At 50.1% G+C, this 142,516-nt stretch overlaps 2 protein-coding genes across 7 annotated transcripts; both read left to right on the top strand.

Moving 5' to 3' along the window:
* Window positions 1-41,470: 41,470 nt before the first annotated feature.
* LOC307093243 (uncharacterized protein) lies at window positions 41,471-122,082 on the top strand (the record flags this gene model as incomplete). 5 transcript variants are annotated; one of them, XM_079761174.1, is made up of 4 exons in its annotated part: window positions 41,471-41,585; window positions 114,297-114,422; window positions 116,674-116,765; window positions 121,810-122,082. In XM_079761174.1, exon 4 carries the CDS (start codon window positions 121,822-121,824, stop codon window positions 122,080-122,082), a length of 261 nt encoding a protein of 86 aa, XP_079617300.1. In that variant the 5' UTR covers window positions 41,471-41,585; window positions 114,297-114,422; window positions 116,674-116,765; window positions 121,810-121,821. The 5 variants fall into 5 exon arrangements, with proteins under 5 accessions (XP_079617300.1, XP_079617298.1, XP_079617302.1 ...); XM_079761172.1 differs by lacking the exon at window positions 41,471-41,585 and adding an exon at window positions 42,199-42,527; XM_079761173.1 differs by lacking the exon at window positions 41,471-41,585 and adding an exon at window positions 110,672-110,846.
* BCL9 (BCL9 transcription coactivator) lies at window positions 121,996-137,404 on the top strand. Of its 2 annotated transcripts, none has more exons than XM_079761171.1 (7): window positions 121,996-122,121; window positions 122,930-123,246; window positions 124,524-124,713; window positions 126,074-126,173; window positions 129,459-131,697; window positions 133,418-133,678; window positions 135,139-137,404. In XM_079761171.1, the coding sequence occupies exons 1-7, from the start codon at window positions 122,069-122,071 to the stop codon at window positions 136,218-136,220; spliced, it is 4,242 nt and encodes a 1,413-aa protein (XP_079617297.1). In that variant the 5' UTR covers window positions 121,996-122,068; the 3' UTR covers window positions 136,221-137,404. The 2 variants fall into 2 exon arrangements, with proteins under 2 accessions (XP_079617297.1, XP_079617296.1); XM_079761170.1 differs by having other exon boundaries at window positions 135,103-137,404.
* The last annotated feature ends 5,112 nt before the right edge of the window (window positions 137,405-142,516 follow it).

Below are 142,516 nucleotides of genomic sequence, written 5' to 3'. Positions count from 1 at the left end.
GTCTCGTGGCTTTTTATCCACTTACTTACTGATGGGCACTTGGACTGCTTCCAAATCTTGGCTCCTGTGGAGACTTCTGATTGTTGCTTGCATGTTCCTTCATATGGCCTTTATGTAAGCCACCAGTCTGGCTGCACTCGACAGTTTATATTTTTGTTCTAAACTCAGTGATGAATTAGAGAAAGAATTAAATTCAATTCAGCCAGCCCTGGCCAGGAGGCTCCGTTGGTTTGAGCATTGTCCCATGCACCAAAAACGGTTACGGATTTGATTCCTGGTCAGGGCACATACCTAGGTTCTGGGTGTGATCCCTAGCTGGGGCACGTATGGGAGGCAGCCAATTGATGTTTCTCTCTCACATCGATCTACTAAGCGGTTAGAGCTGACAATAAGGCAGATAAACAGGACTAGGCTCTGCCCTCAGCTTCCCACAGTGTAGTAGGGGTGGGAAGCGCTGCACACCCAGTGTTCAGGGTGTGTGGAAGCAAAGGAAGAGGCGCAGCCTGACCTTGCCAAAGGTGGGGGAGGAGGGGGCTGGGAAGGCTGCGCAGTGCTTTTAAGTTATGCCTAATATCTTCCATTAGCTCACTCACTGCAGCATAAGATCCATTGAGGAAGTTCATATTTTAAGTCCACGTTTAGGACAAAGAGTTTAATTTGACAAGTACTTAGAAACACAGGCTTATATGAAATATGTGAAAATGGATTTTTTTTTTAATTTTAGGGGACATTTCTTAAAGCTGGGACAATGAAACAGGAAGGACTGGGAGATGAGCCTAGGCTGGGCTGCTTTGCTCACTAAGACGTCAGAAAAAAGGGGGCCTTGGGACAGGGTCAGGGTTTGCCTGGGATGAACAGGGTCAGGGTTTGCCTGGGATAAACAGGGTCAGGGGGTTTGCCTGGGATGAACTGCCGCTGCCCATTGCTGCCCTGGTTACAAGCCTCATGGGGTCCCTTAGAGTTTAGGAGATGCACGCCTGTGGGGGAAGAAAAGACAGGGGGGCACAGGCGTGCTCCTGGGAGGGGGAGCACCCGAAAGTGGAATTTTTTAAAAATGAGCTAACTTTATTAATTTACCCACTAATCTAAGCTTTTTACACGTATTAACTCATTTAGTCTTTACTAGACCCCTAAGAGGCTCTTGTCCCATTTTACAGAATGAAAAGTTTGAATCCCAGATTGATACAGATGGCCAAGTAATGTGATCTGTGAGACACCTGGTGCTAAGGTTAAGAGCAAGGAATGGAGAGGAGAGGACAGGTTTTAACCAGAACAAGACCACCACACACTACCTCTGTAGTCTTGGGTCTCCACGGGAAAAGGTGAGTGGTCGACGGATAATTTTTGAGAATCTTTCTACGGTAAATCCTGAAAACCCTTCTTAGCCTTATTTCCTATGAAAGAAAGCAAGATAGGGCGAAAGATGAGAAATGAAGGACAGCAAACTAGGCCACCAGGCCTCTGGGAGATGCCACTGGAACGCCAGCTGCTGGTGCCATAGGGCCTGCCCGCAGCAGATTACCAAGACATATTTGTTGAATAAAATGACCGTGTGAAGGAGATAACTTGTGGAGGAAATAAAAAAATGCTCACTCACAGGTGGAAAAAATCGATGCCATGCAGAATAGCAGAAAAGAAAGTAAAGCATAGTTCATGACAAACAGCCAGTGGGGGCGTGAGGGGGAAGCAGGCCATACAGACACAGGCACTGCGGCTTCTGCCGGTTCTGGCATCATCTGCTGCAAGTTCAAATCTCGGCCCTGCAACTCTGTCATGAGACCTCGGCCAACTCCCTCAACCTCTCTGGGCCTGTTCACCTTCTCTGTAATTTGGAAATAATATCAGCACCTTCCTCAGAGTGTGGCCGGCAAGAGCAGCACCAGGTGTTAGCCCGGTGGAGTCAAACCGGACCTGGGTCCAGCAACCTCTGTACTTGAGTTCTGGTTACGAAAGAATTCAGAGCCAAGACTCAAACTGTAAGAGAAAGTTTATTTAGAAAGTCACAGGGGTAGAAGAAGTTTGCGGTAGAAGAAATGGGCTCAGGAAACAAGTTACAGAGGCAAAAGAGAGGGTCCTTGGAGCTTAAGAGAGAGAGGAATATAGGTAACGGCCCAAGAAGAGAGAGAATGGGGAAGGCGAGGGCGTACTCCTGAGAGGGAGAGCGTATGCTGGGTCCTCTGTTCTAAAAGAGGGGGGAGATTTTAGGGGCGGTCCCAGGCGAGGATCTCCGTAGAACAGCATCAGCTTTCCAGGTGTGTCCTGTCAGGGTCAGGGTCTCCACTGATCGGTCAGTGCCAAGGCAGGGGGTCAGTAGTCTATGCAGCTGGTCCTGAGGTCAGCTCTGGAGTCCCTTGTCTGGTTTTGCTTCTCGTCCGGGCCTGGAGCTGAAATACAACTGAGGCCTAGATGTATCTGATGTAGGTCAGGACCTCATTGTCCCGGGGGCTTAATGCTTACGGGCTATTCTTTGGCCCCCTTGTTCGTTCCCCCTTTCCAGGGTCTCAACCGCATGACCAGTGATATGAAAGGTCAGGGGAGGGTCCGAGCCACATGACCAGCGATATGAAAGGTCAGGGGAGGGTCTGAGCCACATGACCAGCAATATGAAAGGTCAGGGGAGGATCCGAACCACATGACCAGCGATATGAAAGGTCAGGGGAGGATCCGAACCACATGACCAGCGATATAAAAGGTCAGGGGAGGATCCGAACCACATGACCAGCGACACGAAAGGTCAGAGGTCTAAACCGCATGACCAGCGACATGCTAGGGGAGGAAAGGTTTCCTGAGGGTGAGGCCCTTGCCTTCCCAGTTTTGCCTCTGCTAGGCACCGGGGCTTTCTGCCCTGGGGACCTCTGGCCCTGGCCCACCCTCCTGGCTCTGTCATGCCTCTATCACTGCCCACCACAGGAGGGTGGCTGAAAGGTGAGGTGAGACATACACGCGGAGTCCTGGCTCCTGTTAAAGAGCGCTGCTAGTATGAGCTGAGCCATTGCTGTTCATCCGCAACTGGTGGGAGGCAGGCAAGTGCGCTCCCTCCTCCCCTCTGTCCAGCCTGCGTATTCCTTGAGAAGTTACGGTGGTGACAACAGGACCATGCCAACAGTCAGGCAGGAAGATCCCTGACAAATACGAAAGGAACTGAGGCGCCGCATGAAGAAGGAAGGTCAGGGCTCGCTGGTGACGTGTGCACCTGTACAGGGGACTCCTGAGAAAAGGCCAACACCTGGGGACCTCTTTGTCTCGTTTGAGGGCAGACCCAGAGGAAGCGAGCTTGCTCCCTGCAGGAGGGAAGACTGATTAGACTTTAGGTACCGAGTTCTAAGGGAGGGGGAGGGGCCTGTTTCCCACTTTTGGGAGGTTTAAAATGTAACCAGATACATTCTTATTGATTAAGTAAGGACTTAACCAAGGCCCAGGGGGACTACACGATGACTCGTTCCAAGTCTCAGTCCTAGACACCCGGCATTTGACCCTGCTTGCGGATGCTTTGGTTCTGTTTTTTTCTAATTCAGCCACCACTGCTGAGCACCACTTGTGCCGGAGCACCCTGGAAGGCCTCTCTCTGCCTTTATAACTCTAGCCCCATGGTCGGCAAATGGCGGCTCGCGAGCCACATGTGTCTCTGTGGCCCCTTGAGTGTGGCTCTTCCACAAAATACCACGGCCTGGGCGAGTCTATTTTGAAGAAGTGGTGTTAGAAGAAGTTTAAGTTTAAAAAATCTGGCTCTCCAAAGAAATTTCAATCGTTGTCCTGTGGATACTTGGCTCTGTTGACTAAGGAGTTTGCCGACCACTGCTCTAGGCCTTCACTCCGTGCTGGGCCTTTCTGAGGCACCACAACATGCACACGTGTGTGCAATGCCAGCACCTCAATTCCTGACGCACGCCACTGCTGAGTGAGCCCTGACTGCAGGTGTGCCCCCTGGTGGCTGCGCCCAAGGACAGGTGGGAGCTCCTCCGGGCAGGGCCCCCCAGGGCCCCTAGCAACCGAAGCAACTCAGTTGCAGGAATATCCTGGGGGAGAAAATTCCACCAAATCGGGCTAGGATCAAGCTGCCAGGGACGAGGTGGAAAAGGCTGCCCAGGGGAGTGCTCTCAGGAGCCAGGCCCGGGCCTGATCAGAGCTCCTCCTCCTAACTCTGTCTGAATGGTGAGAAGTGAACGCCCAGGGTTCCTCTGTCTTCATGCAAACTCCTCAGCCAGGGCTGGAGTTGGGCAGGGGAGAGGCGTGTAATCTGATCCCACCCTCCCCACTTGGCGGTGGGGGGCTGGCTGGCGGGCTGCAGGGCGGGAAGGCCAGTGTTCAGGATCTTTGTTGAGGCCTTGCTTCCTGCTCCTCCTTTCCCCATCCTCCCACAGAATTGCTTATTCCTCTGGCAAAACTCGCATTCTCAGTGCCAAGGTTCTCCAGGCATAAAAGAGGGTTAAAAGTGTTTGTTATCCACTTTTCCAACATCTTATCAGGCTCTACAGTCTAATATTTAAAAAGCATCTTGAACCTCAGCAAAAGATGACCCTCTGTAAGCACCTTGAACTGTCATTGACAACTGATAATTATGGAGCATTGACTTTGAACCAGACTGTGCGCTGCATATTAAAAATATCCTACCTAATAAAAGGGAAGTATGCAAATAACCATCACTCCGCTATGTCCACGATTGGGCCCGTGGGAGGCTGGGGGCGGGACTCGGGGTGGCTGATTGGGCTGGCGGGAGGAGCGGGGGGCAGGGACTCACGAGTCCCCGCCCCTTGTTCCTCTCGCCGGCCCCAACGGCCAGCGCTGTGGGAGGACCCATGGGGCTGGCAGAAGGCGCTGGTGGTGGAACTCGGGGTGGCCGATTGCGTGGCTGCTGGCACCAGTTTTCTGCCAGCACCAGTTTTCCTCTGGCCACCTGCTGATCGGAGCGCTGGCGGGAGGCGCTCCGATTGGCGGGTGGCCAGAGGAAAACTGGTGCTGGCGGAAAACTGGTGCCGGCAGCCAGGTGAAGGAAGGTCTATTGCACGAAACTTCATGCAACGGGCTTCTAGTATATGTATAATAGCCTATCTACTAGTAATAAAAGCATAATATGCAAATAGACTGAACCATCAAACAGCGGGACAACCATCCAGACAACCATCCAGGACCACGTTATGACACCCACTGACACCAGGCCAGCCAAGGCGGGTGCGATGCCATTGGTTGGGGGTCCGGCCATCGCCCCATGATCACCCTGCAGAGGGAGGCCCAGGCCACTGGCCAGTGGGGCAATCAATCAGGAGGCTCCACAATTGCCCCAAAGAGGGAGGCCCAGGCCACTGACCATGTGGTTGGTTATTAAAGACGAAGCCAGTGCCGGCAGCTGCAGCCAGGGGAAGGAAGGCCTACTCTTGCATGAATTTTGTGCATCAGGCCTCTAGTTTATATCCTATATAATAAAAGCACAGTGACCGAACGGCAGAACGACCGATCGACCAGTTACTATGACACACACTGACCACCTGGGGGCAGATGCTCAACACAGCAGCTGCCTCCTGGTGGTCAGTGCACTCCCACAGTGGGAGCACCACTTGGCTGCTCCTCAGTGGGCTGATCCCCACAGGCCATGCCCCCCCCCACCAGTGCACAAATCCCGTGCACCGGGCCTCTAATATATATATATACTAGAAGCCCAGTGCACGAAATTCGTGCACGGCGGGGGATTGTCCCTCAGCCCAGCCTGTACCCTCTCCAATCTGGGACTCCTGGAGAGATGTCCGACTGCCCGTTTAGGCCCGATCCTGGTGGGATCGGGCCACCAGGATCGGGCCTAAATGGGCAGTCGGACATCCCTCTCACAATCCAGGACTGCTGGCTCCCAACTGCTTGCCTGCCTGCCTTCCTGATTGCCCCTAACTGCTTCTGCCTGCCAGCCTGATCACCCCCTAACCACTCTGCTGCCAGCCTGGTTGATGCTTAACTGCTCCCCTGCCAGCCTGTTTGCCCCCAACTTCCCTCCTCTGCCGGTCTGGTCACCCCTAACTGCCCTCTCCTGCAGGGTTGATCACCTCCAACTGCCCTCCCTTGCAAGCCTGGTCCCTTTCAACTGCCCTCCCTTGCAGGCCTGGTCCCTCACAACTGCCCTCCCTTGCAGGCCGGGTGCCTCCCAACTGCCCTCTCCTGCTGGCCATCTTGTGGTGGCCATCTTGTGTCCACATGGGGGCAGGATCTTTGACCACATGGGGGCAGCTATATTGTGTGTTGCAGTGATGATCATCTGTATATTACTCTTTTATTAGATAAGATAGAGGCCTGGTGCATGGGTGGGGGCCAGCTGGTTTGCCCTGAAGGGTGTCACAGATAAGGGTGGGGGTTTCCTTGGGGTGTGGGGCGGCCTGAGCGAGGGGCCTGTGGTGGTTTGCAGGCCGGCCATGCCCCCTGGCAACCCAAGGGGAGGCCCTGGTATCTGGAATTTATTTTCCTTCTAAAATTGAAACTTTGTAGCCTTAAGTGGGTGAGCCCGGCCAGGGTGTGCGGAAAGCTTTGCTTCCCCTGTTGCCGCCGGCAACCCTGGCCTGCTCTCTCAAGCTCCATTCTGCCGCCATTTGTTTGAATTTGTTTACCTTCTATAATTGAAACTTTGTAGCTTGAGTGGAGGCTTAGGCCTGCAATGGCTATGGAAAGCTTGGCTTCCTCTGTTACCTAGAAAACCTTGCTCTCTGTGGCTGTAGCCATCTTGGATGGGGGTTAATTTGCATACTCGCCCTGATTGGTTGGTGGGTGTGGCTTGGCTGGTGGGCGTGGCTTATGTAGCGGAGTGATGGTTAATTTGCATATTACCATTATATTAGAGAGGATATATAACAGCCTGGTAAAGCTGTTGCTATCCCTGTGTTTCTGGAAAGAAAGTGGAGCCCAGAAAAGTTAACTTGTCTAAATTTTATACAGGTAAAAATTATCAGCATTGAGTTTGACTCAAGTTTCTCAATACATTACTCAGCTTTTCCCACATACTTGAGATTGTGTCTCCTTGGATTTCCTGTTCCATAGTACCCACTATATGCCAGGTATTTCTTGTTCCTTTTTTTTAAAATCTCCTTTAAAAATATATTTTTATTGATTTTTAGAGAGAGCAGAAAGGAGAGGGAGAGAGAAACATTGATGAGAGAGAAACATAGATCAGCTGCCTCCTCACACCCCCTATTGGGGATGAAGCCCGAAACCCAGACATGTGCCCAGACCAGGAATCGAACTGTGACCTCTGAGCCAGGTGGAGCGCAGCGCTCTCATCCCTACAGCCCAGGTACGGGGCAGCCAGTCGTTCTGGGCCTTGCCCCACAAAGACCATGTTCCTGCTCTCCTCTCCCAGACCCATTCTCTCCACGCAATTCCCAGAGACCCCAGTACCTGCCCCTGCTAAACAGGACCAGTTCATCAGCATGAGATGCAGTGGGAATTGCACCCCCACTGGTGAGCTTCCATGGAAAGGCCTGAAGAAGCTGGTCCATTCGTCCTATTACAGTTCATTTGACAGCAAAGCATACACTGCGCTGTGACAGCTCTTCTGTGGTTGCTCTTAACAACTGTTCAGCCCTTAAATCTGTCACCTGTTTATGTTTTGTTCCTAGAAACAGGAATCACATCTTCTGTCTCTGTTTCATCAACAGTTCCCACATTCATGACATGCCATAGGCATTCAATAAATACTTGTTGATTTTATATCCGATTTCCTCCCCTTCCAGGCAATGGGTCTGCCTAGCCACCCCTCCTGCTGGATACTCCCATTTCTCTGCCCCATCCTTTCTTGTTTTTTCATTCCTTCCTCTTCTCAGTCAACTTAGCACAAATCATAGAGTCATGTTGACTTGGCAAATCTCCTTCCTGGGGCCTACAGATGGAAGGAAAACCAAATTTGGAGGCTCACGTTCAAAGTGTTGGTCACTATATGATCACAGAGTTTGCAGGCCACAAAGCCTTGGCTAAGGCACCAGACTTCAGAGCATCCATTTCTCCCACAATTACACTCTCCAGGTCTTTCACCTCTCGAACCAAGCTACGGAAACGTATCTTGCAAAGGTCATGAGTGTCCTACCCACAGCGAAACCCAGGAGACCAGGTGCAGCCTCTTCATTTTGACCTCTCAACACATTTGTCCTTATTGACCACTTTTTCCTAAACACCTTCCTTCAGCTTTCACGACATCACCTTCATCTGATATTCTTCTGATTTCTCTAGCTTCTTCCTCTGTCATTATTCTTATTTTCATTAAAATAATTAACATAATAACTAGAACTAATTGATGCCTACTTTTTGCCGGGATATGCTAAACTTTCCAGGTGCTGTTGTATAGTGTAGGAATTAATATTGCCCCGTTGAAGAGGAAGAAAACAAGGCTCAGAGAGGTATTATAACTTGCCCAGAAATATATGGCCAGAGTTGTCTGATTCCAAACCATATTTTCTCAACAGAAACAACATACTTCTCAACCACCTTTATAGGCTCTCTTCCTCCACTGCTCTCTTTACTTTTGGAATTCCTTGATGCTCCATCCTGGGCCTGTTTCTCCTCTCTCCATCTATTCTCCCTGGACGATCTCACCATGTCTTCGTCTTCAATAACCAACCATATGGAAATACCACCACACTGCCATCTTCAGCCCCTGCTCCTCTCCTGAGCTCCAGACCTTTCCGCAACTGCCCACGAGACAGCAACGCAGGATGTTGTAAGCATGGTGTGTCATCTTTTTCTCAAAACCTACTCTTCCTCCCAGACGCCCTTCCTCAGTAAAATCACATGGCTACCCACCAAGTGCCCAAGTGAGAAAACTCAGTGTCATCTTTTGAGATCTCATTCATCCTCCTTAACATGGCTTCCAGGCTTGATCCCTGCCTCTCTTTCGGGCCTCGTTTCTTCTGATTCACCCCCTGGCATTCCTTACAGAGCTGTGATCAGCCCAGTGCAGTTCCCAGAATGAGCCAAGCCAACTTGCTTTCCCTCTCTTTCCTGTCTCTGGGTCTTCCATGAAGTGTACATTTTCCAACCCTTGTCCCTCGCCTAGCTCAACCTTATTTACCTACCATTCAGTTCTAATTTAAAGGTCACTCCTTTTGAAAATACTTCCAGAAACCAGATTAAATCTTCCTGCTGGTACCCTTTTCCCCCCAAACATAATCACTCTTCACTGCAATAACTTTTCCACTGTTGATGTAGTCTTGTCTGTTGTGGTAGCTTGAGCATCTAGCATAGCGCCTTGTGCAGAAAAGACCCTCAGAATATATTGAATGAATTAATGAACTGCAAAATAGAGTTAATTATAACTACTCAGCTATCCTGGGTAATTGTGGAAATTACATGAGATCATATCTGTGATTGTACTTTGCAGGCTGTAAAATTGCAGAACAACCCTCCCCACACACACACGCACACACACACAACACACAATAAAAACATGATGCATGGTTGATTTCCCCCACTTTTCCAGATTCCTCGTCTTCTTTCTGGGCCCACCATCTCAACAGTGAAGAGATGATGATGCATCAAAGGACCATCAGGTGCCTCCAGCTGAGACCTGCCCCATGTTCTCTCACTTGGAGGCTCCTTTCTGATCCAGGAGCCACTCCGGTTGTCTTTCAAATCATCTGTCAGTTCTGTCTTCAACTCAGCTTGATCAGCAGCTGCTGCCAAGGCCTTACACTCACCCCTTCTACCTACAGCTCAACTCTGATCCAGTCCAGTTCAGTTCTTTAGACTAAGACTCCCCACCCTAAGGAATCTTAGTGACTGTCTTGTCACTGAGTATTAACATCTTGGTTCCAAACACTCGGATGGTCCCTCTTGCTTTCACTCACTCCAGAAACTCTGGGAGCAGGGATATCCTGATCCAGGTTCTCCTGGTCAGTGAGAAGTTGACTTGAAGAAGAACTGAATGCTGAAAGAGCTTTAAAGCAAACTCAACCAATGGATTACAGGGGAGAAGCATTTAAAGGGATAGAAGAAAAGGGAGAAAGAGAAAAGCAAGGAGGACAGGTGAGGGCAAAGGAGTTGCTGGTGAGCAGGATCCTGAGTCAGTTTTCCCTTGACAACAGCCCATCTCACGGAGGCAGGATCATGCCTCTGGGAGGCTCCAAAGAGGTTGGTGTCCCTTCTCACCTGTGTTAACCTTACACAACACGCACACTTGATATCTTATTATTTAATTTAGAAATAAAATTGCTTCTTCAGAAACACTCCTGAGTTTAGAGGCCAAAATCAACAATAATAATTCTCAAGTGATTTTTTTGAAAATATATATTTTTATTGATTTCAGAGAGGAAGGGAGAAGGAGAGAGAGAGAAACATCAGTGATGAGAGAGAATCATTAATTGGCTGCATCCTGCACACCCCGTACTGGGAATTGAGCCCACAACCCGGGCATGTGCTGGGAATCAAAGTGTGACCTCCTGGTTCATAGGTCAACATTCAACCACTGAGCCACACTGGCCGGGCACAAGTGATTGTTTAATAACCACTAGGATAATGTTGTGGGAAAGTCAATCACTCTATCCGCTGGTGGTTTTAAATTATAAAAATAATCCCAACCACAACAGCAAAGACTCCACTGGTTCCCTCCCATAAGGAGGAGGCTGAGGATGCCCTCCTCTCTCTGCTGACGCCCCTCCTTAGACTAACACCCTTTGAGCCTCCAAAACACTGCCCGGGGCGCTCACTAACCTGAAGTTACCTGTAGAAACCAAGGAGGGGAACACACTGAACCTGATGTGCCCTGGACCCTCCATGCCAGGAATAGGGAAGCCTCTCATATCACAGAAGGTTCTTTGCCGGGAAGGCTAAACACTGGGGGCCCCCCACACACTGTGCATGTGCTAATTTACTTTCTGTTTCAGCGTTAAATGTTTATTAGGAATTTGCATGAAGTGCCCATTAGAAGCTCAGTTGTGCACCCCCCAGCCCCCCACACACACCCCCTTCCCTGAATGCAGGCACCTTCCCTCAGTCTCTATAGGTCTCTCTTCCTCCATTCTCCTCTCACTCCCTTTCCTCTGGCCTGTTCAGAGCCTGTCTCCACAGGCACCCCCATCCTGGGTCCAAAAGGAGCAGTGCTTGCATAACACTTGGAAGCTAAGCTTCCCTGCACCCTTCTCTGTTTTTGCTGTGCAATTTGGGGAAGTGACAGAACTGTCATAATGGCTACGTTTAGGTCTCTGAGTTTTCAATTCCACACATAAGGAAAGAGGGGGCTCATGAAGATGAGAAGGTAGCAGACACATTTTATAATTTTTCAGGGTGTTAGCCCAAGGACCTAATATTTTTCACTCTCCCTCCCTCAATCCTGCAGAACCAGGCAGAATGTGAGCAGTGAGCCCTTGGAAGGCAGCCAGTCTAGCGGTACTAGAGAGAGAATGTAATTTTAGAACTGCAGGGAGCTCAGGCCTGATTCAGTCCAACGCTCTCATGTTAAGATAAGGACAGTGAGGCCCAGGGAGGCGTTGTGACTTGCTCAAGGTCATGTAGGGCGTTTGGTCTAGAACCAGCCTCTGGGCAGCCAAGGCCACACTATGCAGAGTGAGGCAGGGCCTGAGCAGCAGGAGCTGGAGGGAGGCCATGGTAAAGGAGCGAGGGCGCAGGTGCTGGGAGGAAAGAAGCCAGGAAGGCTGCGGAGGAAGATGCTTCAGAAGAACAATTTCCACCCGAATGGTCAAGCTGGAGACATCTGGGCACGAGAGGTACCAGATGCGCCTGGAATGGACCTGGGAAATTCACTGGGCGTTAAGGCAACCGGAAGAAGCTGAGTCTAAGAGGCTGATCTGCAGACAGCACCGGGCTCTGCATACAGAAGCTGCAGCTGCAGATCAAGGGCAGCGGTGTGGTTTGTGGATGTGGACAGAACTTTTCATCAGCATCTGTCACCTCAGCCAGGCCGTGCACCACAGCCACATCTAGATGCGTGGTCTTACGCAGCATGACCACGGGAGGGTGACAGGTGGCTGTGATGGTCTATCCTGCAGCCAACCTTTCAAATGCCTGAAGTGTGATCTGACCAGCGTGTGGCCCCGATGATGCTGTCCCAGAGGCAGTGAGCACCGTGAACAGGAGCGGCTGCAAAGACAGGGCCGCAGTGCACAGCCCTGTGACGGGGCCCACCTTGTCATGGGCCAGAGTCCAGGTTAACGCAGACCTCCGCCGGGGAGGAGGGGAGTGAGAGGGGAGCGAAGAGCTGGAGAATGGAGAGAACTGACTGACTATGTCATCTCCGACCCAGAGCTGCCGGTGGGGCGGGAGCTGTTAGTATCGGTGCTACTGACCCTCAAATGACAAACCTCCAAACGAGTCCCCTGCCAGGACAGTCAGAGATGCTCACCAACTGGAATAAGTCACTTAACGCTGCTGTGCGTCAGGCTCAGGCAGCACAGTGCAGCAGCATCTGGATGACAGTGGAATGCCTCCGTCCGTTGTCTGGTGTCTTGTCCACCTGACATCAAACAGCTGGATTCTTGTAAACATTTGGATGGCACACTGAAGTTTTCATTTTTCATTCAGATCACAAAATCATGGACTCTCCAGCGTGGCAGGAGCTTAAAGGTCATCTCATCACTGATTTCTGCATGGCCTCAAGTGACCTGTTTTTACTGTGCAAATCAAACGCTGAGATACGGGAGTGTGTTATGTCTAATTGTCCATATTGTATCTTATTTAAACACATGCTCATTTTAATATTTTGTTCTCCTTGGCTGTTTGAATTGTAAATGAATCATTTACAGGGTGCACTAGATTATTGCGTGTATGAAAATCCAGTGAAATCCTGTAATTAGCCCAGACTTGTCTGAGTAAAAAGCTGCAGGTGGGTCAGTAGGCGCTAACCTTGGTGCTCCGCTCAGCCCCCGGCCCAGAGGCTGTGAGTCACCTCCGCTCTTAGCACTGCCCGCTTAGTGTTCTAGGGAGAACGGTGTGCATAGAAGTTTGCTTTTCCTCTTTTTAACTTCCTCCTTTTGCTCAAACCAGGGGTCGATTCCTAGACTGAGGCTGACGCGAAGGCCGGGCAGAGGGCTGTGAAATGCATCGGCTCCGGAGCTCTGCCTCAGCATCTGAGTCTCATCCAGATGGCCGAGCTCCGTCCCACTCCAGCCCCTCCTGTCAGGGAAGGCCTTTAAAAACATGCCCCCAAACACGGCTTCACAGAGAAGACGCGCTGAGGAAGCTTTCTTTCCCGGACGCTCAGCTGCTGGTCTACAGCGTGTGTTTCACTTCCTGCCAGTCCGCATGGAGCCCTTTGCTTTTCACAAGGGGCTCTTGGAGCCACTGTCACATTTACACCGGGAGGCTCCAGAGAAATGGGTACAGCGAATGAAGCTATAGGGGCAAAGGGGGCACATTACCACAACTATGTAACGTGCACACTGAGTTAAAACGGTAGCTGGGGGAGGACAAGGAGGTGGAAGGTCCAGGAACGGGCAGGAAGGCTGAAATGAGAGTCAGTGATGCAGGGCGATGTGGGAGGCTGTTCTGGGTGGAGGAGATGTAGCCAGGGAGGTGCTTCTATGTGCAGTGATGGATGTCCTCAGGGATGGAGGGGAGGTGGGAGTACATCAACCCGCGTTTGCTGGGTGCCCCCTGCACACAGACCACTCCTGGCACTGACAAGTGCAGGGACAGGCTGCACAGACCTTCCAAGATGAGCTGGCAAACTGGCGGAGGAGACCACCCAGAAAACAACACTCCTGTGAACCCGGGAGACAGCAGAACAGCACTGAATGAGGCATAGCCCAAGCACAAAACATAACTTGAACAATCTAGATCATAAAGGTGTAGTACATACGTAGGTCAGAGTTAGCATTTATGGAGTGCTTAACATTCGGCAGGTATGGCAATGGGCACTGTATCTACATTCCATCTATGTGTGGGGAACATGGGCCAGCCTAGGAAATCTAAACATCCAATAACATGGGCACTAAATCAAATGAATGAAAGCATGTGGAGTAGAGGTGTAAGAACAGACTTCAGCATTCAAGGATTTGGCGTAGCCAGCTGTGACTATTCATGAGCAGCCCTTAAAGCATAGGACGTGGGTTAATTTGTCGTTTTCTCAGGAGAATGACTTAGGTGGGCAGTGGCTGTCAGCTTTTGGGGGAAACTGTTCATGCCTCCTGCCTGTATTCAATACTTCTTCACTGACCTATGTGTTCCATCGGGTTTGTCATCGTCCTTTTGAAACGAGGCTTTACTGCATTTCCTGGGGGGTGGCATAAACTATTGTTTTAACTCAGCGATGGGAGACTTGCAAAGATCTCAAGAAGTAAACTTCCCGAAGGCAAAGCTTCTCCTGAATTAGAGAGATGTTGGGGATATTTAGAGAGCTCTGTGGGGTGTGGGGAAGGTCTCCATGACTCCCCACGCTGGCTCTGGGGAAGGACAGTGTGGAGTCGGAAGGCCTGCATCGGCAGTGACATCCGAGCTACTGCGGCGGCAGACAGCTTTGCCCGCTCCCGTCTCCTGGGAGTAACAGCTTGGTGTCGTCAGGGTTTGGATGGAGATGGGGGAAATGTATTTTGGATGGGGTTACCCATCGGTGCTGGTTAGGGGTCACCCATCAGTGCTTGTTAGGGGTCACCCATCAATGCTGGCTAGGGATCACCCATCAGTGCTGGTTAGGGGTCACCCATCAGTGCTGGTTAGGGGTCACCATCCGTGCTGGTTAGGGGTCACCATCAGTGCTGCTTAGGGGTCACCCATCAGTGCTGGTTAGGGATCACCTATCAGTGCTGCTTAGGGGTCACCATCAGTGCTGGTTAGGGGTCACCATCAGTGCTGGTTAGGGGTCACCCATCAGTGCTGGTTAGGGGTCACCTATCAGTGCTGGTTAGGGGTCACCATCAGTGCTGGTTAGGGGTCACCCATCAGTGCTGGTTAGGGGTCACCATCAGTGCTGGTTAGGGGTCACCATCAGTGCTGGTTAGGGGTCACCCATCAGTGCTGGTTAGGGGTCACCATCAGTGCTGGTTAGGGGTCACCATCAGTGCTGGTTATGGATCACCTATCAGTGCTGCTTAGGGGTCACCCATCAATGCTGGTTAGGGGTCACCATCAGTGCTGGTTAGGGGTCACCCATCAGTGCTGGTTAGGGGTCACCATCAGTGCTGGCTAGGGGTCACCCATCAGTGCTGGTTAGGGGTCACCTATCAGTGCTGCTTAGGGGTCACCCATCAGTGCTGGTTAGGGGTCACCATCAGTGCTGGTTAGGGGTCACCATCAGTGCTGGTTAGGGGTCACCATCAGTGCTGGTTAGGGGTCACCCATCAATGCTGGTTAGGGGTCACCATCAGTGCTGGTTAGGGGTCACCATCAGTGCTGCTTAGGGGTCACCCATCAGTGCTTGTTAGGGGTCACCATCAGTGCTGGTTAGGGGTCACCATCAGTGCTGGTTAGGGGTCACCATCAGTGCTGGTTAGGGGTCACCCATCAATGCTGGTTAGGGGTCACCATCAGTGCTTGTTAGGGGTCACCATCAGTGCTGCTTAGGGGTCACCCATCAGTGCTTGTTAGGGGTCACCATCAGTGCTGGTTAGGGGTCACCATCAGTGCTTGTTAGGGGTCACCATCAGTGCTGGTTAGGGGTCACCATCAGTGCTGGTTAGGGGTCACCATCAGTGCTGGTTAGGGGTCACCATCAGTGCTGGTTAGGGGTCACCATCAGTGCTGGTTAGGAGTCACCATCAGTGCTGGTTAGGGGTCACCATCAGTGCTGGTTAGGGGCCACCCATCAGTGCTGGTTAGGGGTCACCATCAGTGCGACTCAAAGTGTGGCCCGAGGACGAGTGGGCCCGCCACTGCGCCGAGCGTGGGAACCTGCACAGAAACTGAGAGGAAGCATTTGGCAACGGCGACAGGTGTCTGACCTCGCCCTAGCATCCAATTTTGTGTCTGTTTAATCTAATAACAACAACTTTGGGCTTGCATTTTATAAGTTTGGGGGGTATTTTTTCACTTTATTTTGTAGTAATTTATTTTTATTGTGTTCTGCAAAGGTATCAATATATGAAGGATTGTGAATGATAAAATATTCAAAAACTTGTCCTTCACAACAACTTGAGGTCCCTTTTTTCAAACTGAAGCCTTGATCCCTAGTAATCATGAAATTAATTTGTGTGGATACAAGCATTAACAACAAAATAGAATAGAAGCCTGGCCAGTATGGCTCAGTGGTTGTGCGTTGACCTGTGAACCAGGAGGTCATGGTTTGATTCCTGGTCAGGGCACATTCCTGGGTTATGGGCTCGATTCCCAGTCTAGGGGGTGCAGGTGGCAGCTGATCAATGATTCTCTCTCATCATTGATGTTTCTGTCTCTCTTTCCCTCTCCCTTCCTCTCTGAAATCAATAAAAATATATTAAAAAAATAAAACACTGAATAAGATTAAAATAGTTTTAGTATCTATAAATTTATATACTATATGTACAGATTTTTATAAAGTAGCAAAATACTAGTATACATGAGATCCATAGTAATTAACTAGAATATCTGACACAGTAAGAAATGTAATTTCACGATCTTTCTAAACAATGGGGCTTTCTAACCCATCCTTCCTTCCTGTTTTTTTCAAAAGAAAATTTGCACACAGTCCCTATTTGCAAAAACGACCCTCTGTTTGGTGGGGTATCTGCTTGGTGTCAGCTCCCCACACTGTGGTGGCCTCTACTTCCCGGGGCCCCTCCGAACTCTGAGGCATCCCCGATATCACAGCCTGAGAGGCATGGACCTCGGGCAGGAGACCTCCTCCTAAAGCCAGGCGGCTGCAGTGAGCTGCGGTCTCTGAGTCCAGGGTATTGAAGCCCTTCCGCGCTGGTCTACCCTTTCCTCCTTGCCCCACCTGCACGGTGACTACGGGCACTCTGACCTTCGAGTCCCGTCCCATCCTCAGCCCCTCCCGCCCTGGGGTCCACCCCTAGCTTCAGTTCAAACAGCTCCATTGTGTTCTAATTGCCTGCTCTCCCCATGGGACTGAGTTCCCTGAGCGCATAGGTTAGCGTAAACCTTAGTATAAAGCTCGAGTCCTAACATGACACGAAAACTAAAGTGGTGACGGGGTTTGCGTCCCTACCCTCAGCCTGGCCCTTTAAATCCTTTGCTCGTTCCGCAGGAACTTTTTTAAAAATAGAAGTCTTACCAGGTATCCTGAGCTTAAAGCCCTGCACTGTGCTCCTTGCCCAGGACACAGTACCAGCTGGTTACAGCTCGCTAGGCCCTTCATACCCTGGACTCTCGTGGGTCCCGTGTCTCTTCTGGCCGCTGGCACCCGCGGCTTCAGTCCCACGGAGTCACTTGCAGTTTGGAGGCCGGGCCTTGCAGTGTCTCTCATTCTACCTCTAAACGCCTCTTCCTTCTGCTGGCAAACTCTGCCCGCCCCTCCCCAGCCAGCCTGGTCACCCCGAGCTCTCTGCCCAGAGAGGCTCAATGCTGAGACGCCCTCGGGGAGGCTCCTGTCACTGTCACTCACCGCAGGCACCTGTCAGTTGTTGGTGCTTTATTTATTCATTCGCCAAAAATAGCTCCGGAGGGTGGAGGCTGCTGCCGATCCGGTCCGGTCAGTGTTGCACTTGCCGCGACCTGGGCTCCTCAGGAGCAGAGTCTGGAACGAGGCTTCCTGAGCAGGTGTTTTGTTGGGGGGCTTCGGGGTGGGACCCGCGGGACTGAGAGAAGCAGAACCGGGCGGGGGAGGTCACTGCGGGTCCGGCCGAAGGGCAGCCGCCAGCCCGCCTCCAGGGAGCTCTGGGTGTTGATGGCACCCAGAGTTTTACACCTTGAGACTGGGGACTGCGCTCTCACCACCCCACACCCAACAGCTGGTCCCTGGCTTCAGGCTGCCCCCTAGTGCGTGCGGGACGGGCACAGCCTCCCGGCACCCCGGGGGACAGCGTTTCCCACCCAGGGCTCCAGGAGAGGGTGCAGCTGCGAGTCCTTAAGGCGGCAGATGGCCCCCCTCCGGGTGACGACGGCTGCTCCTCGCTCCAGCAGCGGGAACACACCTGCCACGTCGCCGCAGCGCCTGTCAGAGTAAATGAGTGATGTTTCCATTCACCCCTTTTCCGTGTATTCCTGGCTCAATGATTGTTCTGGTGAATGGAATCCCCTAATCTTCCCATTCTTGATTTTCTTAAAGCTCTCCATTTTTTCCCCAATGTGCCCTGAACGCTAACCACTTTACAGTTTCCCCAAACTTGAGTAGCTCTTATCTCTCGCTTAGTGTGTTTTGCTAAGTCCTGGCCAAACACGTGCAGGACTGTTAATATTTCCACCACGTCATTAGTTGTAAAAGGTCGGACTGGTCCCTGGCCAGAATTCACACTTCTTCTCCAATCAGATAGAATGATTGGGGGTTGGGGGAGCGGTCCGGGGGGGAGAAGGTTTCTGTCATCCTGGCAATTAAGGTCACATTTTATTTATTTTTTAAAATATATTTTTATTGATTTCAGAGAGGAAGGGAGAGTGAGTGAGAGAGAAATGCTAATGATGAGAGAGAATCACTGATCAGCTGCCTCCTGCATGCCCCACACCTGGGATCCTGCAACCCTGGCATGTGCCCTGACCGGGATTCAAACTGTGACCTCCTGGTTCATGGATCGACTGAGCCACGTGGGCCAGGCTCACATTTCGTTTTTAAATCATTTGCTCCGGACAGCTACAGATCGCTTCGGGGTCTACCCAGCACATCTGTCAGTGCTGCCAGCTCGCCTGTGTTTTCCAGGCTCGGGCCTTACCTAGCACACGGCTGCTGACCGTTCAGGTGGCCTCAGAGCAGCAGCCCCCCCGCCCCCCCCTCCCCCGGCTGGGGAGCTAGAGCCCCCTGTGGCGAGAACGAGTCGCTCCCACAAGAACGATCCTTTCTGCAAGTGGCTGGAGCCCTGGTTTTGTTCCTCAAGGACATTTTCTGTCTGGAAGAAATTCAGCCCCATCAGACTCAGCCAAACGTTAACAGCCTTAAAGGCAGGCTTGTTCGTCGTTACATAAAAACTCATGACACTTCACACTCAACTGTTTAAAAATGCTTTCACATATAACATCTCGTTTGATCATCACAAAAATCCCAGTGAGCAAAGAATTATTGTTCCCCTTTCAGCCAGGAGGAGACTCAGACCTCTAGAGGTCAAAGAACTCGCCTAAGGTCATAGCGCTATTCAGTGGCAGAGCCACAATTAAACCCAAGATTTCTTATGCCAGACAGGATGGGTTTTCGGAGCACGCCCCTGTGTAAAACATGCCTCATAGCTGGTGGCTGCGTTGAGTCACCCATGGCTCCTGTTTTTATGTCTCGTGCTCCCTTCCTCAGTGTGGATGACAGGGAGTCGTGGTGGGCTAGCCCGCGTCAGATAAAGCACTGTGCCACTGAGGTCAAGGTCATTGGTTCAGGTCTCACAAGACCAGTTACCGTTGTCTCAGAAGTGGCCATCTTAGTTCCAGTGGTACAGGCCACTCCCCTAATCGGCAAGAAATGGGCAAAAGAATTGGAACGCAGTAGACCAAACCCATCACCAACTCTAATTCTCAGCAGCCTGGGGAAGAAAATCTCATTATTTTAATTTTTCCGCAGAGGAGGGTTAGAGAGTCAGAGGCATCCCCCACAGAAGGCTCTGGGTCAATATGCAGTGACTTGAGTGGGTCTATCCCCCAAGGCTTTAGGAAGAGGGGGTGAGCCAGGCTGCGTGCGAGGGAGGGCACAGGAAGAAAGGACTGGCTGGGGCTCCCGTCTCGCACACGCCAGGCCTTCAGGGAGCAGGGCACAGGGTCCGTGTTCTGCTCGAGATGACGTGACTGAGGGGCAGGAGAGGGTCATGGTTGCAGGGGCCAAACGTCAAATCCAGGCCCCAAACACAACGTCCACCCGCGGTCACCTCCTCATCTCTGCAGGCCAGCCCATGGTGCCCACACAGAGCAGGTGCTTCCAAACAGACGCTGGAAACCGGCAGAGCTCCATCACTAACAATGTCACACGTTCAGTTCGCTGGCCACTGAGAGTGCCTGGTTTACACCCTCTCCGGGCCCGGGGAGGTGCCGGGAGCTCTGCCTGCAGGTACCGCCCAGCGAGCGGAGCCACTGCAGCGACACCTCAAAGCAAGAGGCACGAGGCTGACCGCGAACGAGCTCCTGGAGAGCCGGGGAGCTGGCTGTGACCAGGCTCCTCTGGGAAAGCTCCTGAGGGAGGGCTGGACGGAATCTGCAGGATCGTTGGACCTGCATCGGAGGGCAGCGGGGAGCGGAGAGAGGTGTCTGCTTCGGAATCCAGCGCCTCGCCTCCGTTCTCGGGGTTCGCCTTCCTATTGCAGCCACTGCTACGGGCAACCAGCTGTGGGCAAGGGCATCAGGCAGCCTGTGCCTTCCTGTGCGCCGAGCCCACCCCTCACCTGCTGGCACCTACTCGCCATGCTGCTACCATGTGACCTGGACCTTAACGCCCACCGGGCGATGCTCGGTCAAAGGCGCAGACGCTGCCCCCTGCCCTCGCGTCTCCCACCCCGCGGGCTGTGGGTCTGAGTGGGCCACCCAGGCTCCTCGGGGGTCCTCAGTAGGGCTGACTCTGGCTGCCCAGGATGATCAGAGAAATGAACCAATCGAGGACTGGCTTCTTTCTGGCCTGTTTCCATCCCACGGACTCCGCACCCCCAAACCTCTTCCTTAGCATCACTTCCCCAATGAACCCCCTGCACACAAGCCCTCATCCCGGAGAGACTCTGGACCCAGGTCAAGAGTGTGGCCGGGGATGCTTCACCTCCACAGCCCGGACAGGCAGCAGATCCCGAGGCGGGAGGGGGTTGTGCCCGGTGACACAGGGATGGGGTGCAGCCTCCACACCCCTCAGGCCTCTGCTGTCAGTCCTCTGGGACTTTGCCTACAGCCACCAGGGTCTTCAGAGAGCTCCCTGCGGCCTGAGGGGTGGGGAGTCCCACATCCGTGTGCGATGGACACTGAGGGCGCACAGCCCAGCTGTGCCTCCTCTCCGCCCAGACGCCTGAGGAAGATGAGAGGGTGGAAGATGCCCAGGCCCAGGCTGCGGGGCCGGAGAAAGCTGGACCTGGCCTGCCCACCACGCCTGTGTGGGCTCCTGTCCCTGCCTTCCTCTCTAAGTCCCCCCCTCTTAGCACTGGGGTGAGAGGCTGGACCTTCCAGGACCCCAGCCCCTCCCTGATCGGTGCTTGCTCAGGCTGAGACAGCCAGGCTCCCCAGCCACGCACCCACAGGGTCCCCCAGGAAGCGGCTCGCAGGGCCCCAGCCAGCCAGCTCTGGCCCTGGCAGTGGGCCTGTTCTTTCTGCACACAGAGCTCAGTTTTGTGCCTCGGAGTGAAGCGTGACAGTAAGAACTGGAAGGGGGTCTCCCAGGCCTATGCGTCTGAGAACCATCTAGGCTAGACGCCTGGGGAGCAGAGGGATTGAACTGGTGAGAGGAGAGATGCGCAGGGATGCCCACCGTCCCGCGGCTCCGGCCTGGACAGAGTGGACAGTGTGGGAGGCTGAGGCCGCAGCTCTCCCCGGTGAGGACGGAAGTCTGGACTGGGGGAGGAGGTGGTGGGAGGCTGTCGGGGGGCTGGAGAGAGGAGGGTTACTCGGTAGTGTTTCTGCTGATATTTACAAAGGTTCCGGCGGTTTAAGGACCAGTCAAGTCACGCTGGAGCCAGTGGGGGCCTTATCTCGGCATCTCTCTGGCCCTGAGAGCCCCTCAGGCTAAATCCCACCCTTGGCACTTGAAGGTGCAGGGAAGCAATGAGCAGAGGAGGAGGGAGAGGACGGTGGGAAAGGAAAGGTGACGGTCATTGCTGTGGTCATTCAGTGTCACACGACTGCCTCTGCCAGGAACCCTTATGGCCTTCAGGGCCTTTGACATGGGGAGAGTGTGGGCCAGGGCCACCCAGGGGGAGGGGTGGGCCGGGGCCGCCCAGGGGAGGGGTGGGCCAGGGCCGCCCAGGGGAGCGTGTGGGCCAGGGCCGCCCAGGGGAGCGGTGGGCCAGGGCCGCCCAGGGGAGCGTGTGGGCCAGGGCCGCCCAGGGGAGCGTGTGGGCTGGGGCCGCCCAGGGGAGCGTGTGGGCCGGGGCCGCCCAGGGGAGCGTGTGGGCCGGGGCCGCCCAGGGGAGGGGTGGGCCAGGGCCGCCCAGGGGAGCGTGTGGGCCGGGGCCGCCCAGGGGAGGGGTGGGCCGGGGCCGCCCAGGGGAGGGGTGGGCCAGGGCGGAGAACCTGGGCCCTGCAGGCAGACCCCGTCCCGGGACTGCTATGTCCAGGCTGAACAGCCCTCGCCTGACAAGCACTTTCCAGCCTCGGTTTCCCCTTTGGAGTGGAAGCGCCGCGAGGACAGGGACGGGCCTCATCCACTGTCCTGCCCCCATGCCTCGCACAGCACCTGCAAGCATATCTGCTGAACGGATAAGTAAACCCATGCCACGGGCATGACCTTGGCACCACTCCAGAGGTGATAACGCAGGGTGACCACCAGCATGGCCGCTGAGCCAGGCTGCCTCAAGGTGAACCCAGACACGGCCACGCCCCACTCTGCCACCGGCACCGGGCAGGGCGGGGCCCCTCTCTGCGCCTCCCTGTGCCCCCGTCTCATCCTCTGTGAAATGGGGATAACAGGACATCTCCCCCAGCAGGCTGTGGGGCAGCTGAAAGAAGGTAACACATGTGAAATGTCACAATCGGTCTGGCTATATATTTGTTAGCTATTTTTAGTGTTATGAGATTAACTGATAAAATCCAGGAAATAATGCTCAGTGTTTCGTGTTTGATTCTGTATACCCCTGAACTACTCAAGTTACTTATAATGAAACTAGAGGCCCGATGCACGAAATTCATGCAAGGGACTCGGCCTTAGCAGGCGTGGCAGCTGCCTCTGCCTCGGCCCTCGAAGCCGCAGCTTCATCCAGAAGGTCGTCCAGAAGGTCGTCTGGTCTAATTAGCATATTATGCTTTTATTATTATAGATATAACAGATATTATTATTAAATATTTTAAAATATAAAATTAAGCAGTCAGTGTATCACCTGCTATATTGCAAGCTTTCACTAAATGTGAGCTATTAATCATTATTGTGATTGCTGCTTTTGTTATAAGAAATCATTCTGACATGGACAATAGTGTAGTGAAGGCTTGGGGTGTGTGGTGGGTGGTGGGTGGTGGGTGGTGGGTGGTGGGTACGGGCTAGATGGGACCAATAGGGAAGAAAAGTACATTTGTAAGGCTTCCAAGGATAAAGATAAACTTAAAAGGAAGAAAACCATTCTGCTATCACCAGGCCTGCAGGCTGACGACAAGGCCAAAGGTTCACCTTCAGGGTCAACCTGGAAAAGGAGAAGGTCAGGGCCGGCTCACCTGAGGGAGGGCCCAGGAGCCTGCTGCTGACCGTGAACAAGTGGGGAGCAGCGGGAACGGAGCTGCCCGAGATGTTTAGCCTGAGGCTAGAGGCACAGCCCTGAGGGAGAGAGGACAGGAGGAACGTGAGCAGCAGACTCTGCAGACCTTGCTGTAATCCTTCTGTCAGCACGTTGCCCCATCACTCGTCGGGGGGCTGGTTCAATCCTCAAGCATGCACAAAACTGGCACTGTTTCTTCCCCGCACGGCAGTCAGGGCCCTGGGAACAGAAACACCTCAAAAGGCAGCCTTGCCGACCAGTGTGGCTCAGTAGATTGAGCATTCCCCTGCACCAAGAGGCCGCTAGTTCTATTCCTGGTCAGGGCACAGGCCCCGGTTGCGGGCTTGATCTAAAGTAGGGGGCGTACAGGAGGCAGCCAATCAATGATTCTCTCTCATCATTGATGTTTCTCTCTCTCCCTCTCTGAAATCAATAAAAATATAATTTAAACAAATAATAATAAATAAATAAAATTTTAAAAAGGAAGCCTTGTCTCTGGGGCTTACAATTTCTTGAAGAGAAAATAACATTAGATAAAAACCCAAAATTATATATAGGTATGACCCACAGTGGACAAAACAAGTCACCGCTGTAAGTTAAGACAAGGGAGACCTCAATTCATTTGTTCATTCTTTTCTAAAAAACCTTTATTATTGAAAGTATTACATATGTCCACTTTTTCCCCGATTGACCCCTTCTAGCCCACCCCTGCCCCCCAACCTAGGCCTTCACAACCCTATTGTCTGTGTCCATGGGTTATTCAGCTATGCATACAAGTTCTTCGGTTGATTTCTTCCCACCCACCCACCCCCGCCTTCCCGCTGAGATTCTGCAGTCTGTTCCATGCTTCTATGTCTCTGGATCTATTTTGTTCACAGTTTATTTTGTTCATTAGATTCCACATAGGAGTGAGATCATGTGATACTTATCTTTCTCTGATTGGCTTCTTTTGCTTAGCATAATACTCTCCAGGTCCCTCCATGCTGTCTCAAAGGGTAAGAGATCCTTCTTTTTTACTGCTGCATAGTATTCCATGGTGTAAATGTACCACAGCTTTTTATTCACTCGTCTACTGATGGGCACTTGGGCTGTTTCCAGATCTTAGCTATTATAACTTGTGCTGCTATGAACATAGGGGTGCATACATTCTTTCTGATTGGTGTTTTGGGTTTCTTAGGATATATTCCTAGAAGTGGGATCACAGAGTCAAATGGCAGTTCCATATTTAATTATTTGAGGAAACTCCATACCGTTCTCCACAGTGGCTGCACCAGTCTACATTCCCACCAGCAGTGCACGAGGGTTCCCTTTTCTCCACATCCTCACCAGCACTTGTCATTTGTTGATTTGTTGATGGTAGCCATTCTGGTAGGTGTGAGGTGATACCTCACTGTCATTTTATTTGCATCTCTCTGATGATAGTGACTTTGAGCATTTTTCGCCTCTCGGCCATCTGTGTGTCCACTTTGGAAAAGTGTCTATTTAGGTCCTTTGCCCATTTTTTAAAAATGTATATTTTTATTGCCTTCAGAGTGGGATGGAGAGGGAGAGAGAGGTGAAAGCATCCATATTGAGAGAAAATCATTGATTGGCTGCCTCCTGCACGCTCTCCACTGGGAATCGAGCCCACAACCTGGACTCAACCAGCACTCGAACTGTGACCTCCTGGTTCATAGGTCAACACTCAACCACTGAGCCACGCCGGCCAGGCCTTTGCCCATTTTTTAATTGGATTGTTTGTCTTCCTTTTGTTAAGTTGTGTGAGTTCCTTATATATTTTGGATATTAGCCCTTTGTCAGATGTATCATTGCCAAATATGTTCTCCCACACAGTGGGCTCCCTTTCATTTTGTCGATGGTTTCTTTGCTGTGCAGAAGGTTTTGATTTTGTTGTAGTCCCATTGTTCATCCTCGCACACTCTCATTACTGAACAGACACTGAGCACCCACTGCGCTGAAGGTCAGAAAGGACAGGGATCGGGGAGCTACGTGCCTGCGTGCAGGGAACGTGCCTTCAATAAGGAGGGGGTGGCATCTGTAGGAGACTGGCCCCAGGACAGGGCGGATGTGATCTGTGTAAGAAGCCGGCTTGGTGTTAGCAGGACAAGAGGAATCGGCTTGAGTAGTCTCGGGCAGCTTTCTGAGGATGCTGGGACTTGATTTGAAAGGTTGGTATAACCTAACAGGTGGAGAAATGCAGACATACACTCACAAAAGCAGAGAACACGGCAGGCGTCAGCCAGCAGTAGGCAGCAGAGCATGGAACATGGCAGGCATCGGCCGCACTGGTATGGTGGAGCAGGTGAGGGGGGGCGCCAGACCAAGGCGAGGCGCCGGTCGCTGTCATCAGGGCAAGCCTCTGGTAGTTACTGAAAGTTTTTTGGTCTCGCCGGTTACTCGTACCTGCTGCAGGCCCCAATCACCCCTCAGGGCTTCTCCACCTCCCCCTGCTCCTGAGGGGCGATTGGGGCAGCAGCCACCAGTCGCACCTGCTGATGGCACTGGCTCCACTTGCACCCACTGTTGGCGCCAGCCCCAATCGCTCCGTGCCGTCAGTGGGTGCGAGTGGGCCAGTCAGCGCGCTGGAGCCGAGGCAGTGGGAGTGGGGCTGCCACCAGGGGCCATGGCTGGAGGAGCCAGCAAGAGGCACGGAGGATGGGCAGAGACCCGCCCCTGTGCCCACCGCAGCCTCACAGCCCACAGTTCCTTTCAAGGTGCCCGAATTTGTGCACAGGGCCCCTAGTTAATTTATATGGAATAATTTTTGAACATTCCAGACCCAAAACACAACTAAATATACCAAATACCCTTCGTTACAGCCAGTTTTACACTATGCATATCACCCTCACAAGCTCTTTCAGGTTTTTCTGGTTCCTTGGGACACATCTCGCTAACAGGAACACAGAATAAATCGAGATAAAACACAGATGGCCCCTGGTGTGGAGCGGGGGCGGCTCCATGCGGAGATGCTGAGCATGGATCTGGGAAGGAGCTGGGGCAGGACACTTCGGGGCTAGGAGTGCGCACCCGTCTGTACGGAACCGCACAGCAGAATTAAGGCCGAGCACTGTTTCACCTTTTGTTTGTAAAAGTGAAAACCCTCTTTGCATTTCTTTTGGTGAGTGAGAACAGGTGCTAGTGTAGCTCTTTCGTGGTAAAAGCACAGCAGCTTAACCCAAACTCAGGGAAAGCAGGGGATGCGCCGGAAAGATGAATAAGACACTGTGTAAGGGCGACTGAGACACATAAAGAAAGGTCTAGGCCAGTGATGGCGAACCTATGACACGCGTGTCAGCACTGACACGCGTAGCCATTTCTGATGACACGCGCCGCTAAGGCGGCCTCATGCCGAGGATGAAACATTTGCTGCTCCTGAGGATGAAACATTTGCGAAATAATGTTTTTTCCTCAAAGTGACACACTACCCGAGTTATGCTCAGTTTTTTGGCGAAGTTTGACACACCAAGCTCAAAAGGTTGCCCATCACTGGTCTAGGCGGTGTGATGAGTGTGGCGGCGAGGGGTGTGAGGCAGGACCATTAGAAAGCGCAGGGGATGGGGCAAGGGAAGAGGATGGGAAACATGGGGTCAGACAGCAGAGACCAGGCCACGGAGGCCTCCGAGGACAGCGTGTGGTGCGAGCTTCACCCAGAAGCCTGGCAGACAGGCAGGGTTCAGGGCTAAGGACACCCCACATCTGCATCTGGGGTTTATAAAGCTCAACCTCACAATAACCTTTGTCCTCTCCAGAGAGACGTAGGAACTTGCCCAAGGTCACTGGAGCAGTAAGGAGCAGAAAGAGGACTTCCTGTGTCCAGGCCACACCCGGCCCCTCCTCCTGCTGCCTCCCTGACTGAGAGAGGGGGTGTGTGTGTGGGGGGGGGGGTGGCAGGGAACAGGCAGAGCTGTGGTCAGAATAAAAGACAAGGAGGCCAGAACTAAGGCGCTGGGATGGGGATGGAGAGGAGAGAGCTCGCTGTGTGGGCCCTGCGGGGGCTGTGGGGTGGAAGTGTAGAGGGTAGGAGAGGAGGACAGGCATGGCTCCTGTGTCTGTCCTCTGACGGGGTCTGTGGGGCCATCGGCCACGAGAGGAGCTCCAGGAAGGGGAGGAAGTGGGCGTGGGAGTGGGCTGAGGTGGCTGGGGGCCATCGCGGCGGAGACCCAGTGGGTGGTGGACACACCAGCAGGGGCTCAGCCAGCTCGGGGGGGGGGGGGGTGGAGGGAGGAAGGCGGGGAGCTGGCAGACGGGCTGGGCCGGGCGGGCTGGTGAGACTTAGACACCCAGACGCACATGGACTTCAATGGGGAGACAGTAAGGGGTCCCCGAGGCCCTTTGATGCGAAGCAACATGGTCAGGAACAGCGTTGGAAGTGTCCAGATTCAAACTAAAATATCCAAGAACTGAAACGTATTCCACCCATTCCCCTCCGTGGTGGAACAGCCCTCAGTGAGGCCCGGCGCCCGGGCTCAGGCGGAGACCGCGTTCTGTGGGCCCAGGCAGCCTGGAGAGGGGTCCTTGGCTGCCGGCACCCTTCATGCCAGGGCCCCCGGGACCCCTCACTCCTGCAGCCTTGCTCCCCGCCACCTGCTCCCTGTCAGCACCGCAGGGAGAGGGCTGAGGGGTCCCAGCCGTGTCCTCACCCCCCTTGCTCCTCAGAGCACCTCAGGACTGAGAGGCAAAGGAGGGAAACGCTGGGAGATGAAATGGAGCTGGAAATATTAATACCTTGAATTTTTTTTTGTTAATCCTCACCTGAGGATATTTTTTCCATTGGTTTTTAGAGAGAATGGAAGGTGGGGAAGGATGGAGAGAGAGGGAGAGAGGGAGAGACATGGATTGGTTGCTTCCAGAACCTGCCTCAACCGGGATTGAGATCAACCTGCAACCCAAGTGCATGCCCTTGACCAGGAATCAAACCCGAGACCCTTCAGTGCGTGGGCCGATGCTCCAGCCACTGACCCACACCTGCCAGGGCCATATCTTGAAATATAATCCTGCCACTTAACAAAATCCTATTTGAGGGAAAGCAGTTCACAACATGGGACAGGGTCTCATGGAGTGTGTGTGTGTGGCAGGGGGACAGGGTCTAATGGAGTGTGTGGGGGGCCAGGGTCTAAAGAAGGGTGTGTCTGGGGCGGGGGGGAGTGGGGGGGGACAGGGGTCAGGGAGACCAGCCCCGGGTGTTGAGCAGGACTGTGGGTTTGAGGCTGCACCTTCCCCTCATTTCATCCCCACAGTGATGTCGGTTGGTATTTATGGTCCCATTTTACAGATGAGGCCACTGAGGGCAGTTAAACAAACTGGACAGAGACCACGGGGCCTCCTGATGAAAATCCGTAAGAGAAAAAGAACCCCTTGCAGGTTCACCACCCACAGCCCATCCCACGAGTCGCCTCTGCAGGAAGGAGGTGCTCTCAGCACCAGGGCCCAAAGGTGCCTTGAGGCTGTATCTTGAGGGAAGATGCCCCTGGGAGCAAGGCCACGTGCCCCAGGGCATTGCCCTGGGCTTTGGAGGGGACCCCCCACTGAGCTGCTGCCTGTACCCAAGTCAGCTCCCCAAAGCCCATGAGCCCCAACTGCTGGGTTGCGTGAAGCCGGGGCGACAACCTCCCTCTAACTCAGGCCCCTGAGTCCCCGCACACTCAGAAACTAGAGGCAGGCGCGGCTCCCACGCTGCAATCGGGAACTCGCTCACATCACACACGTGGCCTGTGCAGGAGTGGTTCAGAGGAGTGGCTTATAGCTCCTCACTGTAGAGGAGGGAGGGGTGGGTTCCCAGGAGGAAGGAGGACGCATGATGGGCAGGCAGGGAAGGAGACCCACCCAGCATTCCAGCAGCGAGATCAGAGGAGAGGAGAGGCTGGGAGAGGAGGCCTGTGAGGGTGGGAGAGAGAGGTGTGCTGGGCGGAGCCCTGTCTACAGAGAAGCAGGTCTCTAGTTCCGCAAGGATCAATGGCTTCCGCTCCATGGCCCTGCCCTCACCTCTGCAGGGACCTCCGCTTCACCAGGTGCCCCCCTCCCACCCCTCCTCTGCCCCCCATCCCCTCCCTCCTCTCTCCCTGCAGCCCTTGCTCTCTCACTGCTCCCTGAGTTTGAGCTGAGCCTCCAGCCCTGAGGCCCATTGCCTCCCAGTGGTTCCCACACTGCAGCCTGCATCAGAGTCACCCGGGGAGCGTGGTGACCAGGTGGCCGGGCCCCAGACCCATTGCCTCCCAGTGGTTCCCACACTGCAGGCTGCATCAGAGTCACCGGGGAGCGTGGTGACCAGGTGGCCGGGCCCCGGGCTCTGACTCACCGGCCGGGATGGAGCCCGGGAACTCCCATGGCTGACACGCCCCTACGTGGTGCTGGCGCTGCACTCATTGCGCCTTAGTCACACGCTGTCTCGTGTTGACACCTGAATTGAGTGTCCGTCCTGCCTCGCAGGCGACACTGGGAACAGCTCCGAGGTGGCGATGTGGAAAGTGCCTGACTGTATCCCCAGCATCTTCTGGCGACTCGGGTGGGCGCTCCCTCCCAGTATAGCTTTCCAATGGACGTGAAGTGTTTGTATTGATCGAGGTAAAATTATGAAGGAGGCGGTTTGCCTACAGGAACCTCCCACGTTCCTCGCCTTCTTTCCTCCACCACTTCCTGTGCCACTCACTCTTCTGCCTCCAGGCGGAACCAGGCCCCCCAAACACATGCCTGCCCTGAAAACCTGGGGTCCTCCCACCGCCCCTCAGACTCGCTAGGCAACGCTCAAAAGAAGTCTGAGAAGCCGGGACGTGAACCAGGCAGGAGCTAGACAAGCACGAGGCCCGGGAGGCTTTCTGTTTTGAAGACGAGCAAGACTTGAGCTGATCTGAGCGCCGGTGGGAGCAGGCAGCCAGCGGTCCTCGAGCGGCGCTGTGGTTTCTGCTTCAACAGCGCTCGATGGCCCATCCCAGCCACCGCCCAGATCCAGCCTCCACCACCTCCCCGGCGCCCGGGGCAGCCCCCAGGTCCCACCGCTCCTGCCTGGGCAGCCACCCACCATGCCGCCCACCGCGTCCCCAGGCAGGTGCGCCAGAGCAGCCACCAGGACTCCGCAGCCGCCACCCACCACCAGGTCGGCCGGCAGCTCCAGCGCCGGCGTCTCCCTGCCGGGGTCTCCCTGCTGTGACCGCGATGACGTGGCTTTGAAGGACTTTGCCAGACACTCTCCTCTGCAGCCTCCTGAGGCGGCCTTGCTGGGAGACTGTGGAGGCTACAGCCTGGGTGGGCACCTTCCCTTCCCGGCGGCTGGACCAGAGAGGCCGGATGCCAGGGGTGTGCGTTACCCTCGGGGAAAAAGTGCAGATCCGTCACTGCTGGGCGCACAAACGTGTACAGGTCAGAGGGAAGGTAGAGGCCGCCCCACAGGCACCGACTGCTCTGGTGACCCGGGACGCCACCCCCCGGCTCTGGGACGCCACTGACAACATGACCCTCCTTCGTGTGACTTCCCGGGACGCACTCCTGAGGGAGAGGTGAAACCCATCCAAGAATGGGGTGACCACCTGACCCCAGGCGCAGGTGGGGGGCGCGGGACTGGCCTGGCAGAGCCCGTCTGAGAGGCCTCGGGCTGGCTGCCCACAGCCACGGGCTGACGTTCCGGTCACCAGAGCGGTACGTGCCTGTTGGGGTTGCCTTTACTTTTCTCTAACTTGTACCAAATCATCCTCTATGTCTTTCATTTGCCCCATCCTTCAAATAAAGGAATTTGTACCCCGCCACCCCAAAAAGAAAGAAGCCAGCCTGGGGGGATGGGGGGATGGAGTGAGGTGATGTAATGGACAGGGGAGTCTCTGAGAAGGAGGGGGCAGGACTCAGCACAGGGAGAGGAATCCGCTTAGACAGGAGCAGGGACACATCTCCCTGCAACTCGCAGACGGAAGGAACTGGTTTAGACTCAGAAACAATGAGGCTCTAGACTCCAGGGCAGCGGTCGCCAACCTTTCGGACCTCACGGAGCCCCAGTGGCCCGCGGACCACCGGGTGGCGACCGCTGCTCTAGGTGACTTCCGGCTCTAACACCTTAGGATTCCATGAAATGAAGCCGCCAGTGTCAGCAGTTCAATGTCACCTCTTCTTGGCAAAGCTTTAACCCAAAGACACGAATTTTTCATGAGAGGGTCTCAGGCTGTGGGAGCCCTATAGGGGGCAGCGAGGCCTCCCCAGTGACTTTGAACCCCACCATCTTGCTACACGAGGGAGAAGTGGAAAACCAGGACAATGTGTCAGTTAGAGAAAAGGTAAAGGCGGGTACTGACAATGGGAGGTCTGGAGCAGGTCACAGAGCTGATAAACACGTGCTGGAACCAGCTTTAGAATCAGTCTTCTCCTATCTAGCAGCTCCCGTCCACACCGCTCCTTCATTCTCTGATCACCTAAAATCGAAGGAAGTGGGGGAAGGATTAAAAATAGCTTTTTGCCTGGCCCTCGTGGCTCAGTGGTTGAGCGTCGACCTATGAACCAGGAGGTCACGGTTCAATTCCCAGTCAGGTCACGTGTCCGGGTTGTGGGGTATGCAGGAGGCAGCTGATCAATGATTCTCTCTCATCATTGATGTTTCTATCTGTCTCTCTCTGAAATCAATAACAATAACAATAATTAATAATAATAACAATAATAATAGCTTCTTAACCCTGACTGCATAGCTCAGTTGGTTAGCAGTGGTCGGCAAACTCATTAGTCTACAGAGCCAAATATCAACAGTACAACGATTGAAATTTCTTTTGAGAGCCCAATTTTTTAAACTTAAACTTCTTCTAACGCCACTTCTTCAAAATAGACTCGCCCAGGCCGTGGTATTTTGTGCAAGAGCCACACTCAAGGGGCCAAAGACCGGCATGTGGCTCGCGAGCCGCAGTTTGCCGACCACGGGGTTAGAACATCGTCCCAACGTGCCAAGGTTGTGGATTCTATCTCCAGTCAGGGTAGTCTATATTTCTCTCTCTCTAAAAATCAATACATAAAATTAGAACAAAACAGCTTCATTTGTGTGCCACCCTCCCTCCACTGCTCTCCTCCCCTCTCCCCCCCCCCCCCCCCCCCCCGCAGCACGCTGGAGCCTCCCCCTTCCCCTGCACTTCCCCCGGGCGCTATTACCTTAGCCTCTGTCTCCTACACTCCAAGGGCCTTTCTTTTGTCTCTGTAACTTGTTTCCTGAGTCCATTTCTTCTACCGCTCACTTCTTCTACTCAGTGACTTCCTAAATAAACTTTCTCTTATTAAAAACAAAACAAACAAAAAACCAGCTTCTTCTTTTTAGCCCTTGGAATGGAGACTTGGGGTGCCATGTCCACCGCAGACCCCCACAGCCCCTACCCATCTCCGGGGCCCTGAGCAATGCAGGATGGCGGTAGGAATAATAAGTTATCAAACGTCTCTGATTAAGTCAGCATGCAAAGTGCCTGGTACATTGTCCAGAACCTGGGTCCCAGGGAAAGGTTAACAAATGTACGTTGCCATCATCACTCCTCCTCCTCCTCCTCCTCCTCCTCCTCCTCCTCCTCCTCCTCACCATCATCTCTATATGCCCAGGCATCAGGCCAGGTCCTCACATGTTTATTTGTTTTTAAAGTACACGTTTTTCCTAATTTTAAAATTAATAGATGGTTAATGTTAGAAATTCTAACAAAAGCATAACGTGGGAATTATAAGTGTGGTTCGCCGGCAAGAGGAAGGTTCTGAGTACAGACTGCTGTGTTCACCGTACATTATGGCCCTGCTGATACTGTGTGATCTGGGACGTGCTACCGAACTCTCCTGTGCCTCGGTTTCCTCGTTTGTTAAATGAGAGCAATAATAGTTTTTATGTCATAGGGTTCTTTGGAAAATTTAAATAAGATGATAAATGCATAAAGCATTGAGCATGGCACATAGTGAGCAGTTAATATAAGGTGGTTATTATTATTGATATTATTAATGTTGCTGTTTTACAAATAAAGTTCTCTATAATTCACATCTTACAAGTAACCAATATTGGTTGTTCTTTGCACGTTTCTTCAGTTTTTAGTCTATCTATATTTATATTTCTCTATCTCTATCTCTATATAATACTAGAGGCCGGTGCACAAAATTCATGCACTGGGGGTGGGGTTGGATCCTCAGCCCGGACTGTGCCCTCTCGCAGTCTGGGACCCCTCGCTCCTTACCACCTGCCTGCTCGCTACTCCTTACCGCTCAGCTCACTGCTCCTTAGCGCTGTGGCGGAGGCAGGAGAGGCTCCCACTGCTGCCACTGCCGCTGCGCTCGCCAGCCGTAAGCCCGGCTTCTGGCTGAGCCCTGTGAGAGCGCAGTGAGCACCAGGGGGCAGCTCCCGTGTTGAGTGTCTGCCCCCTGGTGGTCAGTGCACATCATAGCAAGCGGTTTAGCAGCCTTGGCATATCATTAGCATATTAAGCTTTGATTGGTTGACCGGACAACCGGACACTTAGCATATTTGGCTTTTATTACATAGGATGGCTATACTGTGGTTACTTGTGGGCAGCTCCCCCTTTCCCACGGTCTAGGCAGTGTGCTCTTTTAGAACAGGTTCACGGTCTTACTCATTTTGGTGTCCGCAGGCCAGTGGCATTTTGCACACCTCAGGTGCTTATTGAATTGAATTGAAAATACTACCTTCTATTGTCTTCAATGCATCTTTCATCTTTATAAAAGGTACACATTCCATTGCTAGGCAAAGACATGTGGCATCAAAGATAAATTTCCTTTTCCTGGCTTCAGTATCGTTTTTTAATTCAATTGTCTTTAGCTCAGGTAATTGCATTATTTCCACTCCAGGTTTTCAGAGGTCATACAACCTCAGGTCCAGATGCACTATGAATGCAATATTAATACTTTCAGATCAATTATCTCTTTCCAGCTTTGCAGGGCAGAACAACTCGAACTCTGGAGCCAGGCTAGTAAGAGATCCTTTTATTTGTGCCTCTCTCAGAGTCAGCCCAAAGTGAACTCAAGGCTCCCTTGAGCAGATAATTACTGAGGTGTGGCTAGTGGCCTAGGTAGCTGCTGCCTATGTTGGCTTCTAAGCAGGCCTGGGAGCAGCTGAGGCCCCAGCTCAGACCTGAATCCCTCTACCCGTGAACCAAGGCTGGGGTAGCTCAGCCACTGCAGCCGCCAAGGTCAGTCAGGAGAAGCAGTCCTTTCCCAGCCAGCTTAGTAACTGCTGGAGAGCGTCTCTCCTCGCTGATGCGTCTCCTCTGATCTGCTCCCTTCGGGGAGAAGCTGGCTCATTGTTTACCGAAACCAGTTGCTCCCACGGGTGGCCCTGCTGCCTCTTCTGCTCTGATGAACTGTAAACCTCACGCAGAAGCAGATTTCAGGGAAGGAGATACAGACACAGCCCGCGGCAAACGCACTGTGTTCTAGCGTGTCTTCCCTCGGCTAACACTGATTCTAAGGGCTTCCTCGGAGTCTTCTAAGCTCCCTTCCACATCCTGATTGGAAGAGAGGGGAGACAGGACAAAGTGGCTTTTCTGTCCCAGTAAAACACCGGCTATATTATTACACATATACTCTGTTCATAATGGACAGCCTCGCTGGGGTGCTTAATAAAGTAGATCAAGGCTGAGCTTCCTCCCAAGAGGACTGTGTGTGAGTGTGTAAATACATTTGTGCTATGTGTCCTCATGAAATACATACAACTCCAATTTATCATTACTTAACCCACTTAACTAACAATTATAAATATGAATCGAATACATATGAATTTAGGCAAATCTCTGAATATCCTTTGTCAGGCTCCTTTCAATGCATGCACAGGCCTTTCACAACAATTAGAGCTTTTTCAGAAAATTGCCTGGAAAAAGAAAAAAAGTGTGCTTAAGAAATGGCGTGTTAAAACCTTGGGGCATTTAGTCTGTTGGCCACTTCCAGGATGGAGATTCCCTCACCCTGCCCACTGTGAGTCCATTCTCCGGATTCACTGTGGTTGAAGGACAGCGAAGAAGCGGTATTCATTGATTCTGAAGGAGCGGGGTTTCTATCTCTCACTGCAGTGCTGGTCTATCTTTACCTGCCACCTCTGACCAGGGTTTAGTAATGTGAATCTCTTATTAATATATTGTTTAAGTCAGGTGTGTTTCCTTACCTTTTTTTTTGGCCTGTAAAAATTGTAGTTCTCGATTTTCTACCCCTCTTAAAGCTTTGGGAGGAAGCACATTACAGTTTGTGGATTATCTAGACGCCTTTCTCTTTTTTCTCTCATACTGTGGCTTTTGGCCACTTGATTTATTGACCTGAAGCTTATCTGGGAAGAGAAGAAGATGAAATTTAAACTAATAATTTAAGTTCTAAAACGTGAGTTTGTTGCAATGCTGTTCCGAGAGGCTTGAACTCTACTCTGGATTACTTTGAGGGATCCTTTCAAGTGGTATTTTTAAATAACGACATCATTTCTCCTAAGGTGCTCTATAAGGAAAATATTTTCCTTGAGTGATTATGTTTACAGATTAACAGTTCAAGTGAAACCTAAGAAAGGTAAAACAAGTGATAATGCAATTAGTATGTCCTTACAGTTATCTGTGGCTCAGAAAAGTCGATGGCAAGATAGATAATATGAAAACAGGGGCTCTGCATCCCACAGAACCAGCTTTGGGACACGTATGTCCATGAGCTGGGTGGCCTTACGCTAAGCACTTAATCTCACCAAGTCTCAAATGAGAACAAATATGGCATCTACCATTTGTTGGTTACTTCTTTTTTTAAAAAAAATATATTTTTTACAGAGAGGAAGAGAGAGGGATAGAGAGCTAGAAACATCGATGAGAGAGAAACATCGATCAGCTGCCTCCTGCACACCCCCTGCTGGGGATGTGCCCGCAACCAAGGTACATGCCCTTGACCGGAATCAAACCTGGGACCCTTGAGTCCGTAGGCCGACGCTCTATCCACTGAGCCAAACCGGTTTCGGCTGTTGGTTACTTCTTATGTGCTGGGTACTGTGCTAATTATGTCACATGCATTCATTATCTCATTTCTTCCTCAAAATAAGCCCGGGGGAAAGGTACTATTAATATCCTCATTTGGAACTCAGAAAGGTTGAGTAATTTGTCCAAAATCACAGAGCGGCAGAGCCTGTAACTCAGTGCCTGGCTCTGGAGACCACGCACATAAACACCACGTAGTAGCACTTCTTAGAGTGTGAGCTGGAGGATTACATGAGATAATGCATATAAAGAGCATGCCTGGCACATAGTTAGTGCTCTTATTCTTTTGTTGTTGTTGTTAATCCTCACCAGAGGATATTTTTCCATTGATTTTTAGAGAGAGTAGAAGGGAGGGCGAGAGACAGAGAGAGAGAAACATTGATGTGAGAGAGACACATCAATTGGTTGCCTCCCGCATATGTCCCAACCAGGGCCAGGGATCAAACCTGTAACCTAGGTATGTGCCCTTGACCAGAATTGAACCCTGGACCCTTCAGTCCACAGGCCGACGCTCTAGCCACAGAGCCAAACCAGCTAGGGCAGTGCTCATATTCTTATGACACGTCTCCACACATTACCAGCTAAAGTTTGTATAGCACTTTACTATTTATAAAGCTCATAGACATAGTAACTCGATACTTCATGATATCGTGGGAAGTATCAGAAAAGGTGGCTCAAAAAAGTTAAAAGACTTGGCCAAGGTCATTAGCTTATAAGCACACCGGTAGTGAAACTCGGATGTTTTCATTCCATAACCAGTAACTTCACCCTGCCTTTTATCATTGAGGGGTGGCTATATCTTTATATAATGTGTTTATTATTAGAAGAGGGGGCTATTTTCAGATTAGGTGAGTTTCAATCTTGCCTGCCTCTAACTTGCTGCTTTATCTTGCTAAATCTTGACACTTGTTTCTTGATTTTCTGCTTGATTCTCTCCTCTATGTCAGACAATTCACCAGTCCAGAAATGTGCGGGAGAAGCCTCTTTTGCCTTACTCCTACATTTGTTTCCCATATCTATATCTATATCTATATCTATATCTATATCTATATCTATATCTATATCTGTATCTGTATCTGTATCTGTATCTGTATCTGTATCTGTATCTATATATGGGTAGTAGATATCAAATTATGAGTGGGCTGGGACTTTACTCTTTAACTTTTAAGTTGGGTATTTGGAAAGCTGAGCATTTCCCCCTCATTAAAGAAAAACAAGCAAACATGCTTTAAATGGAACGTGACCTCCAGAGGCCCCGTAGGAACCTCTAGAGTACATGCTGGAGTCAAGATGAGGGAGCAGGGGAACGAGTGTGGAGAATGCAGCCAGGCTCCTCCGCCTCTAAGCCCAGGCCTGTCCCTGACCGCACTGTGAAGTAGACCATTTGTCTCTAGTATGCCCTCACCCTCTCACGGTTTATGCCGCCTCCTAGTGCCTCTTATCTTTCTCTTGCCCCAGTCAACCCCAAATCAGGCCGACCTTCCCCCAACGAGTCTTCTAAGGTCTAAAACCACCCACTGCTTCCCCCACTCTTTCCCCTGTGCCCTCATGTAAATGGCTATTTGATGTGAACGACGTGCGTGAGGGAAGAAGCCTATGAAACGATTCACTCTGAGGTATGAGAGGCCGGTTCCCCTATGCCCTCTAGAGGTGTTTGCATTTTTAAAAGATGATTACTGCAGACTGGTGCAGCCACTGTGGGAAACAGCATGGAGTTTCCTCAAAAATTAAAAATGGATCCTGGCCGGCATGGCTCAGTGGTTGAACATCGACCTACAAACCAGAGGTCACAGTTCAATTCCCAGGCAGGGCACATGCCTGGGTTGTAGGCTCGATCCCCAGTGTGGGGCGTGCAGGAGGCAGCTGATAAACAATTCTCTCCCATCACTGATGTTTCTATCTCTCTCTCCTTCTCCCTTCCTCTCTGAAGTCAATAAAAATATATTTTAAAAAAATTAAAAATGGGACTCCCATTTGACCCAGTCATCCCACTTCTAAAATATATCCTGAGAAACCAGAAACACCAACCAGAAAGCACACCAGTATATGCACCCCCATGTTCATAGCAGTGCAATTCACAATAGCGAAGATTTGGAAACAGCCCAAGTGCCCATCAGCAGGTGAGTGGATAAAAAAACTGAGGTACATCTACACAATGGAATACTTCGCTGCTGTAAAAAGGAAGGAACTCTTACCATTTGCAAAAGCATGGAGGGACCTGGAGAATATTATGCTAAGCGAAATAAGCCAGTCAGAGAAAGATAAGTATCACATGATCTCACTCATACGTGGAATCTAATGAACAAAATAGATGCAGAGACTTAGAATCATGGAACAGACTGATGAATTTCAGAGTGAAGGTGGGAGTGGGGGGTTGGGAGGTAGAGATTAACCGGGGAACTTATATGCACATATGCATAGCCCACGGACACAGACAAAATAGTGTGGTGAAGGCTTGGGAGGGCTGGGTGTGGGGAGAAGGGGGCCAATGGGGGGAGAGGGGGAAACAAAGAAAAAAATAAAAAAGATTATTACTAAGGCAAGTGAATTTGTTATTGGTGGGAATTCTAGCAGCGAAACAAGATAAAGTAAAAAATAGCTATTGTGTAGAATTATTCGGAAGAGATGTGCCATGATATGGGCAGACCAGCCCAACGAGTGTCTTTCTTGCTCTACCTCCTTAAGCTACCGCCCTCTCCAGCACCCCTGCACCCAAACACACATTTCACCTTCCACCTTGGCCTTCAACCTTTTCCTCATCAACTGGACATTTATTAGAATGACAGCACCTCAGTGCCAGAGAGGGCGCTAGAACTAATGTCATTGGCTCGTTTTAAGACTGAGGAAGCGAGGCTCAGGGAGCAGGGCCCGGTTCACACACCAGTGAGTGCTGAACTGGCACTAGAATCCAGTCTTCTGCCCCAAATCGGGGGCCTTGCCTTCTACTCGCCATGCTGAGCATTCTGAAACCTTGTAAAATAAACGTAGGAACCTCAAGCATTGACCTGGCTCCCTTATCCACTGGATTTCCTTTTTTCTCTTTGGAGTTGGCAGGGAGAAGCCATCAGTGCTGAGGCGAGAGGGTCTGGCCTGCTGTTCCCACCAACACGTTCCGACCGAGAGCCGGCAGCCTCTGTCCTCTGCCAACTGCCCCCCGCGACCGGGAGGAATCGGGAAACCGAGGCTGTTGGGGCCCTGGCCCATGCTTCCTTCTTCATTCTCTGCTCCTGGGGAATACGTGGTTAAACAACAGAAGCAAACACCTCAGGGTGAGTATGGCCTCTCCCCCTCTCCTCTCCCTGAGCGTTTGGATTTGCACTCTGCTGACTGGAACCGCTTCAGCTCCCTCAGCAGGACAGCCCAGGGGGCCAGCTCTCTGCCCCCGTGGCCAGCAGCCTCTCTGGTGGCCAGCACTTCCCAGCTGAGGGGGCACTTCCCATCACTGAGCCTCTGCCTCGGCCTCTTCATCTAGGAAGTGGGGGCAATGGTAGTTTGTACCTGATGGGGTTGTTTAATAGGGGTATGTGCTTGATAAATGTCAGCTGTCGTCATCATCATCATCATCAACACCTGGTGGGGTTGGGGTTTGCACTTTAAGGAGGGGAAGCCTCCTCGGTCCCCGTCATCCAATGCCTCGCACTCTGCAAACCGCGCGGTCCCTGGAGGTGAGGTTGACCCGTCATGCGTCCTAGCCATCCTAGCCGAGGAGCCTCACTGTGAGGGGTGAGTCACCACCACTTAAAGGGGCCGGGAGTCTGCAGCCTGCTAAGGGGAGTCAGAAGGTCCCCTGGCGCAGTGAGAGGAGCCCAGCCAGCCCTGGGGCCCAGAGAGAAACAGTGTGCTTTCAGAGCTAACTGGACGTGGGGTGCCATGGAGAAGCTGGGTACTCAGGTCAGAGGGCATGACGTGATGAGTGAATGCTGGAGCCGTGGGCGCATTCTACTTGCTGTGTGACCTCAGGCAGGTTATTTAACTTCTCGGCGCCTCCTTCTTTATCATCTATAAACGAAGATGGTCTTAATAGAAATGACTTCATGGTATAGATGTTGGGGAAAATCTGAGAATCAAGTAAATACTTAATCAAAAGTAATTGTTATAGCGCCCGGCTGGTGTTGGTCAGTGGTTGAGAGTTGACCTATGAACCGGGAGGTCACAGTTCAGTATCCGGATTGGGAGCTCGATCCCCACTGTGGGGCGTGCAGGAGGCAGCCGATCCGTGATTCTCTCTCATCATTGATGTTTCTAGCTCTCTCTCCCTCTCCCTTCCTCTTTGAAATCAATAATGAAAAAATATATATATATTTTAAAAGTAATTGTTATTATCATTCTCACCACCACCATCATCATGAATGGGGATGATGGTGACAGACAGCTCCAGGGATCAGCCTCGACGGAGAAGCCACACGAAGGAGAAGAGGCAGCAGGGACAAGGCTGTGTCCTGGATGTGGTGAGCTTTGGGTGGTGACAAGCCGTTCGTTAGTATTAAATATAAAAAGTCGCCACGCATTCCCGCTGCACCCTCCAAGGAGTGAGGAATGTGTGCTCGCATAATCTGCATCTTTAGCGGAGGATTCAGAGGAATTTCCTACCGGCCTCCTTCATGCAAAACTACAGACGTGGTTTAGCTCCCGTTAGCTGCTGAGCTTCAACAGGCCCTGCTCCTGGAGGGGTAACCATCTGGCCTGGGCAGAGGAGACCTCGCCGGGTCTGTGACTCCTCAACCTGCTAACATGTCGCATAACCATCCTGCCATGCTTCTCGGTCTCCGTCGGCCTCCTGATTTCATGCATCATCATACGTGCGCAGCCTTTGTGCGCCCTTCTGCTCACGTTCTGTGCCTTCCCCTGCCATCCCATTCACTCCGCGTGTTTCCATCTCTGGGCTTCCATTTTTCTTCTTCCTTTTTAATGCAGTGTTTTGGTTTTTTTTTCTCCTCCTTCTCTTTTACACCCCCGCCCCCCTCCTCCCTGCACACCAATCACATTCCTGCTTACTTCTTGCCATACTCATTATTCTACCTCATCACCCCCCACCCCCCATTCCTAGAAGACAGCTCACAGCGCCTCGCCCTTCCCCCTCCCCTCGCCGTGCCCACCCTGCACACATTCCAGCAGCCTGGCAATCAGTAACTTCGCATCCCGCTTCCCGGCTCTCCGAGTTCACACGACTTGTTACTACTCTCCTTGCGACGGCTCTCTAGGGTTTCTTGGTTTTGTTTGTTTGTTTCTTTTTAATTTTAAAGGTCCACTTAAAAAAAAATACCCTGGGTACAAGTTGAACCCGCTGCTAAGTTTCCTCGCACAGGTACACACATTTCGTGGCTGGATTTTTAACTAGGAGCTCGGGTCTCCGCTGCGTCCTGCCGGGGAGGGAGGCGGGGTCCTCGGGGAGCACGTTGGTCCTCCCGGGAATGGAGAGACCCACCTGAACGCGCAGGACTGCTCCGCCCGCTCCCGTCTCCCGCTCGCCCAGGCTCACGCGGAGGAGGCATGGCTTTTTCCTTTGTGGACTCATTCTCTGCTCCTCACGGAGCCCAGCCTGCCTCCGTGTGTGTGTGTGCGTGTGTGTGTGTGTGTGTGTGTGTGTGTGAACACACGTGTGCGGCCACTGCCTTCTCTCCAAAGAGCTCCCCTCTCTCCTGCCATCTTACCCGGACCCAGGAGGTGGCTCCGCGCTCTCCCTCTCCCTCTGCCTCCCTCTCCCTGCCCCCCACTCAGCTTCGGCTTCCCCGGCTCCCAACTCCTCCGGCGCAGCAGCAACTAGCTGAGCTGGGGGGGGGGGGGGGGGGGGGGCGGGGTGCGTGCGCAGCCAGGCCGAGCTGCCAGCCGGCCTGTCACTGGAGAGTTTGGGTTTGCATTCAGAAGAAAGGGGGAGGGGAGCAGGGGGTGGGGGGAGGAAAAGGTGGAGGGGGCGCCGAGGAGGGGGGCGCCGAGGAGGGAGGGAGAACGTCTTGTTTGTGGCTTGTCAGCAATTGCTTGAGACAAGCTTCCATGTGTGAAAGCTACTTGGCATGAATGCCTGGGCCGTACCAAGTGCGGCGGCCGCGGGAGGGGAGGCGGGCGGAAAACGGAGCCGACCGGAGCAGACAATAGGCCCCGCAAGTGTTCCCCCTAAGTTGCTTTGATGTTGTCCTGGTGTCTTGATGCCGGGAGGCCGGGGATTGCAGGAAGAGGGTCCTTTTTGTCCTCGTCCACTTTCCCCCTCAGTTCCTGAAGCGATCCTCCAGAATTTCTCCTCGTAAGAAAGGTAAGAGCCCCAGCGGTCCCCTCCCGGGCGGGCGGCCGCGGGGCCGCCGCGGAGGAGCGGGGTCTCATTCCTGCGCTGCGCCGAGCGCGGTCCTGCGCCGCGAGCTCCCGCGGGCGCTCGGGCTGAGGGTGGCCCCCTCTTCCAGGGAACCCCAGTAACACGATCTGTGCCTCGGGGTGGGTGGGGGAGAAGGGGTGGACGGAGGGGGTGGGAGGAGGGGGTGAGGGGGGGGAAGAGGAGCGGAGGGCAGAGCCGGGTTCAGAGCCGCCCCAGCCGAGCCCGGGGAGGCCCTGCGCGCCCGGAGCTGCGCGTCCCCGGGCGGAGCGGGGCCGCCGGGCTCTGCCCGCTGCTGCGGAGGAGGAGGAGGAGGAGGAGGAGGAGGAGGATGCCGGAGCTTTGCGTGCCCGTGTGCCGTGGGCGTGTGTGCGTGTGCATGGTCTCCCCACGCACTGCCGGGGCAAGCTCGTTGGGAAGGGGAGGTCCCCAACCCTCCTCCCGAGCCCAGACTCCGGGGCAGAGCCGGCAGGAAGGGAGAGCAAGAGAACTCTGCCCCAGACGAGCCAGAAACTTTTCCAGGCTCCGGGATGGCTCCGGGGGTGGCTGCTCTAAACTGAGGGGTGCTCTGTGCCTCGGTTTCCCCATCTGTAAAACCCGGAGAGCTGACTGGGGAGGCTGTCTGCCTCCCCGGGGGTTGGCGGAAGGGGACAGACCATTCTGTCTGAAACGCGAGGAGCAATCTTCCAGCTGGAAGCGCCGGGCATCACCAGGCGAAGGGTTCTCGTTATTCCTGATCATCACCATCCTGATCAGGAAACCGTCAGTACCGACACCCCGAGACCAGTAGATGGGGACCCAGATCAAGGGCCGGGGCATTTCTCAGGGAACAAATAGCCTTCCCACCTGTTGGCTTGTGTCCTTCCCTCTTGTGCCTCTCCGTTAGATTTATTGGCCGATTTGTCCAGAGAATGGGGTGGGAGGGGTTGCGTTTTCCCCTCTCCTCCTCACTTGTACAGCTTTTTTTAAAAAGAAGGTCAATGTGAGATGCTTGGGTGAGAAAACGTGCCGCCTGTTCCAGTAGTTTATTCCAGACCTTGTGTTCCGGGCCAGGCCGGCCATGAGACCCATCGGTAAACTCCACCTTGGGCTTCACGGTTTTGACTGTGGCTTTTACAGGTGAAGGGAGGTGTCGTTACAATTGCTGTTGATCAGAGAGTAAATATCTTCTTGTGCGTATGAGGGCGAGAATGCAAAGGCTGTTTACTCGCCGGTGGTTTTGTGGATAAAACCTTTTGCTTTTTAAAGGGACATCTTGAGAGATCGGAGTAGAGGGCTAAAATCAGTGCCTGGTGGTCATCTTTAAAAAAACACTTTTTTAAAGCAAAACATGTCTGCTTGTTTTCTGGAATTGTGGCTCCCCTTCCTCCTGTGCTTACACAGTGATTGCTTCAAGGCCCTGGGTTGGAGCTCTCTTTGAATCCTCGGGGGGATTTCCCTTTCTTATCTAATGCTGGGTTTTCTGTGACTCGGCTACTGTCCAAAAATTCTGCAAAAGTCTGGAGGCCGTGCCTCCTCCATTCTAACTGGAATCAGACTGACGCCCTGTGATCAGCAGAGACGGAAGCAAAGAGGCGGCCCTGGGTGGGAACGGTGATGGTCTTGGCGTAGAGGCCCGGGAACCTGGCTCCCGGGTGTAGGGAAGGATGCAGCGAGGTGTTAACTGGCCTGGATCTGGCCTCCATAGAATGTTTCATTTGGAGTAGAATTGAACTTCATATTTTAAAACTTAATTGCTTTCTACTTTGGTTTGTCTCTGGCAAGATTTTAGGATCTAGGTGTCTCCCCAAAATGTTAGAATTTCAGAACCGCAAGGGAAAAGGAAGGTTACTCATCGAGTTTTAAGTGAAGACACTGACGCCCAGGAAAGATCGGCAATGATCTGAGGGGTCTCAGTGAAGCTGCCCACCCTGGGGTTCAGAGTTTCCTGGGGTCCTGATGGCAGCTCCCCTGTCCCCGGCCCCTACGCTTGATTTTGCACACCCAGCGCTTGGGCGCCAAAGCTAGCCACCTTTTGGAGTTCTGTCTGCTGTGCTGGATCCCAGCAGCCCCCCCCAGCCCTGCGCATGGCACGTGACACAAACATGGCAAGTATACATGGATTTTCATGAATTAATTCCTATATTCATTTGTTTATTCAACTCATATTTTACTTTTTTAATTTTAATCATCAACCGAGGGTATTTTTTTCATTGTTTTTTAGAGTGAAAGAGAGGGAAAGACAGAGAGAAATATTGATGTGAGAGAAACACATCGATTGGTTGCTTCCTGCACGCCCCTGACCTGGGCCTGGCCTGGGGAGGGGCCTGCAACCGAGGTACGTGCCCTTGACCAGAATCGAACCTGGCACCCTTTGGTCCACAGGCCAACGTTCTATCCACTGAGCCAACCCGGCCAGGGCTCAGCTCATATTTTAGGGGCACTTACTATGCAGCAGGCACCTGGCTGGGCACTGAGGGCATAGGCAGGAGCAAGGCCCATGTGCCTGTGTTCTCAGGGAGCTTGCAGTCTTGGGGGTATAATCAATATTAACCACATAGTTAAACAAACGATAATAATATTGACGCCATACATGGAACAGCATGCAGGTATTATAGTGCAGGCATAAAGCTGTATAAATAATTGACCTAAAGTTTGTAACGTAAGCTAACTGTCTTTTCCCTTGGTGGCTGAGTTCTTGCCCTAGCCAACTTGCACTCACACAGCCCAGCATTTCCAAAGACACTACAAAGTTCCCTCTCCTTCTCCCCAAACCCCCCTCTCTCTACACAGTACAACAGAGACACACATAACATCTGCTAACCCTTTACACTCACCAGTAAAGAACTTCACACTGGTTGTGAGCCAGCCTGTGTAACGGTCCTCATCTGGGTGACTCACGTGACGCCTCCGTGCCGTTAAACCCTAATGGGCGTTGGTGGGACGCCTGGCCAGTGCTCTCCTCACTCAGTCCCTGGTTCTTCAGCTGAAGCTGAAGGCTCACCTGCAGGAAACTCCACCATTATCACTGTCACCTCGGAATTCCAAAGACAGTAGAGGAATGAATGGCTTTTCCCATTCCTCCTAACAAGGACATATATCAGGGGGAAAAATTTTAAGACCTCTTTAATGGGTGTCCTTTTGGCTGAGTTATTGAAATCTTACTGGCTTCGCCCTGGCCGGTGTGGCTCAGTTGGTTGGAGCATCCTTCGTACACGAAAAGGTCGCAGGTTCGATTCCCTGTCAGGGCACAAACCCGGGTTGAGGGTTCCATCCCCTGTCCGGGTGTATGTGGGAGGCAACCAAACAATGTTTCATTCTTGCATTGATGGTTCTCTCTCTCCCTCTCCCTTTCTCTCTGTCTAAAGTAAATAAATAGCATGTCCTTGGATGAGGATTAAAATTAAATAAATTAAAAAAATAGCCGAAGCTGGTTTGGCTCAGTGGATAGAGCGTCGGCCTGCGGACTCAAGGGTCCCAGGTTCGATTCCGGTCAAGGGCATGTACCTTGGTTGCGGGCGCATCCCCAGTGGGGGGTGTGCAGGAGGCAGCTGATCGATGTTTCTCTCTCATTGATGTTTCTGACTCTCTATCCCTCTCCCTTCCTCTCTGTAAAAAGTCAATAAAATATATTTAAAAAAATAAAATAAAATAAAATAAAAGTAAAATCTTACTGGTTTCGTGAGATGAAAGGTAGGAATACCTTCCCCTCCTGGAGAATGTAGGGTTGAAATGCCAGTCACTGCCTTGGAGGCAGATTTGTGTTAATGCTTGTATCACCCTTTTCAACATTGTCTTTCACTAGTACTTGGAAGTGTTGTATTCATTGTTAACAATCCATCTTTTTTTTAAAGATTAATTTAGCAGTTTAAAAGGAAGACTGACGTGCCCACCCACACATACATCATGGGTTTGGTGCTTATACTTGGGGATCCCACACAGGGTGTGTGAGTAAGTCTTGTGATGAGCCCTAGCCAGGTGGCTCAGTTGGTTGAAACGTCATCTCATACAGCAAATAGGTTGAGGGTTTGATCCCAGGCCGAGAGATGAGAGATAGAAACACGGGTCGGTTGCTTCCCCCATGCCCTCTACTAGGGATTGAGCCCGCAACCTGGGCCTGTGCCCTGTCCGGGAATCAAACCAGTAACCTCCTAGTTCCTGGGCCGACGTTCAACCACTGAGCCACACAGGCTGAGCTTGATGTTTTATTTTTTTCTCCCTCTCCCCCTTGCTCTCTCTCTCTCTCTCTGAAATCAATAAAAACATATTCTGGGGTGAGGATTTTTAAAAAGTCTCGTGATGAGCAAAATAAAAGTGATTTCTGGCCGAAACCGGTTTGGCTCAGTGGATAGAGCGTCGGTCTGCGGACTGAAAGGTCCCAGCTTCGATTCCGGTCAAGGGCATGTACATTGGTTGCGGGCACATCCCCGGTGGGGGGTGTGCAGGAGGCAGCTGGTCGATGTATCTCTCTCATCGATGTTTCTAGCTCTCTATCCCTCTCCCTTTCTCTCTGTGAAAAATCAATAAAATATATATATTTTTAAAAAAGTGATTTCTGTGCGCCCAGCGTTTTAGGAAATGAAGTGTCTGCCCACTCGGTAGCGTCAGCTTCATCCATCTGCAATTGGCACCTGTGGCCACTTGATCACTTCCACCCCCTGCCCCCCAAAGTGTTACTCACTGGGGAGCTGCCTGTGGGGGAGGAATCTGGGGCTCCTTGCAAGAGTAATCCAAAGAGTGAGTAATCTGAGTGGGGAGTTCCAGAGTGAATAAAACAAGAATCTGCTTGGGGAAGACTGAACATGACTGGGGAGCCAGACAGCATTGATCCAGGTCACCCTTAACCCTGGGGGATAGAAATGAAGACTGTGATGACATTTAAAGGGGGGCAATGTGTGGAACTGTGTATAAATGAAAGTCTAGAGCTGCTAGTCCTACTGAAGGTAAAATCAACACACTGTGCAGGACATCCCCAACTCCCTGGGTTCCGAACACTGCATTTGCATTTAGTTTCTCTTTTTATTTATTGGTTTGAGAAAGAGAGAGACATTGATTTGTCGCTCCATTGATTTATGCGTTCGTTGGTTGAATCTGGTACGTGTCCTGACTAGGGATCAAACCCACAACCTTGGTGTATCAGGAGGATGCTCTAACCAACCGAGCCACCTGGCCGGGGCCTGCATGTAGTTCTATTGAAGGAAATTTTGTGGTGTTGTTTTGTTTTTTTCCCCTCCAAGAGACATAAACATAAGATGTAAAATGGAAATGTTCTCTATTTCTTTTAAGCCTGGACATGTCAATGCACTTTAAAGTGATATCTGCTTAGTCCCCTTTTATAATAGCCCTGTGGATGAAGGAACATGACTATTCTTAGGTTATGTTTGAGTAAGGTTATATGACTCACTCAAGGACTCACAAGAAAATAAGAGGCGAAATGGCTAGCTGACTCCATTTCCCGTCAGGCCAAATCTCCGCAGATGAGAGGCAGAGAAGTGAGACAATCACCATGAGATTCAGGTGAAAGGTATTGTGTTGACATGGCATTCAAATAATTGCCTTAGTTTTACCCCTTTATTTAAAGACTTAGATTTAGCATGTTGGTTAAAAAGAGACATTTCCCCAATTCTAATTTTTTAAAATATATTTTTATTAATTTCAGAGAGGAAGGGAGAGAGCAAGATAGATAGAAACATCAATGATGAGAGAGAATCATTGATCAGCTGCCTCCAGCATCCGCCTCCTTTCCCCCCTCCACACACACACTGGAGATCTAGCCAGCAACCTGGGCATGTGCCCTTGACCGGAAATTGAAATGTGACCTCCTGGTTCCTAGGTTGACGCTCAACCATTGAGCCACGTGGTCCGGGCCCCAATTCTAATTTAATAATTATCTTTTTTACAAAGTCCATTGGACCAGTTTCTGGTCTGGGTTTGCCAGTCTCTGACCCAGACTTCCCATTCTACTTTTCTGGACTCTTTCCGAATGAAGGGATTGAACTCAATCCTCTCTAAGTTTCCCACCGACTGTTACTCAGTGATTTCTGATTCTATGAATAGGATCGTCCATGCATCTGGCCTTTTGGTTACCTTAACCAAGGCCCATGGTTACCAAACCGCAAATATTGTGAGTTTTGTGGATATATGGGATTCGTTCCTGTACATCCAAACTATGTTGATACTTAGACGTGAAAAGTGCCATAGGAAAAAGTGAGATTTTAATTTATGGATTTTTAGAAAATTTGCCAGTCAGCATGCAGGCTCACGTGCGAGGAGACTGAAAACCATTTTCAAAAGAATAAGCTGTTGTGAATGCATGTCTTCCTGTGCAATAATATGAACTAATAGTGTTTGGGCACTGGGTACAGTGCTTAGCTTCACCATCTCACTGATTTTTCATGGAAATCTTGCTGTTCTTTGCGTATTACGCTTACATATTGTTTTGAGGCTGCAAGGGACCAGTTTAAGCAACTCTAGTGTTGATGATATATGCTGTGTGTTTAACACTATGCTTTTGGGGATGACAGAGCTTGTGACAGTCTTTATGATATGCCACTCCTGAGGAATATTGGTGAAGACTTGCTGATATGATGATAGATCTATTACGTACACCTTTAGGATGTAAGTAATAATATGCTTCTGAATCGTGGCCACGAGTGGGACGGAGAGGGTAGAAAATGAAGGATGCTTTCCTTAATCATGCTTTCTATGATTGGCCAAACCTTTAAAAATATATGTATTTTTTTAATTCCATGTGGTAGCTCTTAATGCAATATTTAGATCCTCAGAATAAGTTCTTTTACCATGTATAAGAATCTATTATGGCAAGGGAGGCCAGCTCAGGGCTGCTTTGAGAATTAATAAATCAGTGACTCTTTGAATTGGTCTTATTTCTATCGGAAAAAATAAAAAATAAAATGTATGTAAGATATAATTATTTTTTAATTGGAGAAGAGAATTTTGAAGGCCATATATAATAATTTTTGACTTACTTTGTTCCTTTATTCTTGGTTGCTTATAATTCCTAACGTTGGATATCTTGCTTACTTCATAACAATCCTAAGAAGTAGATCTGTAAGAGAAATGTGTTATTAACTGTAAAGATGGGAAATAGGTTTGGGAAGTGGTATTCCAGCAAGCTTTTTAGAATGTAAGAATATACTCTGTAGAAATATGTGACATGTTTGGTTATTGATAATGCTAAACTATAAAGGGAAAGAGAAAAACATATTCTATATATTATTATTACCAATCTAATTTTTAGTGATCTAAGTAATTATCAAAAGTACTTTTTAAAAGATTTTTTAATTGACTTTTAGAGAGAGAGGAAGGGAGCGGGAGAGTGAAACATTGATGTGAGAGTGGAACATAGATGGCTGGCTCCTGCATGCCCCCCACGGGGATGGAGCCTGCACCCCCGGCATGCGCCCTGACCCAGAATAGAACCAGCAACCTTTCGGCACACTGGATGACACCCAACCAACTGAGTCCCACCAGCCAGGGCTCGAGTATTTTTATCCTCTTCACTTAAAGATTCAAAATGCCTCTAATCTAGAACTTTGGAGAGCTTTAGTAATTTCCATAAAACATATAATCACTCTTTTTCTTTCTTTCTTTTTAAAAAAATATTTTTATTGATTTCAGAGAGGAAGGAAAGGGAGAGAGAGAGATAGAAACATCAATGATGAGAGAGAACCATTGATCGGCTGCCTCCTGCACGCCCCACACCGGGATCAAGCCCGCAACCGGGCCTGTGTCCTGACCAGGAATCAAACCATGACCTCCTGGCTTGTAGGTCGATGCCCAACCACTGAGTCACACCGGCCGGCCACTCACTCTTTTTCTTGAAGAACAAATGCATAAACTCAAAATTAACAGTAATGGCAGTTGAAAGAAGCAAAGCCAGAACAGAAACTTGTGAACCGGAGGTAGCTTTTTAATTTATTTATTACTAGAGGCCCAGTGCATGATTGAATCATGCACGTGTAGGGTCCCCTACACGCTTTCGCTTTTCGCGGTGGAGCTGGGTGCTGTCTGCTGGTGCACCAGGCCTTTCAGAAGCCTCCGGCGCGGCTCTGAAAGGCCTGGTGCCAGAGCAGACAGGCACCCAGCTCCCATGCTTTTGATGGTCCGCGGCCACTGAGGGGGGCTGCCGCGGACACCTGGCTACCCTGCCGTTGAGAGGCGCAGCTGGGTGTCCGCGGCAGGCCCCCTCAGTGGCTGCGGATCTGGCCGTTGAGAGGCACAGGGGGCGGGAGTCCCGCCTCCTGCGCCTCTCAACAGCAGGGTAGCCCCCGTCAGTGGCAGCGGATCCGTGCCTCTCAATGGCCAGATAGGCCACCCCGAGTCCCGCCCCCCAGCCTCCCGCCGCCCAATCATGGGCGTAGCGGAGTGATGGTAATTTACATGTTACTCTATTATTAGATAGGATTATTTTTGTCTAATACGAGATATACTGGGTTTTCTATTATCCTTTGTGCTTGTGTAGTTAGCATATGTTTGAGGGGGGAAATTGCTAGGCGTCTGTGGACAAGGAACTTTTTGAATGTGGGTCAAGGCATACTGTTCTAAGGATGCCTGGATTGGTGAGTTATTGAATAGGACCTGTGACACCCTGGGGTGGTTAAGGCGACAATAGTCTAAAGAAGGCAGGACTTTCGCTCCTGAGCCAGTGCCGAGGTTGCCACCTCTCCAGGGAACATTGTTCTGCCTCGGCTTTTCCCAGCCAAACCCCAGTGCTCCTTCAAGACTGTCCTGGGCATCTTCTCTGGGATGCTGTTCAGACTCAACCCCCCTGTCTCTGCTCCACTGCCCCCCGCAGGGCCCGCACTGGGGGGCGGGGGGGGGGCCTTATCCTGCCTGTCCTGAGCGCCTCTGCTCCGCGCTGGGCTGTTCCCCCTCAACGGCCGGGACCGCCTCTAGTTTTTGTACCCCTAATGCCTGTCACAGGGCGGAACAGATCAACAAGTGTTGTTGAAGGCATAAACAGTTCACACGGAAATATGGCTTATTAATAAACTGAACAGGGATACAAAAAGAATAACAGATCATCTTAAATTATATAACCTTATGTGCCACATCAGAAAAAAAGGAATTTTTTTTACAGTAGGGGATTCACTCTTCTCCCCCTTGGCAAAATATAAAGTACTCATTCATCACTAAGTATTTGTGTATCCCTGAATCCTCGTTTTTCTTATGTCCAACTTTTCTACCCTTAAAGTTTGTCGTGTTTTCCATTCTTAGACCTTGTGGTTCCCTGCCTAAGAGTTTATTTTTTATGTCAAAGAACCACAGATGATAAACGACCTGGTGAAGCTCGTCTTGACATTTAGGTAGCAGCTGAGGAGCAGTTTCTTCCCTCCCGGGAACTGGGAAATGAAGACACCTCTGAGGACGCCTGGGCAATCAGCAGAGTCAGAGAAACTACTGCGCTCCGGGACTCTGCAACTCCGACTCCTCTGAGCAGAGATGGGCAACACAACTCCACTTGCCTCTCCTACAAACGGTTTTACGTGCTGACCCTTCTAGAAAAGGGCCCGCTGGTTGCAAAGAACTGACTCGCTATAGTTTCCTCCAGAAAGCAGCACTGATTGCGAGAACGCTCACCGAGGGAACTGAAATCGGGTTGGAAATGTTCCAGCTCCGGGGGCCCCTCTTGGGACAGCCTTGTTCTCCGCGGGGAGTTTGCTTCCTGGGCTCCGTGGCTTCCTGCTGCTTTGGTGTTCCAGCTTTATTCTGAATAAGCTCTCGAACGCGTAGCGTTTGCTTATACCCAAGTGCTGCTTTTCTACTTGCTAAGACCCCCATATCCAGAACTGCAACGTCTCCACCTTCCCCCCTTCATGGCTTCTTTCTTTATAGTCTGTCATTCGTACTTTATCCTGATAATTGCTTCATTCTCTCAGAATTCCCTAATTCAGATTCCCAAGAAAGAATCTAACGAATCCAACTCGTCTTTTCATTGCCCTATCTTTTAGGTCCCTAACCAGCCTGTGGCTGGCATGGCCCACGGCTCAGAAGCACACCTCCCATCATCTGTGCTGGCAGAGGGAGGGGTAGGGAGACTGTCACTTGGTATAAAACTGGGTTACCTTCAGTAGGAACTATGGGAGGGCCATCTTCCCTTCTGCGTAGCTGGCACCAAGTGCATTTGACGTAGCTCATGTAAGGCTACTGTGGAAGTCTAAGACAGTAAGGATAACCAGATTAAAAATTAAAATGTTTCCTGGATGACGATTAGTATTGCTGAAATAAGACCATCGGAACAAATAGCAAATTTATAACCAGGGAAGAAATTGGGAGAGGGAAGTGTATTGGAGTTAGTTCTTAGATGAGTGATACCATTTCATACATTTTTAAAAAGCAAGAGTAGGTGAGTAGTGTCCGTGAGAAGATAGTGACATGGATCGCAGAGACTAGTTTAAAAAGCAAAGGTGAGGGAGTTAGGGATGAGGGCGCGGATAAATGGGAACACCAAGCTTCTTACGGAGTTTCTGCCTGTACTTTCTTCCTCTACTTTCCTATTTCCTCAGTCCCTCTTACCTTTAGCTTCTGGAATAATCTGTCACCAACTATTGATGTGACCTTGGGCTGGGTATTTATTCTGTCTGAAACTCGATTTACTCATTTATAAAATAGGGACAATAACTATTATTTCAACAGCTTGTTATAAGAATTCAGTTAGAGGGCATGCTATGTTCGAGTGACTGCTCCACGTTACCTGGGCTCTGACAGGTGCTCAGTCGACGGTAGCCATTATCCTGGCACAGAGGAATGAAGGAGACTCAGCAACGTGCTGGGGAACATTTTGCTTGTTACATCATTTATTCCTTATAACAACCCTGAAGGACTTATATTATCATTTTTATTTTACGAACAGGATACAATAATAATATTTAACTTGTATTTGCTATGTACAAAGCTCTGAGTTAAACCCTTTCATGCGTTGTGTTATTTAACCCAAGACAGGCGCTCTGAGTGTCTTCATCTCACAGTTGAGGAAACTGAGGACTAGAGGGTTTAACTTGCCCAAAGTCATACAACTAGTAAGTGGCCAACCGAGCTTGTGTACTTAGGTCATCTGACCTTAGGTCAGTTCTGACTCCAGAGTGTTCCAGAGCCATGTTTGAGGGAGGTTAATGTGACTGAGGACGTCTGCAGGTCCCACCAGAGAGAGTGCTGCTCGAATGAAGGGCTGTGGTGCGCCTGAATCCGGGTACTGATCACACGGACAAGGGCAGGCGCAAAGGAAAATTTTTCAAAATTTAAAATCCATCACACTAAGGTCTCCAGACCCGATGAGATGATTTGACAAACATTTGTCGAACGTCTGTTGTGTGTCAGGCCATGCAAAGTGAGGTTGGCGTTGTGGGAATGCAAGAGGAGTAAGGCTGACTTCTTACCTGGAAGAGGCTTTTATTCGGGGGGGGGGGGGGCGGTGGGGAGATAGATGCTCACATGACTAATTATAAAGCATAAAGCAGTGGATTGAGAAACAGTGGTAGAGTCCAAAAAGAGACTAATTTGGTGGTAAAAGGAATGGAGGTGGAAGGGACAGGGGAAGGCTTCATGCAGGAAATGGCATTTGCAATGGCCTTTGAGGGGATGAAGACGGAAATACTAGAAGCCTTCCATATCTCCTTTTTCTTCCAATGGTTTTATGAAAGGTGGCATAAAGTAGCTAACTACTGTGGTAATTTATTGGCAGATAATGGTGTTTTCAAAGATAAGATTCTTTGGCTAAAATGGAGAAATATCTACTCTTATTAATCATAAGAATATAAATTGCACTGCTATGAATAAGATCTGGAAACAGCCCAAGTGCCCATCAGTAAATGAGTGGATAAAAAAGCTGTGGTACAGCCCAGCCAGCATGGCTCAGTGGTTGAGCATCGACCTATGAACTAGGAGGTCACAGTTTGATTCCTGATCAGGGCACATGCCTGGGTTGCAGGCTCTATCCCCAGTAGGGGGCACGCAGGAGGCAGCCAATCAATGATTCTCTCTCATCATTGATGTTTCTATCTCTCTCCTCCTCTCACTTCTTCTCTGAAATCAATAAATATATATAAATTTTTAAAAAGCTGTGGTACCTTTAAACCAGGGAATACTATGCAGCTATAAAAAAGAGGGATCTCTTACCCTTTGAGACAGCATGGAGGGATCTGGAGAGCATTATGCTAAGTGGAATAAGCCAGGCAGAGAAAGACAAGTACCACATGATCTCACTCATATGTGGAATCTAATGAACAAAATAAACTGATGAGCAAAATAGATCCAGAGACATGGAAGCATGGAACAGACTGTTGAATCTCAGAGGGAATGGGGGGTGGGGGAGGAGAGAATCATAAGCATATATTGGTATTTTCCTGGTCTGCACTTATACATATTTCTATTGAAGGAATAAGAAAATAGAATCCTCTGTTCTGTACATCATAGTCAGGGATCTGTAGTCTGGCAATTCAACAAGGGCTTTCAAACCCCTCAGATGGCCAAATGGTACAGAGGATCAGTTCTGAGCTGTACTGTGTGGTATTAAGCAGTGCTAAGATGCTGGGCGGTGGGTCATTTATCCATCTACACTTTGGGTGGAGATTGTACTGTGTAGTTGGGACATTGTCAATACCAGGATGTCTGAATTGTTTTGAGACAGTCCTAATTTAAAACATTCTGTCTTGTCTCCATAAGTATATTCATGACTGGTAGTCTATGTATTCTGATTGTTATTTCTGGAAACTAGTGTTTCCCTGTTTAAAGATATCTGCGCATGGACTTCATCCGCTTGCACGAGAATGTCCATGCTCATCTTCATGGAAGGCAGAGACCTGGCTAAGACCTGGTTTTGCTTGATCTGGTTCTTTGCTCAAGTCCCCTTTTCCCAGTCTCTGCCATTGGACTTGATGCTCATCCTTCCTTCAGGGCCTGGCTCAAATGTCACTTTCCTCACAAAGTCTCTCAATTCCTAGATCCAGCCCCATAATTTGGCGTTGGCTATTTCTGTAGTTACAAGAAAATATTTTAATGACATACATTGATGTTATAACTTCACTTTAAAAATCAGAATTTGGCATTGGGCCCTTTTATTTCAAAGAAAACAAATGTTTCCTTGTTGCATGCTATCTTGTACTTTTCTGGGAATAATTGTAATACTATATGTGTTCACGATCACGAATACCTTACGAGGTGGTAACAGGAGGGCAGGGCAGGTCCTCCTCACCTGTCTCAGTTGAGTTTTCCAGGTTTAACAATGTACACCCAGCAGGGCTCCTACCTTCCAACTGGCTGGTGCTCGGAGACATTTATTGACCTGAATCGAATGCTGCGCTTTCGTCCTACTGGTGTTGGGTCTGGTGACATTGCTGTCCGAGCCCCCGTTCCCTATTGGAAAAGAAACATTGCTTTACAAAAACAACACACATCTTAACTGACTTTAGGATGAAACCACATAAAATAAACAGCATTTGTAAATATCTATATATATAAAGGCCTAAGCGACCCTTATGACTGAACAACCGGTTGACCAGTCACTATGACATGCACTGACCACCAGGGGGCAGACGCTCAACACAGGAGCTGCCCCCTGGTGGTCAGTGCACTCCCACAGCCAACCTCCACGGCCAGCTGGCGGCATTGGCCTTCGGCATCCGTTCCTTCAGCTCCTGGCCCGGTGACCATCGCCTCCTCTCCCGACCCTGCTGGGACCTTTGGCCCTGGGCTGGGACAGGGAACCGGGAGTGGGTGGCAGCAGACGCGGCCCTTTTCCCGGGGGACCGAGGGCCGGCTCCCTTTTTGGGGCCGATGGCCAACCTCCCGTGCCCTGTCTCCCCTCGGCCTGCAGGCCCCGATTGGCCCGGACCTGATTGGCCCTGATCGCCGGCCAGCCCTAGGGACCCCACCCGTGCATGAATTTGTGCACTGGGCCTCTATAGTTATAAATAAGCATCATTAAAATAGCATGAACTGGTGGGATTTCTTCCTTTGCGTGCTTTTGCGGGCAGAGTGGGCAGGCTTGATAAATGAACTGTTCTTTTTCATCTCTAATATGATTCCTTGAAATTTTATGTAGACAAGTGCAGGCTGATGTTCACTGGAAGGAACCACCGAAACAGCTCATGCTCACTGATGGGCTCTGAATTACTCCACTTGTAAGTGCTCAGGAAAAAGATCTCGAAGCCATTGTGGATTGCTCAATGGAGACATCTGCTCTGTGCAGCGGCAGTCAGAGAATGAATGAGGGATAATGGGCTGAATTAACTCTGAGAGCGGGATAAAGAATATGCAGAAAATAACCTAGTGCACATAAGTTGGCATTGACTATTTCTGCAATTACAATTAAACATTTTAATGATATACATTGATGTTATGACTTCACCTTAATATCAGAATCCGGTGTTGGGTCCCTTCATTTCAAATAAGACAAAGTAGAATACAAAAGATCCAGAGGGAGACAGCAGACAGTCTCCAACACATATGAGGATCTGCCTGGAATGAGGAACTGAAAAGACAAGGACGTTTTCATTTGGATAAAGGAAACTATAGTGTATGAATTTACTTAAAATTAATGAAAGTTTCAGAAAACTGCCAGCGCTGGCTGCTGATTATCCTTGGTGGTGGAGGTGGAAGACGGGCAGGATAATCGGGATCTCTGATATTCTCCACCCCTCATGGTAGCTATTGGCCGAAGCATCTTGTCCTATGAAAAGTTTTAACGGATGAACAAACGCAAGACACCGCGGCCGGGTTTGTGAACTAAATGGCCAGTGAGAAAGGCAGCCTGAGCCGAAACCGGTTTGGCTCAGTGGATAGAGCGTCGGCCTGCGGACTGAAAGGTCCCGGGTTCGATTCCGGTCAGGGGCATGTACCTTGGTTGCGGGCGCATCCCCAGTGGGGGTTGTGCAAGAGGCAGCTGATCGATGTTTCTCTATCATCGATGTTTCTAACTCTCTATCCCTCTCTCTTCCTCTCTGTAAAAAATCAATAAAATATATTTGAAGAAAAAAAGAAAGAAAGAAAGAAAGGCAGCCTGGGGCACCGGAAAGTCACAGCATTTGGCGTAAGGTGACCGGGATTCTAGACCTCAGTCTAGAATCACCATGCGTTGTTCCCTAATTATCACGTGAACAACCCTGAACGCTATGCTTGTCTTCTGCGAGACCCAGTTCCCGCACCTGCACAGTGGAGGTTGCAGTGATACTTATTTTACGGGTTTGTTGGGAGAATAACCGAGCTCCATTGGAAGCAGTTGGTGAGCTGTGATGTGTGAGGTGCAGAGCTGGCTGTTCCGAGCCTGCTTCCCACTGGCTCAGGAGTAGACACGGCTCCCAGCCCCGAGGGCCCACACCATGCCTTCCCTTCTCCTGGATCTTCTCCCGCTGATGTTCATGGCAGGAGATTCCTACAAGAGGTGTGCCACCTGACCTGTATCCCCAGAATCATCTGCAGCGTGCCGACCCCCTTGCTCCCGGGAAGCCTTAAGATAACTTTGCGTATGTTTTTAGGAATGCGTGATTATTGAGACGTCATCTCTTGTCATTTTTACCCCAGCCCTTTGAGGCACACACTGCAATTACCCTCCTCTTGCAGGTTCAGACACTGAGATATGGACAGCTTACTTAAGAACATGCAGTGATGGCCGAATAAAGAGTTACGCCTATGCCATCTTGATTTCTGAAGTCTAGAAAACTGACTTATGTGACCATTCTGATCCCTCCCCCGGCGAGTGACTGGCCTTCCCTTATTTCCCAGGAACTCCTGGTCTCTCCGGCATGCAGTTCACCAGGGTGCCTGTCCTTAGCCCTCTCTTGCCCTGGAAGGAATCATTTTGTTGGTCTTAGCACCTGTATTGTAGCTCTGAACACATTATTATGTCAGCAACAGTAGAAACCCTTGTGCCCCGTTCAGTTAATAGTTGGTGATTTAGCTGAACAAGTTAGTTAAAGCAGGAATCATACAACATGATAGAATCCTTCCTTAATCCTTTATATCCACGTAAAACATCCCTCACGGTTTTGCTATGGAACCAAGGCCTTGTCGTGTGAGGGTAGGGCCTCCGTTAGAACTCTGTCCTGATGACTGGATAAGCCACACCCTGAGTGACTTTTCAGAGTGACTTTGGTTTGGTTGCTTTCAAGTGGAGCAAGACCGTAAGGCATTTGGTGGGCAGTGGCGCGTCCCGGGTTTAACGATGTGCAGTGGCTCCCCCATGCCCAGGTGGACAGCACGCCTTTCACTAACTCCCTGTACATGCGCCCTTCCCAGACATGCCGCGTAGACCTTGTGGATGCAGCTGTCTCCTTGGCGCTCGTATTTCATTTCTGTAAGTCGTTTACTTGACTTGTGTAATTATGATGCCAGGGAGAACCAGCATGAGTAGGTTTGGGAACAAACACGCTGACTTCTGCGCAGACCCCGGCGGGAGTAGCAGAGAGCGGGCTCCTGGCAGAGCTGCTGCCCGCTGTGGTCACACATGCGTGGGCTCTGTCTTCGCTGAGGGGCTCGCTGGGGGATGGAGCCCACGGGTTAGTCAGTAAGTGTCCGTCACTCAAGGGAGCCCCTGCTCCGCATATCTCTGTCCCATGTCTGGCCCAGAAGATAAATGCCTCAAAGGTCTAGCTTTTCTCTTTCCAGTTAGTCCCGGGCTCAGCGCAGTGATAGGTACATCATGGGCCCTCGATAAACATTGCCCCGCGAGCTAACTGCCCGGCCAGCAAAACAAAACCAGGCCTGCCCCTCACATCTTCCCGTGCGGGCTCTTAGCAACCATCCCCGGGCCAGGAGAGTTGGATTAGGGAAAGAGAGAAAGAGCTAGCAAAGGCATTCCTGATATTGCTGTAAGCCAAGATATACCAATGGACATGGTTACATATACCTGTAACCGTGAAATGGTTAAATGTCAGGCAGCCCTAAAGAAGTGCGTTTTGTGTCAGTAACCTGGGTAACTCACTAACACAAAACAGCAGTGAGACAACATGCGTGGTACAGTTTTATGAAGGATTAGATATGATCTTGCACGAGAAGAGTCCACATTTACCACCACAGAGTCGGACCGCACACGGCCTCTGTGGTGATGATGTTCCGGGCCAGCCAGGTCAAGGAAAGCTTGCCCGCACTGACAGCATCCTTGCAGCGCTGCGCTTATTATAAGCTTCTTGTGACAAGGGAAAGCATTCTGAATTGAGCACCAGAAGAAGAAAGAAGTCATATCTAAAGGATATTAAACTTGACAGAGATTTTCTGTGATGGGTGATTGCTTGGGAGGTGGGAGTAGAGTGTTGGTGAGGGCAGGGATATCCTTTCCTGAGATGAAGCTAAAACCATTCACCCTGCTGCTCAATAAATGTTTGGACTAAATATACTGAGCACGCAGAGGTGGGGAATTGCAGAATTGTACATGACCCCAGGAAAGGGATGAGAAGGGATATCTGTCTATCTATCTATCTATCTATCTATCTATCTATCTATCCATACATACATACATACATGTAGTTTGTGTGTGTGTGTGTGTGTGTGTGTGTGTGTGTGTGTGTGTGTGTGTAAAGTAGAACGAATCCTCCATAGGATCTGGTGTAAACCTTCTCATTAATTTTTCATATTGAGAATCTAATTAATAATTCTTGAGGACCTCCCTGTTCATCCAAGGGTTATGAAGCCATTGTCTAGAAAGGGAAGAATGAAATTAACATTGTCTTGAGCATTCATTGTGTGCGCTTATTATGCTAAGTGTTTAGTATATGTTAGTGTATTCCTTTGAATATAAGTTGCAATTGATTTTTGTAAGACCTACATTGCTTTATGCGCCACTATGAAAGAAAGAAAAAAAACCCACTTCCAACTAAACTGTGGCACAGCATCACTTGAAATTCGCCTGGATTTCAGACCTGTTAAAATGCGGGAAAATAGACATCTTGGAATCAATGAGATCTGGCATCTCACTGAAGCCGTCCAACAACCCTTAAAGGAAGCGTTACCATTGCCAGGTGAACAAAGTGAGGCGCAGAGAAATAGTCATTTGCTTCAAGTGAAATAGGGAAGTGTCAGAGCTGGAGTTTGACCCAAATTAGTCTGTCTCCAAACCCACCGCCCTTCCCATCATACCATGCTGCTGACTGAAACCCGTGCTTGCCCAGGACTCAGAGATTTAAAAAAAAAAAATAAGTCAGAAAACATTGTATGCTGCTGAAAGTATTTACCTTCGGACTTACTTCAGACAGTATTTACCTTTCCGGGGGGCGGGGCGGGAGGGACTGGCAGTGGCAGCTCTGGGCGACTGAAGGCGCAGGGAACCCCGAATTCCTCCAGTCCAGCCTCTGGTGCCTGGACCCCATGACACCTGCCCCAGGAGTGAAGGAGTCAGAGAAGCACCAGGCCCGCGCCCTCCCCCCGCCCCCCGCCCCACCTGGCGGAGCTCTGCGCAGGCCCAGCCCTGTGTGTGAGGACTGTCGCGCTGGTCTCACTGTCTTAACACCACGTGGCCCTTCCCATATTTGTCAACAACTCTTGGGGTCCCTCCGACTTCTTTCCTCCACGTTGAATCCCGAGTTCCCTGTAGGACGTGGTAGAAATCTCTCTCTCTGGCCACTCTGCTGAATAGGCTGCGGTTTGTCTGTGTCCCTTTGAGAGAGGCACCCAGAGCTGGTGGTTTTGCTCCGTAGGACAGACAGCCACCCCCTCTCTGTCCGTAGGCGCCATACTTCTCTGGGTACACTTACGAGTACGTCGGGTTTTTCCAGCACCTCTTCTCAGAAGCGGAAACTCCTTCCCTGCTCCTTCTCCTTCTTCACGCTTCTCTCTTCCTTCTTTTTGATTTTTTTTTTTTAAAACACATGCTGCTATGTAGGCAACCTGGAGTTTAAAATTCATTTTGTTAGAATCGACATTTTGAGGATTTTTTGCTTTAGGCTTTTTTCTCCCCATTTGATGGTCATCTCTTCCAATTTTGTAACATCCACAAAATGAGATTTAAAAAATAGCTTAAACGGAAGCACACAAATTAAGCAGGACAGGGCCAAAGACAGAGGCCTTTGGGAGGACATGGGGGATCTTTCAGTTGTTCGGTTACCCCTCCCCCAATTCTCCTGTCTTGCCCCAAATCCCCATGTTGTTCATGAGAACATCAGGGCTTTACATGCCATCCCCTTTAACTTGGGCAAAACCTCCGCATGTCGGAGAGTGTTGTCCCATTTTACAGGTCAGCACACTGAGCCCAGGCAAGTGAAGTGGCTCGCCCAGGACAACCTGTTAGAAGCAGAACTGGGGTTTGTACCCCAGTTTTCATGTTCCTTCTCTACAGTGGCTGTACCACTGTGATTTCCAGAGATGGTGTTTTTTCCTCATTTTCCTGAGCTACATGATAGCACTCTGACCTCAAGAAGCCACATGCCCTAATAGACATGTACTCTCTCCCTCCTTCCCCCAGAGAACCTCGGGCAGGAGCGTAGCGGCCACGCTCCTTGCTAAGCACAGCGCTCACAGCCCTGCCTTCCCATTCACCTCTCTTAGGAACAGACGAAAATTATTTGAAAAAGAAGATTCTTGCCCAGCTGGCGTGGCTCAGTGGTTGAGCGTCAACCTATGAACCAGGAGGTCACGGTTTGATTCCTGATCAGGGCACATGCCCAGTTTGTGGGCTCAGTCCCCAGTGTGGGGCATGCAGGAGGCAGCTGATCAATGATTCTCATCATTGACGTTTCTCTCTCCCTCTCTCCCTCTCCCTTCCTCTCTGAAATCAATAAAAAATACATTAAAAAAAAAAAAAGATTCTTGCCCTGGCCCGTGTGGCTCAGTTGGTTGGGCATCATCCTGTGCACCGAAAGGTGCCCGGTTCAGTTCCCAGTCAGAGCACATGCCCAGGTTGCAGGTTCAATCCCTGGTCAGTGGGGTGGATGTGGGAGGCAACCAATCAATGTTTCTCTCTCACATCGATGTTTCTCTCCCTCTCCCTTCCCCTCTCTAAAAATAATAATAATAAAAACATTTTTTTAAAGACAAAAAATGATTCTTTCCTGGACCCTCTGGGCAGTTGTACATTAGTTGGTCCAGAAGGCCAGGCCCTCCTAAGTTCAGAGAAAACAGAGTCTTAGAAGCTGGTGAAAGCTAGTTACCTGAACTCTTGGTAATAAAGTCAGTCTCTCTCTCTCTCTCTCTCTCTCTCTCTCTCTCTCTCTCTCCCCTCCCCCCTCATGCACATAGAAAGGAGAGTTAGAGAGCTTTGCTTTCACTCCCTTCCTCAGATCATACTCTGAGGACTTCATATCCTATTAGTAAAAGCCTATGTGGTCATCACGCCCTCATGCTGTGACGCCCTCAGACCACAACAAGCGATCACCAGGAGACTGCATGCGCAGCGGGGTGCGTGTGTGGGTGGGGGCTTGACGCTGCCTGGGCGGCGCAGAGGGGGGACCCCCAGCTCCCACCTACTTCTTTGGGGCAATCCATCGAGGAGCCCTGGCTAGGTGGGCGGGGCCTACCCGTGGCTCCCGCACTGTGAGAGGGCACAGGCCAGGCTGGGGGACCGCCCCCCCCCCCCAGTGCACGAATTTCATGCACTGGGCCTCTAGTTTCAGAATAAATTCCTATTGTAAAGTGAAAAGAGAAAACAAACAAATGATGGGGACCACGCCTGCTACTCACCCCACAGCTGTAGGCAGCCTGTGGTCGGCAGGAGGCCTGGTGGGGCTGCTGTCCAGGGCGAGGTGAGCCGCATGCTGAGGAGTGTCCACGCCACGTGTCTCCCTGAGACTTTGGGGGATCCCCGACTCTCCCAGGAGGAGGCGTTGTAGCTAAGACGCAATACAAACACGGCGCCATCACTTCACGCGCACTTCGTGGTTCTCAGACACAGTCAACAGCGGATGGTTTGCTACTGGACGTGACTAGCAATGTGGGTACTTTAACTAACAGTGGGGACATCGGGTTATCTTCTTTCATAAGGAGAGTCCGGGTCCGCTCAGGAAGCAAAAGGCAGGGGGTGAGGAGAGGTGGCCTTGCTTCCCAAGCGAACGCCGTGCCCATTTTCTGCACAAATAGCAGCCTTCGCTCCCCGGGGAGTTCCTTCGGTGCCTTCCGTCCACAGCGCAGCCAGGAAGACACCCGCACTCGCCCACAGCCGGACTGAGGCAGGCCCGGCGCACGAGTGCAGTTCCCTGGGTTGCCAATGCGGTGCAGTGAAGAATTAGGGAATTCGCTGGGACTTTTTTCTCTTATTCCGAAAAGGAGCTGCTCAACTCACAATTAATTGCTAAGGGAAATGGTTCTGCATTATTTCCCACAAGCCTGCCCTGGGGATTGAAGAAGCGTGGGGAGTGGGAGCCACGGCCGCGGAATCTGTGGGCACAGTACATGCTTCTCGGCAGCTCCCCAGGGACCTTCTCTCACACCCTCTCCATGGCCAACGATGGGAACCTATTTCCACGCCTGTGTGTTTCCCAGAAGCTGTCCAATGCCACGGTGAAGACCCTTCTCAGTCCCTCTTGTGATTATTCATAATTTTCTCGAATCATCTTACTGAGCAGTGCCACCTAAAGATGAATTTGAGGTGTAATTATCGATGGGTTCACTTATCCATCCAGCAAATATTTATTAAACACCTGCACACTGTGTTCTCTGCTAGGGACTAACAAGCATAAAAAATGAATGAGATTCAGTCATCCTCCGCAAGGACCTAAAATATGAGTAGAGAGTGAGACATGTGCACAGATAGCTGGAACACAAAGAGCAGTGTGAGAACTGCTTCTGAGAGGTTCCGACAGAATCCCAGAGGAGGTTCCCATCTCCTCAGAAAGCGGAGAAAGCCTCACGGAGGTGGTATCATTCCTCTCCGGAGACCGAACAGGATAGGATCTCAACCGATACAATCAGAGGAAGCATCCATTCAGGCCAGGAAGCAGCACAAGTGAAAGCAAGGCATGCCTCGCTGACGTGGCTCGGTGGTTGAGCATCGACCTATGAACCAGGAGGTCACAGTTCGATTCCCAGTCAGGGCACATGCCTGGATTGCAGGTTCGATCCCAGTGTGGTCGTGCAGGAGGTGGCTGATCGATGATTCTCTCTCATTATTGATGTTTCTCTCTCTCCCTTCCTCTCTGAAATCAATAAAAAAAATATTTTTTTAAAAAAAAAGAAAGAAAAAGCAAGGCATGTTCTGAGAAGAGCAAGGAGACCATTTGGCCAAAGTGTAGGATGAGTGTAGGGGAGCATGAAGAGAACAGCAGGTCAGGATACACGGAAGGTCGAAAACACTGGCTGGAGAATGACTACTTGCTTGCACAGTGAAGAGCCGTCGAAAGTTCTTGAGTAGAAGGGTGACATGGTAGAACTCTACTTTTGGGAGGGTTCTCCGGCTGTGGCGTGTGGAGTGGGCGGGTCAGACTAGTAAGAGCTGTGGAAGGACTTCCGGTGAGAAGTGCAAAGGACTTGAGTTAGGGTGATGGAGGAGATGAGCTTCAGAAACACTAGATTGAGGTGGATTCGATAGGATTTGGCAACAGATTAAATGGGGGTGGGAGAGACCCAACCTGACCTAGCTGGCAAAGTGACGATGCTCTGAAGAGAAACTGGTGTGGGCACTGTGTGCTTACACTGATGTGTTCGGGCAAGGGGATGCCGGGGTTAGGAATCATCTTTTTAAAGGCAAAGAAGATTTCATTGCTCCCCTGCTTAGTAACATCGAAATGCCGTTCCACTGCATTTAGGATGAGCTCCTTCCCGTGGCCGACACACGCTCTGCGGGATCGGGCCCTGGTCCACTCTGACCTCATCTCTTAGCCCTCCCTGTCCAGTGCTGCAGCTTTAGCCGCGTGGCCTTCCTTCAGTCCCTCACACGTACCAACTTCATTTCTACCTCCGGCCCTTTGCAGCTGCTGTACCTCTGCCCAGAGCACTCTGCCCTCACATGACTGGCCGTTTCTTGTCAGTCAGGTCTCAGCGTAAGTGTCGTCTCCTCAGAGAGGCCTTTTCTAACCGATCAATTACCATACCCTCAGCCCACAGCCGCTCCCTCAGTCATCCTGCTTTTCTCTCTTTATAGTACTTACCAGTCTGAAATTCTTAGGCGTTTGTTTACTGTGTGTCTGTTTCCCTCGCCCAAAAGTAAGCTTTAAGGGTGTGTCTTGTTCATCCCTCTATCCTGATGATGAGAACCAAGCCTAGCACATACCAGATGCATTGTAAATAGTTGTTGAATGAATGAATGAGTGAATGGGTTCTCTTTGGGGAATGCTGGCTCTTTATATAAGTACTAGAGGCCAGGTGCACGGATTCGTGCACCGGTGGGGTCCCTCGGGCTGGCCTGCAGGGATCAGGCTGAAACTGGCCTGGTGCACGGATTTGTCCAGGTTTTGTCTGGCCTGTCTTGCCCAGCCCCAACTGATCAGGGCCAGCCTGCCGGGGATGGACCACGGGAGGTTGGCCAGCCAGGGAGGGACTGTGGGAGGGCTCCAGGGCCTCGGCAGGACCCCAGCAACAAGCTAACCTACTGGTTGGAGCGTCTGCCCCCTGGTAGTCAGTGTGTGTCATAGCGACTGGTCGAACGGTCGAATGAATGGTCAGACACTTAGCATATTAGGCTTTTGTTATGTAGAATTACATTCACGTAGAGAGAGGCAATGAGGACTCGATATGTGGGCTTGGAGGTCAGGAGAGGGCCAGGCGTGGCACCTGCCTCACGGGAGATGAAGGGCAGGACAAGTGCTTCCTGGGACTTTCTGAGCAAAGGCATCACTTCACGGCTTCTGCTCCATCCCGGTCCTACACCTGGGGTCTCCGACTTACCCGACATGTCCGCGTGTCTTGTCCTTCAGAGGTTGTCTACTTGGTAGGTTTTAGCAAAAATGTTATTTTGTCTGAAGCAGTTTTCAAATTCCTACTTTAGAATTGCCCACAGAGTCTGCAGCGCCTTCATAGTGTGTAAAAAAATTAATAACTCCTGTTCCCTAAGCATTTGTGCCAGGCACTGTACTAAGAATTTTCACACATTATCTCATTTAATCCACCTCAAAACGTTGTAAAACAGTCAAGAAACTGAGATTCAGAAACATTAAACCCCTTGAACAAGGTTAGATCTGAACTTCAAATTCAGTCTGAGTGGCTCTCAGGACTGCATGCTTAACCACGTTGTAGCATCCCCCGAAATGAGGTATGCCAGTGGCGGGTGGCTGTGGGAGGGTGGAGAGTGGGTGAGAATCTTCTTCCTTTGAACATGAACATGTTTTGGAAACAGCCAGAAGCTGTACAACAGAATCTGGTTGTGACACTTGGTAGGTGTGTAATCTCAGACTAGTAACATTCTCAACAATAAAACGCTGCTGAGAATGCTGTCTCACAGAATTCGTCCAGCAAGTACCAGCTGTAACACCCCTGGCTCATATGGAACTGAGTTTCTCTCTTTCTTCCTTCCTTTCTTTCTTTCTTCTTTTTTAAAATTGATTTTTAGAAAGAGAGTAAGGGGGAGAGAGAGAGAGAAACACTGATGTGAGAGGAAACATCAAACAGCTGCCTCCAGCACGCCCCCTACCTGTATGGAGCCTGAAACCCGGGCATGTGCCCTGAACAGGAATTGAACCAGCGACCTTTCAGTGCATAAGACAACGCCCAACCAACTGAGCCACACCAGCCAGGGCTTACTCCTTGCTTTTTCTCATAAGAGATATGACTAACTTTTGATTCTTTCAGGGTTCATCTAGTTGGTGGATTACTCAATCCCTTGCTTTTCCTCACCGGCCCTATTATCATATTTAGGAGTTTTATGTAATGTGTTAGCACTTCCATGATGAAGTTAGATAGGAGGAAGGATGGGAGGTGGTACTGTGTGAAGGGAACCGGGGAAATGAAGTCTGAGGTGATTAATTTGAATTACTACTTCATTACCGTATTAAGTCTGAAACCTTGGGCAAGCATTTGAGTATCAATTTCCTCATCTGTAAAATGAGATACTATTACGTGTCTTCTAAATGACAGTGTTGTTGTGAGGATCAAATTGTAGCCATGAAAGAGCTTTGGAGAGCAAAAGGCCATATATAATTGTAAGGAATTATCATCGTTGCCATCATTACAAAACGAGAGTTCGTCCTTTTTTGAAAGTCTAAAAGAATAATAGCGCTTTATTTATAATTAATAAAATTAAAAACATGCCTCCCTTAATTCTTCTATTGAAACAATTCTCAAACTACTCCCTTTTTCTTTTATCTTTATACTTAAAGTTCTGGCTTAAGTGAAATTGATACCTGCCCTTCCCAATATGATAGCCTAGATCCACATGTGGCCGTTTACATTTAAATTAATTACAATTAAACACAATTAAAAATGTGGTTCTTCAGTCACACTAGCCTCATTTCGAGCACTCAGTAGGCACAGGCAGCGAGCGAATGGACAGTGCAGATAAAGAACATTTCCATCTTGTCAGGAAGTTGCAATGGACAGCACTGCCATCAATTTTCTGGGGTTCCAGGCTTTCTCATAACCCTTTGGCCACCATAAGACCAAGCTAGCTGTTCTTTAGATGAGGAAATTGAGACAGTGCAGTTGCCAATGACTCTATGATAGAATACCAAGAAATGAAAGAATGTTAGCCATCGTCTATTTCAACCTCCTAATTTTATACATGAGAAAATTTAAGCCCAAAGAAATGAGATCATGTACCTGAGCCCATGCAACTCTTCAGTGGCCGTCCACTGTTCTTCTCACTGTGGAACCATGAACACATGAGTAATAGAGGAGGCTTATCTTCCTCGTGCAGGGCTACTAGCACCATCCATCTCAGAAGAAAATATGCCTAATATAACTCAGCGTCAAAAAAGCAAACTATCTGCCCAACTGGTGCGGCTCAGTGGTTGAGCTTAGACCTATGACTCAGGATTTCCAGGTTCCCAGTCAGGGCACATGCCGGGTGTTGCTGGCTCGATCCCCAGTAGGGGGCATGCAGGAGGCAGCTGATCAATGACTCTCATCATTGATGTTTCTCTCTCTTCCTCTCCCTTCCTCTCTGAAATCAACAAAAAAAAATTTTTTAAATTATAAAAAACAACAACAATCCAATTAAAAATGGGCAAAGAACCTGATTAAACACTTCTCCAAAGAGGACATATAGATGGTCAATAGATATATGAAAAGATGATCATCATCACTAGTCATCAGAGAGATGCAAATTAAAACCACAATGAGATATCACCTCACACCTATTAGAATGGCTGTCATCAATAAATCAACAAACAACAAGTGTTGGTGGGAATGCAGATTGGTGCAGCCACTGTGGAAAACCATATGGATTTTCCACAGAAAATTAAAAATGGAACTGCCTTATGACCCAGCAATTCCACTTCTGGGAATATATCCAAAGAAACCCAGAACACTGATTCGAAAGAACATGTGCACCCCTATGTTCATTGCAGTGTTGTTTACAATAGCCAAGACTTGGAATCAGCCCAAGTGCCCATTAGTAGATGAGTGGATAAGAAAACTGTGGTACATTTATACCAGGGAATGCTATGCAAATGTAAAAAAAAAGGGGGGGGGCGGTATCGTACCTTTTGTGACAGCATGGATGGGCCTGGAGGGTATTATGCTAAGTGAAATAAACCAGTCAGAGAAAGACAAATACCATATGATTATACGTGGAATCTAATGAACAAAATAAACAAGCAAACAAAATAGAAAGAGACTCATAGATACAGAAAACAAACTGACATCTGTCAGAGGGGAGGGGGTTTGGGGAGCTGGATGAAGAGTGTGAAGGGATTAAGCAAAAACAAAAAGCAAAACTCACAGACACAAACAACAGTATGGTGACTACCAGAGGGAAAGGGGGTGGAGGAAGGTAGAAGAGGGCAAAAGGGGAATAAATGGGGACTGAAGACTCGATTTTGGGTGGCAAACACACAATACTATGTATTATAGAACATATAACTGAAACTATATAATTTTATAAACTAATGTCACCCCAATAAATTCAATAAAATTTGAAACAAAGAACGAAAATATGCCAGAGACAGGATTTATGAGTTGCTTGCTTCCATCTCCCCCCCCCCCCCCCCCCCCCACCAACCTGGCGTCCTCCCGCCCGGCCAGTGCTGCTGCAAAGCCTCGCTGCACGTCACAGTGAAGACATGCAGGAGGCTGGGGGCACACCCTTGCATAGCTGCTCCTGTTCCGTTGCAAGGGCCCTAGAAGACTTGAGAACCAGCGTACTCTGTGATTCAGAATTTGAGTAAATTTCCCAGACCAGTTCACATTCCATGAGGTTGGCCTCACTTCCTCTTTACACTTATTTCGATCATGAAATAATTGGATTTTTAAGTAAACTGCCAGGGGATTTAGAATGGAGATTGTTGTTCTGCAAGGTACATACAATCTATATATATAAAACGCTAATATGCAAATAGACCGAACAACCGAACAACTGGTCACTATGACGTGCGCTGACCACCAGGGGCGCACGTGGAACATGGCGGGCTTCAGCAGCAAGTGGATGGCAGGCGTTGGCCGCAGTGGGATGGTGGAGCAGGTGAACGGGGGTGCCAGACCAAGGTGGGGCGCTGGTCGCTGTCACTGGGGCAAGCCTCTGGTGGTTACTGAAAATTCTTTGCTCCCACGTGCCATGGTCCTGCCCAGCGCTCGCACCTGCTGCCAGCCCTGGCCCTGCTCATACCCGCTGCAGCTCCCAGTGCCGGCCCTGATTGCTCAGCGCCGACATCAAGCAAAGTTTTTCAGAAAAAAAGTTTTGAAAAGATCTCCTTTAAGATGGTGCTATTATAGTAGCAATATCACCAATAAGTTTGTGAAGAGGATTCTATTCTGGCCTGCTTTTCACAAATTGCTGATAACTTATTTCCCAAATATTCTAATTGAGTTGACATTTCACACATACTTGGTATTTGCCAAAGGGGAATTTAGGAGGGAAAACCAAAATGGAACCCATTTATTTGTTTTGAGCCAAGTAAAAGCCAGGAGAAAATACTTCATTAAAAAAAAGAAAACAAATATTCTCAAAAATCAATATATTTTTTAAGCATTAAGCTTAGCATGTAGCTGCCTCTCGGTGGGAAATAACGCCTAACTCTGTTGAAAGAAAATATATGAGACCATAAGCAGTAAAAGCAAGTAGTGTTCCTGCATAATGAAGCCCAAATCCATTCTTGTCCTAGGGCACCTACCGATCTCCCACCAGTCTCAGGAGCCAATCTCTCCCTCCTTCTAATTCAGAGACCCCCTTGCCTCCTTTGCAGGTGGCATCGCTAGTGACCCAGCAGGTCTGGCTGCCTTTCCTCTCAACTGCTGGCTATCTATTTCAAATTCTGTGTTCCTTTGCAGCTCTAATGATCACACTTTCAAATGCAGGTACCCGCTCTGCAACTCGCTTGCACACACAAACACAAGTACACCCTGTACACTCTCCTTGACAAAGCATGATGTCTCCTTTTGTGTGAAGGCCCTTGCATGTCAAGCGTAAGATGTGCTCATGTACCACTCTTTGTAGATGAGCTGGTCTCATCCCAAGCAAGTTCTAGTCATGTTACTTCTGCCAATAGGGTTCTGTCATGGGACTGAAGTGTTTTAAGGAAAAACTGTGGTCAAATTGTTTCAAAAGAGATGTGTTCCACAGCCTTGAGGGGCTTGACCGACTAGTGGAGCAAATTCTTCCTACAATTGCCTTGTTGACCAATACCCCCAAGAATGCTGGGCTTCATCGAATCACGAAATTTCAGAGTTGTGAGGAATCACAGTTTGGTCCAACTTCTAACTGAAGGCTGAAGTGCCTCCTCTCATTAAAATTCAAACGGGCAATGCTGAACCAGAAAGATTGTTGGGGGGAAAACAAAATAAGCCAGTTTCGTAGTGACTAGTATCTCATGTGCAACCAATCTGAACAAAAATCAATAGTTTGTGATTTCAATACACCTATCTGGAGGAAAACTGTGTACTTTTTTTCAGGTATAGAAAGGGGTCAGAAGAAATAGGAAGGCAAATTCAAGAGGACTCCTAGTAATCTCTTTCCCCCGATCTTCCTGAAAGACATAGGGAATGAAGTAATTAGACTTGAGGACATCTTTGAAGAAAGGCCACCTTCTGTCTAAGGCCCTAGCAGAGGCCACTCCAACAGAAGGTGCATTTCTTTATATGTATCACTAGAGGCCCGGTGCATGACATTCATGCACTGGGACGGGTGGGGCGGGGGGGAAGGAGTTCCCTCAGCCCAGCCTGCACCCTCTCGCAGTCCGGGACCCCCTGGGGGATGTCTGCCTGTCAGCTTAGGCCCGCTCCCCACAGGGAGTGGGCAGAGAGGCTCCCACCACCGCCGCTGCGCCCGACAGCTGTGAGCCCGGCTTCTGGCTGAGCAGCGCTCCCCTATGGGAGCACACTGACCACCAGGGGGCAGCTCTTGCATTGAGCATCTGCCCCCTGGTGGTCAGTGCGCACCATAGCAACCGGTCGTTCCGCCATTCGGTAGATTTGCATATTAGGGTTTTATAATATAGGATTGTATATGTTTTATAATATAGGATTTTATAATATAGGATTGTACATTTTCCCCATGGCTACTTTTTTAAGCTTCATCCAAAGATATGTTTTTATTGATTTAGAGAAAGAGGAAGGGAGAGAGAGAGACAACATTGATTGGTTGCCTCCCGTATGTGTCCCAACCAGGGATCAAACCCACGACCTAGGTATGTGCCCGGACCAGGAATTGAACGCGCAACCTTACGGTGTACAGGACAATGCTCCAACCAACTGAGCCACCTGGCCAGGGTCCCATGGCTTTTATTTGTGTGTTTTTCAATATGCCTGTCCTGTTTCTCCCACCATTCTCATTTATTTATTCATGCATTCATTCATTCATTCATTCATTTATTCCCTGCATACCTACCACTAGGCCAGGTGCTAGGAATCCCTAGATAAATGTCTTTCCTTCAGGGAGCATACCGTTTAGGGTAGTGATGAATAAACAGTCCAATATAAAGTGGCAAAAATGATTAATAGAAGCTTGGAGGAGGGAACGTGACCACCGGGCCACTGAGGAATCGGGGGAAGGAGAAAACTCGTTGGCTCTACACGTCTAGAGTGAACAAATGGGGTGAACAAATGGGGAAGAGAGGCAAGTGGAGGAAGGGCACCCAGTAAGAAGGAATCGAATGTGCAAGGTCAGAGAGCCATTTGAGAACAAGCCTTCTAAGGAAATAATTATTTTCTTGAAAAGGATTCTTTTGGAGAGAGTAGAAGGAAATGAGCAAGGGGCCAGAAAAGGAAGGAACTGTCCCATGACAAGGAATTTGAACTTTATCCTGGAAGATTCTGGCAGTCCTTTGGAATAGGGCAAGATGGGAGTCAGACAAGAGAGGTGGCGAGGGTCCTGGCAGTGAGAGGGAGGAGGGTGAGAGGGAGGAGGGAGGAGGGAGGAGAACATTCACAATGCTTTGGAGGTAGAATCTGTAAGATGATGTGAGAGTGATGGAGTGGAAAGGGTCTCGGTGACTCTGGTTTCTGGCTTCGGCACCTGGATTTTAAAGATGCCATTTTCTGAAATTAAATATATATATATGGGAAATAAAAGGAGGATCAGCCACAGGAGGAGATTTGTTCTGTTTATGTTGACTCCAAAGACTGTCTGGGAGACCCTCCTGGCAGTGCGGGCTGGAGCTCGTGGCTGGGAAAAGGAGAGCGCAGTCTGGTGCAGGACAGGCATTTGTTGTCACCTTTCTGTTTGCCAGCTATTGTGTTCAACAGGCTGTCGGGGCTGGAGATGCTGGTTCCAGAGCATCTGTTCGTAAGTGGCCCGGGAAACTAGGAAAACTCACCCGGGGAGGGCGTGTTGGATGAAAAGAGAAGTCTTGGGATGGAACTCTGGGGATGCTCGGTGCTGAGTGAAAAGGTAGGAGAAAGCTGAGAAAGGGCCAGGGTGAGCGGTAGGGAGGTGTCCTCACGGAAGCTGCGGAGAGCGAGCTGCAAGAGGCACCGAGGAGTCAGCTGTGCAAACGCAGGAGGAGTCAGGTGCAGGCTGGAGGGCGCGCTCACATTCGACAGTTTGAAGCCATTGGTGAACCGGTGGAAGCAGTTTCTGCCAAGGGCGGGCAGAGGGGAGCATTGCCTTGTCATCTTTAGGGGGTCAGGTTTCCAGATCCTTACGTTTTATAATATCTCTACTTTTCGCTCCTTTTCCTCATCCTATCGCCTTTCCTACGCCACCGCCGCTCTCCCTGATACAATATTATTGATGGATTTGTCTCCTGGATTCCAGACACACTTTCTACGACTCGTGGACACCTTTGGGGGCACCTTGAACAAGACCAAAGACATTCACAAAAGACTGAATCCCCTCCTGCCTTCCCTTTCCTAGTTAAGTAAGACCCAACTTTTATTCAGTCCCCTCGGTTAGAAACTTGTACTCATAGAATTATTTTTCTCCCTTAATATCTACATCCAAATAGTCACGAGGATCCATTGAGTCCACCTTGAAAATGTCTCAAAATTCAGCATTTTCTTTCCCCATCTAGCACTACGTACATACTCTCAGGATGTATTTCATTTCATCACGGTGCTGGGCGTGTCCGTGCTTTCTCATCTAGTTGAGACCCTTGAGCATGAGGTGGCTCCCTTACTTAATCTAAGGCCCTGCCCCTCGTGCAGTGCCTGGTGCCTGGCAGGTGCCCAGCCCCTGTGTGTTGAGTGAATGAACCAACAAGACCTTTTCCTATTTGGCATGTGCTTCACTGTCCAGAAGCTGATGGAACCCGTCCTCTCTCTGTGGTCCTGTCCTTTCTGTTCTCCGCTCTTACCTGCCTCACTTTAGCTCTGGCTGGATGACATGTGACCTTTGCCTGAAGAAAATCAGCTGCATTAAAGCAACCACTTAGGCACTTCCCCTCCGCCCTCCGGAAGAGGAAAACACTTCTCTCACCAGAAGAGAGAGAGCATCCAGTCGTCAGGGGGTAGAGATGGGGGAGAGCAGTGCCTCCATTGCAGGGACACTGTCTTCCCAACGCTGCTAACGTGTGGCTCCGAATAGAAACCCAGCAAGTGCCAGGGGAACAGAGGAATACATGAATGAGCAAAAGCGTGAATGCAGAGGAGAACGTGAGCCAGAACCCGAGCTTTAAGAAGAGTCCCTTTCATACCACCGGGGGGGGGGGGGGGGGGGGGCGGGGGGGAGATTAGCTTGAAGGACTTTTTAGGCTGACCCACCTTAAAGCTGGGCCTCTAGATGAAGGTCTTACTAGGGAGATTCTAGGCCAGGGGTCCTCAAACTTTTTAAACAGGGGGCCAGTTCACTGTCCCTCAGACCGTTGGAGGGCCGGACTATAGTTAAAAAAAAAACAACTATGAACAAATTCCTATGCACACTGCACATATCTTATTTTGAAGTAAAAAAACAAAACGGCAAAAACACCCGCATGTGGCCCGCGGGCCGTAGTTTGAGGATGCCTGTCTAGGCCTTCAGTCCCCAATATGTGTGATCATAATCTTTTTAATATATATATATTTTTTTATTGATTTCAGAGAGGAAGGGAGAAGGAGAGACAGAGAGAAACATCAATGAGAAGAGAGAATCATTGATTGGCTGCCTACTGCACGCCCCCAACTGGGGATCGAGCCTGAAATCCGGGCATGTGCCCTGACCAGGAATCGAACTGTGATCTCCTGGTTCATAGGTGGGATACTCAGCCACTGAGCCACACCGGCTGGACTGGTCATATTCTTTTAACGGATCCCTGAGATATCAGCTTCAGGGACAGGCATATTCCTTAAAGGGGACTGGATGGATATACACAGTCCTGAAGAAACCAGCCCCATGGGGGCAAGTGAGGAGAGAGGAATGGACAGGACGTGGGCCCCTGACAACCTCTTGGTACCTCTGTCCTTTGTCGATGTCAGTCCTGCATTGCTGACCATATCCCCCAGGCCATTCCTCTGACTTCATTGACTTTTCCCCCTAAAGCAGCAATTGTAAAACATTTTAAATTTTATTTTGCCTCCGATGAGGAAAGCAGTACGTTTTCTCAGGCAAGTATGCCAACATGGCTGTCGTCAGAGGAGCATAGCGGTAGGGGTGCAGGCACACCGTGTACCTTTCTGGGCCACCATTTTCTCCTCTGTCAAATGAAGGTTGACTTACCCAGATCCTCCCTGAGACCTGCCGTGCCGTGATTTGGGGGTTCCGGGTATTTCCTCCCCACCCTAGTCACAGGCGCGCTCCCATCTGCCTCGCATGCCCTCGGAGCGCCCAAGGTGACTAACTGAAACTCCGCCTTCACACAAGAGACGGAATGAGAATCAGGAGCCTGGCACGAGGCTGCTTCTTACAAAGGGTTTCTTCATTTTGCCAAAACACTCATTTGTTCGTTAATATATCTACTCATTTTTCATCCTCTTAAATGAAGCACTCATTAATCAGTAATTAAATGTGGTAAATTATGTTGTGTGGTTTGTTCTAAAGAGGCAGGTTCCTGCTCTCGGGATTCCTTAAAAGCGCTCTTCTCATACGTCCACCCGGGGTTCCCTGAGCCCAGGGCTGGTCCCTCACGTCCCAGGCTGCCCGTGCTCTCAGCAGTGGTGAGGAACCAATCCTGTGACCAGTAGAAAATGAGGCCCTAACCGGTTTGGCTCAGTGGATAGAGCGTCGGCCTGCGAACTGAAAGGTCCCAGGTTCGATTCCGGTCAAGGGCATATACCTTGGTTGCGGGCACATCCCCAGTAGGGGGTGTGCAAAAGGCAGCTGATCGATGTTTCTCTCTCATTGATGTTTCTGACTCTCTATCCCTCTCCCTTCCTCTCTGTAAAAAAATCAATAAAATATATTTAAAAGAAAAAGGAAATGAGGAAGGGATCCTTAGCTCTCATAGGTCTTCACCAGCAGGAAGGGACGGAGGCCAGGAATGCCCTGAGGGCTAACGCCCCTGAGCCATCCTGCGGAGGAGGGGCTGGAACCAATCTCTGGCAAAGGCAGACTTGACCTTGGTCTCAGGGAACCTGCCTGTGCATCTTCCTTCCAGCAGGCTGTACGCCATGGGACCCGCCCGGATGACCCTGAGGTCACAGTGTCACAAACACGCCTAGGTAGTCCCATCACAACTAGAGACAGCTAATTAGTGGGCAAGGGGTGAAGCTCAGACTTAGTGACATTCGCAGGGTGCAGTTGGTGGTGGCATTCCTGATCTCTCTTTGTCCTTACAACTCCGAGGTGGGGAGGATCCCTCATTCACCCCATTTTACACAGGAAGGAAGTGAGGGCGCCTGGTCTGAGACCTGAGTTTCCTGATTCCAAGTTCATTGTTCCTTCCTTCTCCTTGTGCTTTCTGACCAGCCATCACTGATGCTTACCCACCCCCCTTGCAGGTGAGGGGCCAGCTTGACCCCGCCCCTGGGCAGTGTATTTCAGACACAGCAAGGGGGGGTTCAGGGTTCTTCCGTTTCCATGGAGTTAGCGGCAGAGATCCTCTGTTCCATCAAAGCCAAGCCCCGGCTGGGAGGAGATTCGTGATCTGGGCATGAGGTCAGGGTTCACCATCCCCGCCTCAGGGGACATTGAGGGCCCTGGGTTCTTCCTCAACAGGGAAAAGCACTCTCTTCCCTGCACCCCACTCCCATTTTCCTCCAGAGAAATCTTGGTGTGATGGGGATCAGACCTTGGAACTGCCTTCACCCCTCCAGACAGGGGGGTCAGAGAATAGCCCCAACCACTGAGGGCCGCACCCCCTTTCACCCCCCGTTCCCCCCCCCCCCCCCCCCCGCCATGTGATGCCACAGGAAGCACTTGCCAAAGGCCAGGAGAGATGCACCCTCCCAGACCTCCGCGGTTCTGAAGAGGTGGATAAGCTTCCTTGGTTTCACCCCAAAATGGTGCACATTTGCTCCACATACATTTATTGAACATCTACCGTATGCCTGACCCTGACCTGGGTACTGGAGATGAAACGCCATGCAAAACAGTAGTCCTCCCCGAGTTTACATTCTAGGGGAGTACAGCCTAGAGGCCGGGTTTAGACCAGGGTCTTGCTGCAAAGTCCCCTGAGAGCCGCAAGTTCTCTCTTCCAGCCTCTTCAGGAACCAGTGGAAACCCCTTCTGGAATAGGCTGCAGCTCAGGTGGCTGGGAGACCATAGGTGACCAGCCAGCAATGCAAGCTGACCCCTAACATTTCTCTAGGAAATGCCTAGGGTCAAAGGTTTCCATTCTCTGTGTGTCAGAGCGGAAGAGCGGGCGTGGCTTATTGGTTTTTGTTTCCCCCAATGGGATAACCCAGCAAAGCATAGGTGTGTGTGTGTGTGTGTGTGTGTGTGTGTGTGTGTCCACGTATCTGTGGGGTATCTTTTTAGACTTTGAGAATTAAAGAAAATCAGAGAGTCCTAGAAATTTTTACACAGAAAACAACAACCAAGTGCTAGAATCCAGAGAAGATAGTTGAAGTGAAGATTAAACATGTAATTCTGATAGAGGCAAATGTCTGTCTGAATATAGGGAGTCTAAGGCAGGGAGGCTAATGACTGTACGTTCCTTGGGGTGCTTGTTTGGGTTGCGGGGAGCGCCTTGTTCTTCTTAGAATGGAGCATGGTCTAGACTCAGTAAAGACTCCTCACTGATGAGTGCTGCTGGCTAAGAAGGTTGAGAGGCTCACCCCCCAGAATAGAGCCCAGGTTCCCGGAGCCAGGAGGGACCTTGGAGATCGGGTTACCAATGGGAAGCGGGGGTGGGGGGGTGGGGAGAGGAATCGAGTTTAACAGTGATTATACCGATGACCACAGAGGGGAGGCCGAGTAAGACATGGGCTCAATTCCTGACCTCTCCACTTAATAACAGTGAGGGGGGGGGGGAGGTTGTTTTCTGTTGTTTTTTAAAAATTACTCATTTAGTTAGGTCTCCGTTTCCTCATCTCTAAAATGGGGAGTGTTGCCGTGAAGTCAGAAAATTCTTGTAAAAGAATCAACACGGAAGGGAAAGCGACTTGCTGGAGTCACACAAGTAGCCAGAGATAAACCTGGAAGTTCTGGGGTTCCTAACTCCCTGCCGTGGGCTATTGCTCCAACCGCTGCACTCTCCAGAGAGGGGGAGCGGGCCGGGTGATGTAAGAGCAGGCCACAAGTGGGGATCCTCTTCCTTATTGAGGGCCACTAGGTACCAAGCACTCCCCTGCCTTCCACACGTGTTCACTCATCAGTCCCCACAGAAACACGCCATGGCATTGTCATTCCTGAGCTAGAGATGGAAAACGGAGGCTTAGGTAGAATGAACCATTTACCCCAAACCAGAGCTGTCTGACCCCCAAACCCACCCCTTACTCCACGCCGCGAAGACGGTGGTGAGAACATTGAGGGGGGTTAATGTTAAGTGCGAGGGGAAGGGGTCTCTGCACACGGCTGTGGGTGGGCCCCCCTTCACCCCTGCCGCTGCTCCTCGCGGCCGCCCGTTCGTGAGACTGAGTGTCGTCGGTGGAGGGACACAGCTCGATGCCAGTGGGCAGGTTTTGCACCACTTGCTCACTGCGGAGGAGAATCTGTGTGGGTAAATGGAGGGCCCACGCCATCTGGGACCGGGATTGCAGAAGAACAAACTGTCTGTGCACCTTGACGGCAGGGGCTGGTGGGGTATTTCCAGCGTGAAATGCCAAAGAGTTCAGGAACCATAAAACCACCCTAGTTTTTCTCATGAACTCCTGGAAGTCATCTTTGTTGGTATAAATGAGATCATTTAGCCTAATTAGTTCCAAGCTTAATTAGCAGTAATTATCCCAACATGGGAGTAATATCCAAGCAGGAAGTGCCGGGTCCTCGATTAGATAGATCTCTAATTGGTGTTACAATATTGTAATTAAAGCGTGTTGGTACGCCTCTGCTGCTGCACGTGATTTGTTTTGTGTCTGATTAAACAGGGAGACCCATCAGCCTTTGCGGGGGCCAGGACTTCAGATCTGGCTCATGGAACGTGTGAGCCCTGTCACACAAACATTTGGGGACCTGCCTCCGTGGTCACGGAGAATGTGCAGCCCTGAGCGGGGGGCATCCCTGCTGAGGATGAGTGCCAGGTCTCCTCATCCCTTCGGCTCCCGTGTAGCATGTGCAGGATAATGAAAACTTTAACGCAGAAGTATTTGGCTGAAGGGTCATTTGTAAGTGATATATTTTTGAGGGCTGCCTCACATGTAACCCAGAGGAGACTGTACAAAAAGAACAGATAATAATAGCTGAGCACTTTACTGAGCACTTACTATGTGCCAGATGCTGTGCTAAATGCTCTTTACTGAGCACTTACTATGTGCCAGATGCTGTGCTAAATGCTTTCAATATAAAAACACATCGAAGCTTCAGAGAAACCCCCCGAGATCGCTGTTATAACCCCTGCTTTACAGGCAAGAACCTGGAGGTGCGGGAGGGGCTCCGGCAGGCCAACGCCTTCATCACCCCTTCAGCTCTCCCCGCAAACATCACCTCCAGAGAGCCACCTCCGACCGCCCCACCCCCCGCCAGGTTAGCTCCTGGTACCTCTGCCTGTCCTTTTCCCTCACACACTTGATTATAATTCTGTTGTCCATCTTCCTCACCAAATGATGAACTCCTGGTGCCTCCTTCACGGCTCTGTGCCCAGGGCCCCGCACCGAGCCACGTGCCCGCCGTGTGGCCGGTGTTTAACAAACAAGGGCTTCATCAATTGTCGGAAGTCCCCCAGCTTGAGACCGAAAGGCAGCTTCGTGAGGCTCTGCAGCCTTCGCGTTCTCCAGCGCTGCTTCCTCTCCTTAGGTAGTGCACGTCCAAGGATTTGGGGAAGGGATAGGGGAATCGATTTTCTTTCCTCTCACTTCAAAATGCTGTATTATAATTTTGCAATAGACCCCCTTAATCATCATATTTATCTGTTTAATGCTGCGGCCTTATGTTATCATTTAGCATTTTTTGCCCATACGCAAGTAATTGGTAAGTAGATCCGAAGAGCCCACAGGATTCAATTAGAGTAACCAGATAGAATGTATGTGCATTTATGTATCCCCAGAGGCCCGCTGCATGGATTCGTGCATCAGTGGGGTCCCTCGGCCTGGCCTGCGGGGATCGGGCTGAAACCCGCTCTCAGACATCCCCTGAGGGGTCCCGGATTGCGAGAGGGCGGTTCTCGGGTGTTGCACCCCAGAATTGGGCTCCCTCCTCTCTGGTTCCGGGTGCGTCACCCGAGAACCGCAGCTGCCAAGTCACCGCAGCTCGGCAGCTCCTGCGTTGAGCATCTGCCCCCTGGTGGTCAATGTGCATCATAGCAACCAGTTGTTCCGCCGTATGGTCTATTTGCATATTATATAGATAGATAGATTGGACTCTGCAAATTTTTACATATAGATAGATAGATTGGATTCTGCAAATTTTTACAATGTAACTAGCACTCTCAGAATCTGCATTTCAATGGTCCCCAGGTATGGTTTTGGCACACCCCAAGAATATCCACTTATTTTAGACAGTGACATAAAATTCTCGGGAATTTTTTTTCCAAATTAACTTTGCTGGATACTTAAAAGATAATGTTGCACATAACGTTATGGAGGAATAAGATAGGCTGCAGCTCAGGCAGGCTAGATCAGAATGGATCCAGTGCCTATAAAATGTTGGAAACCAGCTGCTATTTAATCTTGGTCACTGCTGTAACATATTTAGGGACTAAGAAGCTCAATAAGGATATTTGTTTACTCATTAAAACAAATTTTAAACTTAAAGTATAAAATTCACAAACAGGTATACATGAAAAGGTCCCTTTCCACCTTACCCCATCCCTCAGTCACTTCTGAGATAAACCAATTTTCATCTATCTTTCTAGAGATATTCTATACACATGCAAATATATACATTTTAAAAGGTATTATTTCTTTTTTTAAAATACGTTTTTATTGATTTCAGAGAAGAAGTGAGAGGGAGAGACAGAAACATCAATAATGAGAGAGAATCATTGATAGGCTGCCTCCTGCACACCCCACACTGGGGATCAAGCCTGCAACCCGGCATGTGCCCTGACTGGGAATCAAACCATGACCTCCTGGTTCATAGGTCGATGCTCAACCACTGAGCCACGCCAGCCGGGCTAAAAGGTATTATTTCTTGATACAACACCATAGTACACACTGAGTCATAAAAGTGGATTAGCTCACTTCCTAGTCTAGGCAAAGACAGGAGGTGAGAATGAGAAATTCAGTAGGTAGAAACCAAATGTGCAAAGCTGCTCTGTAAGTCTACTTTCTTACAAAACTATTACTCAGCATTGTGATGATCAATGGAAAATGTGAAATACAGTGCTAATGAATGAGACATGCTGCTTGATTCACGAAAACAACGGCATGATCGGGTGTGAGGCCTGAGTCTTCCTGGGTTTTTCTGTTCTAACTCTTGGGCTGATGTTTCTATCCGGCTCTTTAGCACCAGCAGAATGAGGCAGAGGTGACGGGCTCCCATCACTGCGAACAGCTCGGCTCACTGCTGGTCTCTGTCACCAGAGGGTTAGGCAAGAAAGTGAGGATGAATTCATGCAAATCCAGTGCCATCAAGAAAGAAAAGCCTATTTATAGAAAGGATTTCATCATTGCATTACGTGTGTGGACTGGGCGTGATGCATATCTTGGGTGACTATTTTAGTGCAAGAAAATCCACAAAGCTTCCTGCTGTTGTTATACTAATATCTGGGTTTTGGTGGTTTTTTTTTGGCTTTTGAGTAACCAGAAATGAGCTAACCATGATATTAAAATACGTGGATTTGCATTTATACAAGCAGCAAACAAACAGGGTTAAAACTGTTGCAGCATGAGTATCTTATGATAGCCAAGGAGTGCACTAGCCAAGGTCATCATGAGCTTACTACTGTTTATTGTAGGAATCCCTTTCCACGTCCCGCGTGGTCCAGGGTTCCGGTTCAGGGTTCGAGTTCTGGAGAAGGGCCGCACACAAATGAAAGGAGACTTGAAGAAATTCAATTTGGCGAAATGGGGGGCCAGGCGGTAGTCTAACTCTAGTGGGAGAACTCCTCACTGCTCTGGCCCTGCCATCCCTTTTATTGAGGCTTTGGGGAATACATCTTAGCCAGGATAAACAGAAATGTACATGGGAAAAACAAAGGTGGAGGCTGCTTCAGCTAACAATGTCTCAACTAAAGGGTGAGTGGTTAGAGCAATTAAGGTTGTTGATCAGCCTTCCTGGCTTCCTGTCAACATCTCTCTTTTAGTGAAACTGATTTGTTTCCGGCAGTTTATATTTAGCATTCACTGAGCCCTGTACATGGTAGGCTCGGTAGAAAACCTGGTGCCCTGGGAACTGATCGTCTTGAGTTATTTATCATCTCATTTTGTTTATCAAAGACTTGCCTAGAGTCCCTGTGGCTTTTTTTTTTTTTTAAACCAAGGGCTCACCTTGGATGGAAATGGGCTCTGATGCTTCTTCTTTTATGACTGTGGAAGCTCTCGTTACCCTGAGTGCGATTCTCTTCTGAAATGTGCCTTTGGCAAGCAAAGGACCAATGCAGTGGAATGTTCTGGAACCATTGTCTAGCACCACAGCAACCTTTTGTCTTTATTTTAAATATTCTGTTCCGTTACATCTGTAAATGCACTTGTGTTTTGTGTCCCAGCTTTTGGCTTAGGACATATGAGCTCTAGGGCGGGAACAAAGTGCCTTTAGTTTGGGCTTCAACCCTTTCCCCCCAGTGGGAAGGTGAGCTTAGCTTCGAATCTCCAGACCCTTACCTTTCCATTTGTAATGAGAGGTTGGGCCAGTTGATCTCTAAGGTCCCCTTTGTCTTTGGCATTTCACCTGATGAGCTTTGGAGCAGTGCTTCTAAAGATTCCCCACCAATTGTCTTTGTGTGTGTGTGTGTGTGTGTGTGTGTGTGTGTGTGTGTGTGTGTGTGTGTGTGTTTCTTGTTTTCAATGTCTTCATGGTATCAAGCTCTGGAATGAATCTGGCCACAATCCATATGATGAATCAAAACATTATGTCCACAAGGACAAACTCCCAATATTTTTGAAATATAAGTTAATTGATTGTTTTCCTTTTACCCGGCTTAAATTTAGAAAACGATCCCCCTCTGTGAAACCTTAATACAATGTGAGTTCTCCCTCTCAAGGTGTATCTCCTCAGGGCTCCTGGCCGGCTTTTCTTTGCCATTCCAGTATTTCCAAGACCCTGCCTTTCTCCTCCTGCTGGCTAGTAACTGGGTGGCTTACTCCAGTTATCCTCCTTTCGCCATTAAGTAATTCAGTGAGTACCGCTGTCTTTAGGGCAGGGACCGGGTGACATGAGTCTTATTGGGCTTCCCCCTCTCTGCGCCAAGTGCTCTGTGCATACTAGGCATTCAGAAAAAGGTGGTTGGGTTTCTGACGATGTCTCCCCATGAATCCTTCAGACCCGCCCCCGGGGAAGCCTTGCTGGACGAACTGAGTTCAGACATTGCGTTCCTTTAATCTGCATCCCATAATAATGCTGTCCACATGGTTTGTATCATACCAACTTGTGTGGTTATTTGTTCTGGGCATTCCTTTTGAAGTCCAAGTCAAGCATAAGGGAAAGGCACCCAGGTTTGGAGTTAGGAAACTTGAGTTCTATCTCTGCTAATTTACTAGTTGAGTGACCAAGGACAGTTATTCGACCTCCCTAGGTCTCATTGTTGTTGTTTAATCTAAAAGATAAAGCCCTAGCCAGTTTGGCTCAGTGGATAGAGCCTAGGCCTGCGGACTGAAGGGTCCCAGGTTCCATTCAGGTCAAGGGCACATGCCTGGTGTACAGGCTAGATCCCCAGTAGGGGGCGTGCAGGAAGCAGCCGATCAATGATTCCCTCTCATCATTCATGTTTCTATCTCTCTCACTCTCTCCCCCTTCCTCTCTGAAATCAATAAAAATATTTTTTAAATAAATAAATAAAAATAGAAGATAGAGGGAAGGGAAGGGAAGGGTGATGACGGATTAAATGATTCTAGCACTAGGATTCTGACTTGGGGCATATTGGTTCCATACCAAGATTATAAACTTCTCAAAGGCAACGAATTTCCTTTTTCTACAACGTGGAATAGATATTCTGCTTGACACAGATGGTGCTTAATAAGTTCTCTCTCAGAAAATGATTGCTGTTCTGCCCTTCCCGGTGGGAAAGCTAACCCTGAGCGTGCCCTCTGACATCAGAGCCCATGAACACCGGGAGGGTCAGACCCACTCTGGGCTTGGACGGCAGCAGCCACGGCCGGAAGGGAGGCCACACCTTCCAGCTCTGCCTTCTTGAGTAGACGTGTGTACGGTTTGTGCGGCTCTCCTCAGTCACATCCTTTCCTTACAAGTAACGAGCGCGGTGTGTGATGTGACTCTGAGGAGGGCCCGGTACCCCAGGCGCTCCCGGGAATGCCAGGCCTGGCAAATATTCGCTCAGGAAGCACAGGGGCAGTTAGGAGACAGCAGTCTGCCCGCCTTCCTGAGCCTACCGCTTTGGGAGGGCTTTCTGATTTTCCTTCCTTTGGCTTGAGCATTGTGCTTATTTCTCCTTTCATTCATTCTTCATTCTCCTCTCTAAAAAAAAAAAAAAGCAAAAAGACACTAGATTTCCTCCATTTGTCTCCCACTAGAAACCCTAATAGTCTTGTTCATTTAGGACAGAAGGCTTCTCCTCTTTTGCCCAAGTGGTGCACAGTGCATCGATTCATCTCCCTGCGCCCTAGCCACAGGCTGGGCCCCGGGGGAACTCCCGAGTCCCCCGACGCCGCTGGGAGCAGGCCCGGTGCAGACAGCGTTGGGCAGAAGAGCGGCTGGTGAGCAGCTCGCAACCACTCCTGTGCGCTGGGCTGGGGACGCGTTCCTGGAAGGGAGAGGGGCACACGGGGTGTCTCCATCTGGCAGAGAAGGGAGGGGCCTCTCAGGAGGAAGACGGCGAACCCGTTTCTGGATGCACGCGAGGAAAAGGCCTGTCACAGGCAGGGAGGAGCTGTGGTTTAGGTTCAACCGCAGAGGAAGTGGAGGACCTGACCGCCTTCCTCTTGTGGGCAGAGGAGTCTCCTTCGCTTATCTCGGGCTCCGTGGGGTTGTCTCCCCACAGGAATAGTCGATTGCTCTCCTTCTAGAAAAGCACCGTGCACGGTGCAGTGTGGCCTCGGGGAGTTGAGACCTGACTTTTAAAGCATAAATATGTATCCCCATCTGCACGTCGGTTTCCCCAAGCACGCTTCCCTTCCCTTAGACCAGTGATGGGCAACCTTTTGAGCTTGGTGTGTCAAACTTCGCCAAAAAACTGAGCATAACTCGGGTAGTGTGTCCCTTTGAGGAAAAAACATTATTTCACGATATTTATAGTTTAAATAACATAAATGTTTCATCCTCGGCTGAGGCGGCCGCATGTCATCAGAAATGGCACTGACACGCGTGTCAGAGGTTCGCCATCACTGCCTTAGACAGAAAGGCGAAGGATGAAGCTCTCTGGGAAATGGAGAGAAGGAGCCCCTCCTCACAGCTCACCCAGGCATCTTCCCGACTTGACTGTCATCCTCTTTGTTTTCCTGGAAGAGAACTTGGAAGTTCTGACTGAGCAAAGAAAATGATCCGCACTGTGCTCTCCCAAGAGCAGCCGCTGATTGAGGACTTACTGTGCGTGGGGTATTCTCCTTATGTTATCTCTGAACTTCTGAAAGTTCCGAGAGGTAAGTTCTGTGGTTTCCATTTTGATAGGTGAGAAAACTGAGGCTAAGAAAAATCAACTCATTCCATCATCCTGCAGCTGGAACTCAGGCGTGTTCGCTGGTGACACTGTGCTATTCCCTGCCTCTCCTGGAAATCTGATTTTAGGAGTATTTCAGCCGCTGGTGCCACAAACTTGGAAGACTTAACCCTTGCTCTGCCCCATTCCTGCCGAATGATCCTGGCCGTATTCTGTGACCCCTCTAGTCTTACCTGGTATGTCTTGACTTGTATGGCAGTTGCTTAGGTGATGTTGGCAAAAGTACTCCTGAGAGGCCTCTTCTTGGAATTGAATGAAGCAAAAAATAAAGTGTAGCATATCCAGTGGCATACAAACTGCCCCCAGAATAGTCATACACTGTGTCTACGTCAGATTCTATTCTTTTTATTTTTTTTTATTTTTTATTTTTTTTTACTTTTTTATTGATTTCAGAGAGAAAGGGAGAGGGAGAGAGAGAGAGAAACATCAATGATGAGAGAGAGTCATTGATCGACCGCCTCCTGCACGCCCCACACTGGGGATCGAGCCTGCAACCCGGGCACGTGCCCCGACCAGGAATCGAACCGCGACCTTCGGGTTCCTAGGTCAACGCTCAGCCTCTGAGCCAAGTCGGCCGGGCTACATCAGGTTCTAGACCAAACTGTGAAAGAGCTGAAGTTTGCTTGAGGGAACCTTCAACTGCCCTGTCTAACTTACCTCTTTCTCTAGCAAAAGATGTGTCAGGTGTAAGTGACTATGTTATTACCTGAAAGAGAGAAGCCATACCTCTTCAATAATAAAAACAAGAGAGGCAAGCACTGCAGAATTCTGTGCTTCAGCGGCTGCCGATGAGGGCTGCCTCCTGGTTCATTGTTTGTGGAAGATGCGAGTGTTGGGAGGGGAGTCAAAAGATGCCACCGAGTCCCCAGCCACACAGCGCGCTGGCCCCGGGCAGCCCTGCAGCTCAGGCGTCTTTTTCTGGATGTTTCCGTGCAGGGTCGGTCTTAGATTCCAGGTCTCAGCTGCTTTTGATCAGAACTTTTTTTTTCCCTCCTCTGGTGATTTTGCATGAATCTTAGACCCTGGCGACTTGCAGTTGCTCGGGTCTGTTTTCCATTGTAGATTTTGTCAAGATTTTACGTCCAGGTTGCCTTTGAAAGGTTTTTCTTTGTTTTCTACTCCGACTATTGTGTGTGAAACTTCAGATTCTGGATTTATTTCCTGCTTATTTTAATTTAAGATAATATTCGTGCATTTCCCTAATTACAAAAAGTAATAACTACTCGTGTCGAGAATTAGAACAAAAGAATAAAGAAAAATGGAATCACGCATGAACCCAGCACCCAGGACACTGATCCTTCAGTCTTTTCCCTACACACATACATGTGTGTTTCTATCTGTATAAACTATGTGTACATTTAGGTGTTGCAAAAATAGGATGTACGCATTTTGTATCCTGCTTTTTTCACATGACTTTATATCACGAGCATAGTTTGCACGTAGTAAAATATATTTTGCGAAAGATTTATGGCTGCAACCATTTCGCTGCTTGCATGCACCAGGGTGCATTTAACCATTCGCGTTCTGCTGGATGTCTAGATGTTTCTTTGTATGCATTTCAGTGTCAGTTTGCACATGCCTTTGATAGATGATTCCTACGAAGGGGATTACTAGGACAATTAAGGAAAAGAGTATAGACTTAAAACTTTTCATTTAAAAAATATTTGTACCTGATATTTTAATACTGACAGCTGCATATAACTTTTTAAAAGCCTCTTGATGTACAGTATCATGCCGAATTGATTTCCAGAAATGTAGCTCTGAGACAGGGCCCACCATGACCCGTGGCCAGTTCTGTTCCGTGGCCTGTTTTTGTCCAGTCCAGGAGCCAAGAATGGTTTTTACACGTTTACATGGTTGGGGGAAAAATCAAGAAGAATATTTTATGACATTACAATTATATGGGATTCACATGGCAGTTTCCATCAATAATGCATTTTTGACACACAGTCATGTTCACTTACACATTGTCTGCGGCTGCTCTCGCCCTGCGAGGGCAGAGCTGAGGAGTTGCAACGGAGACCATGTGGCTCGAAACCCCAAATATTTACTGTCTGACCTTCACAGAAGCAGTTTGCTGACCCCTGCTTTGTATGTAATCCTACGAGGGGCAGAGGCGTGTTCATTTGAACACACACTGAACATTGGGGTTTTCTTACTCTTTGTTAATTTGAACAAGTCCACAAATATTTACCAAGTGTTTACCATGTGTTAGGGCTTCATAAAAAATGTAGTTTACTTATTATTACCTTGACTACTAGTTAGAATGAATGTGTTCGTAAGTTCAAGTGATTTTTTTTCCTATTACTTTTCTCTATGTGTGAAATGTTAAATTTCAACTCAGGTATTTATGTCTTTCATATTCTTGGCATGAGCTCTTTATAGACTAAGAATATGAACTTTCAGTCATATTTGCTGAGATCCTATTTGTTGGAAATATTTTATTTCCATTAGATTGTTGGCCTTTTAGTTTTATAATTTGTTTTACAGAATTTCACATTTTTATGTGATCACATATCTTGAATTATTTATTTTTATCCTTTGATTTAAAATTTTTATTGATTGATTTTAAGAGAGCGTGAGAAACATTGATCTGTTATTCCACGTTCTCTGCATTCATTGGTTGCTTCTTGTACGCGCCCTGACTGGGGATCAAACCCACAACCTTGGCGGGGACAAGGCTGTAGCCAGCTGAGCTGCCAGGCCTGGGAGTGAGCCTTTGATTTTATTCTAAGAATATTTTTTCCTGTTCGCAAGGTCAGGTAAATATTCATTTACATTTTCGTCTAGAGTTTGTGTGTGTGTGTTTTTAACTGATTCATTTTTATATTTATCTCTGTAGTCTCTCTGGAATTTTTTTTTATTTTTATATGATGTGAGACGAGGATCTTACATTTTTTCCAAAGATTAGAACAATTATTCCAATATTATTTCTTGAGTGATCCTTTTGTGCCCTTTTTATCTGTGACCTCACCTTTACTAAATTCTTACGGATCCAGGACCTGGCCCACATTCCAGTTCCTTTAATGGCACTTGTGTGCACACTGTGTATGTGTGTGTGCACACACTGTGTGTGTGTGTGTGCACACTGTGTGTGTGTGTGTGTGTGTGTGTGTGTGTGTGTGTGTTTCACTGTTGCTTCCCGGTGGGTGTCCACTTGGTTGCTCCTGATTAGGTCTGTACAGGAGATAGATTCTGGCTGGGTTTGGGAACGCCTGTGTTTTTGTGCCTGCCGTGTATTACTCCTTTACAACGGTCAATTTCCGTAGCATGCCCCTTCTCATGGCCAATTTGTCAGGAATGCAGTAGAAGCTTATCTCCTGAAAGTTCACGAATGGTAAGGAACCTTCCTACCAAAGAAGAGGAAAAGGGCCAGGGCCAGGGCCCGGCCTCGCATGCATGTGAGCTGTGAACTCGGGGCTCATTCATAACCACTTCAGGCGACAGAGGCTCTAGCATTTGTCACCTCGGAGGTTGGAGGTTTTCTGGCCGTAATCGTATCCACGGGCATAAAAAGAGCAAATCTCTGCGAGAGGATCCCCGAAGAGCTGTTACACGATGCACAGCCCCGAACCTTCTGTTATCTGCTCACCCCAACCCGACCTGCGTTCGCTGTGGACTTATTTCATTTACCAGGTGTGAAAATTGGATTTGGCCACAGAGGCGGGGAGTTCCTGCCTACCGGGTCTGCTCTTTAGGGAAGCGGAGACGGTGCCGGGATTTGTTAGGAGATTTGCTATGCAGGCAACGTATAATTAGAGCGGCGTTTCTTTAGCACGGGTTTTCAATCTTTGTCACTTTAGGAGCCCTGTTTTCTGTCTTCGCTTTTCTGTCTGACAGCCTTCTTTCCCGTGTAGGCTGCACACAGCCCACCTAGGATCTGAATATTTTATACGGCCCCATTCTGCCAAGAGCGGAAACTCAGGGGTGTGAAAAGAGTACAGTTTAGGGGGACGTTGGGGACCGCCTGTCGCTTGGACCCGATCTTAGTCACACATGGATACCAAGAATGGAGGGGAGATGAGCAAGTGATTTTCGTGTTGACGAACCCCAGTCTGGTCCTGGCTCCAGGTTGATGGCGATGTTAGGGTCACTCTGAGATGCTCTCATGAGGGAACTCTTGCACGCGGAGTTAGAGGCTGTATATAGACCGCCTCAAAGTTAGCATCTGGTTAGCCAAGGCGGCTTTTGGAAAACGACACTTTGTTGACTAGCGTGGCGAAGGAGGCGGCTGAGTTTATGACTGTTTCGCTTTTCCAGCACACTGTGTTCTCGCTGCGCCTTCCGCTTATTTATGTGTGTATATGGGGAGCTCTGCGCAGCACTCCCAGGAGATAAGCGGGTGACAAGTTTTACGTCGCCCGCTTCTCCAAGGAGGAAACGGGGGATCCTGAGAAGAGAAGGGACTGGCTTGCTGGGTTTGCGATTCCGAGCTCCACCGCCTTGTTAGGGGATCCTCAACAACCCTGCGAGCCAGGCCAGGGCCTCCTCTGTTCCCTGCCCCCACCCCGGCCTGCCACCTGCGCCCCATCCTGTGTCCCCCTGACCACAGTGATGCCCCTCAAAATACAGATGATCGCTGTTCGTGGCCTCTGACTCCACGCAGGCACTTTCCATCCAAACGCGTCACCTTCCTCCCGGCTTGTCTTCTAAAGGCCGATTTCCCCACCACCCAGCTCAGCTCCCAGGAATCTGTCACTCGGCCGCTCCACCCCTGCCATTGCCCTGTGAGCCCTGTAGGTCCTTCCTCCACGGGCCTTGCATGGTGTCCCTTCCCTCCACGTCCCCCGACACTGCCGAACCCAGACTCCCTCCCTGGCCTGACACTGCCGAACCCAGACTCCCTCCCTGGCCTGCGGTCAGGGTCCTTCCCTGGGTCCCGCCCTTTCCGCGAACTCGGCTGTCGGTTCAGTCTTCCCTGTGCAGGGCTTTGAGAAATGCCTCTCCCTCCGGCCCTTCTCAGGAGCGCCCCCTGCCTTCCGAGTTAATTGCAAATTCTTTCTTACCCGGCACGCAGAGCCCACCTTCCTTTTCCGTCTCCTCTCCTTCTAAGCCGGTGCCAGCCTTATTGGGCACCAGATCACCTGGGGGACTTACTACCCAGGTGCCCGGCCCCAGAGGTCTCCCCAGGTGCCCCCTCCAGCGAGGTTCTCGCGGAGCCTCGTGCTTTCAGCTCCAGTGCCTGGCTGTGCTGTTCCTTGAGCCTCAAAACACTCCCCTCCCCGCCCGGAATCTTCACCTGTTGACATGGTTCTCATGCTTTAAAAGTCCCAGCGCAAATATCTCCTCCTCCAGGCAGCCTTTCCGGATTGTCGCGTGGGGCTGGTTGGGGTGCCAACGGCTGAGCATTCAATGCGAGGTCGGCTCCCGGCGCAGCCCGCGGTGCAGCTCCGGTCTGACCTCCTGCCTGGCTCCGCCCACCCCTGAGCGCCACGGAAATGCGGGCTCCGACCCGGCCCGACACACCCCTCTGCCCGGAATGCGGGCCCCTCCCCCTCCCCCTCCCCCGGCCCCTCCCCCCCTCCCCTGCCCCGGCCCCTCCCCCCCTCCCCCGGCCCCTCCCCCCTCCCCTCCCCCGGCCCCTCCCCCCTCCCCTCCCCCGGCCCCTCTCTCTAAAAACCTACCCTCCCGGGCTCAGCTCGGATGTCACTTCCTCCGCGCCACATCCATCACGGCCCCGTCTCCCCAGGCTCCTCCCCTCCCCCACGGGCCCGGAGTCTGCCCCCCCCCCCCAGGGCTGCCCGGCCCTTTAGGCCGAAGGAGAGCTGACTTCGTGGGCTCCCCGTTTACCGTCACCCGAGGCCGTGAACTTGGGTCGGGCGGTGTTCTGAGGACCTGGCACGGCGCCCGGAGTCCGCCCCGCAACGCACGGCCTTTGCTCCCCGCACTTCTCCCGCACAGTTCTCCTCCCGTCTTTTCGGCCTTGTTTTTTGTTTGTTTGTTTGTTTGTTTTTTAAATTCGATTCCTCCTACTAGATCGCGAGCAGCCTGGGGGAAGAGATCTGGGAGGATTTGGCTCGCTCTCCCCCAGCCCAGTTCCTCACCCGTGGCGGGAGCTCAATGGATGTTTGTTTAATTCAATTGTAGGGTGTTGTGCTCAGCGAGCTGCTAAACAACCCCATTTAAGGGGTTACTAATAACACCCGGAGAAGTTCTTCTGTTCGGTGGGCATTTGCATTTTAATGAGATTCTTAAAAACCCCGCGGAAACGAGCTCTCCTGGTGGGGTGCAGGGGTGCAGGGAGCCCGCGTGGGTGGCGCTGGGTGGGAGCGGGAGGAGAAGTTCTTCATCAGCCAGCCAGCCCTTCACTTCGTGTGGCCGGACCCCCTCGGGCAGGGCGGCCTGGGGAAGCCCAAGGACAGAATCACAATTTTACATCCATGAAATAAAATAGTGTTACAAAAAGCGTCCCCATGAAATAAGATCGAAATGGGAAAAGCACCCGGTTTGCGATACAGCGATGCGTGTGCTTCTTTCATCAGAGCATTAGTGACAGGGTCCCCCGGCAGATCGAATAACCACGACAATTTGGCCGTGGCGATGAGTATCAGTGGTATCTGGGTCATCGGCCACAAACGGTGGGGCGACAGGGAAATGTCTGTGAGTCTGCTGATGAAAAGTCCTGGACTGCTGTCAGCTCCTGCCTCCGTTCATAAGTGAAGGGAAGGATGGTTCTCGGGTAGAAACTGGTGAAATAAAGCTCTGTATTTATTTCCTCCAAATTCCGGCCTTAGATTCCATCCTGGACCTGGGATGAAGAGACCCTGCCTAGCTGACACCCCCTCCCCCACGCGATGTGGGTGGCTGGTGGTCTGCAAGCCCTTGTGGTTCCCCCTCAGGCTCCCTTTTCTGTCCTCCGCTGCCTCTGTCTTGGGCTCCTGGATTCTTTCTTTTTACCCTTTATTTTCACAACCATGGGCAGTAGTTTAAATGTGCCTCTTTCACAAGAAATGTGGGGAAAAACGGAGAAACAAAAAGGGTTGTCAGGCCTTGGGGGAGGGAGGGGATCTTTAGTCCCCAGCCTGGGGGGGTGAGAGGGAACCCTCCCCAAGGTTCTCAGCCGGGGCGGGGGTGAGGCTAGAGGAGCTGCAGAGGGTACCTGAGAGTCTGCTGGCTCTTTCTGAGTTCAGAAGTCAACATGGGGGTCAAAGGGCCTGATTCCAGCCGAGGTCCAGCATGATACCCCCCCCCCCCCCCCGTGGCGGCTGGGATGAGGGGAGGTACCATTGCTCTGGAAACTCCGCACGCCCCGATGGGGGTGTCACTTCCTATTTGGGTGAAAGTGTTCGCACGCAGTTCTCTCTTCCGCCTCAAATCCAGGGAACAGATTCAATCCATTGCCCGTTATCCTGTGTATTTTAGTCACTTCGAGGCAACTGCCCCCAGGTACGTTTCCCGCACGGTTACCCGCTGGGCACGTACCTCTGCTCTCGCGGGCGTGTGCGTGGGGAACACAGTGAATATTGGCCGGGCTTGCTGTCAGCAGGGCGGACATCACAGGGCTGGGCCCAGGCACACCGCCCTGCGGCCCCTCAGTGCAGGGACACCAGAGGCTTGACCTTGACCTCCCTTGTTCTCTCGTGCCTTTTCCTTGGTGAGCTCATTCACTTCTGCTTCCGCGGTCACCTCTGCCCTCCAGCCTGCCCTGCCCCCGGGCCCCTCATTGCCAGTGTCAGGTTGTCACGTTAAAACTTAACTTGGCAAACCAGCTTCACCTTTCTAAAAAACAGCTTGATTGAGATATAACGTATATACCTCAAATTCACCCATTTTCAGTGTATGATTTAGTGATTTTTTTTGGTAAATTACAGTGTTGTGCAAGCATCATCAACACCCAGTTGGAGAACTTTTGCTACCCCCAGCCGACCCCTCAGTACTCATTTGCAGGCTGTTCCTGTTCCCACCTCCACTGTTCTGCTTTCTGTCTCTTTAAACCGCCTTTTTCTGGACTTGCATGTAAATGAAATTATACAATCTGTAGCCTTTTGTAGCTGGCTTTTTTTTCACTTAGCATCGTAATTTTGAGGTGCATCATGGGATAGCATGTAACAGCGCTTCATTCCTTTTTACCGCTGAGTATATTCCATTGGGTGGATGGTCCACCTTTTATTTGTCCATTCGTCCGTTGGTGGACATTGGATTGTTTCTACCTTTTGGCTATTGGGAGTAATGCTATGACTGTCCACTTACGTTCAACTTCTGAAGAAACGACTGAACTGGTTTTGAAAGGGGCTGCACCATTTTACATTTCCACCAGCAACGTATGGAAGTTGGTTTCTTCCCATGCTCACCACACTTGCTATTGTCTGGCCTTTTAAAAAATGTTGTATTTGTTTCAGGTGTACAGTATAAGGGCTGGGAAATTATATAATTCCCGAAGTGATCCCCCTGATAATTCCAGTCCTATGAGCACCATGCATAGTTATTACAATCCCACTGACCACACTCGCTATGCTGTCCTTTACGTCGCGTCAGCCTTTTTTTTTTTTTAAATAATTTTTTATTGATTCAGAGAGTAAGGGAGAGGGAGAGAGGGATAGAAACATCAATGATGAGAGAGAATCATTGATCGGCTGCCTCCTGCACGCCCCCTACTGGGGACCGAGGCCGCAACCAGGCATATGCCCTTGACCGGAATCAAACCCTGGACCCTTAAGTCCACAGGCGGGCGCTCTATCCACGGAGCCAAACCAGCTAGGGCGGGTGGGCCTTTTTTATGATCTTCCTTCCTAGCTGGTGTGTGGGAAAATCAGCCCCATGTCTGACCACAATGTCCCCCTTTCACCAGTTTTATGGCTGGAAACCAAACCTAAGCTAGTCTCCCTTCCTCTTCTGTTTACATGCTGCCAGTGAGCGCTGTGCCTTGTGCACCCAGCACCTGGGTCGGCCGCCTCTCTGATCCCCCACCCTCCCCGGCGGGTCTCCTTCATCTCACACCTACGACTGCTGCCTCCCAGCTGCTCTCGCTTCTGCTGGTAGTTCTCTCTTCAAATCTTCCTTCCTGTAGCTGCAGGTTAATGGTCAGAATAATAACGTGGAAAGGACATGCATGGGCGTGAGATCAGGGGTCAGTGCTCTAGTCCAAGAGTCACACCCATGGTCACATGACCTTGAATTAGTTCCTTAATCTATCCGAGCCCAGCCTCCTTCACTGAGTTCCCTAACCTCTCTGAGCAGTTTCCTCATGTGCCAGGTGAGGATGATACTAGAGCCTACGTGATGGAGGTGTTACAAGCCGGCCATAAAGGCCGTGTACAGTCCTAGCACAGTGCCACGCACGGGGGACACGCAACCAGTGCTGGCTCCTCTCGTTCTTCAGTGATTATCATGGCCGCTGTGGCTATCCGTGATGACGGAGGTGACTCCCGAACGTGTCCCGTGGTTTTCATGAGGTTCAGCTGTGACCGTGAATGTGAAAATGCTTTGAAGGCTGCCGTGCAAATCGCAGTGGGTTATGTGTAGTTTTTCCCTCGCTCAAGGCGAGGGCCAGAGCAGGACAGCGGCAAGAACACGGTCATTGCCACCAGCGTCGCCGTCAAACCTGGACTGTGCTATTTATTAACAGCGGTGAGGCTTAGCAAGGCCGTGAACCTCTGCATTTTGGTTCCCTCATCTGCAAATGCGTATAATTATAAATCACATTCAGGTGATCTGTAAGGAAGGCGCCTGCTTCGTAAGTGGTGTTTAGTAAACTGTGGCTTTTGTTGTTGTTTAAACTCAGTGTATCCTTCCTGTGTGTTTCTATTCTGCATGACAAATTGCCACCTTCCTTAACCAGTGGTACTCCCCCCTGCGTGCCACCCCACACTGCTGAGGGGCTGTCCGCGGGCCCGTGAGAGCCCTCCCCTCAGGCTGACCGGGTTTTAATCTAAACTCCTCTGAGCTGCATGACTTCAGGCCCATTACTTACCACTAGAAACATCTGGCCCCTCAACTGTAAAATAGCAATAACAGTTTATACCTTGCGAGTCATTATGTGTATTAAATGAGACAATATTAATGTAGGACTTTGCATAGTGCCTGGCACACGCACATAATAAAGACTCAGTAAACGGCAGCTGTCATTACGATCGTTTGTAACCACCTTTACTATTATTTTCTCTCCACACATATGCTGTTTTCCTTTCACTAGAGGCCCAGTACGTAAAATTTGAGGGGGGTCCCTCAGCCTGGTCTGCACCCTCTCACATTCCAGGAGCCCTCGGGGGATGTCTGACTGATCAATCAGAACATAGTTTTTTAAAAAAGAGAAGCAGCTGAAGAAACACTTCTTGTCAGAAATCTTACAGTCCAGTTGAGGGGAGAAACAAGTTCAATAACAGCTAATTCCTAAACTGTATTACAGACATGATAGCATGACGCAAACTAAATTCCCAGGAAAAGAACAAAAGCAATTAGCTTTTTTGGAGTAGCAAGCAGTAATTTGAAGAATCAGAAGTTGAACTGGGCCTTGAAGAACAGAATTAGGATTAGGGCAGTTTCAGGAGGGGAAGATGTCCCAGGAGGGAGGGGCATCCTGCGTTGAGCGTCTGCCCCCTGGTGGTCAGTGCGTGTCATAGCGACCCGTAGTTCTGTCGTTCGGTCAATTTGCATATTAGCCTTTCATTACATAGGATTCTCTGGCTGGGCACCTTAGGCCTGCTCCATGGGGACATCCTTAGCACTACCGCGGAGACAGGAGAGGCTCCCGCCACTGCCGCTGCACTCACCAGCCATGAGCCTGGCTTCTGGCTGAGCAGCACTCCTGTGGGAGCACACTGACCACCAGGGGGCAGCTCCTGAATTGAGCGTCTGCCCCCTGGTGGTCAGTGTGTGTCATATCGACCAGTCATTCCGCTGTTCGGTCGATTTGCATATTAGCCTTTTATTATATAGGATTCCCTGGCTGGGCATCTTGCCCCTCCCTCCTGGGACATCTTCCCCTCCTGAAACTGCCCTAATTCTAATTCTATTCTTCAAGGCCCAGTTCAACTTCTGATTCTTCAAATTGCCACTTGCTACTCCAAAAAAGCTAATTGCTTTTGTTCTTTTCCTGGGAATTTAGTTTGCTCCATGCTATCATGTCTGTAAGTTTAGGAATTAACTGTTATTAAACTTGTTTCTCCCCTCAACTGGACTGTAAGATTTCTGACAAGAAGTGTTTCTTTGGCTGCTTCTCTTTAAAAACAAAAAACAAAAAAAAACAACTGTGTTCTTATTGATTTTAGAGAGAGAGGAAGGGGGAGAGAAACCTCAATCATCATCAATCGGCTGCCTCCTGCACGCCCCCTCCTGTGGATTGAGCCTGCTATATGGGCTCGAGCCCCAACCCGAAATCAAACTAGCAACCTCTTGGTGCATGGGATGATGCCCAGCCAACCTTAGCACACTGGCCAGGCCTATTTCTTCAGCTTCTAATGAAATTCTCACTCTACTTAATTCCGCACTAAACACATATTAGGTGCTTATTAATTTTTTATTGATAAATCATAACTGAGAAAGTAAATGTCATTATGGAAATTAAAACCAGGGGTTTCTTGATCACCTGTTAGCTTTCTTTATTAATATAAATCAAGACTAGTCCTGAGCACAATTATTTATTCTGAAACACAGCATGAGTGGGAAAAGGGGCAGTGGATAGAGTGCTCAAATCAAGGTCAACACTGTTTGTGAACTTAGTACAAGCTTGTCTTTCCTGACACAAATGACCTTTTTTTTCCTTTTCCTCATCACTTCTCGGCATCTCTCTTCAAACTCACCCCTTCCTTCAATCCCAGAGGAGCTGTTACCCCTAGAAAGTTTTCTGAGTATTTCCTTCGAGCCTGAGTTTCTGGGAAGGTTCTCCAAGCTTCAGAATTCGCCTTTTCTTTCTTCCCCACAAGAGTCCCTCGGTACAGTCAGCGGTGTAAGGAGGATAGAAGTCTGGCCAGATAAATTATTAAAATGAAACAGGGCTAGCCCTTTATTGTGTTACCCTTCCCAAGGGCTCCGAGAATTTACCTCTTAAATCCAAAGGTATGAATTTGTAAGAGCAGAACTTAAAGGCGCGCGTTAGGAGAGCTGAAGCGATACCAGTGAGTGAGATTTGGTGTGAAAATAAGAGAAGTGTTGAGCAGATGATCTTGGGAGTGCCCCTAAAATCTCCCCTAAGCCCAATTGCACTGTAGATAATTCAGAGACACCACATGGAATAATCATAACCAACATTTACTGGGCACTTACTATGTGCCCGGCACTATTCCTACATGCAGTCACTCATTTGTTCCTCACAGTACTACCCTGTGAGGAAGATGTTATCATTTCTCCACTTTATGGAAGAAAGGACTGAACCCTAGAGAGGTTGAGTCATTTCCCCACGGTCTCACAGCCCTCTAATGGCAGAGCTGGGACTCCAAGCCAGACAGCGTGATTGACAGCCCCTCCACCCAGAAAAGACGGTTAAATCCCAAGTCTTCCCTTGTAAGCATTCTGGGGAAATAGAAGAGCCAACTTCATGAGAAAAAACATCATCATCATCATCGTCATCACAGGAAACGAGGTGTGGTCCCACTGTGTGTAGGACACTGCATAAACTAGTGAGAAGATAGAGAGGTATCTGACCTCACTACATGTCTGCTGAATGAACCTGACCCCTGACCCCTGCAGGTTGCCTCAAATACCACCATTTCCACGAAGCAGTTTCTGCTTACCTCCCCAACCCCCGAATAATGGACCTCCTCTGATTGCCATTTTACTCTTAGCCTCTGCTACTTATTGATTACTTTCTATCTCGTGTGTGGTTATTTGTATACATTGTCACAGAGGCGAGCTTCTGTACCTTGCCAGTCCTTTGCCTGGCTGACTCCTACGGATTCTTTAAGATTGCACGTAGGTCTTCTCGCATTTCCCAACTCTCCTGTCTGGATCAGATACCTCTCCTCTGTGTGTCCAGTCTCCTGGTGTTTATCCATAACGCAGCACATCTTATAAACGTTTATCTGTCAGCATTCCTAACTAGATAGATCCCACATCCAACAGCAGACCATGTCTTATGCTTATTAGAATCTTCGGCACTCTGGTACAAATAGGGCACTTACTGAACTCTTTTTTTTCCTTAATCCTCAACTGAGGGGGGAGAGAGAGAGAGAGAGAGAGAGAGAGAGAGAGAGAGAGAGAGAGAGGGCAATAATGTGAGACAAAAACATAGATCAGTTGCTTCCTGTACATGCAACCTAGGTTTGTGCCCTGATGGGGAACTGAACCTGAAACGTTTTGGTGTATGGGAGGACTCTCCAACCAACTGAGCCACCCAACCAGGGCTGAATTCTTTTTTTGAATGAATGAAACAGTGAATCGTCCATATAAGTGTGATCACACTTTGAGGACAAAATTGAGTATCTGATTCATTTTTTATACTCCCCAAATGCTCTGCACATAGTAGTTGCTCAGTAAATATAGCAATGACTAAATGACTGCAGAATACAAAGAGGTGTAAAGTCCTGCTCTCAAGATATAGGAGAAGACTGGGAACTATAATAAAAGGTAGATGATATTAAAAGTTTGCATATGTTCTAAAATTAGTAGATGTAAGCACTACTAAAATGAATATGAAAAAAAATAACTTTTTTTTTCTTTTGTTTCAAGTCGCTTATTTAGTAAAATACAGTCCAATATTCAGCCCCAGGTCCAGGTGACTCTCTATTGTTCCTGTTATAAAACATTGTTGAGATCTTAGGGTAGAGGGGCCCTCGTTGGGCCCAGAAGAGCCCGTGGGGCTTAAATAATTATAGAGGAATCGGCACTGCATGAACTATAGCTATGTAAGCAGGTCTTTAAGGAAGATCTCTCTGGAAAGAGCATGGAGGATTGACTGATGAGGGGAGAGACTGGGGACAGGAATGTCTATTTGGAGGCTATTACAAGAGTCTCAACTTGGGAGCAGAAAATAAGAAATTGATTTAAGGATGAATGCATGGACACTGGTGAGAAGATACATAGACAGATGGAGACTTGGAGTCAGGGTTACTCCAAAGTTTGGAACCTAAGTGAAGGCCAATGAATTTAGAGGCAGGACTTCATCGTGAAAGATGCTGATTCTGTTTTGTGACACGTGAAGTTGACTCCTAGGTGGCAAGCTGAGCAGATAGAAATTCAGAATTTAAGCTGAAGAGAGGCCTGAGCTAGACCTGGAGATGTGTTGCTCATCTGCAGACAGGTGGTGACTAAGGTTAATGAGAGAGAGATCCTAGGGAGAATTGGAGAGAGAAAAGAAAAAAGAACCAATGACTTTAAGGAAATAAAAATTACAAGACAAAAGGAAGAATTTAAGTCAATAAGGAAGACAGACCTCTAAGTATCGATCTGAAGGAAATGAAGTCACGATCTCAAAGAGATACAGAATCTGCATCCCCATGTTCATGGCAACATTATTTATAACTAGAAGCCCAGTGCACGAAATTCGTGCACGGCGGGGGGTTGTCCCTCAGCCCAGCCTGTACCCTCTCCAATCTGGGACTCCTGGAGGGATGTCCGACTGCCCGTTTAGGCCCGATCCTGGTGGGATCGGGCCTAAACGGGCAGTCGGACATCCCTCTCACAATCCAGGACTGCTAGCTCCTAACTGCTTGCCTGCCTGCCTTCCTGATTGCCCCTAACCGCTTCTGCCTGCCAGCCTGATCACCCCCTAACCACTCCGCTGCCAGCCTGATTGATGCCTAACTGCCCCTCTGCCAGCCTGTTTGCCCCCAACTTCCCTCCTCTGCCAGCCTGGTCACCCCTAACTGCCCTCTCCTGCAGGGTTGATCACCTCCAACTGCCCTCCCTTGCAAGCCTGGTCCCTCTCAACTGCCCTCCCTTGCAGGCCGGGTGCCTCCCAACTGCCCTCTCCTGCTGGCCATCTTGTAGTGGCCATCTTGTGTCCACATGGGGGCAGGATCTTTGACCACATGGGGGCAGCTATATTGTGTGTTGCAGTGATGACCAATCTGTATATTACTCTTTTATTAGATAGGATAGAGGCCTGCTGCACGGGTGGGGGCCAGCTGGTTTGCCCTGAAGGGTGTCCCTGATCAGGGTGGGGGTTCCCTTGGGGTGTGGAGCGGCCTGAGCGAGGGGCCTGTGGTGGTTTGCAGGCTGGCCACGCCCCCTGGCAACCCAAGGGGAGGCCCTGGTATCTGGAATTTATTTTCCTTCTACAATTGAAACTTTGTAGCCTGGAGCGGAGTCAAGCCTGCTGCTCCCTCCGGGGTGGCAGCCATCTCTGTGGCAGTTAATTCACCTTCTACAATTGAAACTTTGTAGCCTTAAGCGGGTGAGCCCGGCCAGGGTGTGCGGAAAGCTTTGCTTCCACTGTTGCCGCCGGCAACCCTGGCCTGCTCTCTCAAGCTCCATTCTGCCGCCCTTTGTTTGAATTTGCTTACCTTCTATAATTGAAACTTTGTAGCTTGAGTGGAGGCTTAGGCCTGCAACGGCTATGGAAAGCTTGGCTTGCTCTGTTACCTGGGAAACCTTGCTCACTGTGGCTGTAGCCATCTTGGATTGGGGTTAATTTGCATACTCGCCCTGATTGGCTGGTGGGCGTGGCTTGGCTGGTGGGCGTGGCTTATGTAGCGGAGTGATGGTTAATTTGCATATTACCATTTTATTAGAGAGGATAGCCAAAATTCAGGTGATGGAACTTCAACTGATCTTTAGTACTTTTTAGTTCATAGCAGCATCCTATATAATAAAAGGCTAATATGCAAATTGTCCCCATGGGTGGGAGTTCGACTGATGGGGAATTAGACGTGCACTGACCACCAGGGAGCGTCGCAGAACATGGCGGGTGGCAGTGGAGGCACTGTCGGCCCCGATGGGCCCCGATGAGAGCAGGACCGTGGAGCAGGTGAGCAGGTGGTGCCAGGCCAAGGCGGGTGCAAGCAAAGGCCGATTGCCCTGCCGGTCACCCCACAGATGGCGACTGGTGGAGGAGGTGGCAGGGGGCGGGGCCAGCCAGTGGGCGGCACCAGGCCAAGACGGGTGTGAACAGGGGCCCAGATCACCCCACTGGTCACCCCACAGATCAGCCCTGATCGCCAGCCGGGCTTGGGACCCTACCTGTGCACAAATTCAGGCCTCTAGTCTCTCTATATAAAAGGCTAATATGCTAAGTGTCCGACCAGAAATGGTCGCTGTGGGCGCCAGATAATGATGTCACGTAGCAACACCTGGCTTCCTCTCCCTAGTGACTAGCCTTCTTGTCAGCCCAGGAACATGACTTGCTTTATAGCCAGGTGCAAACATTTTACACTTTAACCAAATGTCTGTGAAGCGTTTTCCCATGCCTCATCTCATTCAATCCTCACAAAAGTCCTGGAGTAGGTAGATAGGAGACTCGGTGGAATCCTATTTTCTTTCCATTAGCCGGAAAACAGAGATTTAGAAAGCTTAGAAACTTGACCCTAATTTCCTTTCAATGTGCACAAATCCATGCACTGGGCCACTAGTTATTTATAACAGCTAAGACAGGTAAACAACCTAAGTAAGTGTCCATCAACAGATGAATGGATAAAGAAAATGTGGGGTGTACATGGTAGAATATTATTCAGCCATACAAAAAAAAGGAAATCCTATCACTGGCAATAACATGAATGAAACTTGAGGGCATTATGCTAAGTGAAATAAGTCAGACATAGAAAGATAAATTCTATGTGATCTTACTTACATGTGAAAATATTTTTAAAAATTACAGAAACAGAGAACAGATTGGTGGTTATCAGAAGCAGGGGTACAGGGTGGGGAAATATGGGTGAAGGTGTCCAAAAAGCACAAACTTCCACTTATAAGATGCATAGCTCCAGGGATATAATTATTCAGTGTGGTGACTGTAGTCAAAAATACTGTATTATGTATTTGAAAGTTGCTAAGAGAGTAGATTTGAAAAGTTCTCATCACAAACACACACACAAATATCTATGTGAGGTAATGAATGTTAATTAAACTAGGGTAATCATTTCACAATGTATACATATATCAAATTATGCTATTTACCTTAAATTTATACAATGTCATATATCAATTATATATCAATACAATTTGTGGGAGGAAGAAGACAAAATCATCTACCTTGGAATTCAAACTACAAGAGGTTCAGAAAGAAAAGGATATTCTTTGGATGGATTTGGTGGTTAGGTTTGGCCATGTTGGAGAGAGAACGGTTGGGTTGTTGTAGAGTAGGAAAATGAATTGCAGTGGCAGAGAATGTAGGTTACCCTCTGGATAGATTGGGAATAAAAGGGAAGTGGGAAAAAGAACATTGGCGTAAGAAAGATTTTACTGAAGATACTAAAGCAAAGGGTAAGTAAATGGAAGAGAAATAGCTGAGCAAAACCCTTCAGAGGTGAAATCAGATGATAAGGTTGGTCTTCCAATGTAGATGTAGTGGACAAAATTTGGAGTAAATGCTGTGGGAAATGATGTAGGAGGCAATGAGAATACAAAGGACTGCCGAGTAAAAAGTACTAAAGTTCAATTGAAGTTTCATCACCTGAATTTTGGTTGGGGTCCATTTTCTTGGTTCCATGTGTTGTTCTCCCCCCCCCCCACCCCCACTCCCACCCCACCCCCAGTAATGTCTGGGAACCCAGGAAAACAAAGAACTGTGGGTTACATCTCAGCATTAGGAATTCCCATTGCTGGGATGATGGGTGGTCTAGGATTCCAAAAAGGCAGTGTGGCCAGTAAGAGCAAACCGGACGCAAGCAAGACACGGAGGTGAGATCGAAGCTGCAGTGGCTGGGTAGCAATTTCAGGGAAGCTGGGGAGAGGTTGATTGTGGGAAGAAGAGTCAACCGTGAAGGCAGAACCCAGGAAAAATAAAATAGGTCTATCTATCCGCAGGGCAACACTCTTAGAAAAATGTCTAGGAGAAGAAAATAAAATGAAGTAGCAGAGGTACACAGGATTATTGTTGGGGGAAAGGTGAAGAATAAGAAATTAAATAGTGAATTAGTGGAAATTAAGAGGAAAACGGACATGGGACTATACTGGCAAGGACAGATATGAAGATCTGGCATGAAGATCAAGAGATTGGGGGAGAAATGATTAGAGCACGTGGAACACCCAGGTAGTTTCTGGCTAAGTTGTGAGGGACTGTGGTTCAATTGGAAAACTGGGGGTGGGATCCGCATTTCTATCTCAGTCACGTAGGGCTCAGAAAATTGCAGACTTAATGTCACATAACTTGACTTTTAGAAAACAGGCCAGGCAAGTAGGAAGCACAACCGTGTAGGTCTGAGTGTGAAAATAAAGGGGGAAGATTGGTGGTCCCTTCATAAGGGATCTCTCAGAACGTTCAGCTATGGGGTCACCAATTCCCAAACTGTGGAAAGCAGATGCATGGTGACACAGAACAAGACCCAAGCTCACGTCCTAGTGCCAATGGTCGCCGGTGGAGCTGCCGGAAGAAAGGAGGCGGGAAGATGGATTTCTTCCTTCCAAAAGAGACGCTTTGCCCTAAATTTTCCCAGCAGGAATAAAGCTCTGGGACTCCCCATTCACTTAAATGGATTGGTGAAAGCTAGGCTAGGGAGACTCGTTTCTCCTTTATGGGCAACCTAAAAAAGAAATCACTTCCTGTTTTATCCCAGCACTGGGCAGTAGCACTCTTCGAGTCAAGGTACTATTCCATTTCAACCCTTCATTTTCAGTCATCAATACCTCTCTTGATATGTTCCTTTGGGGTTGAAATTCACCAGGTTTGGTTTGGACAATGAGACAGATGAATTGGTAAGATACAGTATAAGCAGCCAGAAACTGGCCAAACTGGGGGGTGTGAGCAAGGCAAGAATTTGCTAGGGCCTCTTATAACCCTCGCACCAGCTGGCTGAGTGGGCCCAACCTTTCTGAGTTTTAATTTCATCATTCCTAAGGTAGAGCTCCATGCTCTCTTACAACAATAAATATTGTTAGGAGTGAACAATCCTTGGAAGTTAGAACTGTGCTGTAGCGTGTTGGATTTAAATTCTAATCCCTAAAAGCGGCCGTAATCTTGACAAGTCATTAAACTTCTGTCTTAGAATTCTTATCTGTAAATTGAAGGGGGTTCCTTCTAACCCTAAAACTTAGGTACAGTATAGGTTTATCAAGAGCTAAGGGAACAAAATCATTTTGAAAGTGGAGTTTACAGGTGAAATAGACTAGAGGCAAACTTAAATAACAGATGCTGTGATTAGCTGAAGAACTAAGAAGCTATCCTTATATCATCCATGTTTGATCTGTGTTTATTATTATTATGAGAAGCAAATTTCAGAAAGCAAAAAATATAAAACTGCCTGGCCAGAGTGGCTCAGTGGTTGAACATCGACCCATGAACCAGGAGGTCACGGTTCGATTCCCAGTCTGGGCACAAGCTGGGTTGCAGGCTCGATCCCCAGTAGGGGGCATGCAGGAGGCAGCCGATCAATTATTCTCTCTCATCATTGACGTTTCTGTCTTTCTCTCCCTCTCCTTTCCTCTCTCTGAAATCAATAAAAACATTAAAAAAATTTCAGGTCTCTTTATTGTTAAAGCCTTCATTTTTCTTTTTATTGATTAAGGTATTACAAATGTGTCCTTATTCCCCCATTGGTCCCCCACCCCCCGCTCATGCCCTCACCCCCCTAGTGTCTGTGTCCATTGGTTATGCTTATATGCATGCATACAAGTCCTTTGGTTGATCTCTCCCCCTAACCCCATCGTCCCCTACCTTCCCTCTGAGTTTTGAACATCTGATGGATGCTTCTCTGTCTCTGGATCTGTTTTTGTTCATTAATTTATATTGTTCATTATATTTCACAGATGAGTGAGATCATGTGATATTAATCTTTCTCTGACTGACGTATTTCGCTTAGCATAATGCTCTCTAATTCCATCCATGCTTTTACGAATGGTAGGTGTTCCTTCCTTTTTTCAGCAGCGTAGTATTCCATTGTGTAGATGTACCACAGTTTTCTAATCCACTCATCTGCTGATGGGCACCTAGGCTGTTTCCAAATCTGAGCTATTATAATTTTGCTGCTATGAACATAGGGGTACATATAACCTTTCTGATTGGTGTTTCTGGTTTCTTGGGATATATTCCTAGAAGTGGGATCACTGGGTCAAATGGGAGTTCCATTTTTAGTTTTTTGAGGAAACTCCATACTGTTCTCCACAGTGGCTGCACCAGTCTGCATTCCCACCAGCAGTGCACTAGGGTTCCCTTTTCTCCGCATCCTCGCCAACACTTGTCGTTTGTTGCTTTGTTGATGATAGCCATTCTGACAGGTGTGAGATGGTATCTCATTGTCGTTTTGATTTGCATCTCTCAGATGATGAGTGACTTTGAGCATGTTTTCATGTCTTTTGGCCTTCCTTGTGTCCTCTTTTGAAAATTATCTATTTAGGTCCATTGCCCACTTTTTGATTGGATTGTTTATCTTCCTTTTGTTAAGTTGTATGAGTTCCCTGTAGATGTTGGAGATTAAACCTTTATCAGTGATAACATTGGCAAATATGTTCTCCCATGCAGTGGGCTTTCTTGTTGTTTTGTTGATGGTTTCTTTTGCTGTGCAGAAGCTTTTATTTTGATGTAGTCCCTTTTATTTATTTTCTCTTTAGTTTCCATTGCCTTAGGAGCTGTATCAGTGAAGATATTGCTTCAGCATATGTCTGAGATTTTGCTGCCTGTGAATTCCTCTAAGATTTTTATGGTTTCCCATCTTACGTTTAAGTCCTTTATCGATTTTGAGTTTATTTTTGTGTATGGTGTAAGTTGGTGGTCTAGTTCCTTTTTTTTTTTTTTTTTTTTTTGCATGCATCTGTCCAATTTTTCCAACACCATTTATTGAAGAGACTGTCTTGACTCCATTGTATGCTCTTGCCTCCTTTGTTGAATATTAATTGGGCATAGTGGTTTGGGTTGATTTTTGGGTTCTCTATTCTATTCCATTGATCTATATGTCTGCTCTTGTGCCAGTACCAGGCAGTTTTGAGAACAGTGGCTTTGTAATACAGTTTGATATCTGGTACTGAGATCCCTCCTACTTTGTTCTTCTTTCTCAGGATTGCTGCAGCTATTCGGGGTCTTTTTTTATTCCAGATGAATTTTTGGAGAGTTCATTCTAAGTCTGTGAAATATGCTGTTGGTATTTTAATGGGGATTGCATTGAATCTGTAGCCTGCTTTGGGTAGTATGGATATTTTAATGATGTTGATTCTACCAATCCATGAACATGGTATGTTCTTCCATCTATTTATGTCTTCCTCTGTCTCTTTTTCAGTGTCCTGTAGTTTTCTGAGTACAGGTCTTTTACCTCCTTAGTTAAGTTTATTCCTAAGTATCTTAATTTTTTTTTGGTGAAATGGTAAATGGGATTGTTTTTTAATCTCTCTTTCTGTAACTTCTTCTTTTTTTTTTTTTTTAAATCCTCACCTGAGGACATGCTTATAGAGAGGAAGGGAGAAAGACAGAAAGAGAAACATCAATGTGTATGCTCCTTGACTGGGGATCAAACCCACAACCAGGTTTGTGCCCTGACCGGGAATCCTACAGCAACCTTTTGATGCATGGGAGGATGCTCAACCGAGCCACTCCTGCCTGGCAAAAAAGCCTTCATTTTTTTATAGAAGTTTCATCATTTGGATTAAAAATGACTTATCTTATAATTTCTAGAGTAGCAGAAACAGTTTGAAGCTTTTGTTTGTAGGATTCTTTAAAAAATGATTTCCGTATTTTCCATTAGTATTTTTGTATGTACAGTACGCTTGATCCTTAAACAGCAAAATAGAATTCTTTCTCAAATGTAAATGTAAGGAAATTGGGAAATTCAAGGGACAAATATTTTAGTAAAATCGATAAGTATTTGATAAAATAATTCATATTTTAGAACACACTTCAATTTCATGAACAATGTAGCTAAATTATCATTACTATGGAGATCTTAATCATTAGATTCCATGACTTTAGCATGCTTGATATTATTGCCCTTTTACCATAGTGCTTCACATTTTTTTAAAATTATTTTTATTGATTTTAGAGAGGAAGGGAGAGGGATAGAGACAGAAACATCAATGATGAGAATCATTGATCAGCTGCCTCCTGCACGCCCCCTACTGGGGATCGAGCCTGCAACCCAGGCATGTGCCCTTGGCCGGAATTCAACCTGGGACCCTTCAGTCGGTAGGCCGACGCTCTATCCACTGAGCCAAACTGGCTAAGGCCATAGTGCTTCACATTTAATATTCATTTACATTTTTCTTGTGGCTCAGTACATAATTTTGAACTTTGACACATACATAGTGGAGTGAGGGTGCAATGCCTAGTAAAATGGTTAAGATGTTTTGCATGGGCGTTATTGTTATAATGAGCTCGTTTTTGAGTTTTTGGAGTAAAGGTGATCTGGTCTAAAATACCCAGCCCAGAGCTTATTGTAGCAGTGTTATTTCCTTACAGCCACAGTCTATGAATCCCTTCTTTCCACCGGCATTAGCAATCCCAATGTTTCTTGGCTTTTGTTGTCTTTTCATATCCTGACTTTTTCCTTCCACCTTCTTTTACAGAGGTTTCTTACCTATGTTACACTAAATGTTTTACTGCCAAAAATTGACCCCCAACAAAGCATTTTTATTTTAATTACTTCCCATTTGGAATCCTTCAGTTGATCTTAGATTTATATTGTTTACACCTACTACTGTGTTTCTGTCTGCATTTATGTCCTCAGTCATAATGGAAGACAGAGAAGATCTTGCTATGGAAAAAGTTTTTCAGAAGATCGAAGCGAGGGAGACATTTCATAGATACCTATTTGACCAGTTAAAGAGTTTTAAATGGTTTCCCAAGCTTTTTTGTCACTTAGGGCTCTCCTGTATCATGCTTTACAGCCAGTACCATTCGTTCAAAGACTGCTCCGAGGGAGACTTGCTATTTTATACACAGGGAAATTGACACAGGAATAAGTAGCCTGGTTAAAACCGTGGTGACAGAAGCAAAACCAGAAGGAAATTTATCTCCTTCCCTTGGCCATGTTGCCTCCATCTATCTTCGGGGAGAATAGGCGAGTCCATGGTAAGACAGGCAGTCTTCACTCAGCGGATTCCAAAAAGCCAGTGCACAGAGTTGCAGAAGCATCTTGCGTGAGACTCTCCGAATACAGAGGTGTCACCGCAGTTCCGGGCGGGGGGCTGTGGAGCAGATGGGTCTGTAGTAACGGTGGGTCAGGGCAGCAGCACGGGCCACGAAGATAAGACAGTAGCCAGACTGGGCTTTATGCACCATGATGCTGTCATTTTTCCGGCTGAGAAAAAGTGCAATCCAATGGGTTACCTTCTCGCCTCGCAGGGGGCAGTGCGGGGATGCCCGGGCTTGGAGCTCTCCAGAACGGAGGCCTTCCCAAAAATCTGGGGCGCGATGCTGCGATTAAAAGGCGGTAGTGCAGCGACTGGAGGGTTTGGGCAGAAGGTCCCCTATGGGCACTCGGTAGCGAGGCGTGAGCGAGGCTGGGCCGGGCGGGATCTGGGAGACCCCGCAGGAGCCACCTGCAGGACCCCGGCGGGAATCTGCTTGAAGGGCGTGGAGGAGAGTGCACCCCTGGAATGGGGCCTGCTCCCCAGGAGGAGAGAAAGCCAGCACAGCAAAGGCAGTGCCGAGATTGAGGGGTGACGAGTAGGGACCAGAGGGGGGACGGGGAAGGGTGACATTGCATCCTGGAGGTGTGTGTGGGGGGGCAGCCTTGGGAGGGCAGCGGGCGGCGGGCAGGCGCGAGGAAGAGACCCCTTTCCGGTTCTTCCAATTGGTTTCTGTCAAAGATGGCCAAATTCCACGCTGCCCTTCCCCCTCCCGCCTTCCCAGTCCCCTAGGTTTGCTCTCCGTGCTGCGGGCGGCGGGCGGGGGTTCCGGGTGAGTGTGTGCGAGGGAGGAAGGTGCGGGAAAGAAGAGGCCCCCTCCCTGGCCGCAGCTCCCACCCCGCCGGCCCTGGGGGAGGTTCTTTGAGTTAAGAAAGGGCTCTGCCGCTTTAAGGTGGGGAGTAGGCGTCACCGCTGGCTGTTGACTTACTGGGGAGGGAAGCAGTGGGCGTGGCCATGCAAAGCAGGAGGCGGTGCCAGCAGTGGGCGGTCCCCTAGTAAAATAGTGGGCGAGGGGCGGGGCCATGTGGTGGGCGGGGCGAGGGGCGGGGCCTCTCCGGGAAGGCGGGGGAGGGGACGAGGAGCGGTCGGGTTGGTACCATCGCGCGCGTGCCGGGAGGGGACGGGTGACATTCCCTTAGATGGGGGCGGGCCTTCCCGGCGGCTTGGCCGGGCTGCGGCGGGCGGGGCGGCCCCTTCCCTCTCCGGCGGGACGTCGCGGCCGGGGGGAGGGGCCCCGCTCCGCTCGCGTCCGAGGCGGGGCGGGCGGTGCATTTCGTGGCGCGGAGCGGCCGGGGGAGGGCCGAGGGGAGGGAAGGGGCGGGACCGGGAGGGGAGCCGGAAAGGGGGAGGCGCCGGCGGACAATGGAGCCTATGTGTGTCTGCGGGAGTGGGACGGCGCCGCCGCCGCCGGGGGGAGACGCTGCGCCGCTGCTGGCCCCGGCCCCGGCCCCCCGGGGCTGAGAGCCGCCCGGGCCGCAGCCCCCGCCCCGCCCGCCGCGCTCCCCTCCCCCACTCCCGCTCGGGGGTAAGTGGCGCCTCGGGGGGAGGAGGGGTGGGAAGGACCGGAGTCCCGGGGGGTGGGGGTGGGGGTCGGGGAGCCGGTCCGTGTCCGCGTGTTTTGAGCCGGTTTGGGGGCCGGGGCAGCCGCGGCCGCGGAAAGCCGCGGGCGGGGGAGGGGAGAGAGAAGGCGGGGGGCGAGGGTGCAGATTTGGGGAGTTGAGTGGAGAAATCTGGGTGGGGAGGTGGGGGCGTCCTCTGCCCGGAGCTCGCCGCGCGGTGCGGAGAGACGGAGGCTTCTTGATTTTTGAGGTTTGTCCCAAGCGGTGCTTGGAGGGGCTGAGTGGGGTGGGACGGTCCCGGGGTCCCGGGGTCCCGGGGTGAAGGGGCGGGAGGGGGAGGTGGAGACCTAAGGCAGGGAATTCTGGTTGAGGCTGGTTGGGTCTGTAAGCCCCCGAGGGCGGGTGGAGCGGCCGGGGACCGGGCGGGCCGGGGACTTGTTGAAGGTGTGGAAAGTGAAAGCTGAGGACGCCGAGGGCTGGAGGCTCCGGCAGGTGAGGTGACGTGTGGGTCAGGGAGTCATGGTGGGGGTCGTGGGCACACCGGTGACTTCCAAAGTGGAGCCCCGGTCATGGAGCTCTGAAAGTTGCCAAGGCTATTAAGATGTCACCGGTCAGGGTTGGGGGGCCTGGTGCAATGGGGATCTCCTTAGGAACACAAAGCAGGTTGTGATGTTCGGAGGGAAGAGCCGGGGCCTGTGCTGGTGCTGCTGGGGGCCTGCGGGGAGGCTCCCCGGCCTGAAGTCTGTTGTCCAGGAGCCCTGGCCGGTGATGGAGAGGGGAGTCTAAATGGTAGCCCATGTGGGGACCCGGAAGTCATTGGACAGAGCAGTGGACAGCTGTCTCTGGGTGGGGAGAGACTCTGAGGTGGGAATGTTCGGCTTTGGTTCAGGCAGAGGTGGGTAGGTCCCTGCCGGTGACTGTAGTGGGGAAATGATGGAGTGGCTATGGAAAGAGTTACATTTGATCAGTGGCATGTGGTCAAGTATTTAACATTTGATATATTCAAGAATTAAGTGTTCATTCTTAGGCCAGAGAGTTGGACGCCCGCATTGTGATGAATCAGATTTAGCAGGTGGGAAGGATAAGTAGTGAAATAATTGAGAGATGGGGGTGGTGGGGGGAGAGATTGGTGGGTTAAGAACCTTTGATGGTCCTGTTGATTTTTTTTTTGAACTGGATACTATTAATTTGGGAAGTTTTAGCAAGACATTAATGTTAGTGTAAATAATGTTATGGTCCTATAACTATAAATTTAAGAAAGACCTCTTTCCTAACTATTGAAAAAGACCCACACTATTAAAGACAGAGATGGATCAATAAAAGAAGGGAATGCTTAGATGGCATAAGGATGCTTTGAGGAATGGGAATTCTCTGTTAGCTGGTGGTGTGGATAAGAAGGGACAATGTAATGCAAAGCTGAAACCGTTGGCATTGCATCCATAGCTGTAGGACCTGGGCACCAATGGCATTGAGCTGTTGGAGTATTACTTTGTGGTAACGGTTTTGAGTGTAAGATGATAATAGTTCCATAAGATATGGTAGGTAGATAAGACGGTGATTGACTAAGATGAAGGAACAGTCTTCATACTGTTCTCTTCATATAAGGCAGTTTGTATGTGATTTGGATTCTGAGCTAAGGATTCCTGACCTGGATGCTTAGATGACCAGCACTAGTGAACAAGTACTTATGTGCATTGGAATTTACTCTATGGGCTGTTCCCCCTCGCCTTCAGGAGTTGCCTGCGCCTTCGAATCAAAAGCAAATGCTCTCTGGCTTGTGGGGGGGGGGCGGGGGGGGGGGGAGGAGTACAGAGGTTTCACAGGCATTATAATAGCCACGTATTTGATCGCTGTGAGTTGGTACAGTGGTTATAGTAATCAGGAAGCTGGCTCTCCCATTGGCTTCTGTGTGGCTTTGAACAAATCTCATTTATTCACCGGTTTTCCCATTTACGATGTGGTGATACCCCTGCCCAGACCACTCGTAACGCATTGCCGTGCTTAACAAGTTAGTGCCTGTCTGCAAAGTGCTTTGAGCACTGCTGAGAATGGGAGATTATGTATTATATAGCTCTCAACCTCCTCACCTCTCAAAACTGTCTCAGGAACAGACCAAACTCAGCTTTCGTAGCAGTTATTAGCACACTTGATTAAGGAACAAAACTGAGTAGCTTATACATCTATCTTGTGTCTGGGTTTTGTTTTTTATTAGTTTTCCCCTTTCGGTGGCAAGACAGAAATGGTGATGACAGTTGTAGAAATGTAAGCAGAGGTCCCGTGGGAGAGCGGAATAGACACTCTGAGAGCTAGCTAGCCTGAGGCTGGACCAGCCCTAAGTCTGTGTGACCTTGGCCGTGTTTCTCGGCTTCCTGGTGCCTTCATTTTCTTCCAGTGTGAGAGAATGCTGGTGGGATGGCTTACCTGTCTGCCTTGGTGACTATGATGTTAGGGCTTATAGAAACTTTATTTGCTCCGGATCAGGGGTTCTTAACATCGATGCCCCATGTATCTCTTGGCGATCTAATGAATCGTTAGGACCCCTTCTGAGAGTCATGTTTTTTTAAATGCCTAAGCAGAATCACAAATGACACGGAAACAGTAAAATGTTAAACAATTGTGGTAGTCGTTTATATGCTTCTTTATGACGCATTCAATAGCAAAAAGCAGCTACAGGTCTAAAATACCATAATTCTGCAATAGCGATCAGTGTACATACTCCGTGGCCATGTCTGCAGGGGCCGTATGTGATGTGAAAGTGTCTTTGTGGTTTCTCTCCGTGTCACAGTCACAGGATTGCTGATGCTCCCGCCAGTTGTCACCCACGTTCACAATTGAGGGCAGCGCTAACTTTTACTCAGCGGTTAGTGGCTATGAAGATGCAAGTTTCCCCAGCAAGTTCACAGTTGCCCCTCCCCCCTCCCCTAGCCTCTCCACAGACCCCTTGGGAGGCAGTAGATCCTCAGAGTAAGAATTCCTGCTCTAGACCAACTGACTTTCGAAAATCAAATTGTCTTATGGCCACTTGCATCCTGAGCTTTGCGATATTTTCTCAGCATCTCCGCCGTGCTAAGAACCAGGGCCTAGAGAAGATATAAAATAAAAGGCCATTTTGCACCCAGTGGTGACTGTTCTTGGTTGTGGAGAAAGTAAAAAACAATGATTAGAAGGAGGCTTTGGAGTCTGGCGGATTCTGCTGTTTCTGAACTTCCCAAGTCTCCGCGGGGATGGATGTGGGCCCCAGGGCTCCCACTTACGCTGTGAGTTTTAGTGGCTTTGCCTTCCTTCCCATTTTTGACCCAGAGCGAGTCATTTTCTTCCAGACATTGTTTTGGCTTCAGCACCTCGGGGAGTGGGGGTCCTCTTTGAAATTGGTGTGAATTGGGATATGAACTTTTCCCTCCTTCTCATCCCTGTAGGCCTGAACGTGGGACTAACGGGGTCACTCCACTTGGACCGACACTTCTTACCTGTGTGGGAAGCAGAGCTCATTGGGAAGCTCCGGGCCCCGATGTAGAAGAGCAAGCGGCTTGGACCTCTTGAAGGTAAAGAGCCTGGTGATGCGCCCATCGCGCCTGGGGTTTGATCTCCGTGGGTTGTACTGTTGTGTCTTTTCCTGCAGGGTCTCTTGTAAGATAAAACTGCATTTGTTTGTTTATTATTGTAGCAGTCCTCAGGGCAGAGGGCACGAGGTTAAATGTCAGTCAGAACTGCCGGTGCAGTGGCCTTATACTTCTCTGTGAGCAGGGACTTCTGCAGCAACGCGCCTCATCGGAGCGGCTGGGTGTGTGTGGGGGGGGGGGGGGGGGGAGTTAAAGCAGGTGTTTGTCCTGTCGCCCTGGTTGGTGTGACTTTGAGGCCCGGGCTCATTAGGGCTCCACCAGCACCGGTTGAGTTTCTGCTGGGGGCTGGGGGCTGAGGATGAGCCTCCTTTCCGGGGGCCCCTGCCTGCACATGCAGGGACACCGTTTATCCGTGTGTGACAGTGTGTGAGCATCACACTGCGGGCCACGGAGCACGTGCCTGGGGGAGTGGGGAACCAAAGAAACTTTCAAGGCGAACAGGAACATTTGTGCTGAAATGTTACTCTGGGTAGCTGTTATTTTAAACGACGGTAGTTGAAAGTTATTCATTTATTTATTTATTTTTATTATCATTTTTTGTTGTTGTTGTTAATCCTCACCTGAGGATATTTCCATTGCTTTTCAAAGAGAGTGGAAGGAGGGGAGGGAGGGAGGGGGAGAGAAAGAGAGGGAGAGCAAAAGTGATAGAGAGAGAGAGAGAGAGAGAGAGAGAGAGAGAGAGAGAGAGGAAGAAAAAGAAATGTCAATGTGAGAGAGACACACTGACTGGTTGCCTCCCACACATGCCCCTACTGGGAGCGGGGAGCCTGCCCACAACCTAGGTACGTGCCCTTGACCGTGCCCTTGACTGCGAATCAAACCCAAGACCCTTTGGTACTTGGGCTGACACTAACCATTTGGCACACCGGCCAGGGCTGAAATTCAATTTTGAGTGCTTAAATTTTGTCAAAACGCTTTAGCTTGATACACATTTTTATTTGCTTGCTTAAAGTTTGTTAGCTTCAAGGACGATAGATGTGCGTTTCCCCCCTGTGAGTTTGAGAACAAATATTAGTATTTTGTTTGCACCAAGGTTTTCTGTACATGCCCGTAGTACAGTTTTCTTTTTGCCACACGTTGGAAAGCTTGGTTCTTCCTATTGTGTACTTTTTCTGAGAAGAAGCCTTTTAGCAGTTGGCGTGCCAGAAGTTAAGGAGCGAGGAATGGAATCCTGAGGCCTGTTAGTCCCACATTCTGAGTTTGATACTATGCCTTTTATGGAGCAATGATCACAGCCTAGAAAAGTTTGTTAAACAGGACGTAGTTGTAATAAACTTGATTTCTTAGAGCAGGAAAGTGGGAAAGGGTCATTGGAAGAGTTGAAATTGGAATCGTAGCGGTGATTCTGGCCTGGGTCCGGTTAATTTGTGAATTTACTTATGACTTGTGGCAACCTGTAGGGTCTCTTTCAAAGTTTCCGAAATAATTTGGCCTTAGGACACTCTGGAACTTGGTTCTTCCTTGCAGTTTGAAAACGATCCATTGTGGGCTAAGGGGGCTCCTTGTTACACTTCTGATTTGTAAGGACTCTTGTTGGACATTGTTCCTCTTGACGAGAGCCTCCGTGTTCTATGGATTTACCAGCTCAGTTCAGTATGACACTGTGCACACAGTAGGCTCTCAGTCAGAGGGAATCATGTGGTCCGCATTCAGCCCCCCCACCTCCCCAAAGCATCTGAAAATAGATTTCCTTGCTGAGTGCTTGCCCCGTGGAATTACAGCTGGGAGTAGGGAGGAGCGGTGAATGGTATTCACTTGGTATTTCAGAGCGTATCTGGAATTTTCTCTCTCACCTTTACAGTCAGCTCTCAGTTCTCTATACTAATAAGGAATGTGCAGAAGCAAAAATGGTTTTTTTTTTTTTCATACTAAGCTCCCAGAAATTTAAAAAGAAGAACAATCAGTTTAACTTGTTCTTGCATTTCTCCAGTCTCTGGGAATAAATGTGCAGTTGGGAAGGAGAGAGAGTCACAGGCTTGGAAATATCTGCTGATTGGACAGGGTACCCTTCGTACTCATTCTGTTCACATGGGAGATGACAACTTCCTCGTAAACTAATATTCTAGAATAAACAGAAACCTGTCCTTCTCTTAAGATATTCAGTAACAAAGTCATATTGTTGATTTAAAAAATCCACTTAGGAGTTTTTCTTCTTTACTTTTTCCTTGTCCAGGTGAGGGTCACCTTTGAGCCAGGGGTTCCTGGGCTCCTCTGACTTCTCACCTCCAGGATGAGCACTGCAGTGTCCTGACCCTGGGGGTTTGGGTGAGTAGCCTGATGGACGAAACCTCTAGAAAGCGCGCCTGGCTTAGACGATCTGCGGGGGAGAGGGGGGCACTCGCATTTTATTCAACAGATATTTTCTGAGCAAATGCATGTGCCAGACACTATGGTAAATTCTCGGGATATAGGGATGAACATATCAGTCTTGGTCCCTGCCTTCGTGGAGCCTGGGGAGAGAGGTGAATGTTGCACAGATGAGCATGTCGTTACAAAACATGGGAAGTGTTGTGAAGCTGAAACAAGATGCGATGAACAGTGTGAAATGGAGGATGTCGTGGAGATTAGTGGCGTTCAGGGGTCCTTCCTCTCTGAAGGAGAAACACCGAGGCTGAGACATTTGGCAGAAGTACTCAGACTTAGGTTTGGGTTGGAGTAAGGGAGAAAGGTGTCAAGAATGGCTCCCAAACTACTGCCTTGAGCTGGATGGATGAAGGTGCCATTTACTAAAAGACTGAAGGAGAATGTTTTTGGGAGACGGTATAGAGAGAAGAAGAATTCTTCGATCTTGTTAAGTGTGAGACATTGAGGTGGTGTCCGGTTGGCAGTTGTGTCTGTAAGTCCGCAGGTGGAGAAGTAAAATGGGGTGGTGGGCATGGAGAGGATTTACAGAGTGAGAAGAGGACCCAGGGTGGAGTCCGAGGAACTCTGACTTGCAGAGACTGGGGAGAGGGGTCAGCGGTTGGAGGGCTGGGGTGGTGGGAGGAGACCTAAGGAATGTGGTGTTCTGGAAACCAAGAGAGTCTCCTGGTCTGTGAAACAGGCATCCCAGCGGCCCGGCCTTCGGGAGGCTGTGGAGGAGCAGGTGTGCGTGGACAGCGCTGAGAAGAGAGTTTCAGGGAGGAAGTGATCAACTGGCAAGTTCCAAGATGGAATAAGATGTGGTGACCTTAGCAAAAATAGTGGTTTCTGTGATCTGTGGGTAGAAGTTGGTTTAAAATGGTTAAAGCGTGAATGGCAGGTAAGGAAGTAAATGAAAGCTGTGTCCTGTCGGCTCTCTGGAGCAACTTGGCTCTGAAGGGGAAGAGGATGCTAGGGCTGGGTTTTGTTATCTTTATTATTTATTATTTTTAATCTGGAAGAGGCTACAACATGGCTGAGCGCTGATGGGAAATATTCAGGAGATGTGGGAGATAGAGGGCATGGCCAAAGGAGAGAGGGAGAGCGCTCAGTAAGCTGAGGGGGGGGTGGTGGAGGGGGGGCCGCCTGTCGGGGGACGGCGCTTGGGGAAGAGGGGACTCTTGTTTCAGTAATAGAGAAGAAAGGGAGCGGGTGGTGATGTGAACAGGTTGGAGATAAGGTGGTGAGGACTTCCTGTCTGGAGACCCCTCTTCTCCCTATAAGTCCTGGGCAAGACCATGCACTAGACGGGGGAGGGAGGGAGGAAGGTGGGAGCTGGGGATGCAGAAGGTAGCGAGTGATGTTAGGCACGTGAGCTTGCTAGAGAATGGGGGTCGTCCTAGGATAGCTAACCGTCCTAGGATAGCTAACCATCCTAGGATAGCTAACCATCCTAGGAGTAGCTAACTGTCCTAGGAGTAGCTAACTGTCCTAGGAGTAGCTAACTGTCCTAGGATAGCTAACCGTCCTAGGAGTAACTAACCGTCCTAGGAGTAGCTAACCATCCTAGGAGTAGCTGACCGTCCTAGGATAGCGGACCGTCCTAGGAGTAGCTGACTGTCCTAGGAGTAGCTGACCGTCCTAGGATAGCTAACTGTCCTAGAAGTAGCTGACCGTCCTAGAGTAGCTGACCGTCCTAGGAGTAGCTAACCGTCCTAGGAGTAGCTAACCGTCCTAGGATAGCTGACCGTCCTAAGAGTAGCTGACCGTCCTAGGAGTAGCTGACCGTCCTAGGATAGCTAACCATCCTAGGAGTAGCTGACCGTCCTAGGAGTAGCTGACTGTCCTAGAGTAGCTGACCGTCCTAGGAGTAGCTGACCGTCCTAGGAGTAGCTGACCATCCTAGGATAGCTAACCGTCCTAGGAGTAGCTAACCGTCCTAGGATAGCTGACCGTCCTAGGAGTAGCTGACCGTCCTAGAGTAGCTGACCGTCCTAGGAGTAGCTGACTGTCCTAGAGTAGCTGACCGTCCTAGGAGTAGCTGACCATCCTAGGAGTAGCTGACCGTCCTAGGATAGCTAACCGTCCTAGGAGTAGCTGACCGTCCTAGGATAGCTAACCGTCCTAGGAGTAGCTGACCGTCCTAGGATAGCTAACCGATGCTGTGTTGTGCCGCTCAGCGCTTTATGTGGACCAGCTCGCCTTGTCCCCCAAGTCCCTGCTTTGACCGGCATTCCGTGGTGGCTGGCTGACCGCCAGCTCTGCCTCTGTCTAGGCCATAACCCAACTTACTTGGGCAACTCACTTAACATTTCAGAGCCTCAGTGTCCTCACCTCTAGGGAGGGAGAGCAGTGCCCTGCCTTCGGGGTGGTTGTGAATGAGTGACAGTGCTTAGAAGAGTGACTGACACATAGTAAATGTTTTAGGTGTTATGTAAGAAGAAAAGCGGGTACATTGTATATATAGATCTAAGGAGTTAGGAGATGTCTTTGGGGGAATACTCTCTCTCTGGCTATAATTAGCCACTCTGTAGAAGATCTTTTCCAATCCTTACAAGTAAACAGTTGAGTGTAACGTGCAGAGTGCAAACGTAGGAGCTGAAGAGCCTAGTTTTATTCTTTGGGGCCATATGACAAGATGCTTGGCGGATTCTGCTCAGTGGCTGAAGTGTCAGGAAGGCTGAAGCTGGGTGACTTATTTCCGCCCGCCCCCCTGGATTGGGGGTGGAAACACCTGGGCTTTCCCGGAGCTGGGTGACGCCACCTGCTTGTGTCCGCCTCTGTGCTGTCCGTCCAGCCGTACAGTAACGGCAGGGAGGTGACTTCGAGCAAAGAGCCCGGTCAGCAAACACCTGCCGGAGACCGAGAAGCCGTTCACACCGTGTGCCCTGTCCATTCGTCTGCAAAATGCCTGTTGGCCAGGTTGGACCAAATTGTGAGAATGAGAAACTGTATGGAGAAGCACTTTGAAAATAATAGTGTTTTATGTTCACAGTATCATTAGAAATCATCTCTGCTAGCAGCTCATCAGAAATGCCTGACACATTGAGGTGACTTGGTATCTGGAATATGTTTTGAGGTCCTTTGGGGGAAAACTGCAACCCAGATGCCAGGTGTTTCTGTCGTGAATAAGTCACCGAGGGTTCAGCCAACTTCTTAGTGCAGAGAAGTACATAAAACAACAGAACTTTAAAGCAAGGTTCTTGTCTTCAAAGAACACGGTGTGTAAGGGGGATAAAATATACACGTAAGACTGTTCAGTAGGACGTGATTGAGGGCTGGGAGGCATGATGCAGACAGAGGCAGCAGGAGAAATCACAGGAAGGGACTGTATAGGTGGTAACAGCTTTTCTTTTCCTGAGTAAATGTTTCCTGATGGCTTTCTCCATGCAAGATGCATTCGCTGCTTCTGTTTTACCAGTGACTCCTGATGTTTAGTGAGAAGTTACAGAATGGTTTACGACTGTGTATGTCAAACTTGACAACCACAATCAATTTTATGGTCTAAACGGGGAAAAAGAAAAAGCTGAAGGTGGTGTGGGATAAAAATACAACTTTACCTGTAATGAAGACCAACATGTTTGGAGCTGCTTTCCCCCTAAGGTTGACACAGAAATACCCCGTAGCATTGTATTCTAGTTCTTTTTCCTGACTTCGTGTAAAAAGCAAAGAATGTAATCGTGGGCCTCAGCACTTCCATAAATTCCTTCCGGTGTCGCAGGTACAACAGCTGGGACTCTGCACACTCTAAACGACGAAGTAGACATTCCCACTGGACAGCGATCGTTCTCAGCTGATGTTAGGCACGTGAGCTTGATGTTAGGGAGTGATGTTAGGCATGTGAGCTTGATGTTAGGGAGTGATGTTAGGCACGTGAGCTTGATGTTAGGGAGTGATGTTAGGCACGTGAGCTTGCTAGAGAATGGAAGAGTGTGGGACAGGTTTCTGATGCCCAGACCTGGAGTAGCACTAACTCCCAGTTTCCGTCCCTTCCCCAGTCCCGCAGTGCACCAGGCTGTACCACCTGAGCTGCTGCTCACTCCCTTGGGTTCCTGAGCCACAAACCTGTGTCTAATAATGTCCCCCTTCTGTCGCCTCCCCCATCGGTGAAATACCAGAAAGTGGGGAGGGAGGCGAAGCAACAGTGGTTGCACAGACACCCTACTTTTCCCAGCTGAAGGCTTTCTCCTTTGCTCTCTGGCTAGGTCTGGGCATATTTTCTTGACCTTTATGCTTCCCATTAGCCTTGCAAATTGGCTTAAAAAACCCTGAGCCTTCAAAGATGTTGTTTTACCGTCACACCCTGGATCATTCCCATGCTTACCCACGCCTGCAGGCCCTGCCGCTAAGCAGTGAGGACAGGCGCCCACTTGACTTAACTGAGTAGGGAGATCGTGGGAACGGGGCGAACTGATGGTGTTTGGTATCGTTGGTTTCAGAGGTGCCTCCTGAACTGCCTCCCGGCTGCGGCCCTGAGCACGCGCACAGATTAATTTGCTTTGTGGTTTGAAGTCGGGCGGGTTGTTGCATTTCGGTGCCATTGCTGGTCGTCAGAGGTGAAACGCCAGATAGTTGCTATGGATTTGGAGGACCCAGTGGTTTCCAAAGCATTGCTTTTTAAAAAGAAAACCTCAAGTTTCTGAGGGTTTTATATTTGGAAGTAGAGAAATGTAAGGGAAAATATGTGGCTCAAGATGAAAGTATTTTTCTCGAATCTGCCCGGGACGTGATGCTGGGTGGGAGGCTCGGATGCTTGGCAGAGAGTCTTAGTCACTCTTCGGCTGCTTAGCACCAGGGCCTTCAGGCCAGAATATGAATTTCACCCTTTCCTTCAACCCTGACGGAAGCTGAGGCCTGAGCTAGCTGTGACATCGCTGAGTTGGCTGCTGTGTTAACCTTGATCCTGTTCTGAGGGTGTTTTATGTCCCTGGTTTTGCTCCCAACTCTTTTTGGGCGTCCTTTCCCGCAGTGTGCCCTGGAGATGCGAGATTTTCCTGTGGCGGCAGGAGGCACACACCCGGAGGATGCTGGAGCTGCGCGGGGAGAGGACCCACTTCCACAGCGGAGGAGAACCAAGAGGAAAAAGGCACAGAGGGGGCCAGCGCTGAGGGGCGCCCCCTGCACGCGGCGGGCCACCGCCATTGCCCTGCGCAGCTGTTCCTGCTGCAGCCCGAGAGGAACTCGGGGAGCCCGTCCTGCCTGTGACTGCAAGCTCAGGATTTCAATCAATGCATTCCAGTAACCCCAAAGTGAGGAGCTCCCCATCAGGAAACGCACAGAGGTGAGGCGGCTGCCCCGCGGGCTGTGAGACCCAATGAGGAAAGGAAGAGGCCGTAGATAAGGAAATAGTGATAGACGAGTGAACGGCAGCGTTTATGTCAGTTTCTCTTTGTCACCTGGTGTCCATCATCCCCTCCGGCCCTCCTTCCCTCGCCTGCTCACCACTCAGTACCATGTGCTACACTGAGGCCTGGAAGGGAGGCGCCTACAGTCCGGAACTCAGACAGCAGCCCCTGGACTGGGGAGCTCTTTCCTCCCGCCCGTGTACTGACGTTGATGTTTTACTAGAATTTTCCTGGTCCCCGAGGGCAGTGGCTAGTGTAGCTGCTCCAGTGTGATGCTGCTTGGGGGCGGGGATTGGACCCTGGAGGGGTTTTCTAACCTGCCAGTCATGGGGGTCTCCTTGCTCTCGGGACCTCGTGTTCTCCAGCAGAGAAGCTGGGCTCCCGTTACAGCTGTCCCAGGCCGTCAGCTGGGGGTGGGGTGGCAGTGTGATCTCCGAGACCTGTTTGTTTACTCTGCGCTAGTCTCAGAGTAAGAGTCACTTCTGTGTACATAGAAACCGTTGTCCTTTATTGACAGAAGCCCTGGAGATGGGTCCCCATGTGGCTCTAGGGTTCCCGAGACCTGGCAGGCCTGGTGTGAGCCTCCTCTCCGAGCTGGGAGGGGGTGGAGGGGAGCAGCAAGGGGCTGAGGTGAAAGGGGTGGTGACTGAGGTCTCCCTAACCCACGCCAGGGACTGCCTCTCCCTGATGTGCCGCCCAGCTGCTCCCAGTGTCTCATGGCCCTGTGTTGTTTGTCTCTTTCAGTAGCCCTAAGTCTAAGCAGGAGGTGATGGTCCGTCCCCCCACAGTGATGTCCCCATCTGGAAACCCCCAGCTGGATTCCAAATTCTCCAACCAGGGTAAACAGGGGGGCTCAGCCAGCCACTCCCAGCCATCCCCCTGTGACTCCAAGAGTGCGGGCCATACCCCTAAAGCGCTCCCTGGCCCAGGTGGGAGCATGGGGCTGAAGAATGGGGCTGGAAATGGTGCCAAGGGCAAGGGGAAAAGGGAGCGAAGTATTTCCGCCGACTCCTTTGATCAGAGAGATCCCGGGACTCCAAACGATGACCCTGACCTGAAAGGTATGTCCATAAGATCGCGGAGACTCAGAGGGAAGTAGGTGTCTCGGAGGGAAGGCCTCTGGCATTGGCGACAGTCGGGAGCCCGTAGCCAAGTGGGGAGAGCAGGTGTCCCATCAGAGTTTGCCTTTAAGGTAGAACTGTTTCTTCTCCTTCTCTGATGCTCAAGAATAGTTTGGAACCACCTTGCTGAGGAGTTCTTGCTCTCGAGGATGCAGGTGCTGGGGTTATGGTCACCTGGTCCATGGCCCTAACATGCCCTGATGGATGTCCAGCCTCTGTGCTGTTTGTCCTTCAGTATCGAAGGCAGCCGCTCCGGTGTGTCTGTGGGAGCAGCCCCCACTGGAGCAATTCTTCTGGCCTCTCCCCCCCTCCGTCAGATTAACCCTCCATAACTTGGGTTCTGTGCTGTGCGGCTGCTACTTTGCCAGAGTTGTGGGCACAAGGGGATCCCTGGCACTAGTCCGGGTTTGTCACAGCCGAGGCCAATGTGGTAGAGACTTGGTGGCCATGACAATGGAGTGAGCCAGGAAGAGTGTGGGGCAGCGGCTGTGGGTTTAGGTCTTTTCCTCCTGGTATGAAACCAGAAATCTTAACTGCAGGCCAGCACATGGTCAGTACTCAGAAGTGGGAGTGTGATTGCCCAGCCCAAATTAGCAGGAGAGCCTGGGGGCCACCCCTCGTTCCCCCTCAGGTGTCAGTGGGAGCGCTGTGTTGGGTGGGAGCACTGTGCTGGGTGTGAGCGCTGTGCTGGGTGTGAGCGCTGTGCTGGGTGTGAGCGCTGTGCTGGGTGTGAGCGCTGTGCTGGGTGTGAGCGCTGTGCTGGGTGTGAGCGCTGTGCTGGGTGTGAGCGCTGTGCTGGGTGTGGGCTGCCATAGCCGGGAAGACAGATACAGTTCTGTCCTCAAGGATTTGAGCGCACCCAGACAGCAGACCATTAAGCAATTATGGTAAATTTGTACAATTCGAACTGCTGAAATAAGAGAAGTTGGGGCTCTGGGCTCAACTAGCAGGGTGTCCAGTCCAGGCCAAGTGGTTCCAGAAAGGGGGGACATTATGCTAATATCGGAAGAATGGGGGGAGAGAAGGAGGTGGGGAGGAGTGCTTTACAATTCGTCACTTAGGGAAAAGCGTATTTCAGTTTTTATGAGTAGCGAGGATTCCTCTTAGCAAGGTACTTCCTCCTTGACATTGTCAAGGTGGGTTTGTGTTGTGATGCTGTATATGCTGGCAGAAGAGAGGCTTATTCGTTCTGTGACGTGAGGTTTTCATTCTTTCAGAATGTAATTCTGCTGACCACATAAAGGCCCAGGACTCCCAGCACACACCACACTCGATGACCCCGTCAAATGCGACGGCCCCCAGGTCTTCTCCCCCCGCCCATGGCCAGACTACTGCCCCAGAGCCCGCAGCTGCTCAGAAGACTCCAGCCAAAGTGGTGTATGTGTTTTCTACTGAGATGGCCAATAAGTAAGTTGATGGCTGTGTCTTGCTGTTGGTTTATGTGTCTGGACACCTAAGTTCTTACTCCCATTGAAAATTGCTCTCCTCCCTCATTTGTGTTATTATTAAAGTTAACAGTATAGAAGGAGGTAAAGTAAAATATAAAACCTCACCTGGTTGGCGTAGCTCAGTGGTTGAGCATCAACCTGTGAACCAAGAGGTCATGGTTTGATTACCGGTCGGGGCACAGGTCAGGGTTGTGGGCTCAATACCCAGTGGGGAGGGGGGCGGCTTGCAGGAGGCAGCTGATCAGTGATTCTCTCTCAACATTGATATTTCTATCTCTCCCTCTCTCTTTCTGAAATCAATAAAATATATATATTAAAAATACAAATAAATAAATAACCTCCCCACCCCCACTCCCCAGAGGCAGCCATGATACTTCCTTGGTTTTCCTTCCAGAAATATGTTGTGCTTATGCAAACAGGCATTATAGAACTTTTAAACACAAAAAGGATTGATTGCATCAAATACTTTTCTACAACTTAGTATTCTTTTTAAAATGACATAAATATTACATGTCTATTTTAGAATAATTAGAAAATATAAATAATTTAAAAAGAAAAAAAAATCTCTGGAATTCACCAAGATAACTAACTACTCTGAACATTTCGGTCATGTGCTTCTGGTGAACGGGGGATCAATGGATTTTTAGTTATTTATAAAAATGTGGCCTGGCTGGTGGGCTCAGTCGATTCCCCGTCAGGGAACATGCCCAGTTATGGGCTCGATCTCCAGTAGGGGGCATGCAGGAGGCAGCCGGTCAATGACTCTCTCTCATCATTGATATTTCTCTCTCTCTCTCCCTTCCTCTCTGAAATATAAATATATATATATGTATATATGTATACATATATGTATATATATATGTATATATATACATATATGTATAATGTGAATATATCCTACATAGTTTTCTGACTTTTTCTCACTTGAGATTTTTCAGTTAGATACAGAGTGAATCTTGACAGCCTTCGTTGATGGTTAGGTGTGAGGTTCCACGCTCACCGTCTCAGGCTGGGGCTTTGAACTAGGATTCTCTACAAAACACCCACCACCGTGTATTGGTTTGAGGGAGAAAATCTTGGTGGTTTGTTTTTAATGCCTCTTTTGGGATTTGCTAATGGCTGTTTTTTAATTTCACAAGTTTGGCAGTAAATGATAGGCAGACTGAAAACCTGTTTCTGTTGAGTTCGTATCACTCGGCATTTCTAGCGGTTCGCCGTACCCCCCTTCCTCCCTCTGACAAGTTGAGTCTGGGTGAGGAGCTTCGGGCTCTCAGTCAGCGAAACAGAAACCAGCCCCGTGTGTGCCTCTGTCTCCGCAGAGCCGCAGAAGCGGTGCTGAAGGGCCAGGTCGAAACAATCGTCTCTTTCCACATCCAGAACATCTCCAACAGCAAGGCCGACCGAAGCACAGCCCCTGTGGTATGTGGCTGGGAATTGGAGTGACGGTTAAAGGCTCTGCCGTGACCAGAGGTGGGAGGTGGTGACGGTCTTCAATGGGACGAGGCCGTAAGCTGCGTTCTGGGCATTAACCCCATCGATGAGTTACTAGGAGGGGAAAGGTGAACAATACAACAGGAGTCATGTAGATCTCTTGGGGTTTCCTTTATGTAACTATCCTGGGACTATGTGAACTCAGACCCTGTGGGTAGAGTAGGTTTTAAAAAAATAAACACTCTTGAGTGAGTTGAAGAGCAGAAAAAAGCAACAACTAAAACTACAATAGTGGAGTACATGCCAGTAAACCATGAAGTCATAGACGAATCAGAGAGTCTCTGTGACTTTCAAATGGTTCTTTTTTATTTCAGAGAAGACCATTGAGCCCTAGCCGGCTTAGTGGCTAGAGTGTTGGCCTGCAGCTGAAGGGTCGCGGGCTCGATTCCTGGTCAGGGCACACGTCCGTGTTGCGGGCTCGGTCCCCATTGTGGGCCGTGCGGGAGGCAGCCAATCAATGATTCTCTCTCATCATTGATGTTTCTGTCTTTCCTCCCTTCCTCTCTGAAATCAATAAAAACCTATTTTAAAAAAAGAGGACCATTGAATGCTTTTAATTGCTTGATATTTCCAAAATTATAATAAATTCTAGTCTGCTTCCTGTCTGGAACATAAGCATCTAACAGACAACTACGCTGGAAAAGCATGCGATGGTGGTGTTGCTACAGGCAGTCCTCCAAACAGAACCAAAAGATACTTGTGTCTGGCATCGCCACTGTGCACTGATGCTGTGGGGACACTAGGAAGTTCAAGACAGTCTCTGCTTTCGGGAAGCGTAACACCTGGTGCTGGGATCAGTCTCGACCATGGGACAAATTAAAGGACAACAGGACTGAAGTGACAATTTAAGATAAAGTAGATGGCATATCAGCAAATCCCCCTCTGTTGACATAGCCTGGGCTTTCCTATACTTGGGAAAGGAATTTCCTGCTCCTACTCGTCTCCACGCCTTCAGGGCAGAGGGCAGAGAGATCTGACATTTAAAATGTGTGTGTGTGTGTGGGGGGGGGGCGGTCTATCTATATATATATTTTAAATTTATACTTAAATATGTATATGTTTAAATTTTATATTTTCCTAGAATGCACAGGGTACAATGCAACTCAAAGCAACATTTTATTGACTTAATGACAGATCTCATACAGTTTTCACCTCCACCTTCTCTGATGCTAAAATGCAGTCAGAAAAGGAGTTAGGCAGGGAATTGGGAATAATTAAATCACCTTTGCTCCAAGTCTCAAATAAAAAGGATGGCACCGACGTTATTTCTTCTGTCATGGTCACCTTATGTGAAATCAGTGCCCACCTTCCACAGACAGGCAAAACCTGGTTGACAAAACCAAACTTAACATGGCTCTGGGAGGACGTGAAGGCGACCTCCACACTCCACTCAGGGAGTCAGGGTGTGGAAGCCACTCTGACCGCACAGGGTCCTACAGGCCCAGGGTGCTACAGGCCCAGGGTGCTATAGGCCCAGGGTGCTGCAGGCTCAGGGTGCTACAGGCGCAGGGTCCTACAGGCTCAGGGTGCTGCAGGCTCAGGGTGCTGCAGGCTCAGGGTGCTGCAGGCTCAGGGTTCTACAGGCTCGGTGCTGCAGGCTCAGGGTGCTACAGGCTCAGGGTGCTGCAGGCTTAGGGTGCTACAGGCTCAGGGTGCTGCAGGCTCAGGGTGCTGCAGGCTCAGGGTGCTGCAGGCTCAGGGTTCTACAGGCTCGGTGCTGCAGGCTCAGGGTGCTACAGGCTCAGGGTGCTGCAGGCTCAGGGTGCTGCAGGCTCAGGGTGCTGCAGGCTCAGGGTGCTGCAGGCTCAGGGTGCTGCAGGCTCAGGGTGCTACAGGCTCAGGGTGCTACAGGCTCGGTGCTGCAGGCTCAGGGTTCTACAGGCTCAGGGTGCTACAGGCTCAGGGTGCTGCAGGCTCAGGGTGCTACAGGCTCAGGGTGCTACAGGCTCAGGGTGCTACAGGCTCAGGGTGCTGCAGGCCCAGGGTGCTGCAGGCTCGTGTCCTGCCCACACCAGTCTCTGCAGACGGACGTGCATGGACACCTGCAGGTGAAACCTCTGTGCACACAGTCACGGAATGTGACCACTCTAAGGTGTGTCTTTGTGTTTATGCTACACAGACTGTCCCCATGCAGACACACATAATGGTAAACATTCAAAGAGGAAGTGGGGAGCTAGGTAAGGGCCTTAGGGGTTTGGAAATACAAACTGGATTAAGTGAACAGGTAGGAGCAAATGAATCAAAAAGGGACCGTGTGGCGCCCTGGAGGCTGGGGAAAGATCCCCGAGGCGGGGTTTGTGGCTGGGCCCTGCTGTTTTTAGTTCCTTCAGCGCTGCCAAGGTTTAGGCCCAGAACATATATGTCCTTCTTCCCAATACTGACAGCATCCATGTCACCTGCTGTGAGCAAGTGTGCTTTTACCGGGACTCGGTGTAGCATTGGTCCTTAATCAATAGTAGTAAGGGGGTCCTCCAGCCTGTGGAAAGGACCGTCTCCTTTCTATTGGAAAGAGCAGATCTAGAGCCACCACGAGCAGGTAGCCTCAGATTTCTCCACAGGCGCTTCCTGCCTCCAGATTATCTTACTGTCGTTATGTACCAATTCTTATCAAATACGGAATCAGTGATCACAGCCTGAAGGCAGAAACCAGAGATGTCAGGCTGCGTGGAAACTCAAGGCGAGGAGGAGAGGAGAGGAGATGCTGGGAGGAGGCGGCCCGCCTGCAGCCTCTGGCTGGGGGCGGAGCTGGGACGGCACTTTCTCTCTCAGTTGAAAACATCAGGCCTTTGATTGACATTGAGACGTCTGCATACACAGTTGTACTTTCGGGGAAAATCAAAAGGTGTTACGTACAGCCTCCCACATACCAAGGAACTAATCTTGCCCAGAAACACATAGTAGACATGTGATCTCAAACCTGTTCCTCGAAATAGATACTCAAATGTATTCACTTTGGCAGTGGCTCTCCCTGGCAGGCTGAGAAAGTTATTGAAACCTAATCTTCAGTGAGGGGAAGAGGAGGCCAATTGACAGTAAAGGGGAAGAAAAAAATCAGAATGTCTCCATGTCCAGAGTGGGGTTGTACATGAGCAATTCCCACAGCAAGTGTCACTGTAGATCTGTGTGACAGAGTCCTTCAGAATGGATCATGCTCTTTTAGCTGCCCTTTTGTTTAATTTACCAATGATTTTTTTAAATCTCCTTTCTGTACAGAACACACAGATATCTGCCCTTCGGAACGATCTGAAACCTCTCCCACAACAGCCCCCGGCTCCGGCCAACCAGGACCAGAATTCTTCCCAGAATGCCCGGCTGCAGCCAACGCCACCCATTTCGGCACCAGCACCCAAGCCTGCCGCGCCCCTGCGTCCCCTGGACCGGGACAGTCCTGGGGCAGAAAACAAACTGCTTCCTTCCGTGGGCAGTCCTGCCAGCTCCACTCCACTGCCCCCAGATGGCACTGGGCCCAACCTGACGCCCAACAACCGAGCGGGGACCCCCGTCTCGCAGGGGAGCAGTAGCTCCTCCACAGATCCCAAAGCCCCGCCGCCGCCCCCACTGCCCAGTGCAGAGCCCCCCGCCCTGGGGGAGAACCCCGATGGCCTGTCCCAGGAGCAGCTGGAGCACCGGGAGCGCTCCTTGCAGACGCTCAGAGACATCCAGCGAATGCTCTTCCCCGACGAGAAGGAATTCACAGGGCAAAGTGGGGGACCCCAGCAGACTCCTGGGGTATTAGATGGGCCTCAGAAAAAGCCAGAAGGGCCGATCCAGGCCATGATGGCTCAGTCCCAAAGCCTAGGTAAGGGACCTGGGCCCCGGACAGATATGGGCGCTCCATTTGGCCCGCAAGGACATAGAGATGTGCCCTTCTCTCCAGATGAAATGGTGCCACCGCCCATGAACGCTCAGCCTGGGCCCATGGGCCCCGACCACCTGGATCACATGACCCCGGAGCAGATCGCCTGGCTGAAGCTGCAGCAGGAGTTCTACGAAGAGAAGAGGCGGAAGCAGGAGCAGGTGGTGGTGCAGCAATGCTCCCTCCAGGACATGATGGTCCATCCGCACGGGCCTCGGGGGGTGGTCCGGGGGCCACCCCCTCCGTACCAGATGGCCCCCGGTGAAGGCTGGGGGCCTGGGGGTGCAGAGCCGTTCGCTGATGGGATCAACATGCCGCATTCTCTGCCCCCGAGGGGCATGGCTCCCCACCCCAATATGCCAGGGAGCCAGATGCGCCTCCCCGGCTTCGCAGGGATGATAAACTCTGAAATGGAGGCGTCCAATGTCCCCAACCCAGCGTCGAGACCAGGTCTTTCTGGAGTCAGTTGGCCAGATGATGTGCCAAAAATCCCAGACGGTCGGAACTTCCCGCCTGGCCAGGGCATCTTCAGTGGCCCCGGCCGAGGGGAGCGCTTCCCGAACCCCCAAGGCTTGTCTGAAGAGATGTTTCAGCAGCAGCTGGCCGAGAAGCAGCTGGGCCTCCCTCCGGGGATGAGCATGGATGGCATCAGGCCCAGCCTGGACATGAACAGGATGATCCCCGGCTCCCAGCGACACATGGAATCGGGGAACAATCCCATTTTCCCTCGAATCCCAGTTGAGGGCCCTCTGAGTCCTTCCAGGGGGGACTTTCCAAAAGGAATGCCCCCACAGATGGGCCCTGGTCGGGAACTGGAGTTTGGGATGGTCCCTGGTGGGATGAAGGGAGATGTCAGTCTAAACGTCAACATGGGATCCAACTCTCAGATGATACCTCAGAAGCTGAGAGAGGCTGGGGCGGGCCCCGAGGAGATGATGAAACTGCGCCCCGGGGGTGCAGACCTGCTGCCCGCTCAGCAGAAGATGGTGCCCCTGCCGTTCGGGGAGCACCCTCAGCAAGAGTATGGCATGGGCCCCAGGCCGTTCCTCCCCATGTCTCAGGGTCCAGGCAGCAGCAGTGGCTTGCGGAATCTCAGAGAACCAATCGGGCCCGACCAAAGGACTAACAGCCGGCTCAGTCACATGCCACCACTACCTCTCAACCCTTCCAGCAACCCCCCGAGCCTCAGCACCGCTCCTCCGGTGCAGCGCGGCCTGGGGCGGAAGCCCTTGGATATCTCTGTGGCGGGCGGCCAGGTGCACTCCCCGGGCATCAACCCTCTGAAGTCTCCCACGATGCGCCAGGTCCAGTCGCCGATGCTGGGCTCGCCCTCCGGGAACCTCAAGTCCCCCCAGACTCCGTCGCAGCTGGCAGGCATGCTGGCGGGCCCAGCTGCCGCTGCTTCCATTAAGTCCCCCCCTGTCTTGGGGTCTGCTGCTGCTTCGCCTGTTCACCTCAAGTCTCCATCACTTCCTGCCCCGTCACCCGGATGGACCTCCTCTCCGAAACCTCCCCTCCAGAGTCCCGGGATCCCTCCAAACCATAAAGCGCCCCTCACCATGGCCTCCCCGGCCTTGCTGGGAAGTGTGGAGTCAGGTCAGTGCTCTCGTCTGTGCAGTCACCTGGTAGCTGGAGACGGCTAACGCCGGTCTTGCTCCTGTGAGAACACTGCTGTCCTGACTTGATCATGCAGCCAGAGGAGGCGGCCTTTGCCAGCGGACATCTTTGTTGGCAAAGTGCATGACCGGACCTCCCTGGGGTCCTGCACGAGTGTCCGATCCTGGGAGAGGACACAGGCTTTTAGTGCCGACGGTACCTGTCAGATAGGTAAAAGGGGAAGAGAAAGTGGGAAGTCTGTCATTTCACAGAATAATTTACATTTGCAAAGTAAAATGTCAGGGTTGGATAAATGCGGCTTCAAACGCTAGACCTCCCTACTTCAGGGGGCTGCCCTCACGTCGAGAGATTCTGTCTAATCCCAGGCCGAGAGGAGAGGCTGCGGAGCCCACAGGGTTCTTGCACATGCGTGCCGACACAGGCCTTACCACGAGCTCCTTGGTAGACTGCTGTTCTCACGATCAGCTGCAGTTTATTGGTATTTTCCTCCCAGGAGAGGCTCTCATGATGATGGTGGTTTGTGAATGAGACCAGAGGTGGTCGAGGAAGATAAGCACTGAGGTGTAAATACCAGGTCCGAGCTGTCTCCACTTGAGAAAGATTAGAATCAAAATAAGACAAGATTTATCCTATAAGCCAAAGTGTTTCTCTCTGTTGGGTAGCAGTTCACAAAAGCCGTGCAGTGGAACAGCCCCCTCAGACCTTTTTAGTTCAGACTTGTGGAAATTAATCAAGAGCGTGTGTAGGGCGCAGCCTGTGTGGCTCAGTGGTTGAGCATTGACCCATGAACCAGGAGGTCACAGTTCAATTCCCAGTCTGGGCACATGCCTGGGTTGCAGGCTCAATTCCCAGTAGGGGATGTGCAGGAGGCAGCCAATAGATGATTCTCTGTCATCATTGATATTTCTACTTCTTTCTCCCTCTCTTCCTTTCCCTCTCTGAAATCAATAGAAAAAAAACATAAGTACAAGAGCATGTGTAGGGTGATGGGTTAGTACCTGGGGTCAGAGCACTAGTCTGGCCTCACACTATGCTAATCCCTGAGTTGAATGCTAAATTGCAACAGGCAAGGGAACAATGCCCTTATTTCACATTATTTTAGCGAAATCGTGGTCTGTAAACCATCGTTCCCAGGCTTGCACTAATACACTGAGTGGCCAGATTATTATGATCTCTGAACGCATAATAATCTGGCCACTCTGTGTGTGTGTGTGTGTGTGTGTGTGTGTGTGTGTGTGTGTGTGTGTGTATTAGAGGCCCCGGTGCATGAATTCGTGCATGGGTGGGGTCCGGCCAGCCTGGCCAGGGGGAGGGGATATGGGCAGTTGGCTTGCCTGCCTACTGGTTGAACTCCTGGTCGAGGGGACAATTTGCATATTAGCCTTTTATTCTATAGGATATACACTGAGTGGCCAGATGATTATGCGCTCAGAGATCATCATAATCTGGCCACTCAGTATATTTTTAACACACTCTTGCTGTGTTTGTCTTCCCCTCTGTGGACCTGTCACCTCCGCCTCATGCTGCCATCCCCCTCTGTCCACACACGGCGCTTGACTGGAAGATGGATGATTTGTGCCCGGGGTCTAATAACACTGTCCAGTTCCTCGGCCGCCTTGCTCGTTCACAGAGGCCCCCTCGCCGTCGGGAGAATCTGATTCCCTGCCCATTTTTGTTTTCCTCTGCCGTCTTCTCCTAGGTGGCCCCCCACCGCCCACAGCCAGCCAGCCTGCCTCTGTGAACCTGCCGGGAAGCCTCCCTTCCAGCACCCCGTACACCATGCCTCCCGAGCCGACCCTGTCCCAGAACCCGCTGTCCATCATGATGTCTCGAATGTCCAAGTTTGCCATGCCCAGCTCCACCCCGCTATACCACGATGCCATCAAGACCGTGGCCAGCTCGGACGACGACTCCCCTCCCGCTCGTTCTCCCAACTTGCCATCCATGAATAACATGCCAGGTAAGAACCAGGGAGGCGGGATGTAGAGCTGGCGCCAGACAAGAGAAACTTCGCGCATGCTTTCTTGATAATACAGACCTCGATAGATGGAGGTTCAGAAACTGGAAATAATACCATCTCAGTTTCAACGACTTAGACTCTTAGGCGTCCTCAAACTACGGCCCGCGGGCCACATGCGGGTGTTTTTGCCGTTTTGTTTTTTTACTTCAAAATAAGATATGTGCAGTGTGCATAGGAATTTGTTCATAGTTTTTTTTAAACTATAGTCCGGCCCTCCAACGGCCTGAGGGACAGTGAACTGGCCCCGTTTAAAAAGTTTGAGGACCCCTGACTTAGAGTGTCTTACCTGGAGGAAGACAACAATACAGTTTTATCAGAGGACTCAGCGCGTGCCTATGAGAGAGCAGGCTTCCTTACAGCCCCGATAGAAATTCTGGGGCTTCTGTTGCCTGGATCTGGGGCAGGTGTGGCCCTCCTGAGGCCGCACTGAAAGCAGTTTCTTCTTAACATGCTGGTTGGAGTGTCTTTAGTTCTCGAGTGTTTCCTGCAAGGGCAGCCTCAAACCACAAGCAGCCGTAGGATTTCAGACGGCGGGAAGCCCGTTTCCTAGAGAAGCACTTGAGGGCTAGAGAGGAAATTCCTCCCCTCCTCCCGCACGCTCCCACCCCTCTCTGCCCCATCGCACGGACACTGAGGGGCATAATCTGGGGTGTGAGGCTGGGCAGCAGAGACACTGACTTCTCAGCCATTCTCATTGCTAGGAAGGCTATCTATCAGCAATCCTGATTAATCAGGGTGGACGTGCTGTGCGGACCGGACAAGCATCGTCCTTACACACTCAGTGGAGATTCCATTGAGAGACCAGCTACTGAAATGCCCCAGAGACTAGTAGAACCTGCCTGCTTTCCTTCTTCATGGAAAGTTCCCGTTTCTCTAACATTTTGTATAACCCGAGTGTGCGCTGCTCCCTCTGTACGGCAGTGTAAACTGATAAGGCCCAGTGCCAATTGATGAAGCTGTCCTTGTTATTTCTGATTCTTGGACCTGTAGGGCTACTTAATCATCCTTCTCAAAAAAAGCACTGTGCTTAAGTCATCTAGACAAATTGTTTGCTTCTATATTAAATGTCTCCAGTGAAGAAGACTGTATATACTCATTTGCATAGTAATTTGTAACTTTTCACACAGACTTTCTTCCTAGCTGTGTTCTACATACACCTCTGTCATACAGTGCAGGACACAATATATTGTCTGTAGAGCTGTTGGCTTGTGTGCCCCGAATGTGTTATAATCTCAGTGAGGGCAGGCATTGTGTGTTGTGAGGTACCATGCACATTTGCCGCACAATAATTTTTTTGTAAATTTGATTATAGTACTGAGTTGCTTTCAGTTAAGTTGATACCTTTTATATCTTTATTTTTCTAGGAATGGGCATTAATACACAGAATCCTCGAATTTCAGGTCCAAACCCCGTGGTCCCGATGCCAACCCTCAGCCCAATGGGAATGACCCAGCCGCTTTCTCACTCCAATCAGATGCCCTCTCCGAACGCCATGGGACCCAACATACCTCCTCACGGGGTCCCAATGGGGCCGGGCTTGATGTCACACAATCCTATCCTGGGGCACGGGTCCCAGGAGCCTCCGATGGTACCTCAAGGACGAATGGGCTTCCCCCAGGGCTTCCCTCCAGTACAGTCTCCTCCGCAGCAGGTTCCCTTCCCCCACAACGGCCCCAGCGGGGGGCAGGGCAGCTTCCCAGGAGGCATGGGTTTCCCAGGAGAAGGCCCCCTGGGCCGCCCCAGCACCCTGCCCCCGAGTTCAGCAGATGCAGCACTTTGTAAGCCTGGAGGCCCGGGGGGTCCTGACTCTTTCGCTGTCCTGGGGAATAGCATGCCTTCGGTGTTTACAGACCCGGACCTGCAGGAGGTCATCCGGCCCGGAGCCACCGGGATCCCCGAGTTTGACCTGTCTCGCATTATTCCATCGGAGAAGCCAAGCCAGACGCTGCAGTATTTCCCTCGCGGGGAAGTCCCAGGCCGCAAGCAGCCCCAGGGGCCCGGGCCTGGCTTTTCGCACATGCAGGGGATGATGGGCGAGCAAGCCCCCAGGATGGGACTAGCATTACCTGGCATGGGAGGTCCCGGGCCTGTGGGAACTCCAGACATACCTCTTGGCACAGCTCCATCCATGCCAGGCCACAACCCAATGAGACCACCAGCCTTTCTCCAGCAAGGCATGATGGGACCGCACCATCGGATGATGTCACCAGCACAATCTGCAATGCCCGGCCAGCCCACCCTGATGAGCAATCCAGCTGCTGCCGTGGGCATGATTCCTGGCAAGGATCGGGGACCTGCCGGGCTCTATCCCCACCCTGGGCCTGTGGGCTCTCCGGGCATGATGATGTCCATGCAGGGCATGATGGGACCCCAACAGAACATCATGGTCCCCCCACAGATGCGGCCCCGGGGCATGGCCGCTGACGTGGGCATGGGTGGGTTTGGTCAAGGACCTGGCAACCCAGGAAACATGATGTTTTAAGCTGCTACGATTGGATGTGCCGATCTTCGTCCAGATGAGATTTCAGTCCTGAGGGCTGCTTAGGGGCCCCCAGGAGACTGTCAGTCATGCAATAGGAGGACAGAGACCCGAGGGCTGCTTTGGGGGAGGGGGGAACTCGAGAATGTATGGATTTACCTGAAAACAAATGATTCATTTAATCAACAGGTGTGTGTTTTTTAAGATTTATTTTTTAAAAATTATTTTTGTGGACTTGGGTATCCCATGATGGCACCTCCTTGTGGGAATCTGTAGCCGTGCTTTAGAATTGCCATCGGTCACGTGTTGCACCGTTCTCTGTATGTTTACGTCCTTCGGACTGGCTTCTCCCAGGATTCTTTTCCGGTTTGTTTTTTGCTTTGGGCTTTATTTTTGCGTGTACTGTACTATATTGTAAAAGGGATTTTAGCGGAGACGAAAGTCTCTGGGACGCGAGGAGAACAGGATGCTGGGCTGTTTACTTTCGGTGGAGAATCCATCTTCAGACCTTTGGACTCTTTTCAACTCCAGTGTACAGAAAACCAAACCACGACCTCAGAGCAGAGTATTAATGAAAAGCACAAAAAAAGGAACTAAGTTCAGCAAGGGGTGGGGGGATGGGGGAATTGTTTCTTTTTAAAAATCATGACATTTAGGACATTTTGTTTTTCAGTTCGAGAGTCTTCAGCACTGTCTCCCGTCTGCACACCCACCGCCAGCTTCTCCCGTTCCCCCCTTTCCGTCCCACCTCCTCGGTTAGCGTTTCCTCCCCTCCCCTCGTGTCCCCACGGGCGGCCCTGCTCCCTTTTCTCTTTCCCCTTCGGCAGCTGCAATACACGGTGTTGTTTGGGGAAGAAACCTGACAGACTCGCCTTCATGCCGGTGGCGTCCTGGCTTCGGGAAGTGGGGGGAGGGAGGCCTGTCTTTGGGAACTCCAGGGCCTTCTTTCCCTTCGTCTTTTCTTCCCCAGTATACCTTGTTTTTTGTTCTCCTTTTATTAGGAATTCCCAAGTGAATTTTATTAATGTGGGAGTGGAACAGATGCTAAAAGCTACCCGGGATTTTGGTTTTAATTTTGTGGTTCCTCCCCTCCCCACTCCCATGCGTAAAACGTTCTGTGTAACCTCCATTAAATTTGGTACAAAACCACTCACCAGAGCTGTGGTGTCAGAAAATAAATATATTGTTTCTTACAAAAGTGAACTTCCTTTTTGTTTGTTTGGGTTCCTGTTGCCACGTGATCAGAAGCATAGCGCCGGTGCATTGGAGGTCACTGATGCGGTGCGGGAAGGGGGGATACATAAAGTGCCTTCACAGCAGAAGCAGAGTCCTTGCTACTGAGTGTCTTGTAGATTGTCTTGTTCTGTTCCCAGCTCCGTCCTGAAATCCTGGCTGAAGGCAGAGGAGCAGCCCTGGCCCCCCCGCTGAATGTTACCTCTAAAGGCTATTTAAAAAAAAAATTTTTTTTTTTATTGATTTCAAAGAGGAAGGGCAAGGGGAAGAGAGATAAACAATGAGCCTTGGCTGGTTTGGCTTGATGGATAGAGTGTTGGCCTGCAGACTGAAGGGTCCCGGGTTTGATTCTGGTCAGGGGCACATGCCTGGGTTGCAGGCTCCATCCCTGGTGGAGGGTGTGCAGGAGGTGGCCGATCAGTGATTCTCATCATTGATGTTTCTCCCTCTACTTTACTCTCTGAAATCAATCCTACATAATAAAAGGCTAATATGCTAAACGACCAAACAATGGAACGACCGGTTGCTATGATGCGCACTGACCACCAGCGGGCAGACGCTCAACGCAGGAGCTGCCCCCTGGTGGTCAGTGCACTCCCACAGGGGAGCACTGCTCAGCCAGAAGCCGGGCTCATGGCTGGCGAGCTCAGCAGTGACGTCAGGAGCCTCTCCTGCCTCTGCAGCAGCGCTAAGGGTGTCCAGCTGCTGGCTTAGGACTGCAAGAGGGCACAGGCCAGGCTGAAGGACCTTCCTGAGTGCACGAATTTCGTGCACCAGGCCTCTAGTAAAAATATATTTTAAAAAACATCAATGATGAGAGAGAATCATTGATAGGCCACCTCCTGCATGCTACCCCCTCTACTGGGGATCGAGCCCACAACCCGGGCACATACCCTACCGGAAATCAAACTATGACCTCCTGGTTCATAGGTCAATGCTCAACCACTGAGCCACCCTTGCCAGGCTCCTTCTAGAAGCTATTATTGGTCTTTACTAGGAATTGTTTTAGAGTGAATTCAGTGGTGTGAAGTAATTAAGGCCAAAGGTATAGTCATTTTAAAAAGTTTTTAAATGTCCCTGGATCTTGTTAGGAAAAATACTCTTACGATACCTGAAAATCCCGGGTGTGCCCAGTCCACGGGTCCCGGTCCTCTCCTGCCTCACCACCTGCCCAGGGTGCCCTCTGCCACCTGCTGAGTCCACTTCCCACACGCGTGCTTCCGCAGGGCAGCGGCAGCCTGCGGGGGGCGGCCTACGGGATGGCTGGTTGTGCTGGTTGCATTTGTTCTGGTGTATTTCTGTGTTGCAGGTGCTTTTAGCTGAGTGCACGGGCGTCTGTGTGCGTGTTTGTTCTTAGGGGAGAATCTCAGTGAGGAGCGGCCGGTGCAGGCATCTGCCGGTGTCCGGTCTGTCTCACCCGTGACGCTCCACCAAGTGCTTTGGCAGCTGCTTTCTCTCTCACCCTCAGCAGCCCTGTCTTCTCGGGAACACGAGAGCCCCCGACAACTAAACAGATGGCCACCTGAGCACCGACTCCGCCAGTCACCCCAGGGCGCTCTCTTGCTCATTTGTGAGGGGCCCTGTGAAGCAGGAGGTGATCCTCATTTGCAGATGGGAAAACCGAGCTCACGGAGTTAAGAATTCTGACAATCAGATCTGTTCAAATGGTCCTGGGTGGTGAACATGCTATGCTGTGGAGAAAGTAGGAGAGCCAAATGAGGGTTTTGTTTCATGAACTTGGCTCTAGTCCTAGGTTCTCCGGCTTTGAAGGGTACAGAAAAGAGCAGAAACAGCCACGTTTGGGGAGCCTGAGATGGGACCCTGACTAAGGAAGCTGGGACCTGGCCTTTGTCCTGGGTCCGACTTCTTGGGCAGCCCCACCCCCTGCTGCACAGACCAGTGCTGTGGTCACTCATGGGTGCGGTCCAGTTGCTACTGTCCCCAGGAGAGCCCAGGGCGAGAGCTGGTGGACCCCTCTGGGGAGGCGGGGATGTGGCACTCCCGGGGCGCCCCCTGCTGGAGAGCCTGCAGCAGTGCACATCTGCTTCCCAATAATTGAGTTCTTTTGGGGGGAAAAACAACCCTTATAAACCTTCATTTACTTTATCAGCATATCCCAGCATTTCATCACGATGGTATCTGATAAACTTAAGTTCATGTGGGGTTCATACACTTACAACAATTTCTAATTTACTGAGATTGCTGTGAAATAAAATCACTTGAGAAACGATGCTATTGCATGGAGAACTGGTGATGCTGGGGTGTAAAAGCCAGAGAAAGGGTGATAAAGATGTGTCCTGCTAACATAACCCTGTGAAGGCCCAGCCAGCCTCCTCCCACACACGGGTGCTGCAGGAAGGTGTGATTATAATGTATTTCTTCATTTATTTCTTAAGGACTAGTGAGTATGTGGTATTTTTCCTAAAACAACGTGAAATAAAATAATTCACTTTTTGGAAGAATCTGAACTTATAAATGAGAACAACCAAGCAATTGTATGGGTCTTATGAAGGGTGGGCATGAGAAAATAAATTTTAAAACCATTTTACATGTAGGGGTGGGCAAAAGTAGGCTTACAGTTGTGAGTACACAAAACAGTTTATTCTTGAACTATTGCTTATTTATTAATTATTGTATTTTAGCTGTAGACCTACTTTTGCCCACCCCTGTGTTAAACCCACTCCAAAAAGTGACACGAATTTCTCCCAGGCTCCCTCAGGGGTGGCTTTGTGAGCTGCTGCCCGGCCCCGGTTTGGGTTCATGCTCTGCTGTCTTTTGAAATCCTTAATAACCTTAGAATAGGGGGCCCGTCTTCCCGTGTGCACCGAACCCCATAAATTATGAGGCTGGTGCTGGCTGCTGTGAACGAGCGAAGTCACAGGTTCAGGGGCGCCGGGGTCCTGGTCTCTGTTCCTGCTCCTTCCCGGGCCGGGGCCACCGGAGGCGGCGTGACCGCTGAGCTCCATTAACCTGTCTGCACTCCAGTCATTTCCTTCTCCCGCCCCGAGTACTTTCCGAGGGCTGAGAGCGGAGGAACGCTGTTCCACACAAGGACGCATTTATTCAAACCGCTTAGAGCGCTGCCTGTGGCGCTGGCCCAGGTAGGGGATTCGCGGGGTGACTGCAGTCTGATCAGTGCTCAGGGAAGGTGCGGACAGAGAGGAAGGCCAGGAAGGCCTCAAGGCGGAGGCGATGTTTGGACTTCCTCTTGAAGGAGGGACCGTTGCCTGGTGGAGGGGGTGGTGGAAAAGCAAAGGCCTGGGTGGGCTTTCGGAGGGAGGGGGTAAGACGTGAGCTAGGGTGAGGGGGCAGGTCACGGGGATCATGAGGCCCAGGAAGGTCTGTGAACTTCAAAGGTTTACGAAAGGGAGTCGGGTGATCAGGGTGACTTCAGAAGCCTGCTGCCGGGTGAGGAAGACGGGCTGGGCTGGCGCGGGGTGAGAACACAGGAAGCGCACCTGCCCACAGCTCGCGGGTTCTACAAAATCCTAGACGCATCTCTCTTGTTTTCAAAAACATCGCACGGTATAGCCCATGCCGTTTACGTAACTTGAGCCCTACTGCCGCTGTTCTCTAGGCCAGACCAGTCGTATTTTTCAAAGTCACGGACTCCTGCATTTAGGAAAAATCATGGAACCTCAATTTGGTGGTAACGCTGTAATGACACATGGAAAGCATACGGTTTATGAAGCGCAAAAACCGGTTTGTGGCCAAACACTCCATAGCGGGGGATGTTAAATAATAAGCGAGGTTAGGAAGAAGGTGTGTGATGAGGATGATGTGGATAAATATGGCCTCTCCCTCTCCAACAGGCCCCGCCCCGGGACTCCTGTGACAGGCGGCTCTGCTCCCTGTGGGGCCCGCACGTCAGCTGCTGCCGTTCTGGCTCGGTGCTTGGACTGGAGGAAGGAAGGTGGTGTGTGATCACAGAGAGGAGATGAAAAGGTCAGAAGCCACTTCCTCGCACATTTAGAGCGTGGAGAAAGCCCGTGTTCACCAAACACACAGGGGCTCCGTCTTCCCTGCAAAACACCCCCTTGGAGCCCCCAGCAATTATGAGGGACCACGGGCTCCCAAAGGACAGGTTTTTAAAAACAGCCCTAGGATGGCGGTGAGAGGGGGTACAGGGCCGGGTGGGGCGGCTCCGGGGGGCTTGGTTCTCACCTTGTCCTGCCCACCGCTCTGCAGACGGCCTCCCCCTTTCACTAGTGCCTGGGGCCAGGGTCGAGGGCAGAAAGAGCTTCTAAATCGCAGTGGTATTTGGTATCTGATTAATTAGTGTTGAGGGGGGATTTAAGTGTTCAAGATGTTTAAATCGTTATTTGTTTGTTTTTGCCACAGACTAAGTTCTTTCTGTTAAAGACTCCTGGGAGCCTGAGTTTATTTCCCATCTTCACCAAGTTTCTGGGAGCTCCTACCCCCCCCCCCAACACACACACACACACACACACACACACACACACACACAATTTCAACATAGAAGCCCACAGCTCCTCGGAGAGCTGCCTCCGGGGACCCTCCCACCCGGTGCCAAAGCCCCGTCGAAGCCTGGGCTCCCCGCCGGCCCTGGGTTCGGTTCTCCGTGTGGAATGCAGTCGCTGGCCCACACCTGGCTGGAGACGGAGGCCTCACCATGATTCAGTCAGTCACAGGGACCAGGGATCACTGTGATCTATTTTGTTATCCAAACTGCAAAATGTCTCCCAGGCTTTGGTGAAATTCTCTAGTCTAGTCGTCAGTCGAGTTGAGCTACTAAACACTGTTACACACAGATGTATTTATACAAGTGTATGTGTCCCTTTAATGTACTAAGATGCACAAATAATTAAATGCCAGTTCTGAGATGTCAGCACACTGCCGTGAAGGTGACTTTGTTCTTTCCTTGTCCGTGAAGCTGGGAAATCCCCAGAATTTTCTTCATTCCTATTGTACTTAGTGCCTGCAAAACCTTTACAATACAATCATCATTATTTAAAGGGTTAATAGGACCAATAAAGAAATACAAGGATCAGCCCAGCCGGTGTGGCTCAGTGGTTGAGGTTCGGCCTATGAACCAGGAGATCCTG

This window comes from Cnephaeus nilssonii, assembly GCF_951640355.1.
Source record: "Cnephaeus nilssonii genome assembly, chromosome: 21".
NCBI lineage: Eukaryota > Metazoa > Chordata > Mammalia > Chiroptera > Vespertilionidae > Cnephaeus > Cnephaeus nilssonii.
Note: the sequence above shows the minus strand (reverse complement) of the source record. Positions and strands in the feature narration are given on the sequence as shown.

Bases quoted from the DNA above. Each gene is read 5' to 3' on its own strand.
- BCL9 (XM_079761170.1), top strand. From the start codon at position 122,069: ATGCATTCCAGTAACCCCAAAGTGAGGAGCTCCCCATCAGGAAACGCA. The intron at 122,122-122,929 runs GTGAGGCGGCTG...TGTCTCTTTCAG, and splicing joins CCATCAGGAAACGCACAGAG to TAGCCCTAAGTCTAAGCAGG. The intron at 123,247-124,523 runs GTATGTCCATAA...TCATTCTTTCAG, and splicing joins CGATGACCCTGACCTGAAAG to AATGTAATTCTGCTGACCAC.